Source organism: Lampetra fluviatilis, chromosome 31 (genome assembly GCF_964198595.1).
Source record: "Lampetra fluviatilis chromosome 31, kcLamFluv1.1, whole genome shotgun sequence".
Lineage (NCBI taxonomy): Eukaryota > Metazoa > Chordata > Hyperoartia > Petromyzontiformes > Petromyzontidae > Lampetra > Lampetra fluviatilis.
In genome coordinates, this window is record NC_136305.1 from 9798334 (window position 1) to 9942279 (window position 143946).

At 51.2% G+C, this 143946-nt stretch overlaps 1 protein-coding gene across 3 annotated transcripts; it reads left to right on the top strand.

Annotated features, from left to right (window-relative positions):
- The first annotated feature begins 61301 nt into the window (after nucleotides 1–61301).
- LOC144943532 (leucine-rich repeat-containing protein 3-like) lies at nucleotides 61302–118806 on the top strand. 3 transcript variants are annotated; one of them, XM_078871072.1, is made up of 3 exons: nucleotides 61302–61534; nucleotides 107779–108370; nucleotides 116716–118806. In XM_078871072.1, the coding sequence occupies exons 2-3, from the start codon at nucleotides 107810–107812 to the stop codon at nucleotides 117037–117039; spliced, it is 885 nt and encodes a 294-aa protein (XP_078727198.1). In that variant the 5' UTR covers nucleotides 61302–61534; nucleotides 107779–107809; the 3' UTR covers nucleotides 117040–118806. The 3 variants fall into 3 exon arrangements, with proteins under 3 accessions (XP_078727198.1, XP_078727199.1, XP_078727197.1); XM_078871073.1 differs by lacking the exon at nucleotides 61302–61534 and adding an exon at nucleotides 61550–61729; XM_078871071.1 differs by lacking the exon at nucleotides 61302–61534 and adding an exon at nucleotides 61551–61737.
- The last annotated feature ends 25140 nt before the right edge of the window (nucleotides 118807–143946 follow it).

The following is a 143946-nucleotide window of genomic DNA, read 5'->3' on the forward strand; positions in this document are numbered from 1 at the left end:
AAATCCAGTTTACCATGAAAGGCAATTTTACCATGGGAGTCCAGTTTACCATGGAAGTCCAGTTTACCATGGAAGTCCAGTTTACCATGAAAGGCCATTTTACCATGGAAATCCAGTTTACCATGAAAGGCCATTTTACCATGGAAGTCCAGTTTACCATGGAAATCCAGTTTACCATGAAATCCAGTTTACCATGAAAGACCATTTTACCATGGAAGTCCAGTTTACCATGGGAGTCCAGAATGATTGGTGTCCATTGTGTATCCGCACAAGCCTCGTTGAGGCTAAAAATTGATCGTAATGGGGATCTAAGCGTTGAAATGTTGGGCCAATTCCACTGATTCGTTTTGGTCCTTGTGAGGGAGGAAGCTGTGATGCTCGTATGAGAGGGTGACACTTCTTGCGATCTCTTGGCCATCCTCGCAGTCCCAGCCTACAACGCGTGGCGTTGATTGGCAGCCCGCCTCTTGTCCAAGTCCTGGCCAGACTCGACCTCTGCTTAGCTCAGGGGTCGGAAGCCATGCGGCTCTTTAAGGACTGCATTGCGGCTCTTGAAATATTGAGGGGTTTCTTTATTGAATTCGAAAAAAATCGCTCTTGTTATTTTTAGTTGCCCACCGCTGACCATGGGAGTCCAGTTTACAATGGGAGTCCAGTTTACCATGGAAATCCAGTTTAGCATGGAGAACCAGTTTACCATGGAAATACAGTTTAGCATTGAAGGCCATTTTACCATGGGAGTCTAGTTTGTCATGGAAATCCAGTTTACCATGAAATCCAGTTTACCACGGAAGTCCAGTTTACCATGGAAATCCAGTTTACCATGGGAGTCCAGTTTACCATGGAAATCTAGTTTACCATGGAAGTCCAGTTTACCATGGAAGTCCAGTTTACCATGGAAATCCAGTTTACCATGGAAATCCAGTTTACCATGGAAGTCCAGATTACCATGGAAATCCAGTTTACCATGGGAGTCCAGTTTACCATGGAAATCCAGTTTACCATGAAAGGCCATTTTACCATGGAAATCCAGTTTACCATTAAAGGCCATTTTACCATGGAAGTCCAGTTTACCATGGAAATACAGTTTACCATGGAAGTCCAGTTTACCATGGAAATACAGTTTACCATGGAAATCCAGTTTACCATGGAAATCCAGTTTACCATGAAATCCAGTTTACCATGAAAGGCCATTTTATCATGGAAGTCCAGTTTACCATGGGAGTCCAGTTTACCATGGAAGTCCAGTTTACCATGAAAGGCCATTTTACCATGGAAGTCCAGTTTACCATGGGAGTCCAGTTTACCATGGAAGTCCAGTTTACCATGGAAATCCAGTTTACCATGAAAGGCCATTTTATCATGGAAGTCCAGTTCACCATGGGAATCCAGTTTACCATGAAAGGCCATTTTATCATGGAAGTCCAGTTTACCATGGAAATCCAGTTTACCATGAAAGGCCATTTTATCATGGAAGTCCAGTTTACCATGGAAGTCCAGTTTACCATGAAAGGCCATTTTACCATGGAAGTCCAGTTTACCATGGAAATCCAGTTTACCATGGAAGTCCAGTTTACCATGGAAATCCAGTTTACCATGAAATCCAGTTTACCATGAAAGGCCATTTTACCATGGAAGTCCAGTTTACCATGGAAGTCCAGTTTACCATGAAAGGCCATTTTACCATGGAAATCCAGTTTACCATGAAAGGCAATTTTACCATGGGAGTCCAGTTTACCATGGAAGTCCAGTTTACCATGAAAGGCCATTTTACCATGGAAATCCAGTTTACCATGAAAGGCCATTTTACCATGGAAGTCCAGTTTACCATGGAAGTCCAGTTTACCATGGAAGTCCAGTTTACCATGGGAGTCCAGTTTACCATTGAAGTCCAGTTTACCATGGAAGTCCAGTTTACCATGGAAGTCCAGTTTACCATGGAAGTCCAGTTTACCATGGGCAGGAGTCGGCAATCTGCGGCTCCGGAGCAGCATGCGGCTCTTTAAGGACTGCTTCGTGACGTAATGTATTAATGACGACCGTCTCGCATTCATCACATTGCATTGCGGCTCTTGAAATATTGAGTGTTTTACTGAATGCGAAAACAAAGTGTCTTCTTGTTGTTTTGGATGCCTAGCCTTGGCTGAGCTGCTTGGACCTCATGAGACCGGGCGCATTCAGGGCGATTTGGTCGTACGCTGAGGCACGTTTGTAACAGCAGAATAAAAGAACAATCAGAAAAAGAAGCATGCAATTTTGTTTTGGGATCCCAACAGCCAATATTTCTAAAATATATCTCTAAACTTGTTTGCCCAGGAAAGCCACACTGAATCTCAATACTCACATTCAGGAGGGTCCTACTAAGTTTTTGTTATCTAGATTGAGTCATTTGCTGGTATATTTTCAGCATTGGGATATTTCGCCAATATCATTTACATACTACACTATGAGACCTCCTTTACCAGTAGCAAAATATAGTAATAGGTATTTACCCTTTTATCTGGTACAACAACTGACACCTTTATACAAGGGATCATGTTTGCAATAACGACAACACAAGCAGTCAAAATGCAAACAAAAAGAAACAACTCTGATAATGATAATGTAGGACAGTGCATATCATCATTATCAGAGTTGTTTATTTTGTTTGCATTTCGACTGCTTGTGTTGTGTGTTATTGCAAACATGATTCCTTGTATAAAGGTGTCAGTTTTTGTACCAGATAAAAGGGTAAAAACCTATTACTATCATTTACATAGTTGTTGTTTTTTTTGCTATGGGAGAAATCCAGAGAACCCGGAGGAAAGGCACGCGAGACAGGGGGTGATCATAGATACTCCTCCGCAGAAAGGCACCCGAATAGGGAATGAAACCCAGGTCCTACTTGCTACGAGGCTCGAGTGTCCAGTGCCTCCGCTGTGGCACCCTGCCGGCCACTAACAGCAATGAGTTTAAATTGGAGGAGTTTATAAATAAACCAAGTTCTCAGTGGCACCATTAAAATAATAATGGGCTTTGTAATAGGTTGTTAAAATCCAATAGAGTGGGTATTGAATGGAGACGATAAAACACGGGCACGTGAGCGCTTGCGACTGGAGGCCGAGTTCTGATGGACGGTGGGCGCAGTGGAGTTCCGTCTTTGGAAGATTCACGCCGGTTGCGTTGGAGCGGTGAAGAGCGCGCATGAAAGAGCGCGTGTTGGAGCGCGTGATGGAGCGCACGAGGGTGTGAGGGTAGGCGCGCTGGAGAGCGCGTGAAGGAGCGCTCGGGAGAGGACGCATGAGAGGGAACGCACACCCAACGCAGACGCAGCGTTCGCGTCCAACTGTGCCTTTGACACCTGTGGAGCGGCGATTGCAACTCACGAGTTTGTTTTCTCTGGAGACACCGGGGGAGATCGCTTATCCACATTCGGTCGCAAGGGTCGATGATGGCATTGGTCGCGATTTCTCACTTCTAAGAGAGTGGGCCACGTGAAGGCTGCCATCTTTCATTCCAGCAACTGTGAATTTATCTGCCTCTACCATCCTCATTGGCGTGCGGACAAAGGTTTTATCTGTGCGAATTGATGAACTTTTCCTAAAATGCAAATGTTGACATTTTGAGCGTGACCTCGCTTCGATCCATGGCAGCGTTTGTTATCCGCGAATCATCATTCTACCTCTTCGCACTTTTTCTCGGATAGGAGTTATGTACTGAATGAATCCTGCATGCAGCTTTTATGGATAAGAGTTCATCTTATAGGGGTATCATATGAAGATAAATCCACTCTGTCTACAGTGTTCCATGGGATAGCAGTCGTAAGCAATGAATTCAACCTTGTTATCCACGTTTTTTTGCGAGTCGTGTGGAATATTCATCTAACGATGAAAATTTCACATCATTGTTCATCTTTTTTCATGGGGTAATTCTGCGGCTAACAGTTTTTTTACGATAATAGAATCCACTTACAGCGCCAGCCCCCTCCCCGCCCGCGCCCCCTCAATCAAAATGGAAAAAGGGTAACGTCGCTGTAGACCGCTTCCTAAAATGTAAACATTCATATGCCTTAAAGGAAGTTTTTTTGTACTGGTTGGTGGAATTGGCGGACGGTGGAGGGGTGGTCTGGGGGGGGGGGGATGCCAGTTGTGTGTGTGCCATGGAGAAGGAGGAAGAACCATGATCCCTCAGCACCCATCCCAGATCAAACCTATACTTGCAGCTGTTGTGGCAGGACCTGCTTGTCCCGCATAGGCCTCTTCAGCCACCAGCGTGCCTGCAGAAGACGTGGATGTCCTTCCTAGATCTTCGTTCGCGAAGCCAAGACATGATGGTGATGGTGTGCCTGGGGCTTGTCGGGGCACTTCCACGACCATTGTGATATTAAAACCAACGTGGGCTGCGTATATTGGCCGCGTTAAACCGCTCTATTAAACGCGGTAACATCATAGCGTTATCGCATTGATTATTACATCTCAGGGACGGAGCACTGAGTCGATTGGGGCTCGCGATGAACTCGCTTTGCAAATGTGTGTCGGGGGTTGAAGGTCTCGCTGCCGGCTTGCTTCCCATGCGTCAAATTTGTTCCTTTGGTGCTCGGGATCAATTTCCCATCAAATGTGATTGTAATCGCTCTAAATTGTGAGCAGCTCGCCCACAACATTCAAATGCCGCGTCCAGTCGCGCATAATCAGTCTCTTCTCTAAACTGATGGGGGGTTATAAGTTCAAAATCTCTAAATAAACGTCTTTTTTGAAAATTTCAATGCTCCCACCATGCAATGGCTTGGCGCACACTGCACTTGCAATCCAGAGGTAGTCGGTTCGATCTCCTGCCACGACAGTTCGATCTCCGGGCGCGGCGCTGCGGTGCCGAGATCTTATCTCCCTTGCCCAGTATGCAGGAGGTCGCCTGTTATAGATTTGCAGTTTGCATGGTCTCCCCGTGGTTGCGTGGGTTTTTCTCCGGTTTGTCTATCAGCATTTAGAATCAACACGCGTTCAGAATATTTGGCTCCTCTAAATGTCCACGTGATAAGCCACTTCGTTCAGCTTTCATTTGTGGCCAGGTCGCTTGTGAAAAACAGCAGTATAGCTCAGTGATCGACTTTTTATCGTTTCCTTCCCGATGTTTTGTTAAGTTAAATTTCAGACATTCCTACACTTTCAAAAGACATTCCATTGAATATCTAGACCTCAAAAGATAATTTGAACTGTTTAAAAATGTCAAGCCTAGCTGATCTAGAACCAGAAAAAAATGTCATAGATTTGTCAGCAATTGCGTTCGCCATCTTGAATTCTGAACTTCAGATTAGAACTTCAGCTTGGCAACCACATTTTCTCGTGATCAACGGAGTCTAAATACCCTGAATAAAAGACATGTCGCCTGCTTGCAACATGACTTGCCTCTTGTGTCACATTCTTTGAGAATGCAGCCTAGATTAATGGTAGGAGGAGTAGGCTAAAACATCCTCTGTATGTGGCTTTGGAGCTCCGTCTAGTGGAGGCCCTTCTGCCAGCCATGGCATGAACAAACAATTGCAGGGCTGCACCTGCACCCTTCTTACTTATTCATATAAATAAACGATCTCATCGTGCGTTTTGTGCCAATAATGACGAGAGGGCACTGGTGCGCTGTGGCCGTGTGCACACCACGCATTGACTCAGGTTACGTTGGACGTGAGTGTGCACTGGCCAACGTCGCTGTATACACAGGGCGGAGTCTGCACCATGCTCTCCTGTGCCATTGTTGTTGTTTTTTGTTGTGGCCCGTGCCACGGAGATGTCAGTGGGTGCAAATCAAGCGGTGCGGTTCAAATCAAATCAAATCTAAGCGGCGGCTGTGTAATCCGGCTGTCGTGCACGCCTTTGCAGCCAACACTTTGAGGGGGTAAGGACTTGTGGATGACGCAGATTGAAGTGGCCAGGAGGTGGTGGTAGACGGCATAGCGAGTGGGCTCAGCAATGTTTGAGTGATATCCACTCAGTATGTGTGTGTGTGTGCGCGCTTTATTCACGTACCCACTTCATCAAGAAGTCGCTGCTGCTCGTGTGAATTGTGTCTTTAACGGGCCGGCTACCGTGGCGCATGTCTGTAAGCCAGTTCAATGCGAGGCTCTAGTGGATCCGTGACACGGGGGGGGGGGGGGCAGTGATCCGCCTGCAGGATGCGGGGGCCCTCTGCGAGTACGGCGAGTCAGGTTTGCCGATCCGTGAGAAAGCGGGGGGAGGATGGTGGTGGGGGGGGCTAGAAACTCCGCGCATCGACAGAACGCGTGTCAGGGCTGTTTGTCCTCGCGAACGTTCACCCCTCCACACCGCTTGTTTTGGAAGCGGCGCGTTCACGCCACAGGAAACTGACGCTCGGGCGGGCGGGCGACCCGCGTCGCAGTCGGACATCCGACGATTGTGAGTGACGGCGCCCCGCGCTTGGGAGCCCCGGGGCCCTGCCGGGAACCCCGGTGACGAGGCGGCGTCCGCTGCGCGTCGCCCACCACGCCCCATCCCCCGCACCCTGCCCGGCGTGTCGCGATGTACAGCCCGTTATGTCGACCCACCGCTGGATGGGGGGTTCTCTCTAGAGCTGCGGGGATTGTCAGGGTTGTTTGACTGTACCTACGTCCCCACAGTGGCCAGTGCCCGCTGGCAATGGTGCGGTGCATGGACGTGAAAGCATGGAAGGACGCTACAGTAATTTGATTTTTCTGGACTGCCCCTCTGCTTCCCGCAATGCAGGCCCGCAAGCCCTATGGGGTTTATGCACGGCGGTCAACCATCCAATCACTATCCAGGCTCAGACCTGCTTAACTTTTTAAATGTCCATTGAGATTGGGTGCATTCTGGGTGCTTTGGTCACAGCCAGTGACCACCAGTGCCCCCCCCCCCCGCCCCCCCCCCCCCCCCAACTTGACTCTCCACTGCATGGGGCCGGCAAAGTGAGGCATCTCGCTCCGCGCGGCTCCGGTTTGTCGGGGTAGATCGCGGTGGGCACCGACTGGTGGGAAAGTCGAGTGGGGAGCAGTGCCGGATTAAGCTAGTACGGGGCCTGTGGCATATGTTATAAAGGGGCCCTAAATGAAAAAAACACTTACATATTAAAATACGTAAATGTTTGACTTGCACAGTAATTGTATTTTTTCATTTGCTATACAGCCAGATAATACGACAAATCGCTAACCTTAAACACCCAGTTGTTCATAAAAGTTGAAGGCAGTATAGTACTATAGTAATAGAGCAAGTGCAAATTCACTGAACCGGAATTGATAGCTTGAAATTGTTTAGCGCGGAGCCCTTGAAAGTGCGGGGCCCGTAGCATTCGTAGCTACGTTTGTTAATAAGAGAATCTGGCACTGGGGGGGGGGGGGGGTGGTGGTGTGGAGCGTGCCACTGGAGACGAACGGCACGGGAGCAACGCTCGGTGGCCTTGCTTGCTAAGGGCTTTGGCCCTGGCGCGAGGGGATGGAATTGCTCCCCCACCCCCCCCCCCCTCGTCTAAATATCGTTGCAGCCTCGTCACCCCCGGGGGACCACGTGGCTCGAAAACCTCCCGCACGTTCGATAGCGACGAGACTGACCGCACTCGCGCTCTCCGGCTCCAGGCGATGGGCCAGGTCATCGAAGTGCGCTGTGATCGTCTCGCTGGAGAGGGAGGGGAGTCGCGAGCCTCCACGTGCCGTCGAGGAGAAGCGGCACGGGCCGCACACTCATCCCGCGTCGCCGCTCGAATGAGAACATACATTTTCATTAAAAAATATATTTTTTGGTTTAGATCGCGTAAGTATGAATGTGTCGTAACCCTCCACCACCCGACGCAGCCATTTAGTAAGGGATTTGTCACGTAAACAAAACGCCAATTAGTTACTACTTCAGCCCACCGGTGTGTTGGAGAGTAAATCCACAACATTGACAATTTGAGTAGTACGACGTTTCACTGGTAATAACATCAATCAGCATCATCGGGCGATTCGCCAGAACAGTGAAGCCATCCACCTGCTTCCCGTCTTAAATAGAGCAGGACGAAGTCATCACTGAACCCAATCAGGTGCAGAGATCAGAGGCGGAGGAGGGAGGGGGGGTATTGTAATAATATACTTACGCGATCTAACCAAAACAACCTTTATTAATAATAATATTGGTCGCGAAAGCTACGTGTTAAACTAACATTCATTTTGTCCAATGCTGTTGGCTGTCTCGGCTGTGATGCATTGTTTTTTTGCTGTTGTTTTTTTTTTAAATGACTTTAAATTTGCAGATGGATGGCAGCATATCACCGCCCGGTTCGCAGTTACAGGGAGATTTTTCAGTATTTGTGATTAGCGCCACATGAGCCGATTGACCTGTGTGTCAACGTTGTGTGAACGTTGTGTGAACGTTGTGTGTACATTGTCTGAACGTGAGTGACCTGTGTGTGAACGTTGCTAGAACGTGAATGACCTGTGTGTGTGAGTGAGAACGTTGCCTCTGCTGGCCGTCTGATGCGACCTGGACATGACCTGAGGTTGCCTGTAGGTGCTGACACTGGGTGCATTAATCTGGCTGCTGGAGCAGCTTGCTCCAAATCTGCCCTGCGTGAGATCCTCCTGCATACGCACCTCTGCTGCTTTGTCTCACTCGACCCAGGCATCATACCCCTCTGGTCGCAATCGTTTTGCAATGATAATAACGCCATTCATTTACCCACGAAATCTGCACTCAAGACAACATTGTATCGTAATAGACTCGTTTTACTCGTTTTCAGCAGGGTCCTGCGTTGAAAGGTGTGGGCAATGTCATTAATTGCTGTTTGGCATGTGGGACAAAACTACGGTGCCAGTAGAAAGCCGAACCCATACGACTGAGTCCTATCAAAAGCTCCGCATAAATAAATTCAATCCGCTCACGGACCCAAATAGTTCCAGTCTGTATGTTTACTGAACTCGGTGCTGTTCTCCCATCGCCTAACCACGTCGCAGCCCCACGCCTAACCACCTAGTCTCTCGCACCGAGCACCACCGCAGGCTTAACTCTCCCTGGCTTCCGAGATTCGATGAGACCCGCGGAGCGCATATTAGAGGGGTGATACATCTCTCGTAGGCGCTGCAACATTCGCTCCCCGTTGGAGCGCGCCGTCGGCTAATCCCACGTGGTTTTTTCTCTCCCTTTCGGATGAGCGTGGACCGCAGTGGTCACGCTTCGTGCGATGGGCATCCCGGCCGAGAGCTATCGGCAGATTCTGGCTCGGTCAGACATCTGCATCGGACGTCACACATACTGCGGATGAAAATAACAGGCGGAGCAGGGCGAAAATTCCCCGGAATTTCCATTAACGGTGTCCAAAACACTCGATCGTGTTCGTAATTATAATCGTATTAATAATTCACACGATCCCACAATGCACGCGAGCGTTCTGTAATGTGTGTTCTTGCGCAGTGAATCAAACGAAGGCGGCGCTCTGTAATTGTCACCGGTCACAAACAAAAACAAACCAGAACGATGGAAAACACAACGGGGCTCACATGGTATACGAAAGCGGCGCGCGTGGGGGCTTTATCGCCCCGTGAAACGGGAGCGATTACATCTGTCTCAAGACACATCCACGAACGCTGCTGCGTTCCCGTCGGCACCGCGCCTACACGGCGAGCCTGGGCTCTAAATAGATGCCGGGATAGCCGCCCATCAACAACTCGCTGACCCGTAGCGTCGTCGCCGTCTCGGCGAACGTGGCTCGATCCGCAGCGCGCCACACCAAACCCGTCTCTGTCCCCATTGTCCCGTGCGACCATTCGCATTTAAATGACACGCAAAGCAACGCGTGGGTGTCATCCCATCCGAGGCATTGCACTGGCGTACGCGCACAAGTGCGGCTGACGCAACGCCTTTTCCTGACGGCGGACGTAACGACCACGAGGACCCACATGATGGACCGACCGGCCGCTACAACGGTAGGCCCGCGGTGCCGTGGGCGGACCCGCGGTGGTTACTTGGGGACGCGAGACGCATTTCCGCTGTGTTTTTTACTTTCTCACGAGAGCAAAAAAACCCCCACGGCCACGTCGCCCTTCCGACCGAATCGCCCGAGAGGAAAGCTAAGCGGGGTTGAGCCCGGCGGGCACTTGCGATGCCTCGCAAAAAGCCACTCGGGCTCTCGAGAACCGAGCCAGCCGCACTGGCACACAAACACTGTTGGGGGGGGGGAGGCTAGCGGTGTGAGCGAGGGCCGGCACTGCACACGGGAGGGGTGTGGGTGGCCAGCACCGCGCCCGATCGCCTCTGTCTCCCCCAGTGGCGATGCTTTCACACACCGCACCGGGTATTCGTTCGAGGCTGAGTCGACCTAGGGGAATCGAACTTCGGTCTCCGTTTGGTAGCGCAGCGCGCGAACTGCTACTCCACCGCCCCATCACAAGAAAAGACAAAGATCCCCCGTGTAGCCTGTAATAGACGGTTATGGCAAGTGCTAATATAATTTTATAATTTTATTTCTATTATTATTTATATTATTTTTACTTTCATTATTACTTTTTTTACCTACGTGACTTTACCGAAAAAAACCTAAGAGTATGAATCCTTGCAGTCACGAAAGCTTCAAATCTAGAATGGCAAGTGCTGTTAGCGAGCACCTATGAAGGCCGGCATGGACCGCACGAGGGGGTGGCTGGCCAGCACCACCAAAGCCACTCGGGCTTTTACGAGGCGTTGTAGGTTTGGAGCTGGAATGTTGCCCATGAGATGAGAGTGCACGCATTTTTTCTCGTCAAGTCCTCTGTGCATGAGAATCGTCAAGTAAATTGCAACGTTCTTCCCCTGCGTATGAAAGCAGTAACGTGTTCAGGATCAAGATGCCAATGTCGAGGTCTTCTGGCCACGACGAGAGGGGTTCAGAGAGTTCATGTAGTGATAATAGTTTTTTTACCCTTTTATCTGGCAACAAAACTGACACCTTTTTTTACAAGGAGTCATGTTTGCATTGACCACAATACCTGCGGTCGGAATGCAAAAAAAACACAACTTTGATCATGTATGCACTGTCCTTGAAATTGATTGGTCCACACCCGAGACAGCTTTTCTTAGAGCCTAGTCTCACATGGTGTTGGACCAGATGACGCCAAAAGGCGCACATATTTTGCTACTGGCAAAGGAGGTTCCAATGGAGTTCATGTAGTTTTGTTTTTTCTCCTCCGTTCCGTTGAGGTTTTACTCTGTAGTCGATATTTTGGGTTGCCTGGCCAAAATTGCACGACTCTGGCTTGTCTTTGTTTTCCCATTTATGAAGGAGACGTGGTGCAGCATCGGGCTGTCGATGTTCCGATGCAGTCGATGGTGATACATCGGCGTCCTTGAGAAGGAGGAGGAATGTAAAACATCAGGAGTTGGCGATCTTCGGGTTGGAGACGGTCGCCTTCTCACCTGTTGGCCGTGTTCGTGTCATCTCGGCGAAACGGACGTCGTTAATTTCATTCACAAAATGAAGGGGCGTTGCCTCCCCCTCCTCACATATTTAACCTGAAATGGAAACTCCGGTCCTCACCCTTCAACAGGCGTCCCCAATTTCCTCGCAAGCAAACACGGCAGGACCCCCTTCCGAAAGAGCCTTTCGCCTCCTCGAGGATTTCCTAACACGTACGACACTTATTATTATTATTGTTTAGATTATTATGATGATGACAATCACTCAAAGAAGATTGGAACGTGATCTGATCAACTCGGCGACCGCGCGACGCTGCTGAGCCCACGCCGCAGCTGCCACGCGGTACGCGGGCACGTTGGCGGCGGTGCCACTCGCCGCTCGCCACTCGCAGCGGCGCCACTGACCATTAGCAGCGGTGCCACTTACCACTCGCCACTAGCAGCGGCGCCACTGACCATTAGCAGCGGCGCCACTGACCACTCACCACTAGCAGCGGTGCCCATCGCCACAGAAGAACGCGCGCATCATTTGTCTTGTTTATATAATTAACGTAAACAACCCCCCGCGGTGAACGTGATTAATTCTCAAGCTGAATAATGGCAACGTTGCATGGCGCGTGCTTGCCATCTCGAGGCGGCGCGCAATAACGAGCGGCGAACCGATTTGTCTCGATTGTCGCCCGCGAGCCCGGCGAGGGGTGCCGCGTCCGTGCAGCCTCTAGCCAGCGCTGCGCTCTGCCTCCCGCACTCCCCCCCCCCCGCTTGCTCCGTCTGCGTCGTGCGCGCTGGCGAGGCTCGCCGCATTGCCTGCCACAGAGCCCCCTTCCTCCTCTCGCCGTTCCGCGCCCTCTCTGCGCTACCGGCTCTCTGCTGCTGTCTTTGGACTTTAGCGAGGCGGAGCGAAATGGACGTTTGTGTGACACGCGCGCACCGTCGTTTAGAACGGTGCGGTGCGAAAGAAGTTCAACATACATGCATACGAGAAATACGGCTTTAAAAGCGGGAGTGGTATCAGGTAAGGAATTTTACGCCACTGGCAACAGGGCTTCATTTCAGTTGGTATGTCGTGATGTGTATCATCATCATCATCGTCGTCGGCAGGATCAATCTACTACTGGATGGACGAAGGCTTTCTGCGAGCAGTCGCAGCCCGCTTCGGCGTCCTGTGATGTAACAAACAAAAATCCGCCAAGGGCCTTTCGTCACTCCATCTCCGCGGCGGACGTTCCTCCTCTCTGGGCCCACGCGTCCTCCTCCCGTGGCGGTGCGGTCACCCTCGTCCTCACCGGAGCCCGACTCGACGAGGGCCCTTGCCGACCCAGGGCCATGAAAGCGCCAACCGTGCGGCAAGGCGTCGCTACGGGGGGCTGAAGCGCGCTGAACCACGCTCCTGCGCCGGGTGTCTCACCTCGCCGGAGTTCTGAGTCCGGGGTCGTGCAGCACACATTGCTCAGCAGCACGGCTGGTCACGTAAGTAATGACACGCGTGTCGTAACCCCCCTGCCTCCTCCGCCTCCTCCGCCCGACACGGTCAATTGATGAACACAATTGTCACGATTCTGGCAGGGGCCCGACAATGCCGGTTGCGACCACGAGCGACACGGCCGCGTCTGAAATTGTCCAACGCTGAGAGTTCTCTGAAGCAGCGGCAGATTGGCATCTGAGAGTCGCGTGACAACTTCACGAGTCGGCTGTGTCGGGTGGAGGAGGGTTTACGGGCACACGTTTTTCTCACGCGATCTGACCCCTGACCCCTCCCCTCAAAATAAAAAAAATAATCAACTGCGAATCGTAATGTTGGTCGCGACATCTAGATTTGAAGCTTTCGTGACTGCAGGAATCCATACTCTTTCGGTAAAGTCACGTAGGTAGAAATAAAAATAAAATAAATCACGACGTTTCGAACGCAACACAAGAGCCCGTCTTCAGGTGAAAATCACAACAGTTGTGATGTTTGCTGCGAGCAGCACGATGTCCGCTCCCTTGGTCGCGAAAGCCTCCTCGGGTGTCAAATTTGCTCATCAGAATGTCCGACGGTTTCGCACTGGGCGCTTCTTCGGGAACTGAATCATTCAGCTACCGGGGAAATTCCCCATAGGTGGAGTTTGACTTCTATGTTTGGGGGGAGGGGGGGAGGGTTTGCTTTGTCTCTGATTAGGAATCACGGGTGCATATAAAAAACAATTGTTAATATATGGGTTTTTATCCTTTTTGTAAACTACTGAAAGTAAATTAACAAAGGGGCACCAGTTTGAAGAAGCTCTCAACAAGTGGAACGAAGGACGAAACGTCGGACGTCGCGCCGACAAAACAACACATCGCGGAACCCGCAGCGGCGGGGGGCGGCAGTGCCAATAGCCCCGGCCACGTGACCGTCTGATCCCTGGTGGCCCCGCGTCACCCAGATACCATCCACGGTGTCTTGCAACCACACCTGGTCTCAAGCAAAGCGGCCTTCCCTGCGCACAGCTGTGACAGATGGCGTTCGGAGATTGGCTTTTTTTTAAATGCAAGGCGTCCCATGAAAATATTAACGTGATTATGCGCGTACAGGATGTGTTCACGCTTGCGCGTAATGCCATTAGCAAGGCAGTTATTAAGAACGCACGATTTGATTGTCGTTAACCGAGTCTCGTGCATGTTTTACTTAATTTTTATATTAAAATAAAAAAGAAAATAGATGTCGCTGGCGAGAGGATGTGATTGTCACGCCGTGTTGGCGGGGGAAATGGCTCATGGATGAGTGATGCATTCATTCACTCACTAGTGCCGAGTCGAGGGACAAGTGGGAGGCAACGTGCATCCCGCAGAGATCCTCCGATGGGCTCCGACGTGCAATTAAATTCGGCAGCCACGAACGATTCGGAGTGTTCGTATTCACCGGACAATTTGATGTTTCCATTCAAATGATCGTGGACTGAGATTAATTATTCATGGCACAGCTCGGCAATGTTTATGCCGGAGTGTATGATTCGTAAACGTTTGGCTCGATGGCCGTGGGGCTGGTTGTGCTGACGGGGAGCTTGCTGATTGAGCACGTGATGCTGCTAATCAGGCAGGCGGGTGATGTGACATTAACAAGGAATTCATCATTCCTGCCGTTTTTTATTACGCGAGCATTCGGCGCAGGGTTTTCAATGCGCTCATTCTTCAACGCGTTGGCTGAATTGTCGGGATTAATACCCAACATCGCATACGCAGCAGCGAACACACATCGCGATGTTTATTTATGAGTTTGGATAGCACACCTGGTCTGATGAAATACAATCTGACATTGGTAATTCGAAAACAACAACATGAAAGTTGTATTGGCACTGAAGTACCAGCACAACGATGACTATGATGTTTGATGATAATTGCGTGGTCATCATCATCAGTCACGATACACTCACTGCTGGATGAATGCTTTCCCAAGCCGTCACCTTCTCGCAATCCTGCAATGTAACAGGATGAGAATCTGTATTTAGATTGGAGGAATCCGATGAGCTATGAAGCTCTTTTTAACAGATGTACAGTATGAGCAGGGTCAGCAAGTAACAAATAAAGACAAAGATCCCCCCTATAGCCTTAACAGAATGTTGGGGCAAGTGCTGTTAGCGAGCACCTATTAAGGCCGGCACGGCACACGCGGGGGTGGGTGGACAACCCCACGCCCGGCCGCCTTTGTCTCCCCAGTGGCGATGTTTACTCTACACCGCACCAGGTACTCATTTGAGGTTGAGTCGGCCTAGGGGAGGCCCACGACCGGTTCAGATAATCGTCACCTGGTGTTGGTGGCCGTGAGCGGGAATCGAACTCCACCTAGTACGCGCACACGAACTGATTTCCATGCTCCATCTCCTTTCGGAGGGACGTCGTCCCGAGCGAGTTCAGTGGTTGGGTCTCCCGTACCTGGGCTTACTGCTCGGCGTTGCGCAACAACAACAACAACACGAAACTCAAACCCGTTTGTAAATAAAGGGGCCGATTTTAATTAGGCACAATTAATTATTTAGAGAAGGGTGTTCTGGGCATTGTGGGTGTCTGAGTGGGGATCCTTGCCGGGCGGAGGCGCTGTGGTGCGGGAGAGGCGCTGGGCTCCGACTCGCGCGTGCCGCGAAGTCTTCTCGGCAGAGATCCCGGCTGCTGCTGCTGCTGCTGTTGCATGGAGGTCGCCGTGACCACGCGGTCGGGTGGAGGCTTCAAGGCCGCGCCGTGACGGCAGCGCCAGTGAGATGGAGACGTGTTGTTGTTGTTGTTATTGTTGTTGTCAAAACGAAGCGTCCCTGGGGTTCCCCCGGCGTTCGTTGAGATGCATAGAGTTCAATGAGAGATACTATGTTGGTGGGGGGTAACAGTGCCAATTCCTGACGGGTCCCACGTGTTGAATTCATTACGGAGGGTCTATGTGTTGAAACAAAAATCTGCACTTTTTGGGGGCCATTTCGACACTGCCGAAAGCACACATTTGTTGTGCAAAACCGATGAATAATACAAGGCCTGCTTTCTGACTGTGGTGTGAGTTTTTTTTTCGGAATTGAATTATTGAAACATTTCCGCTGCCCAGAGTCATCGCTTCCCCTCCATGGTGACAGCCAGACTCGCCAACAATCACGGCGAGGAACGCCCCACGGCGTATTTGTTACCGTATTCTCCAGATTACAAGATGCACCCCCCCCTCCTACCCCCCCACCCCCCCACTTTTTTGGCGCCGGGCACAAGTTTGCGGTGCGTCTTACTCTCCGGAGCTTCCTTTAATCTAGAGAATACGATAAACCCCATCCTTGGGACCCCCCCCCCCCCACACGCAATCATATCAAACAGCCACGATGGATTATGGGATGATAATAGGGCACGGTTCATGAAATGCAATGAGATTCGAGGCATTTTCTGTCTCGAGCCAATTGCATTTGTCGAGGCCGGAGGGGGGGCGGTGGGGGACGGGAACGGCAGGGGTATTTAAGCCTTTCAAAATGAGCAGATTGCGCGAATGGTTTGAGCGGCGTTCTTACCAACGAGGCGCGGGAGAGCCCTGCAGCCTCCAAGCTCGTTACGGCCCACGACTTCAATTCGCACGCTCCACGACCACATGAAGAACGCCAACTTAGGAGGGGCGCGCGGAGCCGATGCCGCATCTCTCGTCACCGCAAGCATCTTGGCCACCCTAATCGGGTCGCGGAGGGGGAATATTTCTGTTTGACCTGGCAGAACTGAACTTCCCATGGTAAGCGCGCGCAGTCGCTTCTGTCGCTGCAAAGGGGCCTCTCGCAGTCACGTGAGCGTGACGCCGCCAAAGCTTTCGAAAAGTCCAATTCGGGCCACGGTAAGCGAAGGGTTCCTCAGCCCCCCCCCTATCCCCCTGGTTCACAGTGAGCATGGCGACTCTGCTTGTGATGCGCCCGCCGTGTGCGCGGGGCCCCGTTGATGGGGCCGAAACAACGTTGAGGGTGATGGCGCCCTGTGAGGAGTGAGCGTTGGGCTCAGGAGGGAGGGGGGGGCCTTTGGACCCCGTGTCTCCCCACCTTGAACAGCGCCAATCGACCTGTGGCTGCTGCTGGGCTTCCTTCATCGCCGCTGCCACTAAAAATCTGCCCCCCCCCCTGCCTACTGCGAGCGCCATCTGGCCCCGCGTCGCTCCGCGCATTCTTCCAAGGCCCTCTACAGTCTCTGGGCAGGGAAAGCTCTGGTCGTGTGTTGCGTCTCCAAGCTCGCGCGCGAAGACGCAACGCGCATTCGAAATGCATGGCGATCTGTGAACTCCAGTCAGGTCTTTTCGTTTCAGCCAGATCGGTCTGCGACGCGGAGATTATGTCCGCACCCAGCACTCCAAATCCACCATACCTCTCACTGCGACGAATGAATCCCTTGCCTTCAGTGAATCAAGTCGGCGTGTGCCTCTCGCACGTGAATGATGCTCTGGGTGTTCATCTCAACTTGCAGTCCAGAATCTCCGGTGGAAATTCAATTTTCTTATGGCAGGGCACATTCGATTCACGTATATCTTTAAAATCTATCCTGGTATGTATTACTATTATTTTACCAGGTAAGGCCCACTGAGCTGTATAGTTTTTAGACGCTATCTGGCCACAAATGATAGCTCAACGAGGTGGTTCATGCTGAAATTTACAGCAGCCAAATACTCGAAAGTGTATGGATGTTGAACTTCTTTCGCACCGTACGTAGCCAAACGCGCTAATCGGAGGTGCGGGCGGGGGGGACAAGAAAAATGATGAGAGGCTAAGTTGATGCCTGACGGGAAATGGAGCTAGCGAGCCAATTGCTCTCTCCAGAGCGTCACCCGGCCTCGCCGAGTGAACGGAGATCGCGCAAAAGGCGATTCGTGGGGGGCAGGGAGCGCCCCCCTTCGCCCGACGTGCTCGGTGACGTCCGACTGTCTGCGCCGTTTGCAAAAAATCGACGGTGCAAGTGGAACGTCGGGCCCGGAGCAAATTCGCGCAAACCGAGCCGTGTTCACGGCACCGCAGCATCGAGTGGCCGATTAACACCACGCATAGAAACCTGAGCAACCAGCGCTGACCGGCGTGGTGAAGTATGGTCAAACGCACCAAGTTCAAGACAGCGTGGGGAGGCCTTCTTTCCAGGAGTGGATTGTCAGAGCTGATGTTAACTTCCTCACATGGTATACGGAAGGTCGTGGGTTCCATCTAGGTCCCGATCCTGAAGTCTGTGTATTTGGAGTTTGCATGTTCTCCCCGTGATCGCGTGGGTTTTTCTCCATGTATTCTGGTTTTCGCCTCCACTTTAAGAAAAACATGGGCATAGAGTATGTGGCTGCTATTGTAAATGTCCACATACGCCATTTGGTTGAGTAATAATTTGTGGCCAGGTCGCTTCTGAAAAAGATCTATACAGCTTATAGGGCCTTACATGGTAAAATACAAAAAGCCTTTTTTTTTTCATTTAATGAGAAGTTCATGGCTGTTGGAAGCAGGCACGAAGTCGAAACTCACCGTGTGCACGCGATCGGCGTTTAAAGATCCAAACAGCCGTTTCCCATAAAAGCCAAAGATATATAAGCACGCTAATTTATTGTGAAGACTTTCCGAATAATCTTAATTTAGGAGCTTTCGTGACTTAACCGAAAAGAACCAAAGAATAATTCCTGCAGTCACGAAAGCTCCTAAATTAAGATTGAACCACTTCTACGGGGAAGTTTTATGCTTATCCTTTTTCTTTCTGGCTATTTGTTCTCTCTGCCTGTGTCCTCTCTTTAGAATTTTCACACTTAAAATTCTAACTTAGCAAATTTTGAAACACGTAATCAACCAGGCTATGCGTTAATTGTGTGTTAACCGACTCTCTGTGTTGTATTACATCACATTTCGATATTTTGCTAGGTTATTTAATTTTCGTGTGCCTGTCTCCTAATTTTCAATTTTGCGTGCCCCTTCCACATTGTCATCTTACTTGCAACAGCAGTACGTTGCCGTACACTCATTGATATGCTAATTCTCTCTGCCCCCTCCCTCTCTCCGTCCCCGCCCCCCCCTCTCTATATTTAAGGGACCGTCACAGAAACGACCCCTCTCTTTGTGCCGATTTGTGTCCTCTCTCTGTGTGCCGTTGTGATGTCTGTCTGCTTGTATGTCTGTCTATAGTTTTCTAGTTAGATTTTTGTTGCTATTTCTTTTATACCTGATGATGATTGCTTGTGTTGCAATCGAAACGTCGTAATATGTTATTTTAATTTATTATTTTATTTTTAGACGTGGCTTAACCGAAAAGAACCAAAGAATACTTTCCGAATAGCTTTCAAAAATAATACATGCATTATAGTAACATGTCTTTTTTGAACTGGTTGTAAAAACTATTTCTGAAAGCGTTTTGCTGTCGTGTTGTCGGCACGCGTGTTTGGCATTGCACACGCCTTGCCAGCTCGTGAGTACGGGACCCTACGCGTTCCATATCCGTAACAGTCATGGTTCCAATTACAGAGAGAGAGAGCACTTGTAGGAAAAACACAAGTACTTTAGACCTGTTAAATCAATGTTCAGTAAAAGTCAAAGCCTTCACATACACGACTGTAATTTTCAATTGCTTGAAATACCACGATTGATTTTGCATTGGTAGAGCAGCACACATCCCAAACGGAATATCTCCCTTTCAAAAACATAGGTTAAAATGTCTCCGTGTTCCGGAGGGTTTTAATTTTATCTGACTTTATTCGGGGCTGCTTGTCCGCGAGAAAATAGCGCCCGGTGAAGTGTCTCACTCGGCAATGGCTCCTCGCAATGCCGTTTTGGAACAGCCGCGGTCCGTTTGAACATTAAATTTCACGGGCGCTGATTGGGCGAATGCAATGCCGCTTTATCCAAAAGCGCGGTGCCTTTTCGCGAGCGAGTAATTTGTGTCGTGCCGTAGATCGTTCATCAGCATCAGCGATGTGACGCTGGCACATTACAGAATGGATTGTCCTAACGTAATACAAACGCCGGAGTGATCGTTCTAACAGATACCCGTGTGAATGACACCATGGGTGGTGTGGCGTGGTTGGCTACCAGCCCTGATGCAAGGAATTGGAATGCCCCCTCGCCCCCCACCTTGTCCAATTTCATAACGCCTGGGCCCCTTCTCTCTATGTGGCTTCCCGGAACTGTTGCACCACCTGCGAGCTCGATAGCGTGAGGGGGGGGGTAGTAGAAAGATGGCTCTTCCCGTTGGGCGGTAGATGAGGATCGGCCGCCCCAGCACGCGGCTGCATGTGGGCTGCGGGGAAGCGATTGCTGCTGAGGATTGCCTCATTAGGTCGCCAGCGTGTCGCCGGGGACGCGCGCGGCACCGTCGTTTCAGCTCCTGTCCGCCGTGGTGCGATGGTGGTGAGATGTTAATTGTCTCGCCTGGTACATGGGAGGTGCGTGGGTTCGATCCCAAACCTGACGCATGTATATTCGGAGTTTGCGTGTCTCTCTCCCCGCAGTCGCGCGGATGTTTCTCCCGGTCCTCCGGGGTTTCCCATCCACATTTAGAATCAACAGCACGCGTTTAGAGTATTTGGCCGCGTATAAATATGTCCACGTGATAAGCCACTTTGTTGAGCTATAATTTGTGGCCAGAAGGCTTTTGAAAAAGATCTAAACATGTAGCTTCGTGGGCCTTACCTGGTAAAAAAAAAAGTTTTGCATTTCAGTTTATCGTTTAAATAACTTATAGGTTTGCACGAAGTAATTTGCACCCAAGTGGACCACATTACCAAGATGCCAACTTGAATCGTGAGTTGCGTCCAACTGTGTAGCTTTAAGTGGAAACCAGTTGATGATGTTCCTACCAACGGTGAACTTTATATTCTTGGGTCTTTCGGAACTCATTTAAGGCCGAGTCGACCTAGGGAAGGCTCAAGGCTGGTTCAGGTATCGCACCACTGATGTTGGCTATGAGCATGACTCAACCTCAGGTCACCGGATTCATAGTGCAGTTCGCTAACCACAACACCCACCACTCTCCCCCCCCCCACACACACTCAGTGGATACATTACCAAATGCACTCTGGTGGTTTATATTAAATTATATTAACAATTATCTTCATATCACCCAGTTTGGCTGAAGTGCCGCAGTTTGTAAGGAGAGGTGGTATTTTATAAACTCCCTTCCATCTAAATGTAAATGTCTGCCTAAGTGAGCGGTCCACTTTGCGGTGCGTAGCAGCGCCACGCGATTTCGCCGCAGTTGGCCTGGGAACGATGGCTACGTCGCTATTCAAGGGTAGCAACTGCAGCAGCGACGGCGCAGACGGCACCGACGATGCCTGGGCGAGATCTCGCTGCTCATTCAGCATCCCATTAACCTTGCAGAATGTTATTTCAGATCTAAAGGGACACGCTATGCCGGGGGTAATCGCATAACTGCCGTGCGATGCAGCAATCATGATCTCGATTTCATGGTCGTCGTCATTTACGTTGAATGTCTAAGGACGCTGATACGAGTTTTACGTTGCTCTCTTCATTCAATCAAGCAACTCATCCACACTATACGACTGCATTACATTGCTGAAGCGAACTTGGTTGGCCATTCGCTAGTTCTAGCGGTGGGAGAACCGACGGCTTGACCAGCCTGTACTGCCACGTTCCCAGTGCCATTGAAACACAATTCAGGCGCGTGCCGCGCACGGGTCGATTATTGCATCGATGTCAATATTCACGTTCATTTTAGAGCAACAGGTGATGCGAATGTTGGCACTGTGCTGTGAATGTCCGCAGCTATTCATATGCCCATGCGTGCAGAACATTGGAATTGAACTTCCGTGGGACAAGCCTTGCCAATAACTAGACTAAACTATATTTATATTTAACCAGGTAAAGACCCCCCGAGGTTCATGGCTTTTTTTCAGCAGCGACCTGGCTAACACAAATGTCGGTTCGTCGACGTGAAGTATCGCGTGGAAATCCAAAGCAGCCAAATATCCCATAACGACGAGCGTTCCATGGAATCGAGCCACTCAGCTCTCAGCAATCGACATTCACTCTACACGGGCGCACAGATCAAGATCCCCCAATTGATATACTTGAACAGACTGTTGGGGCAAGTGCTGTAAGCGAGCGCCTATGAAGGCGAGGGCCCAGGACCAATCAGGATCATTGTCACCGGAGTGAATCCACGTCAAGTTAAAAACCACGCCAAGTTGTGCGTGCATGCGTGTTTTGTTGTTGTTGTTGTGTGCGCCGTCCATTCCACGTGTGAGCACGGCGTTCGAGTTAGGAGCAGCGTTTACGACCTCAGCGCCCCGAGCCTGGAGCCCATCCGGCCACCTCGCGCCATATGTCCACGTGAAAGAGCGAGACGGTCGCTCGCCTTCACCGGAGCGACCTTGCAGCCCCACGCAGATTGGCGCCGAACGACGGCACGACGTCCGAGCGCGCCATGAGGATGGGCGGAGGGAGATTTGTCGCTCGCCGACGGCCGCGGTCTATGCGACCGCGAGGTGCGCAGCGTCACGCGTGGGGCCACGTGGCCGCTCGCGATGACGCTCCGCTCGCGTTTCTCACGGGGCGAGCGAAGGGTCACACGGGTCGCGAAACGGGGCGCGAGCTTCCCCGCGTCTCGTTGGAATCTCGCGAAGCTTGGCGATTCCGTGACCCCCCCGCCCGCACTCCACCCGCCCCCACACACCACCTTCCCCCACACACCACCGTGGGTTGGGTCCATTGGTCTGGGCCGACGATCTTCGCTGCCCACCTTGAGTCGTTCGGGTCAAAAGCTGCGGTGTATCGCTCGCGCTCGCGGTGGCGGGGGGTGGCGGAGGCGACGTAAGGTGGCAGCAACAACAACAACAGCAACAACAGCAACAGCAAAAAGGTTGCTGACCGACAGACGGGCGAAATTGAAATCGTGAATTAATCCGGAGCGGCGCGCCTCGCCGCGTGACCCGCTCGGGAGTTTGTCGGCGAGCAATCGGGTGGGGGTCGCAGCGACGCCGCTCAAGAGAACGCGGCGATTATGAATTTATGTGACGCAAATTGTCGAGTGCGTGAGGGAAGGCCGGGGGTTAGGCTGTGCGTGTGTCTGTGCGTGTGTGCGATCCGCTTCCTCGTGGCCTGACATTGCCTCTCCATTCGCACGCCCGATGCAAGTGACCTTCTCGTCGGCTGGGACATCCGGTAATTGATTAAAATGTGTTTTCATAGGGGCACTTGGGAGACAATACTTGCCGCGTGTGCAGTGTGCCGCACAGCTGACGATAAAGAACATTTTGTAAACATGAGCTGAAGGATTGCTAAAAAAAAAACACATATGCCAGGAACCAAAGACGATTCATCATCAGGACGGCTTTGTGTGGTTAAGTTCGCTGTCCTTCCCCCCACACCTCCGATGAGCACGGTTGACTACGTACGGCGCGAAAGAAGTTCAACATCGTACATCATCAGCCGTGGTCAAAGCTGACTGCTGGACCGCGGGCTACCCTGGCAACTGCCATCCCTCACCATCCAGCAATGTACACAAAAAGAAATCACACCCCACCTCGACACGAGCAGATTGCCAGCACTCTATGTCCTCATGTGGACGGATTTGATTCCTTCCGCGACTGCATCATTGTCCTTGCCCATCAGCCATCGTGCCTGCTTGCCGTGACATCGTGATACCGTGACCCCACTTCCCTTCACAGTTTAAACGATGTCATTAACTCGCGCGGATGTTCTTCTAAGCGTTGCATGCTCTCCGTCTCGATGTAACTCCACGTGGTGTGGATCTTCTCCACGTTGGTTATATCACGTGATGATAATGATACAAATAATAATCATCATCATCACAAGTGACACATGTTTCAGCGTGGATAAATATAATTCGTGCCACCGAAAATATTGGGAGAGTTTGACACTGCCATTGATTCTTACGATGTGAAAATAATTATTTGCCCTTTCTTGAGTTCCCGTTTCATGGCAAGCAGTGGGAATTTTACTCGCGCAAAAAAGAACCGCATCAAAGCATCCATAGGTTGCCTCTGTGATGCCGTCGTTAACGTCTTTTTGTGGGTCAGCTCAAGCAAAGTGAAACATTAACAAGGTGCTGTAAGTTGAACCTGTTGATGTATTTAATACAAACAAAGCTTCATGTCTATTTGGCATTCCTTCCACATGAACGCCAAAAAACGAATCCATGGCATTTGCCTAACACCCTCATGCAGCACTACTCCTGTGAAATAGTCTGGGTAATTAATGAGCCGTGATTTATCCTCTGCTGAAGACTTACCTGCGTTCGCCATCCGTCAGGGGGCTTGCGACGCCCCAGTTCATCTTACTCCTGCACATGAGCTAACCACATCGAGCCACCTCTGTGGCGTTCCTTCCTTCGTCCGCCACTCCCTCTCCACTCTCCTTATCCATCTTCCACAGTTCTCTTGAGGGATGTGCCATGCCCAAGCCGACTGACTTTGCGTACGCAGTCAATGTCCCATTTACAATCCGTGGCCTTGTCTCCAATCCACGCGTACCATACCTCCTTAATGTGTCACGGTATAGATCCCAGCACGCATAGCCCCATGCGCACTCTCAGCTTTAGTTTTCCGCTGACTCCTTCACCGGTGTCCACGTGTCTTGTTGTTGATCCGGCATCGTCAATGACTGGCAGCGTGCAATGATGGGTTACATTGCTTACGGCGATTTTTTTTTCTCCCCCTCATCCCCTTATTCGGAAACGGCACCATCCTACCCTCGCTCACCTCATCGTTTAGATCATTTTGACCCCCCCCCCCCGCCTTGATCCACCTCGCGTGACTGCCCCCTCTCGAGGTACACACACGCCTTGTTCCCCAAGCGCACCTCTCTCACGGTTCGGCGAACTCGCCCAAACAAGACTTCTTCCCCAGCTCACGGCGTACCTCGAGTCTGCCCTCCGCAAAAACGAAACCCCCGTCACAAATCCTTATTTGCGAATATCCCACACTAATGGCAACGCTATATTCACCCCGACGTAATTACGTTTAGAATTGCTAGCGGGATCATGTGTCGCGAAGAAAGCTGTGGTAGGTATTGGACAAATTGCAGAACTCTCAGCTTGCCTTACCCGCACAGTTAATCGCACGTGGAATGTGACCCCTAAACAGCTGAGCCACCACTCAACCGTATGCAGTTATTAGCAAAGACAAAAGACAAAGATCACCCGTATAGCCTAAACAGACTATTGGGGCAAGTGCTGTTAGCGAGGAGCTCCTATGAAGGCCGGCACGGCGCACGAAGGGGTGGGTGGCCAGCACCACGCCCGGCAGCCTTTGTCTCCCCAGTGGCGATGCTTACACGCCGCTCCAAGTACTCATTTGAGGCTGAGTCGACCTAGAGGAGGCCCATAATCAAGTTCAGATAATCGTCACAGGTGTTGGTCGTGAGCGGGAATCAAACTCGGGTCGCCGGGTTCGTCGCGCAGTGCGCTGACCGCTACACCGCCGCTCTCCGAAAGTTATCAACAAAGATACACGCACAGGCGTATGGACGTGTTGGCGCTACACCGGTGCGCGGTATGAAAAAGCTAAAAATGTCACAATAGTTCTTTAAGTTATTTATTTTCCCGCGATTTGCTTTCCCCGGTCAGAAATCTTACGGGGTGGGTGGTTGGTGGGTGGTGGGTGGGTGGTGGGTGGTGGATGGGTGGTGGGTGGGTGGTGGTGGATGGGTGGTAGGTGGTTGGTGGTGGCTGGGTGGTTGGTGGTGGGTGGGTGGTGGTTGGTGGTGGGTGGTGGTGGGTGGGTGGTGGTGGGTGGATGGTGGGTGGTGTGTGGGTGGATGGTGGGTGGGTTCCTAATATCGGAAGGAAGAGCGCTCCAGACGACCGCGTAAACGCATCCTAAAGCACGCGATGCGGTGACCGTCTTTGTCCGACGGATGTCCAAAATGTTGCGTGATGGATGCTTTATGCTCCTTGACAAGATCGGCAAGGAGTTGTGGTTCAGCTGTGGCTACTACTACAACTACCACGTGACACCTTTGGTACCTCTGGCCCACGCCCCCTTCACTTCTGTTGAGCGTGGGGCACCTTGGGCCCTACCTCCTGACCACGGCCGGTCGTGCACGCCATCACACGTGATATTGCCCTCGCTAGCCACGCGCCTGTTTGGCATGTTCCAGTGTTCTGCCGAGGGCGGTATTTATTCTTATTCTTATTAACTGCCATTAATTTATCGCACTGTGTATTCAGGCTTGTTCCGGAGCTTTAAGCTTCATTTGGAGAGTTGGCTGGAAAAGGCAAATTTAATGAATACGAAATTTAGTTCTCAGAAATCCACGAGCTAATTTCAATACCTCGCCCGACGCAATGTTCCCATAGCACTGTCGTGCCTATGTGTAGTCATTCCCTTTGCAATGGGGTTCACTGCGCCGCATCCAGTGGGTGAGATGATGCCCCGCGGTACACCATCAGTCGTCGATTCCTTTGTGTGTGAGCAATGAGGTTGATGTCTCCTCCTCCTTCTCCTCCTCCTCCTTCTTTATCTTCTTCTTCGTATGCCTGATGTCGATGCAAAGCAACATTCGTAATTTTAAATTGAGGTGGTTGAGCCAAGATGAGTGTGTCGCTATGATGCCTCCTTCGTATTTGTGAATAGGACGTTGAGTCGTTATATGTCCCATCGTCTCTTCTGGGTGGCCACATTTACATACCTGATCTGCATCAAGTATCCGCATCTGCCATGGTGATTGGTCTATGGAGGATTGGCCCACAGGGGGCCCTAAGCAATACGTATTTGTGGCGACCCCCACATTTAAATTGACAAGATCCGAGTGACATAATAGAAGAGATAGAGATGTAGCGAGATGACAGAAATGTGGGTAAAAGAGAGATGGTGACATGTGGCTGTGGCAGAGGATCCTTGGCGGATGGGATATTGGAGATAGAGACATGACGACCTGGTGGGGAGTGCTCGAGGGCAGTGATGGCTGTTGGGATGTCCCTATTGGAGATGTCCGCACAGCGACAGGACGAAACAACATCTGCACTGGCCACGATCTCACCAAAGTGCTGGTTTGCGTGAAAAGTTAAAATGTGCAAGCCTCTCTCTCTACTCCGAGCCCAGCCACCAGAGCCGTCACGACCCCCCGACTCACCCAGCAAAGTCTCGCCGAGTCATAAGGCTTCGTTTTCAGGAGGTTCTTGCATTTGGGCTGTTTTGTTAGGTTAAGGCGCAGCCCTGCAAGTGCTCGCTCACGCCACTGCTCGGGGAAGCGCCCCGACTGGAGGGAGCTCATTAAGAGCACCCACCTCTAGAGGATGTATTGTGGCCTCCTCGTCCATACTGGCCAGCCGTCTTGGAATAGGTAAGAGTCCCCACACTCTATCCCACCGTACGTGACCTGCCTCGATTAACAATGAAAGTGCAGCTCGGTGGACAGAGCTGTATTGGGGTTGGGGGGGGGTGATTCAAGAAAGGGTTAATCTCTTTAACATAATGGATCAGAGAAATCTCAGCTGTGAATTGGTCAGCTGTGACCTTTGCATAATTGCTTTTTCTGAGTCGTGGTGCTCATCTTTTAAATAATAAATGGAGCTGATTCTTTTTCTTCTCTCGCTTCAGTGCGCAAAATTGTATTTAAGTGACAGAACATTTTAGCAAGGCAAATATATTTTTTAAATTCTGTGATACGTGAGAAGCAGGTTTTGTGTCATTAAAATGTCATTAAATTGGAAATTCTCGTCCGTGAAACGCAGCAGTGAAATTCAGAGAATCGGAGCAGGGTAAAGCAAAGCGGAGTCGTGCATGTGAAGATGTTTGTCAAATGCGCAGACCAGCGCCGAGGTCTTGTTGAGAGTGGTGGCGGCACACAGCGTTAGGGCCGGCCACCTCCACCCACCAAGCATCGAAATCACCAACAACAACAACAACAGCTCCTCGACGTCTCCATTCGCAGGGGTCGGCAACCAAAACAGCAAGAAGAGGCATTTTGTTTTTGCGAATTCGGTAACAAAATAAAATTTCCCTCAAAAACTCCAAGCGCCGCAATGCACCCGTGAAAAAACAAACCCTCACACGAAGTCGTCCTGATAAAAGATCCTGCGTTCGCCTCCCGAGCCGCGGGTTTTTGCCGACCGCTGCGACCCAATGCGTAAAGCGGTGGCGGTTACGCAAAACAGCGCGGGCCGCGAGCGCGCGTGTCCGAGAGGGGGCAATGGCGAGTCGAGTTTACAGCGAAACGGAATCCCATTCCGTTGGAGCAACAACCTCTCATTCTAAACCACGGCTGGTCATTCGCACTCTCGGTCGAATTCTTTGCCACGTGAGGAATTTGCAAACCCGAGCGTCGGTTGATTCATTCGATTTGGTTGGAATTCACTTATCCCCAATTCGTCCGGTGGCTGTGTCGCACGGGTTTGGTGGTGTGGTGTGGAGTGGACGCACTTTGATGCTCTCTTCTCTGGCACACACACACACACCCGATCTATCTATATACACAGAGAACCCCACTGGGAAGCGTTGACATACAGCCATGGCCATATGGTCGAGGATTTGCATCGATTAATATTTGGAATATTAAATTACATTTAAAAAAACGAGATTAATCCAGCGAATGCTGTTAAGTCCTGGGGACATTACTCGCTCGGTTTGTCTCTGATGAAATTAAAACGTAACATTTATTGTTAAATGGCAACAATGAATGTAGACAATTCATACGATCGTCAATCTTCCTGCGCTCTTAATATTGTGTTGAATCACTAGAAATAATAACATCGTGATGTCAAATGTGAAATGAATAAACCTCACTTTGCTCGCTCCGCCAACTTTGCTTTTGGGGAATCCGCTTTTAAAATTGTAAATTTCCCAGAGTGTGCCGGGTCCGCTGGTGGCATTGGCATTATTCGAGACGAGACATGTATTGTTTCCCTTCCCTGCTGTAGCGGAAACTCGCTGTCACACTGGGAATTAATTTGGGGACGAGGAACGTAAATACGAGGCCATTTTAAAATAAGGCAATTTTAAAATAAGGCCATTTTAAAATAAGGCCATTTTAAAATAAGGCAATTTTAATCCGAGCTTACAAGTGACAGGCACGCAAATTAATGTGTTTTTTTAAAGGTGCGCGTGACATCCATCGTATATTTTGAGGTACGTCGTAAATTCCATCTTTGATACAACCGACAGTCGCGTACTGCACGAGAAACTGAGTGACCCGAGTTTGAATCTCGCCCATGGCTAAAGTCAGTTGCGAGTGATATCCGAAGCAGTCTTACCCCCCCCCCTTTCACCAACCTGAATTGACCAGCGTGGTGAAGTATGGTCAACCAACCTCCATGGGATTAACATAAGGCTTCACGTTATATTAACTAGTATTGCATTTATATTGCGCATTCTCCAGCGTGAACCCCCCCCCCCCAAAAAAAGATTGCTTGTTCCGAGCTGGAATCATTCCACGCAAATTGCAATCGTGCAGCAAATTTTCATTTCGGATTCTCATTCCGAAACGTTTATTCTTTAAATATTCCAAGCACAAAGTGGCAGTGTGCGCTTGTGTGAGCCGCGAAGCCGCAATTGAGTTTCAGAACATTTCTGGGGATAAATGTCTCTAGTTTTTTTCTCTCAAAAACACCCCAAATTAAAGCCTTTCACTCTTGCAGCTAAGTAAACGTTACAGCAATTTTCCCAATTTCCTTTATACAAAACCGCAATTTTTTTGTTCAAACTCTTGCATTGTTTTTTGTTCTCTCCCTTGCTCGGCTCTTATCTGTAGGGAACCACGCCTGCTGGCCCTGTCAAACCAGCCGCGCGTAAATGCCCGGGCTTTGCGTACCGACGGATAAATACCCTAATGCGTTTGCAAAAAAAAGTATCAATATATTTTTCCGCTGGTGCACATGCTCATACGCCTGTTTTATCAGCTCGCTGTTTCATTTCAATGCACTCTTCATGAGGTCGCGGTGGGCGCGCGCTTAGCAGCTCACGTCACTGTCAATGAACCCCCCTCCCCGCATCGCTCCTCCCCCTCGCCCCTCCCCCCTCGCTCCACCCCCCCTCGCTCCGCCCCACTAGTTCCTCCCCCCCTCGCCCCTCCCCCCCTCGCCCCCCCCCCCCGCCCTCGCCCCCCCCCCTCGCTCCTCCCCCACTCGCCCCCCCCCTCGCTCCTCCCCCACTCGCTCCCCCCCCTCGCTCCTCCCCCTCGCCCCCCCCCTCGCTCCCCCCCCTCGCTCCCCCCCCCCTCGCTCCTCCCCCACTCGCTCCCCCCCCTCGCTCCTCCCCCTCGCCCCCCCCTCGCTCCCCCCCCTCGCTCCCCCCCCCCTCGCTCCTCCCCCCCTCGCGCTCCTCCCCCCCTCGCGCTCCCCCCCTCGCGCTCCCCCCCTCGCGCTCCCCCCCTCTCGCTCCCCCCCCCTCGCCCCTCCCCCCTCGCTCCACCCCCCCCTCGCTCCGCCCCCCCTAGCTCCTCCCCCCCCTCGCCCCTCCCCCCCTCGCCCCTCCCCCCCTCGCCCCCCCCTCGCTCCTCTCCGCCCTCGCCCCCCCCCTCGCTCCTCCCCCACTCGCTCCCCCCCCCTCGCTCCCCCCCCTCGCTCCCCCCCCTCGCTCCCCCCCTCGCTCCCCCCCTCGCTCCCCCCCTCGCTCCCCCCCCTCGCCCCCCCCCTCGCTCCTCCCCGCCCTCGCTCCCCCCCCCTCGCTCCTCCCCCACTCGCTCCTCCCCCCTCGCCCCCCCCTCACTCCTCCCCGCCAGGGCTCAACCCGACGGGCTACGGGAAGGCAACGGCAACACTTCTGGAGTGTGAAGGCAAAGTTGTTCCTATCCGATCGAGAGACATGCTCTGGAGATGCGGAGGAGAATGTCGGAGACGGAATGAGAAACGGCAGCCAGGTTGTTCACGAGGTCTTCGAAGGATTTAAGTTGTATTTATATTATTATTATTATTCTGCTGCTTTTGCAGGAGTGTTCGGCCAAATTTTCGCAGTCCGGGGACGATGTCGCTGCTAAGTTTAATTCCAAGTGAGAGATTTGCAGGGAATTTTCCCATTATTGGGATGTTTTGGCCATTATCAGTTACATTGTGTGTGTGTGTTTTAGCTATGGGCTGAAACCGGAGAACCTCGAGGAAACCCATACAGAACAGGGGGGAGAACATACAAACTCCACACAGAAAGCCACCCGATATGGAAATCCAACATAGACCCCCCCTTGCTGTAATGCATGCGTATTCCCACTGTGGCACCCTGGCCCCACATTCGCACATTCAATATCTGCAGCATCCGTGCGATGCTCCGACGCGATTGTTCACGGTGTTCGTTCACCGTTGCCGAGGGAGTGCGGAGACCGGAGGCCCAATCGTTGGGGTGGTGGCGGCGAGCCCCACCGCTGGTATCTCGTCTCGGAGGCCGGGCCCGGTCCTCTCGCCGCGTTCCACGTCGTAGCGCTTATCGACTTTGCAGCAGCTACGGGGATCTATGAGATTGCAAAAACGATGTCGAGGCGATGTGGCAATAATGGCATTCCTTGCGATGACCTCTTGACCTTGATCTCTGGCACGATGGGAGACGTGAAGCCGACGCTGGGTGCTTCAGATTGAAGGGACGCAGAGCTCGAGGACATTCACTTCCCCTCTGGATAATTCATCAAAACGCGACGTGACGGTGTGATTCCAGATGAACCAGGAGTTTTTTTTTCTCACGCGTAACCAGTCAGTATTATATTCAGGCTCATAATTTAAAAAAAGTATTTCGTGCACAGAGTACGCACAAGTCACACAGATGCCGCGTTGCCGTTCATTGCTCAGAAAGGTTTTGGTGGACTAGGGATCGTGCGCGTGCAGCTACCGTCTTGCGATGAACGACTTGGCAGCCGACACGTGAGCCGCCCTTGGCTGGCGCATCCCTTGGCTGTGACGCGACTTTGGGGTTCACGATAAAACCCAAACACGGCCACGGGGAGAGGCGCCGCAGGCTCGGAGCGAGCCCCGAGCCTCGGGGGACGCGGGCAGCGAAAGAGGCACCGCTGCCTCGCACAGCCAGGCGCCCCTTGCCCGACCCTGTGAGCCGCATCGCAATTCCACTGACCGCACAGCTCATGCGTTATTATTTTTTCATTATCATTATCATCACCATTATGCTCGAAAACTCATTTCTTTAGAACTGCTCTTTGTGTTGAGTTTGTTGTACCCCCCCCTCACACCTCCGATTTGCATGGTTTGCTATGTACGGTGCGAAATAAATTCAACATACGATACATACAACGTTTCAAGAGTATCCACTTTTTCAAGAGAGTCACGCCAAAGTTTGTGTTATCTCGATTGAGCAATTTGCTTGCATATTTTTGTAGCATTGGGATTTTTGGCCAATATCAGTTATATCTTGATTTGAAGCTTTCGTTGACTGCAGGAATCCATACTCTTTGGTTCTTTCGGTGAAGTCACGTGGGTAGAAAATAAAATAAATCACGACGTTTCAGGCACAACACAAGCGTCCATCATCAGGTGCTTTCCCAGGTGCTTTCCCACCTGATAATGGACGCTTGTGTTGCGCCCGAAACGTGATTTATTTTATTTGATACCGAAAGAACCAAAGAGTATAATATCAGTTATGTTGTACATGTTTTTGTTGTTGTTTTACTATGTCAAGAATAAAACCAGAGAAACCGGAGGAAACCCACTAAAAAATCCAGGGAGAGAATATACAAACTCTTCCATATAAAGCCACCTCGAGTCCGGAATGGAACCCAGGCCCTTCTCGCTGCGAGGCGCGAGCTTCGCGTGCTACCACTGCGGCATCCTCCTGCTGGTTCGCTCTCTTCCTCGGCACACACGTGGCCCCCCACGGAATTATCTTCAGCTCGCTTCCGAGCCGTGACCTTCAAGTGTGGGATGCGGCAGACGAAATCCCCAGAGTGCGGCCACCCATGTGATGCCATTCAGGGCCGCGGTGCCAATTGGTCGCCGCGGCTGCTGCAGAGACACAGAAACGGCAACACGTTTCGGTGACCCATGGGGTGGGTTTCTTGTGAAGAATCCGCGCCGCGTCATGGAACGACCGTGGGTGGCGCGTGCAGGTCCCATCATCCATTCAGCGGGACCACCTCCGATTCATTCCAATGGACCGAGGCCACAGCGGAGAATCGTAGAGCGATTGCATCTTTACAGAGTGTTTGCTGATACTATGTAGAATCGCGCACAGTGTTAGGGCATGAGATGCCATATCTCTTAGAACCTTTGTGATTAAAGTGATCTTTACTATTCTGTGTTTCACTCGACCCATCGTGTCGGCTCTCGTGAAAGCACGGTTGTAGCGGCGCGACCGCCGAAGCAGCATCAGAGGCATGTCACACGTCAGGGTGCGCTTGGCTGCGCGAACCTCGTCGGCTTCGTGTGGCTCTATGAGGCTGTGTGTGGCTCCTTGTGGATCATCGTGGCTCCGTGTGGCTCCATGAGGCTGTGTGTGGCTCCTTGTGGATCTTCGTGGCTCCGTGTGGCTCCATGTAGCTCGGGCGCGGTCACCGACCAAAACGCGCATCGATGCCTCTCGCTCGTAAAAAAACACTAAATTCGTCTGATATTTCTATGCACAATTTTCTCAACTCAGTGAGAATAGCTCTCCAAGAATTGCCTGTGACCGATGACGCGTGGGTGGCGAGACAAGACCCCAACCCCCCTCAAATCACTCGACGCAGGTTTGGTCGAGTGATTGGACATTCTCTCTCCTATTGGATATCTTTAAATACATCACTTTCACTCTCAAAACGACAAGTCGATGGCCCGGGGGGAAGGAATTTCAGGCAGATACAGAAGTCCCCGGAGGCCACGTCTCTCTTTGACCATAACGTACCACCTCAGGCTGCTCTACCGGTCGAAGATGAGCACATTGTAAAGCACGCAGTTAAACTGCACGACTGGATATCGCCATCGTTGTCAATAAGCATCGTTTCACATTTGCGTTCATGTTGCACGCTTAAATTATTATTGCACCTCAGTTTACCCAGCAAAGCCTCACTTTCAAGTGCCAACATTTTTTCAGGAGGGTCTTGCCATGTTTTTTTAATCAGAAGTGGGTTGATGTTGCTGATGTGTGTGATCCCAATTTGTAGGCATTGTACTTTCTCCGCACCGGGATACAGCACAGTCCTGTATTTTGATCAATACCAGTTAATGTTGTTGATTTTTTTTGAGCTTACTGGGAAAAAACCCCCGAAGAACGGGGAGGAAAACCGTGCAGAACGGGGGGAGAACTACAAACTCTACGCGAAAATTTTCCCCCGGGGGGTCAGGAATCGGAACCCCCAAGCGCTTATCGCTACGACGCGCAAGAGTAATAACCACAACGTAATGCGCCGCCCTGATCGTCACGGATAATCACGCGGCTCTTTGCGCCCCGAACCGGCGCTGGGAAAGTGAGAGGAGCGGCAAAGTGGCGCCTGCCCAGGGGTTTATTTTAGGCTCGCGGCTGACAACGAAAGGAATCTCGTTAATACCGTCGTGACATCTTGTTGACACCCGTGACCCCCAGGGGGCGGGGGTCGGGGGTGGGGGGAACTCCCCTCCACTTGTGCTCAACGAAACACTCGCTCGGCCCGTGCCCCCAATAGGTTGCTGCGTAATCCCTGGAGTCGATGGAAAATGCCGACTGCTGCTAACTGCTGCTGCTGTCACAATGTCGTTATGTTCATCAATTTGATGCGATCTCTCCCACGCTCACCCGGACACCCTCGTTTCATACTTTCTGTTCTTTTAAGCTAGCACAAAAATGCTCAAGTATTTTTGAGTTTGTGTGTGTGTGGAGGAAATCGACTTGCTGCCCTCACGGCGTATAGGCCGCGCGTCTGCCGAGGAGCGAGCGGCATGAGGCGCCGTCTCTTGTGCCGACGCGGTCCGCGGCCTGGTGTGGCAGAGGGACGCCCGGTTACGGGGTCAAAGGGACGCCCGGTTACGGGGTCAGGCTACGGGGTCAGAGGGACGTCTTGTTACGGGGCCAGAGGGGCGCCCTGGTTGTGCTGTCCGCGGCCTTAGTGCCCAGGCCGCCCGTGTTTAATGAACTTTGATTTCCCCGAATAATTGGTTCCCGCAAATAGCACGAATATTTGATCGCACCAGTGAACATTTGTTCCGGTTGTGGTCGATGCAACTTTTACCACGTGGGCTTCCGCAGCCTTGACAAAGATTCACATGATTGATGTTTGGGCGAGACCGATTCAACTCACCGGTGAGTGAGCCGAAGTTTACTTCGCTATTAAAAAAAGCCCACGAAGGAACAATTCCAATGTGTGTGTGAGGACAACCAATGCAGACTTAATACTGGTTTCGCGGAGGAATATCTTCTCCAACACCGAGGCAACGAGAGATCGTGCCGACACTCGCAGTGTTTGCAGCGTGACTTTCAAAATAAATAAAAACGCATTCCGTAGCATTTTTGTCAAAATGGCGGTATCAAAGTATGACAAAATAATAATAGGTTTTACCATTTCCATCTTGATTTGAAGCTTTCGTGACTGCAGGAATCCATACTCTTTGGTTCTTTCGGTAAAGTCACGTAGGTAGAAAAGTAATAGATCACGACGTTTCGATCGCAACACAAACAATCGTCATCAGGTGGGACAACCACAGCAAGAAAAAACTGCTGAAGTAGGCGATAGATCTGCCGTGGCACGAGGTTATATAGTGTAGTGTATAGTGTAGTGTATAGTGTAGTGTATAGTGTAGTGTATAGTGGAGTGTATAGTGTAGTGTATAGTGTAGTGTATAGTGTAGTGTATAGTGTAGTGTATAGTGTAGTGTATAGTAGGCCTCGGCAGTAGGGGGGAGAGAAAGAAGGGGGGGGGCAGAAAGTGGACCCCGCAGCAGCACCTGGGTTACTGGAGTAGAGATCGGAGAGAGATGCAGAGAGAGAGCGAGAAAGACGCACAGAGAGTCGGAGATAACAGCTGACATAGGCAGGTAGGATGGGAACATCACAGTCAGTTAAGACTTTACCTGGTTAATAACGTCCTTCCAATAATTGCTCAGTTTGTACCCATCCTCTCGGTTGAAGTTGTGTCTGTGTTTATATATCTGGACGGCTTCATGAACAAATCTCTGAAGGTAGCTGGAGGGTTTGCAGCAGAGGTGTGGACTCGAGTCATGTGACTTGGACTCGAGTCAGACTCGAGTCATGAATTTGATGACTTGCGACTCGACTTGGACTTGCATAACAATGACTTTGTCCCACCTATGAGATGTGGACTCGAGTCATGTGACTTGGACTCGAGTCAGACTCGAGTCATGAATTTGATGACTTGCGACTCGACTTGGACTTGCATAACAATGACTTTGTCCCACCTCTGGTTTGCAGAGTACCTTCGTTTTGGAAAAGTCAATTTCGTGTGAGCTCACTGCGTTAAAACAATGATCAGCAACGGCAGAGGTATTGGTCCTACCGTGTTTCAGTTCTGCCTTGTGTTCGCGAACGTGGTCCGAGACATGTCGTTTCGTTTCCCCAATGTAACTGCTGCCGCAGCCACAACTCAGTTTGTAGACACCAGGGTATTGCATATCAGGAATCACATCCCTTACAGATGGGATCAAATCACGGATTTTGTGTACTGTGTTGGAACGAACCTGGATCTTGTGTTCGTTTAAGATTTTGGAAATCTTTTTGGTAACCCCTGCTATGTATGGCAAAGTGATGGTGTTGGTTAAATCCTCAGATGGCTGTCTCCCCATGGCTGGGGAGACAGCTTAGCGGATTGTACGGTCAGAATATCCGTTCATCCTGAGGGCTTGGTGTACGTGCTCCAGCTCACTGGCTAGGTGGTGCTGGTCGGAGATGCAACGGGCTCTATGGTGTAGTATTTTGATGAGGAAATTCTTCTGGGCTGGATGGTGGTGGGAGTCAGGCTTTAGATAGGCATCCGTGTGGGTGGCTTTCCTGTAGACAGAGTGTCCCAACGAGCCATCACGTCTCTTCTTGATCAAAACATCCAGGAATGGTAGCTTGCCATTAAACAGGTGTTAAGATGTTCAAACACCAAATAGACACCTTTAACAAGGAATCATGTTTGCATTAACCACACGTACTTGTGGTGAACATGCAAACAAAACATGCTCTGATAATATATGCATGTTGTAACTGTAGCTGCTTTTGTAGCTGCTCACCCGAGCCATAAATGCCCTCATAGTGGCATTGGCTTTGTACTGTTCGCTTTTTGGCATTCTCAGATCTGACACTGGTAAGACTAGGCCCTAAAGAAGGCTGTATCTGGTGTAGACCAATTAGTTCCAAAGACAATGCATATATTATCAAAAACAAGGTCGTGACGTGGGATGCAGGGCACCGATGCGTTACAGAGAACCATGGTGAGCACGAGTCCTTGGGCTGAAAGCTTCGAGACTAAATTCTCCGACCTTTGTGACGTTCGTTGCATTGCTCGATTCCCAACCGTCAGGCGTCGTCCGCACCTCCAAACAAAAGAGTCGATCAAATCACCGAGGCTTTTTCTCGCTTTCATTCACTTCTCCGCTACATTTGCCAAAAGCTCAATGTATGCCTTGCACCGTTGCCAGCCACCGGTGACCGCACGACAACACAACTCAACGTTAGTACTGTAACGTGTCGCCTGTAATTTTCCGCCACTGACGACCGCAGCGTGGGGTGGACACGTGATTAAAAAAAGGCCTGCAGATGCCTTCGCACGGGGGCTCTCCAGGGCTGTGGTGGAAAATCAGTGGAGGCGATCGCAATTGGTAAAGGCAATTGCAATCGGTGGAATCGATCGCAATTGGTGGAATCGATCGCAATCGGTGGAGGTGATCGCGATCTGTGAATTCAATCGAGGCAGACCGGGAAGCGCGGTGTCCCCTCATTGCAGAGGCGGGTGTGGTCTGTGCCCAGCAGCCACCCTGGTTAATACTGAGGGGTGTGTTCACCTTCGTATAAAATGCATGCTGACGTCTGCTTCACAGCCGGCCCCGAAGATTCCACGATTTTATTTCAGCAAAGGGAGTCCGTGTGTGCGGGTGTCAATTTATTAATGGGAAAAAAGATATCCGGACTGGTGGACAATGACCGTCTTTGAAACAGCGCCTTCTCCATAGCGCTAAGATATTAACATGGCATAAATAACAAATACACTGAAATGTTCATGATTATCCTTGACCCTTTGAGATGCTGACCAAGGCTCCAGGCTGTTGAGCGAGTGGGACTGAGTGAGTGAGTGTGCTGGTGAAGAGAGACACGTGGGGTGAGTGTGCTGGTGAGGGGAGTCACGTGGGGTGAGTGTGGCTGGTGAGGAGAGTCACGTGGGGTGAGTGTGAGTGTGAGGGGTGTCACGTGGGGTGAGTGTGAGTGGTGAGGGGTGTCACGTGGGGTGAGTGTGAGTGGTGAGGGGTGTCACGTGGGGTGAGTGTGGCTGGTGAGGAGAGTCACGTGGGGTGAGTGTGAGTGGTGAGGGGTGTCACGTGGGGTGAGTGGTGAGGGGTGTCACGTGGGGTGAGTGTGAGTGGTGAGGGGTGTCACGTGGGGTGAGTGTGGCTGGTGAGGAGAATCACGTGGGGTGAGTGTGATTGGTGAGGGGTGTCACGTGGGGTGAGATTGTACAACTGGATTCTAAGCCGAGGTTTACAGCTTTCCGTTGTGTTCATTGTCTCCTTGTAGGACCGTGTGTTCGGCGCCATGTCCGACGTTTCGCTTCGCTTCCTTGGGAGCTCCTTCAGCGTCTGCTTTGAGCGGCTCACTCTTCCCCGCGATCACACGTGACCGCTGGCTGGCTGGCTGCTGCTGCTGCCGCTACCGCTTCTGGTTTTCAACGCGGATTTGGCTCCACCGTGAGACGCATCCGCCGCCCACTTCGGTGAAGACAACAATCCGCCTGGCGTCAGATCGTCTACTCGCGATGTTCTCCCCGTTCGCTGCGCCTGAGTGCGGTCTATATTTGTCGTGCAGGCGGTGCCTCGACAAGGGGGCCGCACGGCGCGTTCATGCTACCGTGGCTTAAAACGTAGCGGCGGCTGCAGCGATGAAGTGGGCGCGTTGTGATTGCGCATTAGTGGTTGGTACCGTGCAGACTTGCCAGTGAGCCTGGCACAAGAACCATACGTTTTGTATGCATTAAGCCAAACGTCAAACGGTGCCCCCCCCCCCCCAAACCCCCCGCCGCATGCTGCTGCTGCTGCGGCGCGACTCCGTGTGTGGGTGTCTGTGTGCCATGGCAGCCGTGCAGATGAAGTAATTTACGTCTGCCGTGGAGATTCTCGATTCCGTGACCCCGTGTCACCCCACTCCGGTCGATATTTCTTGAGACGCCCGTGACGCTGCGATGTCAATGCAGCAGCAGCAGCAGCCGCCGGGGCACCGCGATATCATCGACGTTTTATTTGATTTCGTCTCGCGGCGTCGTTTGATTGCACAGGCACTCCCCCCCCGCCCGCCTCCAGTCTGAGGTCAGCGCCGTCGTGGTCTCGAGAGGGAAACTGTGATTATCGCCGCTCGCGGGCTGCCGCTGAGAATTGAACAGCCGACGTTGACGGACAGACTTCACTGGCAGCCAATTACATTCAAATTCGCAATAAAAATTAGACTGCAGGTGGTAAATGGATTCTAACTGTTCTCGATCCGACCTTTGCTTTGAACAATGGTATTCGCGTCATTTGCAACGTTGTCGAGACGCGAGTTTCGTCCAGCGCAGGCCTACTCGCGTGTTTTACGCGTCTGCTCGCTCCTCCGAAGGGCCCCGAGGCACAGGGGCAAAACGCTCTCAAGGGGCCGTTCCCACCGCCGCTGGACGAAATACGACGAGAGGACGCCGGGCGATACGGGGCACAGAGACACAGCGGATTTTGAGAGAGGACGACCGCTGGCGAGTCGGAACGATGAGATCGGGTCGTACGCAGGAGCGACGTGAGTCGTGATATCGCAGGGCTGTGAGGGATGGGCAACGCGGCGGAGGAAGGCTTCAGCCAGCGGTGGGTAGATCCTGGCAGTTGTTCATGATATGTGGTGATTACACCATTATGGTGTTTACCAATTTACTGAAATCAACTTTCGTTATTATCACAATTGGCTTTGGGGTAATGCAATTATACGCGTAAGATAGATACGCACACGAGACTCGAGATGACCCTTCTGTTGTGATAGGAGGGGTGGGTGAAGGACAGTCTGCTCCGAGCCCATTCGCCGGCTCCACTGGCGCAGCCGTGAGAATTCCTACATCATGGATCGCCGGCGCAGCGAATTTGGCAGCATGCAATTTTTTGTCGCGTTGATCGTACCGATACGTTTTGATTTCTGCCACTGGAGTACTGGTGCCAGGTCTGCGAGGCCTCTGTAAATTGTTTAACGTCTCCCCGTGACGGCCCGAGCTCTCTCCGATGGCTCTGATTGATATTCCCATCTGATGTGGCCGCTGCAGCCTGCCCGTCGTGGTTCACATTTCCCCACGCCACGTAACATTCATCCGGGGATTAATTTAATCTGGGTCTGTCCGGGTCGGCGACCTAAAAATATTAACACGGCACATCAAGTAAAACTCTCGCTACGGCTGCGGCACCTCGTTATGTGCCGACTCCAGTCTACCAGCGGCTCGGCGAATATTGTGTGAGAAGTTAAACTATGGGTTTTAAGTAAATTATACGCTGCTCGCGGCCACAATTGTTAGCGCGGTTGAAGTACGGGTGTCTAAAACTTCCCTATGAACCGTGGGCGACTGCCCAGCAAAGTCCCCGCCTTGGTCTCTGCCTCGTGTCCCCAGGAGAGGTTGAGAGGCGATGCGCTCGCGGGTCCCGCCGGATGAGCCTGCGGTCCAAAGTGCTGCCGGCACATGCCGAAATGCCCTTTGATTCTGAGCCAGTTGAGTCCGTGGCTCCTCCTTGCCCATTGCAGCCACTCACTCCCTGGCCGGCGATGACACTACCTCGCCCGTCACTGTCAGCAGCCAAGACGGGTCGCAAGGTGCAATGAAAGAAAGTCACTCGCGGGTGCCCTTCATCTCTCCGCCATGCCAACCGGGATGCCCACCCTCTTTGTCGAGCGAGGGCAAGGTTTGGACGGTGCCTCAACGCCTCCTCCGCTCTGCCACTACCACCCACCCCCTCCCCTCCTCGCCCGCCGCCCTCGCCTCCTCCCCGTGGTGCCATGCGGTGGCTGTTGTTTTTTTTTCCGTGCGTGGGCTCACACAATAGCCTGTCCGCTGATAAGATATATATAAAAATAAATCTATTTTCAGAAAGCAATTAATAACCACTTCCCTTGCTTCAATCTAGGTGCGGCCTTGTGCTCGCGATAATTCCTCCAAACATTGTTGCGTCCACATAAAGCACATCGACCGGCACAAAGCAATAGTTTACTGCGAGTGATTACAAGCCACTTATTATTTTAACCACCACTATTTCCCACACTCCAATTGGTGCGAATTATCTGGCTTGAGTGATTTCAGCAGATGTCAACTGGTAGAAGCCTCGCTGATAAACACCCAAAATTTTTATAAAAATATTGTAAAAAAAAATCTGCATAATTGGGAAATGCTCTCCCGACTCAAGAGGGACAGAGCAAAGACCGACCCCACATTTTGAGACATCTGCCAGCTCCTGCGGGAGCTCTATCTTGCACATTATAGCCACTCCCGTGACATTAACACCGACAGAGCGATTTAAATTGAACGGCCTCCACCTCCACGCGCTCCACACGCACTGTCAGAAATGCTATTGAGCCCACTGGGTCAGACAGCAGGTTTTCTTTATTTGCAGCCGTAACGTCGAGGATTAACGAGGATGCCCGCGTTGGGTTTCACGCACCTACTGGGGGGGGGGGGGGGACACAAAGCGCGTGGGACACGGCACTCAAACGGCAGAGGCCCGCTCGTTAAAAACCCAGACGATAATTGAGAGCCCATAAGATTATTGATAACCCAGAAGATTATTGAGAGTCCAGAAGATTATTCATTGCCCAGAAGATTATTCATAGCCCAGAAGATTATTGACAACCCATAAGATTATTGACAACCCATATCATTATTGACAACCCATAAGATTATGGATAACCCAGAAGATTATTGAGAGCCCAGAAGATAATTGATAACCCATAAGATTATTGATAACACATAAGATTATTGATAACCCATATTTTTATTTAACATTCCGTTCGCGATCAGTAAACTACCCACCGTGACAGAGCCGGGCGGATAATTGTCATTGTAATCTCCTGCCCCTTTTTCGTTTTGTAACGTGGGCCCCTCGAAGTGGATTTATTTTCTGCACCCGACTCGGGCCGCTGTGAATAATCACACGAATAACGTCGCCACGATGGGCGCTGCTCATGCGTCGGCCGATTAGAGAGGTGGAAAAGAGCAACGGCGCGCGCGGGAGTCGCAAAGGACCGCTTTGGGGTTCTCGCGAAGGCAGTCGGCGTCTCGGAAAACGTGCACTTGTATATGTTGTTGATTGTGAATGCTGAATAACGCAAGTGCGGGAGATTGCCCGCGCTTAGCCCCCTGGGTAACTGCACCTCCCTCGTTGTTGTTGCCCGCGGAAACGAACCGGGCGGGTCTTTTGAAGGGACGACCGCGGTTTTGCCGTCCCAGGACGCACCTCCGATTGGCACAGTTGGCGAGGTGCACGGCGTTTTGTAGCAATGCCACAGAGCACCTGCGTACGGGCCGATCTCGTCGCTCCGTCTCCTTCCTCGGTGGGTCGTCCTCCTCTCGGCTGTGTTTCATCCCTCGGCTGGGAGTCAGCGCGGTGAAGCGTCATAAACTTCACTTCCTGCCCATAACCGTGCTCCAACAACACTAAAATCAACGTTTCATATTTAATGACAACAAACGCTCCACTAGTGAACGGCACAGAGACACAGTTTCCCCGTGGTTCCTTCCGATGCTGGGAAGCCACTGGAGCAATGCAATTTTAAATCATCTAGATTGACAACTCATTTCTTTGGAACTGCTTTGAGTTTGTTGTCCTTCCCCCGCACTTCCGATTAGCACGATTGGCTACGTACGGTGCGAAAGAAGTACAGCATGCACACACACACACATACGCAATCTCCTCCTCACGCGAGGCTGGGCGGCTGCACTTGACTGTGCATCTCCTGCACGTTCAACCCGGGAAATGTCACGCGGTGAGGCGTTGAGATTTTGATAGCATAATAATAATTGAGGCCGGAAAGCAACGGATGGAGCCGAACACTGCTCAGCGTTGCGAGACGCGCTGCTACGTGAGTGTTTGTGGAAGTCGTGCTCGCAGAGCAGAGTTTGTTAATTTGGAACGAGGAGTCATTTAAATGTCTGCATAGCATAAGATGAATTGTTTTGGTCATTCCTCACATTATAAATAAATCACGCTGTGATCCAAGCGTCAGGGGTTAGGACCTAAAATTACCTCCCAATTACTGGGTAATTACCCAGTAAATCCTGAGCTCGATGCATAATAAATTCCCTGCGTACACTCACCTAATGGGTTGCGTGTGCATTTTTTATCCGGAGGCGTCTTACGCGAGACGCTGATATGAAGTAAGCCCTGATAAATGGTCATCTCAGCTTGAAATTTCAAACCATTCATAACTTAAATTCCTTTTTTTAAAGAGGGAAATTAAATCTAACGGGCAGTCTGGAAGTTTTCATTCAGGAGTCACGCTCGCCGCATTTAAAGCACAGCTGGGCTCCACAGGCAATTAAACGTCTCCGAAAGCATGGCTTTTAAATGGCTCGGTAACCACAGTGACCATTAAAAGGGTTGGCTACACCGACAACAAAATTAAGAGACACGGAATCAATAGGAGCGTTAACCAGCCATAGCAAGCATTCGCCAGCTGCGCCTATGCGCAGCGTCACTGCAGCATCAGAGGAATGTGCTTTGTCCATTGCTTTGGGGAGATATCCGTTGGTTCACAAGTAACAAAAAAACTCACATTTGTCAATTGCACTGCCCTGGAAGGGGGCCGGGTGTATATGTATATGATAAGTGAAATTTTGGGGAATGGCCCTTCTTCATAGCAGAGATCTAGAGGCCAGAGAGATTGAGTGAATAATATTTAGAGACTGCACTTGGCACCATATACAGAGGGAAAAAAAGTATTTGATCCCCTGCTGATTTTGTACGTTTGCCCACTGACAAAGAAATGATCAGTCTATAATTTAATGGTAGGTTTATTTGAACAGTGAGAGACAGAATAACAACAACAAAATCCAGAAAAACGCATGTCAAAAATTTTATAAATTGATTTGCATTTTAATGAGGGAAATAAGTATTTGACCCCTCTGTGAGAGAAGATCTGCAAAGAGGAGTGGGACAAAATCCCTCCTGAGATGTGTGCAAACCTGGTGGCCAACTACAAGAAACGTCTGATCTCTGTGATTGCCAACAAGGGTTTTGCCACCAAGTACTAAGTCATGTTTTACAGAGCGGTCAAATACTTATTTCCCTCATTAAAATGCAAATCAATTCATAACATTTTTGAAATGCGTTTTTTTAAATTTTGTTGTTGTTATTCGGTCTCTCACTGTTCAAATCAACCTACCATTACAATTATAGATTGATCATTTCTTTGTCAGTGGGCAAACGTACAAAATCAGCAGGGGATCAAATACTTTTTTCCCTCACTGTACACCGTGTGTAACGTTAAGAATGTGTCCAGATGACCAGTCTTGCATTGTTATCTGAGAACATTTACCCAGGCGTATATATGGAGTAAAAGACACACTTTTCAAAAGTTAAAATAAAATATACATATAAACTCATTGTCGCTGGTAGTCACAACCAGCATCAAATGGCAGTTGCCATAATTGTGAAAATGTCCTTTAGTCTTGGGCCTCGAAGCCATTCTCACAATTCTGGAAACGGCCTGATGATGCTGGTTGTGACTGTAAGCGACACGTCCGTGCCCAATTGTTAAATATTGTGGACTGCTCTCCAACAGCAACAACACCACCAGTCCAGCAGCGATACATTGGCACGTTTGTTCACGTGACTTCATTAATATTCTGTGTGGGTTGGACGGGGGTGTACAACAAAATGCTACTTACGCGAACTGACCCACGAATGAATTATGAATCATAGTATTGGTCGCGAAAGCCTTACGTGTTGAAGGTCAAAGGTTGATTTAACGCTCTGGAATGCTCCACGTTGGCTCCAGATTCTTGGTTTTGGGGGAAACCCTCCGGTAGGCCTCCTTGTTAAGAGCCTCGTCGTTGACGCAAACCTTGGAAAATAAACGATTTAAACTAAACTAGTTTTTATTTTCATTTCATTATTTTATCAGATTTGACACACTCAGCTACGTAGCTCTTTTTCAGAAGCGGCCTGGCCATAAATGATAGCCAAACGAAGTGGCATATCATGACGTGGAAAATTATAGCAGCCAAATCTCTCTAAACACATGTTGATTCGAAATGTGGAGAGAAGACCGGAGGACACGGAGAAAAACCCACACGACCACGGGTAGAACACACATACTCCAAATATAAAGGCGTCAGTCGGGAGCGAACCCACGACCTCCTGTATACCAGGCGAGGTAGTTAACATCTCGCCACCGTGGCACCCTGGCAACGAAGGAGCTGTGCGTTCAGGCTGGGTGGCTGGTGCGTGGCGCCGGCGGAACCCTCTCCCGTGGGGCTTTCAAATCCCTCACAGCGGGCGAGGCCCAGAGAGGGCACGAAAGAAGTGGACCACATACTCGTTGGGTCTTTCGGTAAAATAAAAAATAAAAAAAATCAACACGTTTCGATCGCAACACAAGCAATCCTATTGAGGTGAAAAAATACAGCAGGAGAACTGCTGAGGCAGGAGAAATCTAGCGTTAGAGCTGCTGCCGCAAGAGGTTATTTAGGTTTGAGATGGGTGCAACCCAAGGGTAAGTGGGCGGGGCTAGAGATGGAATCTGCATGTTAATGTAAGATCGCAGAGCCTGATAGACCTCCCGACTACGGTGCTGAAGAGGCGGCCATTGTTATTTTTCTATCTGCGTGACTTTACCGAAAGACCCAAGGAGGATGAATTCCTGCGGCCACGAAAGATTTAAGTCAAGTGGACCACTCCGTGATGCGGTCCACGCGGACGGCATTTTCGCACGCAAAAGGCTCGTGTCAAACTTCTGTCTCGAGATGGCCTGGTGCGGAGATTTCTCGCTGGATTACAAAGAGGGAGGGTGGGGGGCAACAGGGGACAAAGGGTTTTGGCACCCGCATACCCAGGCGCAATTATACGCCAGGCTGCATTTAAGCTTACCCGAGTACATGCAACCAGCCCGCCTAAGTTGCAGAGTCACCCATTTATTTTATAGACTTGTATAAAAAGAGTTTTACCACCGCCTATTAAGATGTAAATAATGCCATAAAGGAAGGATTGCCGCTTGGGTTGAAATTCAAGGTCAGCCCAAGGACAAAGGCCGCCGTTCCCAACAAAGTTACACGGGACTTTTGGACATTTTAAAATGTCTTTTGGCTTAGGGGCGCACTCGAGTTTCCCCTAAGCTGGCCCTTCTCAAGCTGCAAAATGCCTTTCACCTCCAGACTCAGACACGCAGCCGAGAGAGGTGAATGCACGCGCGGGGGCATGGAGACTGTCGCTGGGGTGGAGTTGAACGCGAGCATTCTCCTCGCTGTTCCACGTGCAGCTCTTCGACGAATATGTCGCACGAGCGTCAAACATCTCCACTGTCCACTGAACGCGCCCCGCGGGACACGGAGCCGCCCCCTCTCCCAGCGGTTTCGAGATGTTAACTGCCTCGCCTGGTATGCAGGAGGTCGTGGGTTCGATCGCGCTGACGCCTGTATATTTGAAGTTTAGCAGGTCACATATGGAGGTGGGTACTGTCACCTCTTCCAATACGTCTGTCAAACGAGGAAGAGAAGACCAAATGCCTTCTAATACTTGCTCATGGTGAGGCCCTTCCACCAGAAAAAAAGTGGCATTGGTCGAGCAATCGCAGGGCTGCACCCTTGGCATGTTCTCTGTCGCCACAGTGCCGATTTACTTCGGCAGTGGCGAGATGTTAACGACCTGGCCGAGTGTGTCGGGTTCGTGGGTTCGATCTCGACCCTGACGCCTGTATATTTGGAATTTGCGTGTCTCTCCACCCGTGGATTTTTCTCCGAGTCCTCGGGTTTTCCCCTCCACAACTAGAATCAACATCGCGCGTTTAGAGTATTTGGCTGCCTTAATTTCCACGCGATAAGCCACGAAATTGAGCCATCATTTGTGATAGTCAGCTCGCTTCTGCCAAGAGCTACATAGCTCAGTGGGCCTTACCTGGTAAAAAAAATAAAACTTGTCACGAGCTATCATTTGTGGCCAGGTCGCTAATGACAAAGAGCCATGCACCGGTCAGTGGGCCTTACCTAGCAAGATAAAAAATAAAAATAGTTCATCGTTTAGTTATTTTGGACGCATCACGGGGCGCCGCTCGTCCACTGCGCCGAGGCGACACCTGGCCGCGCGCCGCGTCGGAGGGGGGTGGTTGGCGGCGCGGACTCTTCGTCGGTGCACGCGGGGACGCTGTGCGGTGCTCACGGCGGCATGAAGGAGAAACCCTCCCCCCACCTCCCACCCCCTCCCCCACCTCCCACTTCTTCCCCCACCTCCCACAAGCTCCCCCCACCTCCCACCCCTCACTCCACCTCCCACCCCTCCCCCCACCTCCCACCCCTCCCCCCACCTCCCACCCCCTCCCCCACCTCCCACCCCTCCCTCACCTCCCACCCCCTCCCCCCATCTCCCACTTCTTCCCCCACCTCCCACAACCTCCCCCCACCTCCCACCCCTCACTCCACCTCCCACCCCTCCCCCCACCTCCCACCCCTCCCCCCACCTCCCACCCCCTCCCCCACCTCCCACCCCTCCCCCACCTCCCACCCCTCCCCCATCTCCCACTTCTTCCCCCACCTCCCACAACCTTCCCCCAGCTCCCACTCCTCCCCCTACCTCCCACAACCTCCCCCACCTCCCACAACCTCCCCCCACCTCCCACAACCTCCCCCCACCTCCCACAACCTCCCCCCACCTCCCACAACCTCCCCCCACCTCCCACAACCTCTCCCTACCTCCCACAACCTCCCCCACCTCCCACAACCTCCCCCCACCTCCCACAACCTCCCCCCACCTCCCACAACCTCCCCCCACCTCCCACAACCTCCCCCACCTCCCACAACCTCCCCCCACCTCCCACAACCTCCCCCCACCTCCCACCCCCTCCCCCCACCTCCCACAACCTCCCCCTACCTCCCACAACCTCCCCCCACCTCCCACCCCCTCCCCCCACCTCCCACAACCTCCCCCCACCTCCCACAACCTCCCCCTCCCCCCACCACCTCCCCCCACCTCCCACAACCTCCCCCCACCTCCCACAACCTCCCCCACCTCCCACCCCCTCCCCCCACCTCCCACAACCTCCCCCCACCTCCCACAACCTCCCTACGGTTAATCGGCAGCACCGTTGCCATTCCCCCCAATCTGGGAATCCCTCGCACAGTCAACAAGGCACGGAACAGGCGTGGGCTTGCTTCTTGTAATCTTAGCGCTGCGCGTACGTCACAGAGATTTCAATGTTATTTGACGTCAATTATTTTATCGATGTTGTTGCAGTTGAACCCTTTATTTCGCCAGGAGATCATAAATGTAGCAATCGAGACGCATGGAAGAGCGTTGCCTCTTTTGCAAGGGAGACCCGGGTCGTATCAAGAAGGACATTCGAAAAATCACGAATTATATTTTCATGAAATGTTCGTGTCAGTTTTTTGTTATACCTACGTTTTTTTTTATTACACGTTTAAAAATAAGTATTTCTTTTGCAGTGTCTTTAGTGAATATTTAATGCGCTCCGGTTTTATTGCTTGACATTTGAAGGCGTACGTTTTCGTCGTCGTTGTTGTTGTTGTGGTGGTGGAGAGACAAACGAATCTGATATTTGCGTCGTGGCGTGGCCCGCGAGAGAGAGAGAGCGAGCGAGCGGCGAGGGGCAGTGGCGTGCCGACCCTGCCGAGACCGGCGCGCGCTGGGATACACCAGAAGCGGCACAACGCCACCGCACACACAGCAGCAGCAGAAGCAGCAACGGCACCACCACCCCGCTCGACTTGTGGCTTGTTCTGTGAACATCCATACCGATGCCTACCACCCGACTGCTGTTTGCGATGGCTTTTGCGGAGTGTGCATGCGGCCACGATGTGGCTCAGCGGTGTGATATTTTGTGAGGACAATTTCCAGCAAAAAAGTCAAGGTCGGCTTGTCAGTGAATGTAGCCTGTCTTCCTCGCCACGCTACTTGCTTGCCTACTGACACGCGAATATCAGAGCTCCGTGAGATGTGAGGAAAAGCCGCGTCTGCCTTTACCGCTGGACATACGCTGCCTGGCAATTGGAACAACGGTTCGCGTTTATTAAATCTTCCCGCGCCTCCGTCTATCCAGCAGCATGAATGGCTGCACCACGGATAGTTGATCGGCAGGTCATGTCTGGTGGGTTACAGTGTGGGTACTCCCATCTATTTGAAAAGTAGGCTAAATTACCCTCTAGAGCAGCGTTCTTCGTTGCAAAGCACGCGGGCTACAGGCAGGCCCTGGTGGCCTTTAGTGCGGCCCCTGACGTGCAGCCCAATTGTTTAAAATGTGTGGCGGCCCTCACACACTGATGATGACTTATCGGCGAAAGTGCTCCCCCCCATCTTAAAATTCGTGAAGTGAAGAGCACTGCTCTAGAGGGAAGCCCTTCCACGAGCAGCGGCGGGAGCAAGCAATTGCCGGGCTGCACCTTTACCTTCACCCTCAATAATGCGACACGTCTCGAAGCCTTCGGACGTGCGAGCGTTCGAACTCACTCGCCCGGTGCGCTGGCCACTGACGTTTGAGCCGACGGGTTTGAACTCGGCCCAAGGTGGTTGGTTGTCCGTAGCTTGCGGCCCTGAGCTCTCTGGCCCATTGCGAAGCGCGGAGTTGGAGGGGGAAATTTCATTTCCGCCACTAAGAGCCTCTTAGGGGACGTAAATTAAGTGCACGGATCCTGCAATCGCATGATGCATCGTTCGTTTTTTTTTGAGTGACGTCGGTGGGTTTTATTGATAAATAAAACAAATCATTCCGCGCGTTGGGAAAATGATCTGTGTTGAGCAGAGGCATAACTTGTGCAAGGGACATGCCGGGGTGTAAATCAGCGAGGTGTAGCTCACGGTGGAGTCGTTCGGGGAACCCGATGCAGCCATGGTACCGAACCCACGGGCGGCCAAACGCCGGATCTGAACCCCAGAATCTCTCAGCGGTGCCGGTTGAACGCTCTGACCTCTGGGCCACTCGGCCACTTTTCAGTCTTTTTTTTTTGTACAGGATCCTGCAATTGGGATGTTTGGCTAAAAACAATGACGTATTTTTTGTTTAATTTCTCTTCTCACATGTGTGCCACATTATGTGGATTCCTCCATCTAGGGCACCCCCGCGCCCCCAACCTTACCTGGAACCCAGATTAGCGAAGAGCCGGCACCCCTCCCCCATCAGCCACAGTGGCGTGACCCAGCAGCAGCAACAGCAGCAGCAGTAGCTCAGTATTAATGTCTAATTAGGCGGGGGACAAATGTGGCGCTGTGCGGTTGAGAGTGGGCGTGGTGGCAAAGTGTTCGAGCCCTTGAAATTGGTGGTGGCGACCCAAGCCCTGCGTGAACTTCCCTGCGACGCCGGTCCCCGACCTAACACAACAACTCCATCCTAAAGTCAGAACAATGTGTCAGCCATAATCAAGGCACTGCTGGATGAAGGCCGTCCCCAAGTCGCCGCCATCTCTCACTGTTCTGCGATGCATGTAACAACAACAACATCGGGCATTCGCTACCAGTGGCGGCTCCTGCAAAATCTCTCAGGGGGGGCAAATGTCTGAATGATTGATAAGGATAAGGTCCACCCATGCAATGGATAAATTAACAGCTTAAGCATGTTAAGGCAACTTCACTTCTTTAATATTAATGAAAAATAAAGTGACTCTTACAATACATCTTGTTTGTTTCTATACTCACTATTAAAACAAACCACTCAAGTTTCTTTTATTAAAGATTCCACTAGGTGGCAACAAATTATATTGTTGGATGAAACGTGTTTACGTATGATGACGTAAGCACGTATGATGACGTAAGCACGTATGATGACGTAAGCACGTTAGGGCGAGCCCTCCCGGAAGCCATAGAGAATGCATTTCAGCGCCCCCGTTCGAAAAAATACATCTTTGAATGTAAGTCTATAGGGCCACTCGGGGCGATTCTCAGCCGGAGGGAAATCGCCCAAAAAGAGGCGGTACTCCACAGAACGTAGCATGACGCTGATTGGACTATATCCAGAGGCACAGTGACGGCTAGCGTGACTCTGTGGTTGAATGACATTGGTGGTGCGTCGCCCAATCGCCATAATGAAGAAACCGCCCCTGTTCGCTACGAAGTGGCTGTGACGTCAACACGGCGCTTGTGCCAGGCTAGGTGCACGGGGTTTGTAACAATGCTACTGAGCACCTGCACACGAGCTGATCTCGTCGCTCCGTCTTCGACATCGGTGTGCGTCCTCCTCTCGACTGTGTGTCATCCCTCGGCTGTGTGTCCTACTCTCGGCTGTGTGTCATCCCTCGGCTGGGGGTCAGCGAGGTGGAGCGTGATCAACTTCACTCCGCGGCCAGAACGGTGCTCCTAAAAAACAAAAAGCAATGTTTGAAATGTAATCATGAACAAATACCCCGCTAATAAACGGCACAAATACACTAGGAAGCCACTGGAGCTATACGTTAGAACTCATTTGTTTAGAACAGTTTTTCGTGTTTAGTTTGTTGTCCTTCCCCCGCACCTCCGATTAGCACGGTTGGTTACGTACGGTGCGAAAAAAGTTCAACATACGTCCAACACCGTTGGGGAAAGTGCTGTTAGCGAGCACCTATGAAGGCCGGAGCGGCACACGAGGGGGTGGGTGGCCAGCACCACGCCCGTCCGCCTTTCTCTTCCGAGCGACGATGTTTACACACCGCACCAGGTCCTCATTTGAGGCTGAGTCGACCTAGGGGAGGCCCATAACCAAGTTCAGTTAATCGTCACTGCCGTTGGCCGTGAGCGAGAATCGAACTCGGGTCGCCGGGTTCGCGGCGCGTTGACCGCTACACCACCGCTCCCCGCACGAAGGGCACGAGCAACAGTTTGGCCTGCGACCGACTCTATTTTTTTGTCCTTTTCAAGGAGGGATGGGGGGGGGGGGACCTTAATTTTGGCGGTTGCCACTTCGTGCCCCCGCTGTCACGTCCTGGATTTGCCGCGACGGGCTCAGCGGTCAGTGGCCCTGACGCGCGCCCGGCAGATCGAGCGAGAGGAGCGCGAAGCGCCGCACAGCCACGCGCCGCTGTCCGCCTCGAGGCGTGGGCGAGAGGCCGGCAACCATCGCCCGCGTCTCGGCGGGGGGGGGGGGGGGGGTAGCCCGGGGGGGGGGAAGGTGTAGCCACTGGGGAGCGGTAGGGTAGTGGTTAGCGCTACGCTGCGCTACGAACCCAGGCTACGACCCGAGTTCGCGATTCCCGCTCACGGCTAACCAACACCGGTGACGATTATTTGAACTGGTGCTGGGCCTCCCCTAGGTCGACTCAGCCGCAAATGAGTACCATTTGCTGCGGTGTGTAAACATCGTCGCTAGGGAGGCCGGCCGGGCGTGCCGTGCCGACCACGCACCCCTCGTGCGCCGTGCCGGCCTTCATCGGTGCTTCTCGCGAACAGCCCTTGCTCCTACGGTCGATTCAGGCTATACGGGGGATCTTTGTCTTTGTAGCCACTGGAGGCAGAGATGGACCTCACCTCTGAGCCGGTGGTCACACATTCCGGGCTCACTCCCTCGCTCGCACGCACGCACCGCGGTTATTTGCTGCTGCTGCTGCCGCCGCAACCGCTCTTAAGTTTCAGAATGGCAAACAAATGACCCGACTGCTTTCGAGGTGAATTCGCCACGATGGGCAGTGGCGTAGCGTGGGTTGGAAATGCCCCCCCCCATTTTAACCTCTCCCCCCCGGTTTAGTGACACGGCCGACTCACCCCACAGCTACGCCACTGCCGATGTGTCATGAATAGCAACAAGCAGGGCCTCATTTCCCAGTATTAATTGTCGGCATAAGGCACTACCACTAGATTACATGGTGAAAACTACGCACAATGCTCCTATATTATTGTACTCGGTATTCGTATAATCCTATGAAAAGATGTAGGACAAAACGAGGTGCTTTTGATGGGGCTGCCAAAATAATTTTCGGAACAAAACGTTTTCCGCGCTGTTCCAGCATGTTACGAAGCACTCGTCACGAGCCAAGGTTTTTTGTTTTGTTTTGCTGAAGGCGAGGTTGGATGTCCACGGTGGCTGCCGACGTCTCTGTCACTCGACGCGAACGCGCCTACTGCGAGAAATGCCATATTGCAATTGAAGTCGATCCTATTTTTTTTTGCCAACGACGGCTCGTGCCACGTGCTAGGCGATAAACAATGGCAGGGTCGCAACAACAAAGATGAACGCCATTAGAACGGGGGGCGGGGGGGGTGGGCGTGGGCGTAAAATCTCTGCAGAAAATAAAACATAATAAAATAAATACCAAGTCGGGGGCACATTCTGGGTATCATGCGAAATCCGCTGGGGGAGATTGGCATAGTAATCTCCTCGCGTCCAAACAGAGCTGGCGAGCCATCGACAAAGGGCGAGGTCTCCCATTCATAGTTGATTTTAAAGACGTGGGTGGCGAGTGGGAAGGGAGGGGGTGGGGTTGTTGTTGTTGGTGGTGGTGGTGGGAGCAGGGGGGCGCTTACGGTTATCGCGCCGCGCGACGAACCCGGCGAGCCGAGTTTGATCCCCGCTCGCGGCCAACACCAGTGGCGATTATCTGAAACGGTCCTGGGGCTCCGCTAGGTCTACTCGGCCTCAAATGAGTATCTGGTGCTGTGTGTAAACATCGACAAATGCTGCCGGGCGTGGTGTTTGCCACCCACGCCGTCGTGGGCCGTGCCGACCTTCATAGGTGCTACTCGCGAACGGTACTTTCCCCAACAATCCGTTAAAGCTATACGGGGGATCTTTGTCTTTGGAGGGGTGTACCGGTTATTAGCTGCGTTGCAAGATTACCCCACCCCCGCCCCTTCTTTTCAGTATCACTTTGCTGACTTTTAAGATGTACACGAGGCCATCACATATTTTGTCAGAACAACTAAAAGCAGCGAAAAAAAAAATCTAAGTGGGTGCTTCTCGGTCACAAAATTGGTGCTCATCTCTGCTGCCGCCGCCGCTGCTGTAAAACAAACGGCGGACGGCGATTTTTGCCCGTGGCCGTTGTAAGTGATGATCGTTGTTAAGGCTCGTGTCAGCTGCAGGGCTTTGTGCACATTACGAGAGCCCTTCTCGGAGGACAGGTTCCCAGATTTATAGCCGAGGCCGTCCATCCCCCCCCACCCACCCCCAACCCAAATAAAAAAAAATCCCGAGCGTGGGGATAATGTACGTCGGGGTGTACGAAGCGTGGATTAATACAGAGCTGCAGCATTGTGGGATGTTACAATATCCAGTTGTGATGCACACAGCGCTGTGTGAACCTGCGACCACGTCCCTTAACAGCGGGCGCATTTGATCCATCGAGAGAGGCAGTCGGTCATGGGCAGAGGAGAAGGGGAATGCATCGAGGCCTGGCCTTGAACAGGGGCAGGGAGTCGATAGCACGGACGGCTTGGGGAGAGAGTTCCAGACAAGGGCGGGGGGAGCAGAGGAGAAAGATCGACGCCTCGGCTGACTGGCTGCTCCGACAGAAGACGCCTTCTGGGAGACGGTCTGCATCATCGTGGAGACGATGCAAGGAGCGGAGAGATCTGGGAGAGAGCTCGGAGCGAGAGTGATCCACGGTCTGACAAAGGAAGGCGAGCGCTTCCATAAGAATGGCCTTGTCAGAAACCTGACTGTGTTGGGTTAATCGAGACCATGTGTGGAGCAATATGAGATTAGCCCTCCGAGGAGCCTCTTAAGGAAAGGGATGTCGAGGTAGGATGAAATCGTCAAGTGATGAGAGAGCACCCAGAACACAGTACATTAGCAACATTGAGTACCGTCGATGGCTTTCCCATTAGATTAAATACGAGTGCGACAATCTGTAACCGCTGCCCACGTAACGTGTCGTCACAAACGGACCTATAAATAACTTCCCAGTTCCTCATAGTTTTGCTGCAGTGGAGCTCGGCCCGCGCGCGAAACTTTGACGGCGTTTTAAAGAGTTGCTGCCGCGTGCCGATTAGCACGCGGACACACCACCCGGGACGAGATCAGCTATTTACCCAGCAATTACCACCGCACAAAGACAAAGATCCCCCCGTGTAGCCTTAACAGACTGTTGGGGAAAGTGCTGTTATCGAGCAGCACCTATGAAGGCCGGCACGGCACACGAGGGGGTGCGTGGCCAGCACCACGCCCGGATGCCTTTGTCTCCCCAGTGGTGATGTTTACACACCGCACTAGGTACTCATTTGAGGCTGAGTCGACATAAGGGAGGCCTAGGAAAAGTTAAAATACTCATCACTGATGTTGGCCGTGAGCGGGAATCGAACTCGGGTGGGTGGGTTCGTAGCGCAGCGCGCTAACAACGACACTTGCGCTCCTTACACACACACACAAACACACATACGCGCGTATACACACACACACGGACACACACAAACACACATTCACGCGCTCAAACACACATACACGCGCTCACACACGCGCACACGCACGCACACATACACGCGCGCACACACACACACGGACACACACGCACACACACAAACACACACACGCACACACACAAACACACATATACGCACACACACACGGACACACACGCACAAACACACCTACACGCGCTCACACACACGCACACACACAGACACACATACACGCGCAAACACAACAACCGCCATTCGCCACTAAGTGGCGGTGACGTCACCACGACGCTTGTGCCAGGCCATGTGCACCCTGAGGCCACGTGAAGTGTCGAACGCCCGCTGGCAGGAGGTCACGGGGCAGACCCAGGTGCCACGGGTCGACTGACTGACATGACCGAGATGACTGGCTGATGCACCACCTGTGCCCCCTACTGTGCCGACTTGCTGTGCTTTAGCCACCCGGCGCTCCGCTCGTTGTTGTGAGCGTCGCTCCTCCGCCCTCCGTTGTTGTTGGAGGGCGACTGCCTCCAACTGCCCAGTAGCGTCCTTCACGAGCCTCCTCCACTGAGGCCGATCTTGACACCGCTGGTACCAGTCATCGGCAAGTCCACTCAGCTCCACGTCCTCCTGTACCACATCACTCCATCTCTTCTCTAGCCCGTGCCGCGCCCGTTTAGGCCCCTGGATCCGGCCGAACAAAAGCTGTTTAGGCATGCGGTGGCTGGGCATGCGGGCTACATGACCCAGCCAACGCAGCCTTGCCTGCCGGAGGAGCTCACTGATGGGACTTTGCCCAGATCTTTCAAGGACTTGTGAGCTCCTCACACAATCCAGCCTGGTTAAACCCAGTATGGATCGTAGGCAGGCCAGCCTAAATGTTTCCAACCGGCGAAGATGCTCCACTAGGGGGGTCCACGTTTCGCAAGCGTAGAGAAGGGAGGGAATGACCGTGGCCGAGAAGACCTGAAGCTTCGTGCGGAGCGACAGACCAGGTAGCTTCCACACAGCGTTACGCAACCGATGAAAAGATATTGCCGCTCGACTGATTCGGAGTGAGACCTCTGCTGATAAACTGGAGCCGGTCATGAGCACACTGCCCAGGTATGGGAAACTCTCCACTCTCTCCACTACTGCCCCATCACCGATTGGGAGTTGTGGGGGTGGAGTGCCCGATGGTACAAAATACCCAGGCAGGTGCTTAGTTTTGGTGGGGCTGATGGTAAGGCCCCACCTCTTAGTGGCACACTCCAGTCTCAGCAGCAGCGTCTCCAACTCCTCTTCTGAATGAGCAGCTATTACCAAATCATCGGCATACATAACGTGGTTGACCAATAGGGAGCCATCCCTTGATCGCACCCGGGCGTCGATCAGCCTCCCATTATATCTGTACCAAATGGTAATTCCCCCGGTACAGCTATTGAAGGCTTCACGAACTACGCAGTCGAAATAGATGTTAAATAATGTGGGAGCCAGAGGACATCCCTGTCGCACCCCAAGGTGTACAGGGAAAGGCTCCGACTCCCGGCCACGTAGTTTTACCCGGGCCCGCTCACCATCATGAAGGTCCTTAATGATCGTGAGCAGAGGGTCAGGGACTCCGAAAGCACGAAGAACAACCCAGAGCCCAGTCCTACTGATGGTATCATAGGCCTTGACCAGGTCAATAAAGCAGAGATGTAGGTCTTTTTGGAATTCCCTACACCTCTGCTGTAGCAAACGGACAGAAAATATGGCATCTGTGCAGGACCGCCCTTTCCTGAAACAAACAAACACACACACACACGCACACACACAAACACATACACGCACACACACACACACGCGCCGTCCATTACACTCAATTAACGTCACCGTTTATTTAAGGGGCTGGCCGAGAATTCATTTGCAGCATTAAGCCGTCCCAGCCAGCACTTAGCCCGCTGTGAAGTGTGTGTGTGTAGATTATTGTTCTGAGAATCATGTTTGTGACCGTAATTATATACATTTTGTCATGTTTAAACGTGACGGTTTATTGATATGAACACACACGCACATGGGCGCGCGTACTAACACGCTCCTAAACATATATTGTATCCCACTTGCCGTACATATGGTTTACAAATTATCAACAAAAATGTAAACGAATTTCACGGGCTTTTCAGTTAACTGTGCCAGCGGTGATTTTTTACCTTTAGCCAAGGACGTAATTATAATATATATTGGGGGGACACATCCCCCCCCCAATATTCAAATATGCTCAAAATGTCCCCCCCAATAAATTGCTATAAAATAGCTTTATGTTTATATGATAGTGGTTATGGCTGTACTTAATTAATCCCGAATCTCTGCCATTACATACAATGAAACAAGAAAAGGTAGAAAAGAAAAAACAGAGCAATGTAATACAATACACTATTAGACATTATTGTAAAAAATAAATAACAAGTACATCCTCTGTGTTAGCGAATTTTTTCTCTCCATATTTTAGGCAGGAAATGGCAGGAAATGAGTTTTCAAATTTCGATTTTTTTTTCTGGGGGGGGACCCCCAGACCCCCTGGAAGATTTGGTCCCCCCCCCCAATGTTGACTCCATGGCTACGGCCTTGCCTGGCAAGGTGTTGTTGCAGAGTGCCTCTTGACTGATGGATTCTGTGATAACCCTGAGATGCGCAGCGACCAGGAGATAGCAACACCGCGATAGATGCATAATGGATGTGCATCACGCACGCGCGTCATGCACGCGCATTATTACGTTGATTAGGGGCCGTCCATAAATGACGTCACGCATCTGGGGGTCGGGGGGGGGGGTCAGACATTTGTGACGATGTGTGACGAGGGGGGGGGGGTTGAGAAATGTGACGTCACATGAAAATGCGCAACTTTAAATAAATATAGACAACGCGTTCTACTTAATGAAATTTACTTTTTAAAATAAATGTTTTCTCCTACAACATCAGAGTGCAGCGCCACATTAAATATGCACTACAATGACAATAGTTTAAAGCGATTTGAAGCATGTTTTATTTTGGGGGAGGGGGTGGGGGCAGAGCTTTCTGACGTCATATTTGAGGGGGGGTCTGACTTTATGTGACGCCGTGTGACGATGGGGGGGGGGGTCAAAAATCGTCCAAAATCGCGTGACGTCATTTATGGACGGCCCTTTAGCTGTGCATAACCCAAACAATAATATAGACCCAGTTTAACACGTGGTAGGCTTTCGCGACCAATATCATCCATAATAGAGTTTTTTTTTGGATTAGATCACGTAAATATATAAATGTGTCGTTAAACCCGCCACCACCGACACAGCCAACTAGTAAGGGTTGTTACGTGACGAATTGGCCACGTTCTGTTCACGTGACAGCCTTTACTAGTTGGCTGTGTCGGGTGGTGGCGTGATTGACGACACATTTATATATTTACGCGATCTAACCCAAACAAACCTCTATTAATATAGATCGATTGTAATTTATATGAATGCATTAACCCCCCTCCCCCTCCGTCCCCTCTTCTCTTCGCACGTGATTGGCTCACAAGTGACGATGTCACATTTATCCGTATATTTAAGACCGAAACATGAGGATGTCTCCATAACTCTGGCTGTCGCCTGATGATGCTGGTTGGAAATACCGGCGAAACGTACAGGGACTCCTCTACTTACGAACGAGTTGGGTTCCAGAGGTCTGTTCGTAAGTCGATTGGTTCGTAAGTACAACTTTACTCCTGTAGACTCCAAACATGTTAAGACGGCGTGTACACTAAACACGGGGAATGGCTTTAAAAGTTGTATAATCTCCTGTAGATGTAGATGCCACTGGTTCTTCATGTTCTGCAGATGTAGATGCCACCACCGCCATCTATTGCGCGGCAGTTGAACTTGCGACTCTCGGTCCGAACTGGAAACTGGACATATCTCTGAAAATCTTGATTTGAAGCTTTCGTGACTGCATGAATCCATACTCTTTGGTTATTTCGATAAAGTCACGTAGGTAGAAAAAAAAATATGATATATTAAATAATATAATATTTCATTTTATTTTTATTTAATTTTTCTACCTACATGACTTTACCGAAAGAACCAAAGAGTATATATATCTGAAAGTTCGTAAATCGAATGTTCGCAAGTAGAAGATTCCCTGTACTCGAATGATAAATGTTGTGGGTTTACTATCCAACAGACAACCGGTGTGCTGAACTAGTAAAGAATTGGCTCGCTTTGTTTTACGTGACGAACCAAACCAATTGGCCGTGTCGAGCGGTGGCGGGTTTAACAACACTTATATTCACTAGATCTAGAAACTCTATTGTGACAGCAATATCGATATATTGATTGATCGACGGGGTTTTCTCCGGCGCTGCGGTTTCTTCCCAGCATGCCATTCACAAGTGGAAATGGCGCAACGTCACGAAATGCAGGGGCTCTCCTCGAAACGGGGGTGTTGATGAGACCCAGTTGCGGCCTTCTGGAATAAAAGGAAATCCCGCACCTCCGATTAGTCATCACGGTTGGTTACGTACGGCGCGAAAGAAGTTCAACATACAGACATACGTACACATATGCTAGAATTATTTATTTAGCTGGTTGCAACTGACGAATCACAATGAAGCTATGTGAAGGGAAATGCTTTTGGAAAAACAGGGATGTAAATGAACGTTGCCTTCCCATTCCGTACCTAAAACACAATTGCAGCTCTCCGATGTTCGTGGATCATACCGCGCGTTGTTTCGGCACGGTGTCCGACGTTTCATTCCACGTGCCGGGAAGAACTTCCTCCGAACACGTGGAGCGAAACGTCGGACATTAGGCTGCAGTAACAACCACGGGAACATCCGCCGCACGACTACAAACTTTTATTCTTTCGATTCAAAACTCCAACTTTTGTTGGTCAATCGACGCAAATATCAGTTCATCAACTTAGTCTCATCGGGAATAGATGTTTAAACAACAAAAAAGAACAACCCTTACTCGTTTCATCATGGGACCTCCTTTGCCAGTACCAAAATATACTAATAGGGTTTTTCCTACCATATGAGACTAGGCTCCAAAGAAAGCTGTCTCTGGTGTGGACCAATCAGTTTCAAAGACAATGCATAAATTATCAGAGTATTGTTTTTGTTTGCATTTGACTGCAAGTATTGTGGTTAATGTAAGCATGATTCCTTGCAAAAGGTGTCAGTTTTGTTGCCAGAAAAAAGGGGAAAAAACCCTATTAGTATAACCCTTACTCGATTCACTTTCGTACGACATCACACACAAGGGGAGTTTCGCAGCGCACAGGGACACTGACGGTGGGAGGCGGTCCAACAATAATGGTGGAGTGGCAGTAAATGAATGGAACGCGCCCGAGTGGACACCCGCGGAGAGCGATTTTAATCAGTCCGGACTGAGATGGTGACGCGTGAATGTATTACATGGCAGGATCGTAATCACAGTGCGGAGTTTGACTTCTATATTTGGGGGGGGGGGGTGGGTGGTGGGGGCAGCGATTCGCTTTGACCCTCACATTATGAATAGCGTGTGTATGTAATGAATTAATTAATGTTAATTGTAAACGACTGAAAATAAATTAAGAAAGGTGTCCAGTTTGGGGGTGGGAGGCATTGCCTCCCCCCCGTGCCCTCCCCCCACGCAGAACTCCGCCCATAATCGTCATAGATTATTGGGGGCGACCTTGGGAGGAAGCTGCCATCCAGCAGTGGATTGGTCAAGGCTGCTGCTGCTGCTGCAGATGGCACCCCCCCCCCACGGCCACCGCCTCCCACTCGCAGTGATCCACGGGGGGCGTGGCTAGAGGCACGAATAGGGCGGAGCCGGGCGGCCGAGTCGCCACTGCCATTGGTCGATGGGGGAACCCGCTCCTTAACGACGCGACCAATTGCACCGGCACAGGAACACCCGACGGCACGGACCCCTTCGCTGGGGTCTGCGCGTATCCAGTGCGCTGGGGGAGGGATAGAGGGGGAGGGGGGTTTCGGGGGCGGGGCTCGGGGATAAGAAGCGCGTGCCCCCCCCCTCCCCTAGACACGCACCTGAGCGCCGCTGCTGCCGCTCTCCGCTCGCCATGCGCCCCGCGCCCTCGTTCCGCACGGGGGTCTCACAGTGCCAGGAGAAGTCTCCGGGACCCAGGAGTTCCTCCTGCTCCTCATCATCAGCAGCAGCAGCAGCCCCGGGGGGGAGAGTGACCGAGCTTCACCTCTCACGGTAAATGACAGACCGACCGGCTGAGCTGCGGAGTGAAGTGAGGGTGAGGAGAGAGGGGGGGTGGAAGTGGTGACTGTGGATGGAACGCGGAGGAGGAAGGATCACACCGTCGTCGCTGGCGGTGCGCGCGGGCGACGAGCGAGGAGCGATCCGCGGCCGCGTGCGCCGCGCATCCCGGATGAGACGGTGGCGCAGGTGTGCAGGTGTGTGCGTGTGTGTGCAGGTGTGTGCGTGTGTGTGCAGGTGTGTGCGTGTGTGTGCAGGTGTGTGCAGGTGTGTGCAGGGGTGTACAGGTGGGGGAGCGGTAGCGTAGCTGTTAGCGCGCTGCGCTGCGAGCCCGGCGAACCGAGAGAGATTCCCTCTCACGGCCAACGCCAGCAACGATTGTCATTATCCGACACCGCACCTCCGATTAGCACGGGTGGCTACGTACGGTGCGAAAAAGTTCAACATACATAGATACGGCCCTGGGCCTCCACTAGGTCGACTCGGCCTTTAATGAGTAGCTGGTGCGGTATGTAAATATGTCCACTAGGGAGACAAAGAGGGCCGGGCGTGGTGCTGCACCACCCACCCCCTCGTGTAGGTTCTACTCGCTAACAGCACTTGGGCTATACGGGGGGTCTTTGTGTGTACAGGTGATAGCTGTGTGTGTGTGGTGTGCGCGCACGGGCGCCAGTACAGGTGCGGTGTCGTTGAGCAAGTGCTGTTCGTGAGCTCCTATGAAGGCCGCCACGGCACACTAGGGGGTGGGTGGGCAGCACCACGCCCGACCGCCTTTGTCTCCCTAGTGTGCATCACCGCACCGGGTACTCATTTGAGGCTGAGTCGACCTAGGGGAGGCCCAGGACCGGTGCAGATAATCGTCACTGCTGTTGGTGGCCGTGAGCGGGAATCGAACTCGGGTCGTAGCCGTGATCCTAGCGCAGCGCGCTAACCGGCACGCTACCGCTCCCCACGGCGGGGTTGCCATAAGGGTCGCATACGCGAGCGAGGCGGTGCGTCCCCAATGGGCAGACCACCCCCCCCCCACCACCCCCCGAGCGAAAAAGTTCAACATACATAGATACGGCCCTGGGCCTCCACTAGGTCGACTCGGCCTTTAATGAGTAGCTGGTGCGGTGTGTAAATATGTCCACTAGGGAGACAAAGAGGGCCGGGCGTGGTGCTGCACCACCCACCCCCTCGTGTAGGTTCTACTCGCTAACAGCACTTGCCCCAACAGTGTGTTAAGGCTATACGGGGGGTCTTTGTGTGTACAGGTGATAGCTGTGTGTGTGTGGTGTGCGCGCACGGGCGCCAGTACAGGTGCGGTGTCGTTGAGCGCCTACAGGTAAATGCGCGTGTGTGTGTGTGCGTGTGTGTGCGTGTGTATGTGTGCGTGTGTGTGTGTGACAAGGCGATATCTGTTCGTGTGTGCAGCTGTCTTTGTCTGCAGATGTGTGCGTGTATCGGTGTGTGTGCGCATGTGAACGTGGGGGAGCGGTAGTGTAGTGGTCATCGCGCTGCGCTACGAACCCCGGCGACCCGAGTTAAACTCCCGGCCGCGTCTGACGAGTGATATCAGTGGCGAGTGACCTTTCGGAACTTGCTACACTCCACATCCCACATCCCCCTTTGCACTGTTTCTCCGCTAACGACGCTTGTCCCCTAACGGTCTATGGACGCTATTCGAGGACTCGTTGTGTTATTTGTAGTCGTGCAGCGATGATAATTATCGAGTGTCCCGCGAGCTAAGACGTTGACGTGAGCGAATGTGTGTGTACAGGTGAGTGTCGTTGTGGGTGCGTTGTGTGACGATCTGGTGCGGGAGTGCAGCGGCGAGCGCGCTGTGTGAGCGAGATCGAATCGCGCTCACGGCCAACACCAGTGACGATAATCTGAATCGGTCCTGGGCCCCCCCCTCCCCGCTACCCTAGGTCGACTCAGCCTCAAATGAGAACCTGGTGCGGTGTGTAAACATCGCCACTAGGGAGACAAAAGCGGCCGGCGTGGTGCTGGTTACTCAAACCAATCTTGTGACGTTCCGGCCTGAATGTGTGCTCGCTGACAGCACTTGTCCCCAAGAGTCTGTGTGGGCTACACGGGGGAGCTTTGTCTACGTTGTGTCTCTGTGTGTGTATATATACAGGCGAGTGTCGGCTAGGGGAGCGATAGCTTCGTGGTTAGCGGCACTGCGCTATGAACCTGGCGACCCGACTTCGATTCCCAAACACGGCCAGCCTTAGGGACGAGTCGTATCGAAGTCGGTCCTGGGAGCCTCCCCTAAGGTGGACTCGGTCCCCACGACGAGTTCCTGGTGCGGCGTTGTCAACATCGCCACTGGGGGAGACAAAGGCGGCCCGGCGTGGGTCTTGGCCACACCACCCCCTCGCGTGCCGTTCCGGCCTTAAATAGATTCTCGCTGACAGCTCTTGAGCCAACATTCTCTATGTCTGCCTATTGGGGGGGGGGGGCATGTGTCTTCTTCGTGTGTGCAGGCGGGTGAAGTTTGCAGGCGTCTGCTACTGCCGCTTTGAACGTGCGGCCTCGCCTGTTGCGCAACCCCTAATTGCGGTGTTGATCCGCGTCCGCCGCTACACGCAGCTGTGTACACACACACACGCGCGCGCGCTAAGTATTGTAAATAATAATGGTCATCCGAACGTTCATCCCTTTGTCAATCCACTGCTGGATGAATGCCCCCCCCCGTCCCCCAGCCCATGCTGTTGGAGGTTGTTGGAGGCTGTGTGGACAAAGCGTTACCGTCGCCGCTCGTTGTGTGGGTTGCTTAACCTGCCCGGATGGTTGTTGGGTCGAGGTCCAGTTGAGCCGTGGCCCGGAATCCAACTCGGGCTTTGCTTTGCTTTGCTTTCGTGTCGCGAGTGCACTAATTACTCCGCCTCGGTGGTAAATTATCGAGCGCGCTCGTGAAGACACCGCCGTTGTCGGATTGCTGCCGAGAAACGCGAACGGGGAAAGAGGCACTTGGAGCCAACGGACAGATTTCCCGATACATATCGATACTTTCTCCTTTGTTGGGAACGCATCCAACGTGAATTACCCAACACGCACAGCGCGGTTCGTGTGTACAGCGCGAGCGCTTATGGTGCGTGAATGGGCGCAAGCCAAATTTAGTGGCCACTAAACAACCCCCTACGACCCCCCCCCCCCCCTCGAGCCGTCGCACGAGGCGATACGATCCGAGGCGATCCAGTCCCAGTGGCTGCTGTGCGCGCCTTCCGCGGCCGCGTGCGTTTCCGTTTCGTGCGTCTCCTCTTGCGTGTTCGCCTCTGGCCACAATCACCTGCCTCGCTTTACCTCGCCACATCTGGGCAGACAAAGCGGGCGTCTGAGCCTCGTGGGTTCTTGGGCCGCCGCGATACTTCGTCGTGGGTAACGGACGGCAGGGCAGCACAGCAGCACGTTGTTGTACTGTACTATGCTCCCAAGCCTATGCTCCCTTACTTCACCGACCAGCACGGCGAAGCGTTGGCAGGCAGCTGCTGAGGGCGGCCCTCGACTAGCAGTGGGGTTGACAAAGACGGAGATGCCCCGTGTAGCCTTAACAGACTGTTGGGGCAAGTGCTGTTCGTGAGCTCCTATGAAGGCCGCCACGGCACACTAGGGGGTGGGTGGGCAGCACCACGCCCGACCGCCTTTGTCTCCCTAGTGTGCATCACCGCACCGGGTACTCATTTGAGGCTGAGTCGACCTAGGGGAGGCCCAGGACCGGTGCAGATAATCGTCACTGCTGTTGGTGGCCGTGAGCGGGAATCGAACTCGGGTCGTAGCCGTGATCCTAGCGCAGCGCGCTAACCGGCACGCTACCGCTCCCCACGGCGGGGTTGCCATAAGGGTCGCATACGCGAGCGAGGCGGTGCGTCCCCAATGGGCAGACCACCCCCCCCCCACCACCCCCCGAGCTGAACGCGTGCCACCGTCCCCGGGTGGTGCTGGTGCGACGGATGCTGCCGGCTGTGTCCCTCGTGGCGGAGGAGCAAGCCGCTGCGCCACTCGTCGGGACGAACCGTGGTATTGGTGGACGGAAAAGTGGGGCGGTGTCGCTGAGCCCCAGGAGAGCTCACCTACTGTATGATCTCATAATAGGCAGCAGCAACATCCTCCTCCTCCGCCTGTGGTCATTGAACCTGGCGCACACGCAACGCACACGCAAGTGCTCCTGTACCCGGCTGGTGCCGTGCCAACGCATTTCCTCGCATCATTTGTCCATGGGCTAGAGCAGAAAGCGTTATTTACGTGGCCAATAAGAGTGGATTAGTTGATAACCAAATTATTTCGAAAAGCGATCACATTATTCACTATTATCAGCCACATAAAGAAATTGGAAACCTGGAGGTCACCAATTGGCATACATAAATTGGTAACCACCAAAGTCCGCTGGTACTGACAAGTGAAATAGCTGGTGGAGGCTCATGGACTAAATACATTTCGGGTCCTCAAAGGTCCTCTGCATTTGAAGGAGAGGCGTTCGAGGGTGCAGGCGCGGGGGAGTGATGTGGGCCACGCAGATGAAACATTCACGGGGCTGTGCGTGGAGCCGGGAGAGAGCAGTGGTTGCAAATGACGATGGTTCCCACTTCTTAACGGTGCTCATGACCCACCGCGCCAGACACGCTTTCCCCACGTTTTTTGAGTTTTTTTTCCGTTCAGTTGCAAATTGTCGTTACGTTTTGCGCGTGCCCGATTTTTTTCTCCTGATTTTTCCCTCCACATTTACAATCGACGTGCGTTTTATAGTATTTGGCTATTATAATTTTCCACGTGATGATAAGCCACTTCGTTGAGCTATCATTTGTGGCAAGGTCGCTTCTGAAAACGAGCTACGTAGCTCAGTGTTCCTTACCTGGTCAAATAAAAAATAGTTTTTTTTATTTTGTTCCGCGACGTCCCACGTGACGTACAGCGCACTCTGCGTGGCACGTGGGACCGCGCGTACACGCGCAGCATTTATTTCTTAACCTCAACACTCTGTGCTTCATGTGGAACACGCAAGTACATGGACATTCGTGTTCAATCACTGACTGCGCGCTTGCTCGTCCATCCAAATGCCTGCCGGCTCGTGTTTTCGCTCGCTCGCCTACCCACTCAAGCATCCGCTCGCCACTTGCTCGCTCTCTCAAATATTAATTCGCCCACGCCACTTTTCATTCACTCGCTCACCTACCAAAATACCCACTTGCCCACCTAAATACTCACTCGCCCACTCACATTTGCACTCGCTTACCTACCCCAACCATCCCATTCACTCACCTACCAAAATTCTCACCCACCCAACAAAATACGTACTCACCCACAACTGCGCTCCCTTCAATAATTTAAGCAAATTCCACCTCCTTATTACGCACAATGTTACATGTGTCCTGCTATAAAAGTATTCATGTTACCACTGCGGCACCAGCCTTGCCGTCCATAAAAGTCGGCCAAAACACAAACCTGCGCAAGATATAGACCCAGCAGGGTCCTCCCTGGTATGTTTGGCCGCCATAATTTACGATTACTGCATTTGGATTTGAGTCGGAGGAAATCTCCGAGTACCATCAGAAAACCCGCGCTTACGAGGCGGTGACAATCAACACTGCCATCTCCTGGCAACCTCAGAGTTGCAGGCTTACAACACGTGGGGCAAAGTCATGGTTGGTCACGCATTCACATACGAACCATCATGATGGTATCCCAGCTCTGTTACCATTGTACATATTTTCTCCACTACATCGGGCAGCCCCTATAACACAGCCGAGGCACCTGCCTTGCAAGCCAACAGCTGTTTAGAGGTCGCATAGTATGTTAGCAGCAAGAGTCAGAACATACCTGGCTACAACTTCATACCCCCCCCCCCTCTTCCTCCCACTTCAGCCGTGTAATTACTGCGTTCTCCGATTATTCTGCCTCCTCCTCCTCGTACGGACTGTGACGGGCGTCCGCAGAGAGCAAGGATATTTGCCGTGTGCTGCCAACAGTCCCGTGAATGTTTCATCTGCGCGGGCCCCGTTACTCTCCCGTGCTTGCACCCTCGCTCGCGCCTCTCCTTTACAGTGTAAAGTTAAAAACGCGGGGAGAGAGAGAGAGGGGGAAGGAGCTCACCGAAGGGGGGCTCGGATGCCCCCCAAATATCTCTCCTCTCTCTCTCCCGTAAGTGGCGTTTGTTCAATCGGCATCACAAGGCGCGCGTGCTCGGGGTTTGTGTCACGGTGGGCATGGAGGCACGGGTTGGTTGATCCATGCGCATCGATGAAACTCCGAAACCTGCCTGGTTGTTAGACGGCCATGTATCGGTAGTGCAGCAAGTGGGCACGTGGGTCTGTGTGGTGGACCTCGACGTGTAGGTAACCCCCCTCCACCCCCATGTACGCATTGTGTATAGTCTGCTTATGCTTTGCTTTGAAAAAAAAATTCGCTCAAAAGGAATTTGCCAATCTTCACGATGAATGCAAGTCTCCTCCTGAAAAGGTCACGGGACACAGTAAGGCTCTCATGGATGCATAAATTATAGCCTTCTGATAATTATTCTTATTTTTACTATAGCTTTGGACATTTATGATGTTCATAGTTTGCCTTTGAGCAGAGGTCTTTCTGAAAATTCGCAATTCATTTGTGTGTGAACGTGTCTAATGCCGTCGTGGGTGATCCATTATTAACAATGTGCTCCATCCCATGCTTGATCTCTTGTTCATCTGTTGCCCTAGATCCACGCGTGAATATTGCAGAGGGATTCAGCTCGTTCACACCAATGCACCGCACACGAGCAAGGAAGGGGCCACATGTTAGAGAAAGGGCAAGCAGTGTGTGGGGCAGAGAAGATGAGTTAACCAAACATAGTCCCCACACCTTGCCCTTAGCCAACCAGCCACGAGTGCTATCCCGAACTCGAACCCTAATCAACCAGCCACTCAGCCACGAGTATTGGCCCTACCTCGAACCCTAACCAACTAGGCAACCAGACCCTATTCTAGATTTGAAGCTTTCGTGACTGCAAGAATTCATACTCTTAGTTTTTTTCAGTGAAGTCACGTTACCTACGTGACTTTACCGAAAAAACCTAAGAGTATGAACCAGACCCTACCTTGCCTAATCACTAATCCTAACCACAAGCCAACAGCTACTATAGTGCTAGCCCTAACCCTTACCAACGAGTCTTCGACCCTAACCCCTAATCCAACTCTCTGGTACTTTGCAGCGCCATCATCCTAGGTTTGCCGGGATGCACGCATGCAGCGCAGACACTCGCCACCGACCCTAACCAGCGCAGGCCACAAATGATAACGGTGGTGGCCGGCGGCACTTCTGGCGCTTCTGGATTAACCGCAGTCGACAAGGGCCGTCCGTCCTAGCGTCGTCTCCAGCTGTTGCCAGTGTCCAGGAGACGACATGCTCGATCTGGGCTCGTCGAGACACGCGAAACGTTGCTTCCGCTGAAAGAGAGGCATTGGGGGCAAAGCACTGGCCGCTGGGCTTGTTGAGTCTGCGGTGCTGTAGGGGTGTGCAGTGTCCCAGTTCACTACCCTGGATGTGGGAAGGGACCCCCCCCCCCGCCTTGTATCCGTGTATCGGCAGCGTTATCTGCGGAGCCCAAGTGGTCGGCGCTTATTAACACAGTGTTACCGGACTCCTGCTGCTGCTGCTGCCCGCCAAGCAACACCGAGATAACAAGGAATTTATCAGCCGTGCGAGATTATCCGTCACTGGTGAATTTTTTTTTAGAGGCGTACACACACGTCTGCCTTGCCTTGTGTGGTTCATAGTGCCCGTGAAAGTCGCTCGTGGGCTTTGCCCCGCTCTTTATCGGATCGAGCGTCACGCTCCATGGGAGGCGAGTCACTCGGTTCACAGACGCTGGGCAGCGAGCACGTGTGAGTGTTTTAGCGCGGGACGTGGAGCGAAGTAAAACTTTAGGTTGACCTCTTGCCCTACGACGGAATTGAGTCGGCCAATGGGAACGACATTTTTTGGTAAGTCAAATTCCAAAAAGAAAATTGTGGTTTTTAGTTGTTTCGAATTCTTGTATGTTCTTGCACACAGTGACACTCTGCTCAGGAGCTAAATTCCGATGTCGAGGTCTGCTCGTCACAACGAGAGGGCTTCGGGAGAGAGAGTTCGTGTAGTTAGAACTATCGTGGTTTACTCTGCGGTCCATTGTCTGGGTTGCAAGGCCAGAATGGCACTGCTGGGCTTGTCTTTAAATTCCCATTCATGGAGGAGATGCGCAAATCGGTCTGTCGATGTTCCGATGCGGTCGATGGTTACACCACCAGTGTGTTAGAGAAAATATCAAAGCCAGGAGGTGCAATGTTTGGGGTCTCGGATGAGGAGTTTTTTTTCTGGACGTCTGCATTGTCCCACTCTGTTCGCCATAGATTGTAAGCGTATATTTAACTGTGTGTGCGGGAAATGTTTGGCTTTCTAGCTCATCTACACCAGAATTAGACTTGGTGTCAGTCGGTTTTAATTGTGTGTCTGCGATGCGCAGTATTGTAGCCGCATAATGCCCACCTGGCTACTCACCCATCACACTCGGCTCCTCCAATAACCCCTACCCCCTGATCAACGCCTCCCTCTGCCTGAGTCCCCTTCCCCCCATTCCAGATGCTATCCAAATATGGGGCCTTGTTTAGATGAATCGTGAACGATCGTCATATTGTATCGTGGCTAGCCATCGAACAAAGACGGTCACCGTGTTCCGTGCTTTCAGGGTGCGCTTCTGCGGCCGTCTGGAACGCTCTTCCTTCTGATATTAGAAAGCCACTGGGAGCTATGCACTTTCAAATTCACTCGATTGAAGAATAATTTCTGAAGAACTGCTTATTGTGTTTGGTTTGTCCTTTCCCACACCTCCGATTTAGCACCGGTCGGCTACGTACAGCGAGAAGAAGTACTACACACATCCAGCACAATTACACACCTTGACTATCGTGCAGTATTCTATTTTAGGCTTGGGGCGTGATGCATCGATCAGTCAATCAAAATCCTTTTTTATTTCTCTTGATCCGTCCAAGCCAGGGTTTCCTTGCGGCAAGCTCAATACGCCATCGGTTTCCACGCGGAGCGAGCCGGCTGCATGCTCACTGTGAGTTTCCCGGCTGCGTGCTCGCTATAAGCTCGCTCTGTGCGTGCTCGATGTGAGCTTGCTCGCTGAGTGCTCGTTGCGTGCTGGCCTGGCTATGTGCTCGCTGGCTATGTGCTCGCTGGCTATGTGCTCGTTGGCTATGTGCTCGCTGGCTATGTGCTCGCTGGCTATGTGCTCGCTGGCTATGTGCTCGCTGGCTATGTGCTCGCTGGCTATGTGCTCGCTGGCTATGTGCTCGGCGCCTCGTTGCGTAGGAAACGCGCCGCCATCGCCCGGGGCGGCCGCTTCTAGGTGCGTCGCTGTGTTGACGATGAAATCGAGGATCGCGTCTCTTGGTGTGTGCGTGCGGCATCTCGGCTCGGGTTTCGGGCACGGGACCGCTCCGTGTCTGCTCAACCTTCACGCCGCGATTGTCACCGCACCGCGGCTGTAGCACGGCCGTCCGATGGCACGCGATGATCTCGGCCCTCTAATTCTATGACGCGGGGCGTGCGGTCACTTCGTTCGTTATAATTGTCGTCGTCGTCGATAAATCAATCGAACGGTCATCGTCAATCAATTGACAGGCTCGGCGAGTGACAGAACAGCCCGTTTGAGCGCGCTGCGCTTGTCCGAGCCTCGAGCTGGCGCCTGGAATGTAGCCTGCCTGCCCGCTGCAAGGGTGTTCACGTCAAGACTTGAGACCCATTTGTGTCCATGTGCATATAACACGTTCATTTAAATATTTGTCCCCCCCCCTTACCTTCTTGTGAAGCATCAAGAGATGTGGCTGCATTTATATGCAATGTAAATTGTATTGTAAGAATGACCTGGTTAAATACACTAATCAGAAAATAATGTACCCTTCGGTTTGTGCGGGAGTGCGTTAATTAAACACTTTATATATACACAGACACTGTGAATCAGAGCCATTGTTAAACCTTTCATTCGATAAGTTCTACTTTTTTCCAAGGCAGACTTGACCCAGTGACAAGGTCTGGCCGCGTCGCACATGAGGCTGGACGCATGGCCAGCATTATTGAATTATATTCGTCTTTGTGGCTTAAATCCTCACGCTGCGTGTAACCGCTGCCATCGCAAAGAGGTGTGCCGGGTATATTCCCTGTCGCTGGCCTGGACAGACCTGGCTGAGATTAATCCCTGTTGATGGAACAGAATAAATAAGCGGACGATAAACTCTCCTTCACAAAGCCATCTCCACGTGAAAACTAAAACAAAGATGTATTTCAAGACAAGCAAACTCCGGTTTCGACACACAACGTCTCATCAGCATGGACAAGCTCGCTTGAAACACAGCTGGTTAACTGCCGATCTTACAAACATGGGACCTCGTGGTGTAGGGTCATCTCGAAAGAGAGAGAGAGATGGGGCGGGGGTGGGGAGTGAGATACATGCATTTTTGTCATCGTTGTGAATGTTACTGCGCCCGTGACACAGATTATGGCCGAGTCCGGGGTGCCGTGGTGGAGTGGGGAGAGGGGTAGTCTGTGGAGTCCGTGAGTTTTTTTGTGGTCACCCAATTAAACGAACGCTGTGGCACCCATTTTCCCGACCGCGTCCTCTCTCGCCTCGTCACGTCCGCCCTCCCGCCACCAGTTACCACGACGGCCCAGCGTGCCCACCTCGTGCTCCACAAGGCCCAGAAGTTAGCAGCTGTGACTTGCAGAGCGGTTGCTTCGCTGGTGACGATGGTGGCGATGCACGTGCGCTGCCGCTAGCGGTTAGCGCGCGCCGCTGCGCCTCGAAACCCGGCGACCCGAGTTCGATTCCCGCTCACGGCCAATGTCGGTGACGAATATCTGAACCGGTCCTGGGCCTCCCCCGTCGATGGTGTAAACATCGCCGCTGGGGAGACAAAGGCGGTCGGGCGTGGTGCTGGCCACCCACCCCCTCGTGTGCCGTGCTGGCCTTCATAGGTGCTCGCGAACAGCACTCGCCCCAGCAGCCTCTTAAGGCTATACGGGGGATCTTTGTCTTTGATGCACGTGTACACGCACCACCGTTTGCCTACCGCACTTCGATGTTCCTGCAGCGCATACCCCAGTGCAGTGGGTGCACCCAGATGAGCATTCTTGGAGGGGAGCAATCGATATTGTGGGATAATTACTAATTCAAAGATCGGATTTTATATTTAAAAATCCCAAACAAATTTTTTTTTAAAAATGGTCTGTGACCAAATGACGTCGGGCATAACAATTAGAGTTGCATGTGGTGTGGTGTGTGTGTTTTAATATTTGATAAGAGTATTATTTAAACATGCCATCTCGCTTCCTCTCCGTGTATTAAACTATTGTAGCAAGAATACCTAAATGCAATTTAGGTGAGAGTGGCTGTGGGTGTAGTTGCATTTTTTTTAATGTCTATCGCTTCATCGCTACATTGACAGAGCTTTGATTTTTAACTTTTGTTCCAAAGCATTCTTTCCATTATGTAATTTAATACCCCCCCCCCTAAACACGCACACGCACACTGTCGTGAGTGTCCTGCGCATAAAATATTATCTGCCCGTGTTTCTGCAGGATGGGATAAATATTGGAGTAAAATCAATCGAGGCGTCTTGGTTGATGCAATAACCGAATGCATTTTCGTCTAATTTGCGTGTGTTGCAGGGAGAGTGGTGTGTGTTGTGTGTGGTGTGGTGTGTGTGGTGATATCTGTTGCACGGGGGGATGTTCTCCTGTGCGTCGTATTTTTTATACGCATGGAAAATTCCACAATGCAGAACCCAAGGACGTAGGCCGTAGCCAGATAACGGGGGGTGGGGGGCATGGTGGGGTGGTGGGGGGCATTGTGGGGTGGTTGGGGGGCATGGTGGGGTGGGGGGGGGCTTGGTGGGGTGGTGGGGGCATGGTGGGGGGCATGGTGGGGGGCATGGTGGGGTGGTGGGGGGCATGGTGGGGTGGGCATGGTGGGGCATGGTGGGGTGGGGGGACATGGTGGGGTGGGGGGGGGGCTTGGTGGGGTGGGGGGGGGGCATGGTAGGGTGGGGGGGGCTTGGTGGGGGGGGCTTGGTGGGGTGGGTGGGGGTGGGCTTGGTGGGGTGGGGGGACATGGTGGAGGGGCATGGTGGGGTGGGGGCGCGTTGGCGACGAGGGTACCACGCGGTGGAGGAAATTTGACGCGCCTGCAAAGCTCATCACGCTGGAAAACAAAAACGAACCCCGCCTCCGCGCCGCAGACTGTTGTTGTGTTTGCGATGGGCTCGCGTGAGTCATGGCGAACAAATATGACCGAGTTTGCAATGGACTTTTCACTGTTATCCCCTCCCCCACCCCCCTTTGAAGCTTCCAGAAAACGGGCTTTGCGAGCGATATTTCAAAATCGGCGTCTTTATTTAGACTGGAGGAATCCGGTGAGCTATGAAGCTTTTTCACGCATGTCCAGATGTCCATTTGTATTCCTTTAGAGTCACTCAATAATAATAATACCCTGCATAGGGTCTCTCCAGCGCCTTTCCACGAGCCGGTAACTGCAGGGCATTGCCTCCGCAGCTTGAACACGAACTGTGCTAATATCGCGTGTGTACGTAAATGCAAATGCTTATCCTTAAACGCGTGCACGTACTTCTGTGGTGCAACGAGTTACAATTGTTTTGCTTGACCAACGTGTGACGACGTGTTTAGTTGCCGCAGAGTAACTGAATTTCTCCGTAATTTTCTGAATAATAAACGCATTGCATTGACTCGATGACAGCCCCATGCAGCGCAGTACGTTCTACTTTGTGTACCATGGCTGAACCTGAATCTGCAAATTGTGTTTTGTGGTGAGAGGGCGGCAGCACGGTGGAGCAGCGGCAACACCCGCGCCTTACAGCAATAAGCGCCTAGGTTCGATCCGGGTGCCTTTTCTTGCGTGGAGTTTTGTATGTCCCCCCCCCCTATTCTGTTTGGGTTTCTTCTCGGTGCTCCAGTTTGGCACACAAACTGACACTTAATATGTAACTGACAATCAGCAATACATCCCAATATTGAAACATCACCCGCAAATTTCTCACCTGGGATGACACCTGGAAGCAACATCGCCCCCGACTGCGAAAACTTGGCCGGATCCCACCAAAGAAAGAGTTGAGGCTCGGTGCGGCTTCCCTTGGTAAAGAAGCCCAATGATAAATTTAAAAAAACTTCATAATACAACTTCAAACCTCAGAACACCTCGTGAACGACCTGTCTGCTGTTTCTCATTACATCTCAGAAGTTCTCCTCCGCATCTCCAGAGAATCTGTCGCCTGGATATGAGAACGTTGCCTTCGCACTCCAACCTGTTGCTGTTCCCTCCCCGTGGCCATTTGGGGGTAGAGCATCCCACTGGGATTTTTGCACACAGCGTTGGTGTACGGTGCTTTTTCTGCTGTCTTTAATTGGTTTTTCTGTTTGCACTCAGTCACATATTCACTTTAAGATGTTTTTTTGTTCATGTTTTTGTTTTTTGTTTGTTGCGGTTGCACCCGATTCAAGAGCCGAATGGCTCACAGGACTATACCTAATACATGAACTTGAACTTGAGCCCCGCGGAGGAGCGGAGGCTGAAGGGGCTTCTCAGCGACAGCGGCGCCGAGCCCCCAAGCGCACGCCACTGCCTAACGATGGGTGCATGGACATTTCAACGGCGAGCCGATACACAAGGCAGGGCAAGTGCGGTTAGCGAGCACCTGATGAAGGCTGGCACGGCACACGAGTTGGTGGTGAGTGGCCAGCACCACGCCCGGCCGCCTTTGTCTCCCCAGTGGCGATGTTTACTATACACCACGCCAGGTACTATTTTGAGGCCTGAGTCGACCCATGGGAGGCCCAGCACCGGTTCAGATAATTGTCACTGGTGTTGGCCGTGAATCAAACTCGGGTCGCCGGGTTCGGAGCGCAGCACGCTAACCGCTACGCTACCGCTCCCCACGAACTGATAAACAACAGCAACAACTGCCATTTGCCACTAAGTGACAGTGACGTTGCCATGGCGCTTGTTCCAGGCTCGGTGCACTTTAAGGCAATGTGAAGTGTCGAACGCCCGTTGGAAGTAGGTCATGGGACAGACACAGGTGCCATGGGTTGAATGCCTGGGATGACTGGCGGATGTACCACCTGTGCCCCCAACTGTGCTAACTTGCTGTGTTTTAGCCACCCGGCGCTCTGCTCGTTGTTGGGATCATCGCTCCTCTGTCCTCCGTTGTTGCTGGAGGGCGACTGCCTCCAGCTGCCCAGCAGCGTCCTTCATGAGCCTCCACAGAGGCCAATCTTTGCACCGCTGGTACCAGTCATCGGCAAGTCCACTCAGCTTCACGTCCTCCTGTACCACATTACTCCATATCTTCTCTAGCCCGTGCTGCGCCCGTTTAGCCCCCTCGATCGGGCCGAACAAAAGCTGTTTAGGCATGCGGTTGCTGGACATGCGGGCTACATGACCCAGCCAACATAGCCTTGCCTGCCGGAGGAACTCACCGATGGAACTTTGCCCAGATGTTTCAAGGATTTGTGAGCTCCTCACACAATCCAGCCTGGTTAAACCCAGGATGGATCGTAGGCAGGCCAGCCTAAATGTTTATAACCGGTGAAGATGCTCCATTAGGGGGGTCCACGTTTCGCAAGCGTAGAGAAGGGAATGAATGACTGTGGCCGAGAAGATCTGAAGCTTCATGCGGAGCGACAGATCAAGCAGCTTCCACACAGCGTTACGCGTTATGCAACCGATGAAAAGATATTGCTGCTCGACTGATTCGGAGTGAGAACTCGGCTGCCAAACCGGAGCTGATAAACGGGCATATAAATAGGTGCACCAGCGGGGAAAATATTTAATCATATTGATATCCTTGCAAATGACTCAATCGGGATTATACAGTCGGTTCTCCTATAACACGGTAAAACACAGCGTTATGGAAAAATCGCGTTGTTGTAGATACTATATAATATAGGGGAATGACCCGGGCAGGTTGAACAAAGACCGAGGTGCATGGGTAGCATCTAGAAGCATCCCGCAGCATCCCAATGCCTTGTGTGATGCTATGCCGAGGCAGCCATACAATCGTTTATTCCTCCTCGCGCGATGTAGTTCTGTTCACGCAAATCGCGTTATATCCAATTCGCATCCGCGTTTTATATATATAATATAAAGAGTTCCCTTAACACATTCATCGTGTTATGAAAACACGCAGCGTTTATATAACAGACTGTACACACACACACGGCAATGTCCCGCCCTTCTCCAAATAGAACTTGGCAGGGACCCATCCTGAAAAGGAGTCGTTGAGATCCGACGGGGCCTTGCTGGGTGAACGAGCGTAGCGATGACAATGATTGCTCACGGCGGAATAAGAAGCGTTCTGCCGCGGTTCACCCCACCGTCCGCATTGGAACATAACGGCAATTGTTGGGTCACGAGCGGTGATATTTTATAATACTGAATAGTTGTCTCTGTTAAACTACTCTTCGTTGCATTGCTGCAATGTATCGGTGATTCGTCGCTGAATGCAGTTCACATTCATCCTCGCAAATGACTGACAGTGCAGTAGTGCATTCGTAATAGAAATTAACATTTCATTTAAATTGGTTTCTCCAAGACTTGAGCCGTGAGGATCTCAGCAAAAGTCGTTAAGCCTGGTGGTTAAGTCGTGCGATTGGAGACTACCTGTGCACGCCTGGTGTTGTGAGCATGGGTCAGTTGAGGTGGCAGTGATACGGTGGTACAGCGATGCATTCTGGGATCTATCTATATGCAAGCTCTGAAAGTATTTTCCTCGTATGGCTGCTGGGTTCTCTAGCTCATTTTTCAGAAGCGACCTGGCCATAAATGATATCTCAACAAAGTTTATTGAGGCTTTCTAGATTTGAAGCTTTCGTGACTGCAAGGATTCATATTCTTAGGTTTTTCCGGTAAAGTCACGTAGGTAAAAAATGCAAATTAATAAAAGTAAAATAAAAATAAAATAAAAATCACGACGTTTCGGAGGCAAAGACGGAAGCTTGTGTTGCCTCCGAAACGTCGTGATTTTTATTGTATTTTTATTTAACTTTTATTAATTTTAATTTTAATTTTTTTACCTACGTGACTTTACCGAAAAAAATCTAAGAATATTTATTGAGGCTATATGGCGAATCGTTGTCTCTGCGTATGCAGTCGAGTAACAGTTCACCGATGGTTGGAGCATCAGCTGATCCCACGGAGAGCCACACAGTTGGACACAACTCACAATGCCAGTTGGCGTCTTGGTAATGTAGTCAACTTGGCTGACAATGCTTTTGTGCAAACCCATGAGCAATTGAAACTAAAACTATTTTTTTTATTTTACTGTGTAAACCCCACTGAGCTATATAGCTCTTTTTTCAGAAGCGACCTGGCCACAAATGATAGCTCAATGAAGTGGCTTATCATGTGGAAATTTATAGCAGCCAAATACTCTAAATGCATGTTTCTAAATGCAGAGGGAAAAACCGGAGGACCCGGAGATAAATCCACGTAACCACAGGGAGAACATGAAAACTCCAAATATATACATGTAGGTGTCAGGGTCGGGATCGAGCCCAAGATCGCCTGCATACCAGGTGAGGTAGTTAACATCTCTCCACTGCTGAGGTAAATTGGCACTGTGGCTATAGAGAACATGACACTTTTGCTGGTGGAAGGGCCTCCACTAGAGCGAGTGTTTATAGAGGGCATTCTGTCGACTCTTCCACGTTTGACAGGCGTGTCACAAATGGGACCACTAGGGACCTCCGGATGTCCATAGCACCACGACAGCTCCCCTCCTGTGGGCTGGACAGCAAAGTTAATTTAATAATCCCCCCCACCCACAACCATCCACCCCACCCACCGATACCGAAACTATCGTTTTTACATTTGAGTCACGCGTTAGCCTATTTTTTCGTAAGTACCATTTTGTCGTGAGGTGTTGTCCGTGCGGCGATGATGTGCGCTCTCCAGGGCTCCACGCTCGTGAGTTGTAGCTCTGATCAAACCGATTTTTGTTTTTTTTACCGGAGCAAAATCTCCATGAGCACAGGATCGGAGGATCGGAGTCACGGTGGCGGTTTAAACAAACAAAAAAAACCCGGCGCTTTGGCGCGCTCACTCGCTCGCTCCGCCAACAACACAGTCCGACTTTAAGCGAGAACAGGAAGGGCTCAGGCCCTTCGTAATAAACAATCCGTCGGTTTTGTTTATATTAAAACTTTGTGCCGATATATGCGGGGGTGTGGGGGGGTGTGGCTTTAAGCGAGCGGTGTTATTTTAATTTTAGTTTTTACACTGCAGAGGACAGTCCAATGAGGCACCAAGTGGCCACGAAAACACAAATCAACATTTTTAAACGTCGTAACAGACCAGAATCAGAATCTTTTTTTTCCATTCATACTGGAGGAATTCGATGAGCTATAAAGCAATGTTTTTCTCCACAGATGCCCAGTAGGAGCACGGGGTCAGACGAGAGTGTTTTTTGCACCGAACGAGATGATTCCAGATCGGGGGAAGGGACGAGGGGAGGGTGCAGTGCGATGGAAGAAGCAGAAAGAGGGGCGAGGTGCCGTGCTCAACGTGGCTGGAGGAATCGATGAGTGGCGTTCACAGCAACGGTCACAATGCTAGCAGCGATTATAGTGGGATACGCAGGTGCCAAATGCCCCATCTGCCAAAAACAACAGCAATAATAATGCCAATTTCTGTACGGTTGCAAGAGCGATGTTTTAAGAATGGCAGACCAGTTAGCCTCCTGTTACACGTATATAAATTGTTAACCAAGAATCGTAAAGAACAAACAAGTGGACAATTGCGTGGGTATGCAGAATTTAAAGAAGAAAAAAACACTTCTACGTGGACTGGCACGCATTCCGTCCATCGGAGCAAAGGGAAATGCATCCGGTGCAGTCGTGCTCGACTCTGTGCGGGTTTACGAGAGCGCACATCGATTCGGTGGAAATTGAAGCCGTCGTTCATGCTCGTGGAAAACGGAAGACTTGGAATGAAAAAAAGGATGCGGAAATTATATCAAAATCGGCTATATAAAGAAAAAAACTTATTTTTGTTACCAGTTTATCGGGCAGGGAGATGCACCCTCGCCACGGCTATTTGCGTTGGCTTAGGAAGTTGGCGTTGGAGGCATGGAAAAAAGCCACGAGTGGAGAAAGTGTGAAGGCGTCGCAGATTTGCCCAACGCGAGAGATGGAGCGAGATGATGGCTCGGTGGAGTTGCGTGACCGTGAGGGATTGCGTCGGCAGTAGGAGACCTCCCTCATCCAGCAGTGGATCGATCGTGACTGGTCACGTTGACGTCAACTGTTCATTGCTGAAGCTCTCCGTTGTCTCGGCTTATTTATTTTGGAATCTTGGCTCGGCTATGGTTGAGTCTTGTTCCTCTCCTCCCTCTACTTCTTCTTATTGCTGCTGATATTGTAGCGCAACAACGTTTAGGTTGAGTGTGACTCTGGCCCGCCATAACTGGACATCTGTGAAAAAAGAGCTTAATAGCTTATCGGATTTGTCCAGGATATATAAAGATTCTGACTCTGCATATTCTACGTAAACAATTGGAGCTATTGGTAAAGAACTGCAGGTTTATTTAGCACTTGATGATAGAATGTTGTCCTAGTTTTGGGACGTGGAGATCACACTGACCTCATGTGTTTTGTGTTTTTATCAGCACTACTAATACCAGGGTCTCTTGCAGGAAAGTAAACCCAAGCAGTTTTGTTCGTCCGGCAGATTCCTACGGCTAGCACGCCCAGCTGAGTCAACTGATGACAAAGATTAAGCCGATAAACTACTAAGTGCAGCCTTATGAGCATTGTTGTTAAAGCAGTTGAAACTGATCCAAAGTGCTGCTTTGAAGTTTGAATATCACATTGATACCGACGGGAATCAATTACCATAGATGCAGTGCCAAATTCGAGCACTTTCTCCAGATAGAGAGGGCAATTCTGCAGCCATATAAACAAAAAAAACGCGTGATTGGTCCAGAAAACAAACGCTTACCTAGACAAAAAGGCGCTTTCAGTTGTAAAACAGACCGGCGATCTTGGTTCGCTGTGTGTGCAAAGAACCCGGCGACCCGAGTTCAATTCTCGCTCATGGCCAACACCGGTGACAATTATCTGAACCGGTCCTGAGCTTCTTCTAGGTCTGCTCGGCCTCGAATGAGTATCTGGTGCGGTGTGTGTAAGCATCGCCACTGGGGAGACAAAGGCGGCCGGGCGTGGTGCTGGCCACCCACCCTCTCGCGTGCTACACCGCCCATCATAGGTGCTTGCTAACAGTCTGCTAAGGCTACGTGGGGGGGTGGGGGGGGTCTTTGTCGCGGTTTTGTGCGCCCATTTCGCCAAGAAGCTGTTTTTCCTGGTGATGCCCACCGGCTCAGTCAGATCCGAGAGAGGGGGGGCCGAGTCTGTGCCGTTTTTAGTTCAGGCAGCAGAAGGACAGCAACCGGTGCCTGTCCGAGCGTTCGCCTGGCAGACTGATGGCGCCGGTGTCGCTCGCACCACGCCAAGTGTCTGCCGAGAGCTGTAAATAGACCGTCACGACGTACAAAACCAAAAATTAAAAAGGCACAAATGCGTATTTGATTATGCGCATTTGAATACTCTAATGGGTATTTTCCCCAGGGCTCGTTTTGTGTCACTGGGAGGCCGGAGTCAGGCGGCACGTGACGACTCCTCTTAGACACCCACACGGAGGGAGGTTGGCAACATTTGGTGCGATCCACCACAACCCCTCGCCGCCTCCACAGTGCTGGACTACAGGCCACCGCCGATATGCCCGGGGGTAATTGTTTAATTGTGAGATGCGGAGATCTTTGTTTGAAACCCTAACGGACGCTCGCGTGAATGTGAGATGGCATTGGCGGTGTCGTTTTGTGAACACGTCCTCATTAGTGGCGTGTTGTGTGTTGTGGCGGAGTCACGCGGCTCGGTTGTTTTGAAAGTCTGTGTCACAAATCGTGCAGCTCTTCTTCCCTGTCGGGAAGTCCACACACTTACATTTACAAATTATCTTAAGATGCACGGTTGTGTATCTTCGTCGTGCATCTTTGAGAATTCGGTTTGGCCAATGTTTGCAATACGGTGGTCGTGTTTTTGACAGAAAACATCATTGTCCCTGTCCAACAAGCTTTTCCATGATTTCAATTTTTTTCGAGGCATTTGCACACTGACGACTGCGTCAGACCATGGAGGAACCTTCTCGTCGAAACGTCACGGGCACCGCGGATACGCCGCGTTTCACCGAGAGCGCAGTCAACAAGCTACCGCCGCCACACATAGCTGAACACTTCCCCACAAATTCGTCATGCTTCGTCGTGCTCTCTCCCGACGAGCGTTGGGGTGGCGAGCCGGCGCGGTTCGACGGGGACGGGGTGGGTACCCTGGAGGTGCCGCCTCTGCCGTGCATGCGTGCGTGTGATGAGATATATTTTTGGTTTTGTGGTAATTAAAAGATCTGAAAGATCTGGAAAAAAGTCCCATCGGTGAGCTCCTCCGGCAGGCAAGGCTGCGTTGGCTGGGTCATGTAGTCCGCTTGCCCAGCCACTGCATGCCCATGCAGCTTTTGTTCGACCGGATCGAGGGGGCTTAACGGGTGCGGTACCGGCTAGAGAAGAGATGGAGTGATGCGGTATAAGATGACGTGAAGCTGAGTGGACTTGCCGATGACTGGTACCAGCGGTGTCAAGATTGGCCTTTGTGGAGGAGGCTCGTGAAGGACGCTGCTGGGCAGTTGGAGGAAGTCGCCCTCAAACAACAACGGAGGGCGGAGGAGCGACGCTCATAACAAGGAGCAGAGTGCCGGGTGACTAAGATGCAGCGAATTGGCACAGTAGGCGGCACAGGTGGTGCATCGGCCAGTCATCTCAGTCAGTCAACCCATATCACCTGGGTCTGTCCCGTGACGTGCCAGCGGGTATTCGACACTGCACGTGGCCTCAACGTGCACACAGCCTGGCACAACCGCCATGGTAACGTCACCTCCACTTAGTGGCGAATGGCGATTGTTGTTGTTGTGGTTATAGAGCCACGTGCCCTCCGTGCATCCTACCCACGTAGGGCACGGCCGTTTTGCAGCCAAAAAAAGGTGCCATCCGCAGGCCAAGCAAGGAAACAGCGTTTCATCGTCGCTCAGATGTTGTCCAGAATACATTTTTGGACTTCGCCTCATGTATGCCTCCGTTATGTCTCGGTATTCCAGATTAAGGTAACGGAGGTGAGACTTTAATGGTTGGGGCACGTGTTGAGGAAAGCACACCAAGTCGATGCACTGGGAAGGGCTGTGGAGACGCTACCTGTGCAGGGCAGCAAGGAGTGGAGGAGGGAGAGCGAGGGTGAGATGGGAGGATGCGATGGATGGAGATGCGATGACGAGGGGCGTGCCTGGGGGAGAGGGGCACAGAGAATGGACGAACGCAGAGAAAGGACAGATCTGAGCGGCCGCCCCCTCCTCGCATTGATGGGAATTTTGGCAAAAACAAATGAACGTCTTTGTGTTCAAGTTCCTCTTCGCCCTGAGGTGCTGCAGCGTAAATGCGTTCATCACCACCTCTCTACAGATCCTCGCATGCCCAGTGGCAGTAAGTAGCGTGGGTGCGGACAAAAAATCCATCCTGTGTCTCGCAAACCCCCAAACGCATTGCAGAAGCGCGAACGATCCGTAGCGGGCGCTGGAGTGAGGGGGGGGGGGAGTGTGAGCCTCCGTGTTGCCACGTTTGATTCCCGCGTGCTATTTTCCCGTCGTCGTGCCCAGGTCCGATCTTTGACGAATCCCAAAACAAAACGCGTTCTTGAGACACTCGACCGCGCGGCCCCAGTGTGTGCGCGGTTAATTGGCTCGCGCCGAATGATTTTGATAATTTACGTAGCACCGGTGTTTCCGTTGATTGAGCTGCCTCTCGACTGATTGGTTTCCGGAGCCATAATAATAGAGGGGGCCCGTCAATGCCTCGTTACTCTTGAGTGTTTTGTGGCCTGCGACGTCGTGAAAAGTTGTTTGACCGTGGGAAATAACAAAGGTTACGTAAAACTAATTTGGGTTTTGTAGGTGGGTTTTACGCGCGCAAACTGATGCACGCATTCTATAACCAGTTTACATTATCGTGCGTTTAAAAAATAATTATATTTTGCCGTGGATTTCCTTTTCCATGCGTGAGCGTGGCTTCGGCACTCCTCCCGTAACCTGTCGGAGGGACCCTTCACACGCGCTCGCTGTGTCGAGCCACACCGATGTTAGAGCCGGGTTCGTGAATAAAGATCAAGGTGGAAAAAGAGCACCGTCACACAACGGTATCACACACGTGACCAGGCACGCTGGCCGCGCACGTCTCTGCCCGCACGTGTGTGTGTGCACGTGTGTGTGCGTGTGTGCTAGATGAGTGGAACGGTGGTGCATTGGTTAGTGTGCTGGGCTACGAACTCGGTTGGTCAACACCAGTGACGATCATCTGAACCGGTCCTGGGCCTCCCCTAGATCGACTCTGACCAGTATGAGTACATGGCGCAGTTTGTGAACATCAGCACTGGGGAGACAAAGGCAGCTGGGCATGGTGCTGGCCATACCATTCCTTCTCATGCACTCGAAAGGCTTCATAGGTGCTCACTAACAGCACTTGACCCAACAGCGTATATAGGCTACATAGCAACCTGTGTATTCATGTCTGCATGCATGCATACATACGTGTGTGTGTGTGTGTGTTGTATCTGTGGAACAGTTTCCATGCTGTACGACAATCCGAGCTGACATGGGTTTAATTCCCATCCATGGATAACATCAGTGGAAAATGATATCTGAACCTGCCCTGGGCTCCCCAAGATCGACATGAGCAAATGTGATGTTGGAACACCAACGAGACGACAAAGGTCGCCTGGATTGCTTGCTCGCCACACTTGTCCATCCAGCATTTTGCTGTCCTTAATAGGTGCTTGCTAACAGCACTTGCCAAAACGGTCTTTAATGGCCCGACTGAGAATGTTTTTGCCCACGCGTGTGCGTTTATTTATAGTCGCGTTACCCAGCCAGCGTGAACGTCGACAGAAAATAAGAATGAAAGGCAAAGGTGCTGCCACGCGCTATTGCTGGCAGAGGGGTCTCCACTCGAGGGAGCTCTCGAGGGGGGCCCTCCAGAAGTGAATGTTGGCCCATTCTCCAATGCTGGCCGTGCGACTCGGAGGAGGTGGGAGTTCCCACTCTTTACCCCCACCACATACGACTTGCTCACGGACTAACTGTGATGAACCCATTTACAACCGCAGGGTGGACGGAGATGAGAGGGGAGGGGAATTTGCCACGCCAGGAGAATGAATCGGCGACGTCTGTACGAACCGTTGCTCCAAGACAACTAAAATATCAATGTAACAACAACAATCCCATTCGCTTTCCCGTAAAAAAATAATTATTAATTTAAAATTTGATTGAAAATTCATCTCCCGTTATTTGTGCTTTGCCACGTGACTGTTGGATGCCTGGATTGTAGCTGCCGAAATGCTCTCTGGCTGAACCTTGCATGCACAACACCGACAACGACGCTGCACACAATTCACATCGTACAAATGTGTGCACCCCGTGCACAGTAGGCGCAACGTGCAGACGCGTCGTTGTAGAATCCCAATTATCGACACTAAAACGGGGGAAGTGCGTCTCGTGTGAAAGCAGATTTTGAATGGTAATTGGAAGGCACCTCTCTTGGTGGGTAATTGAAGTTATTGGAGTGGTTAATTGGAGGCCTTTTTCGCTTATCCGTGATTCACAAGCGAACCCGGTTTTCCTCTCCGCTGGCACGCTGCGTACAACTGCCATGAGCCAGCGTTTTTCGAACAAGACACGATGGTAAAATGTGTTTAATTGGTGGCGGTGGCGACGGTGGTGATGTTGAGTTTTGTATTTGGAGGTGGAACGGACAAAGAAGAGACGGTAAAGATGCAGATCCCGAAACGTCGTCTTGTTTGTGCCAAGGCAGCCAGAGGGGCCGGCCTTCCACGTTGACTTGGCCCACCCGCCCGTTACGTGGAGGTGCCATTTCCCACTGTCCTCTGTCTCGTGGCAATATGCTCAAGTCGTGGCCACATCTTTCTGGCACCGATCTCTAATGATGTCGTCGTCGATCCATTCTCAGTGAGGTCTTCCTTTCTTTTGCGCTCCTTCCATTTGTTTTACGAACAACAACACTTTTCATCTTCCTGTTGTCCATCCTAAATGACGTGAAGATGTACCGCTTAGAAAATACAAATCCAGCCATTCTTAATCCACCACTAATCCCCCCCCCCCGCCCCGCGTACCACAATGGCAACTGAGGGTTTATTTTTTTTTTACCGTACTTCACCATGCTGGTCACTGCGGGGGTTAGTGAAGAGGGCAGTGCAGGAACGTTTCGAATCAACACAGGGGAAGCCACTGGAGCTATGCACTTTAGAATCACCTAGATTGAACGCTAATTTCCTTAGAACTGCTTTTTATGTTTAGTTTGTTGTCCTTTAGCACGGTTGTCTACGTACGGTGCGAAAGAAGTTCAACACACATACGCGCATAAGCTCGAGCGCCACTGATGTGCGTGGCTGCGGCCGGGAATCGAACTCTGCCCCGCTGGACTCGCAGTCACGTGCACTTTGGCACCCGCCCCTGTATCGGTGATGAAATCTAAGCGGCTTGACGATGACCAGCTCCCGAAACCGGGCGATCGGGGAATGTCTGTGGCGACCGTGCAGCGGTCCCGTTTTAATTTCGCGTGTATTCGCCGCGACGGAGAAACGATCGATTTGCGGGTATCCGGACCTGCGCTGCTCTCCGTGTTAGCCACGGATTCGCACAATGGGGCAAAGCCTACGAGCGTTCACCTCGCTTCGCTCACTCTCTCTTTGAACAAAGATTCACGCGGGGCTGTGACCAAAAATTGCTTCACTGCAAGATATAATCGTTCCCGTAATTTAATAAGGAGCTCGGTATCGGCTGGAATAACGCGTTGCATTGAAGTAAAATGACAAATGGGATTGGCTCGGAGAATCATTCCGTTGCTTCTGTGGCCGGCATTGAGAGTGATAATCCAGGGAGCGAGGGACTTGGAGGGGGTGGGAGGTGGGGGTCTACCCCCCGCCCCCCAGCCCCCCGTGTAGCCGAGCCTGTGGCTGCACGGAAACCCTCGGACACCTCTCAGGGTCCAGGCGAATACAAGCAGAGCTCTGTTTAACACGTAGGCTTTCGCTGGTAATTGCATCCAGCATCATCGGGCAAATGTTGTGGTTTGATGCTTCAACACACCGGTGGGCTCAAGCAGTGAACTATTTGTCATTTGTCAACGTGACACTTTTTTACTGATTGGTCGTGTCGGGTGGTGGAGGGTTACGACACATTTATAAATAACGCGATCTAAACCCAAAAACGTTGATTATAAGCAGAGCTCCGTTTGGTGTCTCCGCATTCAGGTAGTCCATCATCTCTTGCCCTTCCAAACGGGCGTTATCCAACGGCATTTTGTTTTACGCTTGCAAGAAAACTCTGCACTGGTTTCGACCTTCTTGGGCTCATCAGCAGAGTCCGAGGCTTGTTAAACAAACGGTGGTGGATTACCAGGTGATGTTTGTAAGGATTCCGTAATATTCACCCGGGTTGCTCGGCGGCTTGGGGAGACGGTTCTCTTGGGGATGGGAGCGCGTTTTTGCAAGCCTCCTCGCAGAGGTCTTCATTGAGACCTTCATTGAGACCTTGGGGCAGTCCATCTGTTGTATAAATAAATAACAGCTAATTTACGTAATTTGCAGCCGTCATGACGTAGATTCTGATGCCACGGCAAGCGATTTGTTGCCACGGTGAATATTGGCCAGACATCGGCGCGCCGATCTGCGTCTCGTGGATCTGTAACGTGAGAATTAAAGGGGACGTTTACGTAATCACTCGATGACGTTCCGTGCGGAGTTGACGCGCTGATGTGTGGCAGCCTCGCGCGATCCTGATGAACGCACGCGACTGCTCAAGAAAGGAATGCGTTTTGTGAGTCGAGATGGAACAAAGTAAACATTCCGACTTTGAAATTAATTTCGTTCACCTTACGCAAACGTCATTTTGCTTCGTGAGATCTGCGCGTCTGGCTGCGACAGACGTCGTTTGTGCATCAGGCACCGTTTTGTGTCACTGTGTTACCGTGCGGTGTAGCAGCATTACCGTGCGGTGTAGCGGCATTACCGTGCGGTGTAGCAGCGTTACCGTGTCGCTGTGTTACCATGCGGTGTAGCGGCATTACCGTGCGGTGTAGCAGCGTTACCGTGTCGCTGTGTTACCATGCGGTGTAGCGGCATTACCGTGTCGCTGTGTTACCATGCGGTGTAGCGGCATTACCGTGCGGTGTAGCAGCGTTACCGTGTCGCTGTGTTACCATGCGGTGTCGTGGCGTTAGCGTGTAGCGGTGTCGCGATGTTACTGCGTGCTGAGTGCGGTAATGGCTCTGCCACGTCGTTGCACTCCTGCGGTTTTATTCCTTTTGCGATGGCGATCCTCGTGAAGCCAGGATTTGCAGGTATTCCGAGGAGACGGCTCACCGTGGCGCCCCAATTGTTCGTGGCACCATGCTGGCGAGATGTTAACTACCTCGCCTGGCATACAGGAGGTCGTGGGTTTGATCCTGACCCTTACGCCTGCTGTATATGTGGAGTCTCTCCCCCGTGGTCACGCGGATTTTTCTCCCGGGTCCTCCGGTTTTCCCCTCCATTTATAATCAACATTACGCGTTCAGAGCATCCGACTGCGGCTATAACATGTCCACAAGAGCAGCCCACTTCGTTGAGCCATCATTTGTGATCGCCTGAACAAGAGCGACATACCTCAGTCGGGGCCTTAACCGGTAAAATAAAAAAAATGTTTATAGATTCAACACCATCAGCCTCCTGAGGAGTGGCTTTTGTGTTACATGCCTCCCCAACTCCTTTCCCCCTTACAGCTGCCCCTGAGGATTTCGCGGTGTAACCTGACTTTCCCATTTCAGTCCCGGCCACGCTTTGCTTGATCGTTCACGTTTCAATTCGGCTAAAGCAAATTTAAAAGGCATCAAATTGGCTCTCGTGTGTTGGTTCGGAAGCACGACTCAGTTGCTAGAGGATCTCGAGCTGGGGGGGGGGGGCGGGGTGGGGATAAAAACGGGACAGATGTTGATTACACGCACAATCACCTGTGACCTTGACTCAGAGAAACGGTACAGACCGCACTCCAGTTTTGCTTCCACCGTTTGCAGGCTTTTACCACCTCCACCTTATTGCGCTGCTCCTCCTCCTCATCATCATCATCACCGCCGCTCACGTCAATCGTAGCTTAAGATTGTTCACTTGTGCAGTGATCATCAGTCTAAAAATAATCGGCCCGAGCAGGTCTACGCCGCAGAAACGTCATTTACTGAACGTTGCTTTCACGTCGGGGGTGATGTCCCCCTTTTCGTCGTTGTTTGTTTCCACTGTTGTGTTTGGTGACCCAGGTCACAATGAGTCGTGATGCGCTTCTCTCGAGGTCCCCACCCGGGTTACTCGGCATCAACTTGAGATGTGAAGGTCAGCCAACGTGCCATCACGCCACCAGTACCACCGTTCAAACTGAGCCAGCACAGACGTAGAACGATTGTTGATTTAATCGCAAGTGCAAGGTTCCAGATGAGCACATTACACGCTTGGTTTTCGATGGTGGAGTGGTCCGATTGCCATGAGCCCCGGGACCAGGAATGAGATGGAGGGGGGAACGTGCCACCTCCTCCTGTCCATCCCATTCGCCCGTCTTCGGAGCCCGGCACCTGGACCCCTCCTGCCTGAAGGCTTCTGTGCAGTTGCACCGCCTGCACACTCGATGAGCGAGCGAGTGAGCGATTGAGAGCGATGGAGCGAGGCCGTAGTGCAGCACTAGTTTTGTGCTGCGCTTGGTTCCACGACGTCCTTGCAGCTCGCAAGGACGTCGTGATGCTGGTCTGGGCGTGCGTTGAGGTGCGAGGCATCGAGCCGCACTGCTCCTCAAGATGCCGACGCCGAGTTGTGAGTGGTGGCGCGTCAACCTCCGCGACTCGAGGTTTGATTCCCGGCCACGGCTAACATCGATGGCGAGTGAGTTTATTATATATTTGTATAATTTTTTACTCGTCTCTGGAACTCCCGTTAAATGAGTACCGGCTACGGTGTGCAAACATCGCCACTGCGGACATGAAGGTGGTGAGGTGTGGAGCTAGCTAATGTGCTGTTCTGGTTTGAATCATCATCATCCGCCATGATCAATCCACCGTTGCATGAAGAATTCCCAAAGCTGTTGTCATCTCTCACTGGTTCTGCGATGCACTTAGCGTTCACACGATTCTGATTTCATCGCTCCATCTCCCTGCCTCTGCTGGCCGGTTTTATTCGGTGGGGGGGGGGGTCTGCGTCTCGTGTCAGAGGAACACGTAAGGGAGCAGACCGCCTGGCGTCCGTCCGCGCGTGCCAAGCTGGAGCGTGCCCACATTGGCCCACGCGCGTGACTCGTGTCCACACGCGGGAGGCAAAGGCCGTGCGGCTGGATCGGATCCAGAGCCTGCGGTGCTGGCTACAGAAATCCGCGGCGGGGGTGGTGTTGCGTACTTTTAAAATTGAAGCCTCATCACGCGGGAGGCTGTAATTTGGGGCAATCAGACATGTCAGCGGCACTGCAGCAGGCGGGGGTGGCGGAGGGGGTGGGGGACGTGGTATCTGGTGCTGCTTTCCCGGAGCCTCCTCCGCAATGTCAAGCGTCTGCAGGATTTTCTTCACGACGTGGCCGGGCTGTGCGGATTTGACCGTGGAGTTTCTGGGAATTGGGAAGTGAAAGGCAAGCGGGCAGCCGGTAGCCACGGGTGGCTGGTAGATGCTGCCGCCGCTTGTGTCAACGTGACCGCTCCTCTGATTCTTGAGGGCGCCACAGTGGCGAGATGTTAACTGCCTCGCCTGATATACAGGAGTTGTGTGCGTTTGATCCCAACCCTTTGATGCCAGTATATTTGGATTTTTGCATGTTCTCCCTGTGGTCGCGTGGATTTTTCTCTGGGTCCTCCGGTATTTCCCCCCACACATCTAGAAATGTACATTTAAGAGTATTTGGCTGCTATAAATGTCCACATGATAAGCCACTCCGTTGAGCTATCATTTGTGGCCAGGTCGCTTCTGAAAAAGAGCTTCATAGCTCAGTGGGCTTTACCTGGTAACATTTAAAATAGTATGGTTTTAAATCGTTTATAGTTTTTTTTCGCACTGGCACATCCAAGTTAAGCCAACGCGGGTACCCTTGTGGTCTGTATGGGTGGTTTTCCACTGGCTATTCGCCATGCCTAGTCGGAATCAAAGAGAGAGCTACGTTGCCCTCGCACAACGTCTGACTCTGGCTCGGGACCAGGCAGGGCCAGAGTTGGGTTGTTGGGGTTATTCATTTTCGTCAAACGTTGCCCCAGTTTACACTTGAAGGTGTGCCGCTGATCTGACATCACCGGTTGATTTACGCGTGGCCACTCACGGTGCACAAACAGCCCGAGCGCTGCCTGAACCATGGCAGGGGGCTGGCTTCGGCATGAGCCCAGCGTGGCTCGGTTGTGCAGTGGAAAAGGGGCATGAGAATGCTCCGTTGAAGCTAGGAGTGTACCCTTGCCGAGCACCGGGCCCGGGGTATGAGGGCACGGGGTGGCCAGGTCGGTGCCCCTTGGCAGTGTTTATAAATTTTTGCCGCTTGCCCAGATTGCCATCAGTAAACCAGAGCTTGTGTAAACGCCACCCGAGGGCCTGAGATTGCTTGAGTGCGATTCCACGTGGGGGGGAGGGGGGATGAATCGGGCTGTGGTCTTTGAGAGCAAGGTCGCACGTTCCAAGGAATTCTCGGACAAATCTAGAGGAATAAATAAGGTTTTTTTTTTTACAGGCGTCTTTTTGTTCTGCCTCTTTGCAGGATTGACCAAATCCGTGTACTTGTCACTGGATGTTCTCCGGATCTTTCGTAGCCACAGAGATTCAGAGAGAGGGCACACGGGATGCAGTGTGCTGGGTACCAAAATATATTCTGGGTCCTTGACCCAGACAGACGCAACTGAAAAACTGAAACACACAGACGCAGCTGAAATTAGCACCTGGATTTACATATAATTTTTACAAATCGGATGAATGTGGGTTGGAACGTAGTGTGTGTTTAATATTTATGAATAAAAATGGAAAAGATTTTTTTAGCTGAAATTTCTTAGATTTTTTTTTTCATATCTTTATTACCTGCACCCAACTACCCTCTTAAATGAAGGAAGCTTTTAATGAAAGCGAGCATGGAGATTATAGAGTGAGTTTAATCCAGATTTTCACAGCGCTAATTAAAATATAAACACTATTAAACACGTTTTTTTTCCAGCCAAGGCCCACTAACTATATGGCTTTTTTCAGAAGCGACCTGGCAACTAATGATAGCTCAATGAAGTGGCTTATTTTTTTTATTTAAAACTTTCGTGACTGCAGGGATTCATATGATTGGTTCTTTCGGTAAAGTCACGTAGAAGGGAAATCATAAAATAAAGCAAAAATTGGTATTATTTTATTATTTCAAATATTTGTATTATTTATTATTTTCCTTCTACGTGACTTTACCGAAATAACCAAGGATATGAAGTGGCTTATCTTGTGGAAATTTAAAGCAGCCCAATATTACCAATGTGGAGGGAAAACCAGAGGACCCGGAGAGAAATCCACGCGACCGCAGGGAGAACATGCACACTCCAAATATGCAGGCACCAGTGTTGGGATCGAACCCGGGACCTCCTGTATTCCAGCAAAGGGAGTTCACATCTCGTCACCATGGCAAGGCATCAGTGCTTAAACCCACGTGGGGTGCAATCAGCAGCCCCACTTTGTAGTCTCGGTCTCAGCTGGCAGGCTCTGAATTTGTCGTCGGAGCAGTTGCCCAGACGCTCAGAACATGGACAAGATGTTCACGCTTCCTCTGGCTTGAGTGCCTCGCGACGGCTCTGTGCTGGGAGCGTGGCACGCGCTCGAGCCATATACGCTCCGGATGCAGCATCACGCATTCGGAACTTCTTAAACCACAGCACGGCAGTGTGATTTGTAATAGCACGCACACACGGTACTGCGTGCTCGATAAGAAGCGTCAAGGTACGGAGCTCTATATGGAGTGGGGGGGATGGGGGGGGGGCGAAATCCCAACGACAAATGAATGAGACGGACGCTCTGCCAATCTGGTCGTATGATTCAGCAGGTCACACCATCACCCTGGGGCTTAAAAACAGGGGCTCTGGTGCCTTCACCTCTACATCGTGCTGTTTGCGCGGGAGAATGGATCTGTTGATTCAACTAAACTGGCTGTCCTCCCTTGGGTGTGGACGTTGTGGTTTTAGCGAAGGGGGCAGACGTCTGAATGACGGAGCGGTTCCATCGTGATGCGAGTGAGCGAGCGAGAGTGGGCGGGGGTGGTGTCTTGTGCACGGTCGGTTGAGTTAGGAGGTGGTGGAGGGGGGTGCAGACGCAGCTGCTCGGCCACCCCACCCGGTTGGTCGAGTTCCACACTGACCCGGATGTCACCACGACGCCTCGACGCGCTGCCCGCGCTCCGTCACCCTGGTGGTGCGTCTGGGGGGGGAGCCCTTAGACACTGGCAGGCGTCGCGGCCGTCATTAAACCGGTCTCGTTGTGAAAATAGCCTCTGAATTTTAAGGGCCGCTCGGTGGCAGTGAATGCAAGCTCTGGGTCGACTGGTAAAGGTATCAGAGTAAGCGCCGCTGTCAAATAAAACAAATTGAATGCCGCCCCCCCCCGCTATGGCGCCGCGCCCTGCGGTGTTTCCTAGAATGCTGCGCGGCGAGCTGGGTGGAGGGGGGGGAGATCGATTTGCGTTTTGTGTCGATTACCAGCGCGACCGGCACTCGCAGGGAAACTTCCTCCCCCCTCCTTAGCCTGACGCTCCCCAAGAGGAAACCGCGTCTCTCTTGAGCGGCGGCGGTGGCGGTAGATTTCAGTTTTCAGTTTCATTTATTTGGTATAGCCCTGTGAGCCATTCGGCTCTTGACTCGGGTGCAACCGCAACAAACAAAAAACAAAAACAAGAAACATCTTAAAGTGACTACGCGCAACATAAAAATCCAGGAAAAAAAAGCAAAGTCTTCCAGAAAAAAGCACCGTACATCAACGCTGTGTGCAAAAATCCCAGTGGGATGCAAGTCAAACACTAACAACCACAAGACAATTTAGATTAAAGTTATCAGTCTAACTCTGTACTACAACAAACAAATATGGCTAAACTAAAACTTTTCGAAATCACCAAAATAAAGCTATAACAGCAATGTAACAGTGATCATAGGAACTGTGATTGAAATTTTACAATAAACGATATACATAACTATACTCTTAGGTTTTTTTCGTTAAAGTCACGTAGGGAAAAATAAAAATAAATAATACAAATAATAGAAATAATAAAAGAAATTAAATATTATTTCTATTATTTTTATTATGTATTTTTATTTTTACCTATGTGACTTTACCGAAAAAACCTAAGAGTGTGAATCCTTGCAGTCACGAAAGCTTCAAATCTAGGATATACATAACATGTACTACCAAACTTTGCAGCCATATCTGGCTGCATGAGTCACTCCATAACAGCAGGAGTATCAGTAGGAGTATCAACATTTTTCAATGCACCTTTAAGATCAGCCCACTATAATCAAAACACAAGATCGTAGCGGCGTCACCCGAATGTCCTCGTTCACGAAGCCAGGAGGTGAGGCGCATGGTGGGTGGGAGGGGGGACAAAGGGGCCGTCCATAAATGACGTCACACACCTAGGGGGGTGGGGGGGTCAGACATTTGTGACGAGGGGGGGGGGGGTTTGAGAAATGTGACGTCACTTAAAAATGCGCAATTTTAAATAAATACAGACAACACGTTATACTTAATGAAATAGACTTCTTAATAAATGTTTTCTCCTACAACATCGGAGTGCAGCGCCATATTAAATACGCACTACAATGACAATAGTTTTAAGCGATTTGAAGCATGATTTTTTTTTGGGGGGGGCAGAGCTTTGTGACGTCATATTTGAGGGGGGGGGGTTCTGACTTTTTGTGACGCCGTGTGACGAGGAGGTGGGGGTGGTCTTTAATCGTCCAAAATCGCGTGACGTCATTTATGGACGGCCCCAAAGCCACCGTGCGCGATGGGAGGAGCGCCGTTCGCAGCGGTGGCGCCGTGAGGTCGCGGGCACCGGCACGGGTAGCAGCGCGGGTAGCAGCACGGGTACCAGCACGGGTACCAGCACGGGTACCAGCACGGGCACCAGCACGGGTAGCAGTACGGGCACCAGCACGGGTACCAGCACGGGTACCAGCACGGGTAGCAGTACGGGTAGCAGCACGGGTAGCAGTACGGGCACCAGCACGGGTAGCAGCACGGGTAGCAGCACGGGTACCAGCACGGGTAGCAGTACGGGCACCAGCACGGGTAGCAGCACGGGTACCAGCACGGGTAGCAGCACGGGTAGCAGCACGGGTACCAGCACGGGTAGCAGCACGGGTACCAGCACGGGCACCAGCACGGGCACCAGCACGGGCACCAGCACGGGTAGCAGCACGGGTACCAGCACGGGTAGCAGCACGGGTACCAGCACGGGTAGCAGTACGGGTAGCAGCACGGGTACCAGCACGGGCACCAGCACGGGCAGCAGCACGGGTAGCAGCACGGGTACCAGCACGGGCACCAGCACGGGCACCAGCACGGGTAGCAGCACGGGTAGCAGCACGGGTAGCAGCACGGGTAGCAGTACGGGTACCAGCACGGGCACCAGCACGGGTACCAGCACGGGTAGCAGCACGGGTAGCAGCACGGGTAGCAGCACGGGTAGCAGCACGGGTAGCAGTACGGGTACCAGCACGGGCACCAGCACGGGCAGCAGCACGGGTAGCAGCACGGGTAGCAGTACGGGTACCAGCACGGGTAGCAGCACGGGTAGCAGCACGGGTAGCAGCACGGGCACCAGCACGGGCAGCAGCACGGGTAGCAGCACGGGTACCAGCACGGGCACCAGCACGGGCACCAGCACGGGTAGCAGCACGGGTAGCAGCACGGGTAGCAGCACGGGCACCAGCACGGGCACCAGCCCGCCCGCGATGGCGCCCTGTGGCTTCACGCCGGCCCGTAACCCTGCACGAGCCCTCCGCCCGGCAGTGCGGCTGTTGCGTGCGGGCGGCTGCAACCGGGGGCCACGCACCTGAGCACGCCGGTTCTTACGAATAGGGAGGGTGAACTGGACAGTGGGGGGTGGGGGGCGCCTTCATTATCCGTTGCGACAGCGCCCGTGACAACCGCGCTCCCCACGCCACTGCACGCGGCTCTCCTCCCATTCCGCTTCCAAGCAGTGTGACCAATTAACTGTCACGTTCAATCTCGCACTCGATGGCCGCTAATGGCGATGGGTTAGCAGCAGTTGTCCGTGACAGGGCCAGGAATGGGATTTGTGCGTGTGTGGGTTTTATTTTTTTGGCTCATTCTGCTTCGACGGCGAGGAGACGGGGGGAGGTGGGGGGGCGTCTTCTCTCCGGTTGTTGCTGAGCATCGCGTCGCTCTGTAAATATTTTTTTTGTTTGTCCGGAGGACGTTGCCAGGTGCCGCGTACCTTCGGGGGGGGGGGGGGGCACGGTGGCCGCTGGTGTCGTCCAGTGCCTTCATGCATCCTCAGCACGGCCTTTAAGAACCTGTTACGCCCCCGTGTTCTTCCACTGGCCTCTTATCTTATCTCTAAAGGATTGAATTTAGCGCCTGAAACCAAGGCGCTTTACACATATATTACACAATGGTACATATCAATGTAATGGTGGAGATGAGGTGAACGAAAACGATGAGAGGAAGAAAAGGTCAAATCTGTGATGCGTGAATTCTGTGCAAGCAAAATTGATGACGGTAAATGATGATGAATGGATTTCATGAATGAGGAATGAGTGATCGCCATATAATGAGAATATCAAGAGGGCAAAGTGATGGTGGTGGTTATGAGGGGGAGGCTAAAGGGTCGCGGGGTGAGCTGGGGAAGATGAGCGGGTTTTGAGCAACGAGCGGAAACTTGTGAACGAAGATGACGTTCGGGTACGCGTCGATTGAACGTAACATTTTAATTGTCTTCGTTCCGCAAGGGACGCGCGTGTACAGTCAGTGTGTGTGTGGACAGAAAAAAATGCCTCCCACCGGGTGTGCTGTGTGCTGTGGTGATGAACGGTGGCCACACACATTGTCTATTTCAAGACTGCGATGTGAAACTCGGCCAGTCCCAGGTGCGCGCCATTCGTGGTGGCGCGGCACGGCACGGCAATGTGACCGTGCTTGCACACTGTGTGCATGCGCGCCCGCGTGCTCGCCTAAGCGCGTTGAGCTCGGCACCACTCGTGCCACCGCTGGAGGGAAGGGATTCTCCGCAGCCGTGATGTACGTGCGTTGAACTTTTTTTGCACCGTACGTAGCCAACCGTGCTAATTGGAGGTGCGGGGACAAACTATGGGTGTCTGTGTGAGTCTATGGGTCTCTGTGTGAGTCTATGAATCTCTGTGAGTCTGCGTATGTATGTTGAACTTCTTTCGCACTGTACATAACCAACCGTGCTAATCGGAGGTGCGGGGATGGGGAGGGGAAGGACAACAAACTAAACACAAAAACCGGTCATACCTGGCATCCGCTTCCAGAAACACCGAAACACCGTTTCTCTGGAAGGTCTGCGGGTGAATGGGGGTCGCGAGTTGGTGGTGGGGGTTGGTGGTGGGGGTTGGTTGTGGGGGTTGGTGGTGGGGGTTGGTGGTGGGGGTTGGTGGTGGGGGTTGGTGGTGGGGGTTGGTGGTGGGGGTTGGTGGTGGGGGTTGGTGGTGGGGGTTGGTGGTGGGGGTTGGTGGTGGGGGTTGGTGGTGGGGGTTGGTGGTGGGGGTTGGTAGTGGGGGTTGGTGGGGTACACGGTCGGTGGCTCAGCTGCCCGGCGAGCTGTGGACCCAAGCCACATTTCACAATGCTAGGGCTCATTTGGCCAAAAATATAATAACTGGAAGGGGCAATAAAACGTTCCTCTGGCTGCGCATTCGACCCAAAGGGGGGTGGCTTCGGCCGAGTTCGTTTGGAATCTGTGGCCGGCGCTGTTAGAGTTTTTGGTTTAAATTCCGCGGCTGTGGACGAATGTCGGAGGCGACGTTCCTACCCCCACGTGCTCCCCCCCCACCCCTCCGTGTCACGCGGCACATCCGCTCAATTTAAATTTTGCGGTCAGTCTCACCTCGGAAAAGCAGAGGCGTCTTAAACAACAACAACAACAAAATGTAATTGGTTAACTTGGAGAGGGTGGTGACTTTGCCGCTGGGGTTGATCTTGGGTGCCCGTGGAGATAAGTGGCATTCTAAACCCAGAGCCCAAAATTGCCTTTTATGATTGCACTGCATTGCAGTGTTTCTCTCCTCATTGACCTGATAATAGCATTCACCCAATCCTCATCTCACGGGGGAAACTTTATAACAAAACTAAAATATTCTAAGACATTTCATGTAGGCTCTTATATAGTGCCGAGCGACTGAGGAAGGATTGGCCAAAAAAAAAAACACGGTGGGGACACTGGGGGAAGGCAACAGATGTAGAGGAAGATGGTGGTATATAGATGGCGGCGAGAGACGAAATCAAATCCAATGCTGGGCAAGAGGAACTAACGAAAGAAAGGGATGGACGAAGACGGGGGGATGAGGCCTTGGCCCAGCAGTGGCACGTTACACGAAAGCCGGTACATTGTCAGAAATGGTGTGGAAGAAAAGAGGAAAATGTCTTTAAACCTAAAGTTAAATTTCTTGTGATAATTGGCACTAGGGTAGAGAGAGAGCGTCTGTGGGAAATCTTTGATATCCACGCGGCGGCTTTTGTGCTCCTCAGTGTGAGCACCCATGAAGCCTGGTGGTGGAGATAGAGCGGTCATGAGCCGGACCCATACTTAAATAATAATAATAATACATTTTACCGCCCTTTCTAAATCCGCTGCTTTGTGCAGGCCTCCTTACACGTGTATCAGTCGTGGGGGGGGGGGGGGTTGTTTAACCATACTGCACCGTGCTGGTCCGGTGCTTGTCCGTCAAGAGAGTGTCTGGGACCGGTTAAGATGCCGCTCGCCGCTGATGTTTGCCATGGCCCCGGAATGGAACTCAGGTTTTCAGGTTTTTTGCGCAGTGCGGGAATGACCGTGCCGGAACCTCCACGCCCAAACATCTCTAGCCACGTCACGTAAACCGACTTCGATGATCGTTGATGTTCGGGTGAGGCCACACGGCCAAGATCCGGGCGAATCCGTGTCGATCAGAACCCTTCTCCACCCGACGCAGCCAAAACGAATTCAATTGTCACACGGTGCACAAGCGTTTCACAACGCGCCGATAGTTATTGCTCATCGGCTCACCGGTGAGTTGAGGAACACTTCCCACGACTTTTGGCCCATTAAATGCTCGTGCAACGAGCGGCAAAATAATGTTTGGCTGTGTTGGGTGCATGAGGGCCTCTATGACACAATGTTGGCCAGATTAATACGTGACCTAACAAAATAAATAGTATTATTCATATTGTCACGTGCACCAGGGTGCCAACGCAACCAGCTCGGGCAAATCACTCTTGTAACAAGCAGTGGAAACCTTTCGACGATACGTTTATAAATTTGCGTGATTGATGTGCAGGCCCGAGTGGCAGGTAGCGAGTGATTCCGCGCGTGCGAGTAATTGCTCGCTTACTAAACGGCGGCGGCGGTGCCATGCGGCAGAGCCAGCCCAGAGCTGCTCGCTCCGAGTGCTCGCGCGACGTCTCGCGACGGTGTTCAACCGGTGCCCAGCGGAGCGGCGACCTTTGCGATAGAATGCAAATGCGTTGGTATTTACTGAATATCGTCACAATCAGTGGCCGCATCTCGGGACACCCAGACAGAAGCGGTGGGCGTGTTTGTTTTATCGGGAGAGGCAAGTCGGTCACAGGCAGAGGAGAAGAGGGAGAGAAGGTCCAGAGGCCTCAACTTGAACAGGGACGTCGTGGTGGGGAAATGTTAACTACCTCGCAAGGTATACAGGAGGTCGTGGGTTCGGTCCCGCTTGTTGTAGATTTGGAGTGTCTCTCTCTCTCTCTCACCGTAGTTACGTGGATTTGTATCCACTGTCCTCTGGTTTTTACCTCCACATTTACAAACACGCGTTTAGAGTCTTTGGCTGCCATATATTTCCACGTGATAAGCCACTTCGTTGAGCTCTCATTTGTGTCCAGGTTGCTTCTGAAAAAGAGCTATATAGCTTAGTGGGCTTTACCTGGTCAAATAAAACATAGTTTTAGTTCAACAGCATGGCCGGCTGGGGGGGGGAGGAGTTTCAGACCTTGGGGGCAGCAAAGAAGAATGAGAGTCCTCCCACTTGAGTGAAGATTGACTGGTGGGTAGTGGAGTGAGATGACAGGAGAGCGATCAGAGATTGCGTTGAAGGGAGTTCCATGCGATAAGAGGGGAGAGAGAGAGAGAGACATAAACGTTTTACACAAACAAGTTGTGAGACAGAATCGTGGCAATTTATGAAATTATCGGGAATGGAAAGGGGTGGGGGGGGCGTAATAATTATACTCATGTCCATGTTTATAATCAGAATTAGTATTTATACAGTGCTGGAAGAATCCAATGAGCTTAAAGTTGTTTTCAGAGATGTCCAGCAGTTCAGAGGATGTCCAGTAAGTTATCGTGCACGTGGAGCCTTGCCCCGGCGTGGGTACCGTGCCGGGACTCTTACTGCATTTGTTCTGAACTTTAGGGATGTTCTATGTTAGATTTCTTACATTTGAATAATATTGACGCGATCTAACCCAAAAACAACCGATATTGTGGAAGATATTGCTCGTGAATCCCTACCACGTGTTTAACTGATTGCATGATTCGTACTTCGTAGTCCGCGGCGCAGCAATGTGCCCTCGGAGCTCCGCGATTCGGCATCTCCGCCCCACCCCCCCCCCGTGCGCGCTAATCTTGATGCACGGGGGAGAGAGAGGCCTGCGTGAGGATGCCCTTCGTCTGAGCTCCCCACGGTCGAGATTAGCCTCCCTCCGCAACCAATAAACCGCCGCGAAATTCGCATCAACGGGGGAAACAAAACCATCCGCACGCGACCGTTCGAGTTCGTGAAGCGCGCCGCGCGAAGCGTGTCGATGCGGAGGCGACGAGTCGTCCTCCCGCACGCGTCGTTTTCTTCGCTCGCAGTGACAAAAATAATAATTAGTCTGTTAATTCGCAGAATGGAAAACCGCCCCCCCCCCCCCCCATAATTTGAGTGCGTGCCAGAGCGGGGCCGGCGGCGGGAGGGAACGTCTCTCTCCCTCTCTCTCTCTCGTGCTTGCGATGATGACGGGGATAGCGCGGCGCGGTTAATCGTGTCACTTTGGGGTGGGTGGGAAGGGGGGGGATTCTCGACGACGCAGGCGCTCGCGTAATTGGTTTAGCACGGGGGGGGGGCAGGGGCGGAGGGGGTGGTTTACGAGGCACACATGTTTATTGAACACATCGGGCGATTAATGTTTAAACAAACGCACCGTGCCTCGAGGGCACGCGAGGCACCTGGCAGATGTAATGAGAAGATAGGAAAACCCTGTTTTTGATGGGGGGGGGGGGAGAAGACAAAAAGTACGGGCCGCTCGTACGCGAGGTTATAATGGGATGCTTTTTTTCCCCATTAAAAAATAACGAGCTTGAAATGCAAATTGCAGATTAAAAGAACTCCCACACCCCACCCCCCTTGAGCTGATTTCCAGCAGAGAGCCTCTCGTGTGTGCGCCGACGTGAATGCCCCGGAAAGTCGAGGCACCGTTAAGGATTTTCCGCCACGATGCCTTGGCCACATTTGGCACGATTTCCGCGCTCGAAATGAAGACGCGTCCTCGTCTGCTCCGCACCGCGCAGCTCGTGCGCGCCTGGATCGTCTTTCTTAAATTGTGTTTCGCATTCTCCGGGATCACGTTGTTGTTGTTGTTGTTAGTTCTGGGTGTAAAAATAGGAGCATGGAAGCTGATCTCGAGAGTTACGTGAGCATGAGAGCGGTGATTGGGTGTGTCGTGAATAAGATGCGGTGATGCCACTGGAAACACAATGCTCCCACGTCATTATCCCCTCCTTCTCGGAATGCAGGACATGTTTTGGTCGTCTTCATCGTCAATTTTAATCCCGCCCCAAATGACCCGCCCACTACTGGACATCAAGCAAAAAGATCCTCAAAGCCCCTTGGATTCCTCCAGCGTAAATAAAGATTCTGATTCTAATCCAGATCGCGCTGCACGCATCAAACCTTGTGACACACAATCCCTTCAGAACTCTCGCAGAGCAGCAGTGCCATCACCATCTGTTAGATAACGGCCCCCGTGGAAGCGGATATCCCAGAACTACTTCCGGTCACCTCAGGTGACCTCTTATCCACGCGAGTGGGGCAGTATTTTCTCACCCATCCTGCTGTAAAAGATACATGTTTAAAATTATATTTCGAATTGTCAAATCAATAACATTAAAAAAAAACTTTTTTAAAAACACGCTTTAATGAAATGTACCGTACTAGTAATGGAAGAACTCCACGACTCCAGGAAGTGGCCCCGAAGCTTGCATTAACGTAAGGGGCCGTGGTCAATTACAGCCAACGTCAGTTTACAGTGGACAATTATACCCAAGCCGAAACATAACATATAAAAAATAATGTTTTAAAATATAGTTTTTTTTAATTATAGAATATAGTATTGTCATCAGTATTACATAAGTATACCAAGTTTGCAATCGATACCACATTGGGAATTGGGTTAAAATTTAGTTACAGAATTTAAGGATACAACAACGACAAAAACGACAACAACAGACAGAGTGAGTTAAATGAAAGCGTGTAAAAATGTTGACAACTAAAGTGCAAAAACACGTGTAATTAGTTTGGTTTTGTGTACTCATCGGTGGCTATCAGGAATCTATCCTTAAAAAAAATCCTCCGCTTGTCATCACTGGCGGCTGTCCAGATTCCAAAACCCGCTGCCACTCAGCCCCGTCAGCCCATCGCTCTGACCTCTGAACCGTCCAGCGTTCCAGCAACCTGTCGGGAAGCCGCATTTAATTTAACATCTCCATCTGGTGAAGATCAGAATGACACCGAGGCTGCTGAGTGACACGTGAGCGAGGTTTGCAGCATTCGATAAACGTGGGGGGGGGGGGGGGCATCGTCATCACCCTCTCAAAAAGCATAACGTAAAAAAACCCAATCTGTAAGGCGGCACGAACTCTCTGTGACCTGTTTCTTTCTCCCTGGCAGCACCGAAGGCGGCGGGCACTGCCACTTGTCGTCTCCCTCATGTGCTGTCTAAATCCTCGATCCGCCTTGAATTACCGGCACTCATTACCCTCCCAACTCCCCCCCCCGGCTACTCGCCAGGAACAAACCCAGCACGCCCTGCCATGATGATGATGTTTTAATCACCTGTTGTCGTTGCCACAGCAACAGCTGGTATTTATAGCTAGTGGTATTTAATGCGCTTCTTAAATATCTACGGTAGGGGGGGGGAGGGCTTAAGGGGGGAGGGGGAAGCCCTCCGAGCCGTACCCGCTTGTTTACAGAGAGGATACCCTCTCCCCTCCAGCGGGGATCATGAACACTGCAAAGCAAGAGCATTGGCAAATGTAGCCTTGATGCTGACACCGTGCGTGGTTCCATAGATAGCAGGAGACCCTGATGATGCAGGAAGTGATGCGAAGTCAACTATTTGGACACACGTGTGTAGTAGGATGGACAACAACAGGACAATTTAAAAGTGTGTTGTTGTTGTTGTTGTTGCACGGAGAAAATGGAAGGATCCGGAAAGAGAGAATGGCTTAACGATGTCACGAGATACAGAAAGATGTGGCACTACCTGAGCATATTGGCACAAGACAGAGGAAAGTGGAAACAATGACGACATGTGTTATCTGCCGATGGATCGTGATGATGACGACGATGATGACGATGATGACGATGACACATGATCCTATCAGTAAAATTTAATTCAGGCCAGTTTTTTCCCCCTTGCACCGGTAAAGACGAAACGAGCCCCTTGTTCAGTTCCAGCTTGCACATAAATGAGAGAAACTTCTAGTTCCCCGGCGCATTTTCGGGTTGTATTGTTTGACAAGGATATAGCTGATGCTTCGCTCAACGCGCTGTGAGCGTCTTCAGGAACACACCTCAATTCTGATTTTAGTTCCCGACAAAGCTCCCAGCACCTGGAGCATTTCCAGGTGCGCGCAGCACAACTGCGACAACCTGCGCACTGGCTCGATCAATCCCCGACGTGCGCGTGCCATACCGGCGGTGTTTGTATGGAAGTGCTGCGTGAAGTGAATGGCATCGAACACATTCTCTTCCGTAAACTTCTCGGATCAAACGTCGCCACGGGGTTCTCGATTTCTCACCGACAAGAAACTTGGGGGCGGCGCGGACGTCCGCTGTGCAATTTTTAGCCGGAACATTCTATTTTTGCCGCGAGCGCCAGCGATTTTGGTGATTTGCCCGATTTTTTTAGAAGTTACGGCCTGCCCCGTCGTTCAGTCTTCACCTCTTGCTTACAACACCCCAGAGTCGCTGATGGCATCCGTGGGCCCAAAATTTATTGCGCTATTTGCCGCAGGAGCCCTTTTGCTTGTGGCTTGATTGTGGCGCTCCTGGAGAGGTATTTATTGTCTCTTGGCTGTGGCTGCACGTTTTCCCGCGATGTGGATTGAGCTGTCCGAATAAAGTGGGAGCACTGTTGCAGTACTTCCACGGGAGTGTGCCCTTTGGATATTATGTCGGGCAGGTCAACGCTGACGTAAACTAAAACTATGAACTATTGTTTATTTTACCGGGTAAAGCCCACTGAGCTAGGAAGCTGTTTTTTCACAAGTGACCTGGCCACAAATGCTAGCTCAATGAAGTGGCTTATGTGGAAATGTATCGCAGCCAAATACTCTAAATATATTTTTCTAAATGTGGAGGGAAAAACCGGAGGACCGGGAGAAAAATCCACGCGTCCACGGGGAGAGAGACATGCAAACTCAAAATATACAAGTGTCAGGGTTGGGATTGAACCTACACCCTCCTGTATACCAGGAAAGGTAGTTAACATCTCGCCACCGTGGCACCCATGTAGCATGCTCTATAAACCAAGCACGTGACCCTTGCTCGCCCGAATGTGCTGAGCAGTAGGTCACTCGTCATTCTCGTGGACTGTATTTTTTAATTTCCAGAAGCATAGTTACGATTTATTAACCCAGCTGCGCGTTGATATGGCCTGACACAAACGTGAAAAGCCCCCCCCCCCAGCCTCTCGTCTGTAAGTGTGGCAGCCGTGTGACTGATCCGTGGCTTCGGCCAAACTATAAATCATTTATTTTAATTGCCTCCGTAAAACTTCCACTCTCCATCATACACCCATCCCTGACAACCCGTTCCTCTCAGACCCTCCGTTTAGTCTGCCGACTTCTCTGCTGCGAAGATTCCCAATTAGCGGGTCCTCAGCTCAACGATATGAACGCCTTGGCATTGCACACGTATATTACACTGGTCAAAAAAAAAAACATTTTTTTCTGGCCTGGACTTTTGCAGCTGTTTTAGACTAATTTCAGGGTGCTGATTCCAAATCTCAGATTTGCTCTATCACATCTAATTTTAATGCTATCGGCATACCTCATTTTCATTGATTTTACCCGAAATTAACTCTGTCACTTATGATTGCAAGTTGTTGTGAGTCAGTGACTGCTTTAGTGTTAAAATATGGTGCTGTACTTTTAGGATAGTGTGTTTTATAATATCATTTTATGTAGATATCCACATTTATTTAATATTTTTCTTCTGCAGTTTTTATTGAAAATGCAATAGTTGATGTCTCAAAAACCTGATGTGATAGACAAAAACTGATGTCAGATTTGGAATCAGCACCCCAAAATTACCTTAGAACCGATGGAATACCTTATGCCAGAAAAAGTGTGTTGACCAGTGTTATTAAAGCGTGCCACAACCTCCCTAATTCTTGCACTGAATCAAAGCAGCAAATTAATTTAAATGTATTCTAATTCATGTATTATTCCTTGGTTTTTCGTGCCCAGACCTGTAATTAAAATTTTTTTTTTCTTCCAAAATTGAGTGGTGACCCTGGCGTTGGCTCTGTATGTACTGTATGTGGAAATTCTTTCCCCGCGTACGTAGCCAACGGTGCTAATCGGAGGCACGTGTTCGGCTGCGACCTGCCGTCCCGTTTGCTCGGCACGAAGTCGAACATTTTGCTCCATGCGCTGGGAGCTTTTGTCTGGAACCGAATTTCTGGAGAAGCTCCCTGCACGCGAAGCGAACCGTCGGGACGTCACGCCGAACAGCACACGGCGGCATGACGAGCGCTGACTGACCGCGCGTGGTATTGGTGGCAAGCGCGACCGCACACGCGACCAAGCGCCGAGTGTGCGTGCGTGCGTGCGTATGTACGTGTGTTGAACTTCTTACCAATCGTACGTGGCCAACCGTGCGAATCTGGAGGGTGCGGCCGAGGGATCACGTGACCGAGGCCTGTCGCAGGAGTTGGCCGCGGCCGGCGGTTTTCACGTGCGGCAGCGTTACTCGATTCCGTAGTCAAATCTTAGAGGTTTCGACCTGCAGAGAAATACGTTGATCTGTGCTCAAAACGTAAAACGTCACTCCCCCTGATACTCGGAAGCAGGCGTCATTGGGCATTGCTCATCCTCCAGATCCTCAACAACAAATCGGCTGATTGCCTCCTTTGACCGCCTTGCACTGGCAGTCCTCATCAGACCGCTTTTAGCAGCACCTGTTTAGATTAACACGCAGTAGGCTTTTGCGACCAATGTTATCTATAATAGAAGTTTTTTGGGTTAGAGCGTGTAAGTGTAAATGTGTCGTGAAACCCGCCACCACCCGACACGGCCAATTCGTAGGGTTTGTCACGTAAACAGAATGTGCCAATTCGTTACTAGTCGAGCACACCGGTGTGTTGGGAGAGTAAACACCCCACAACATTTACAATTGTTTACTCTCCAACATACCCAGGTGTGCTGAACAACTAACGAATTGGCATGTTTTGTTTACGTGGCAAACCTTACCATTCGGCTGTGTCGGGCGGTGGCGGGTTTAACGACACATTTCTATGCATGCAATCTAACCCGAAAAATGTCTAAAATGAGCTCCTGTTCACTTCTCATGATTATCTTCGGCGTGATATCTGGCCACGGTGAGACATCGCCTCGCGTTGTCGTCCCTCACTCTTGGGACGAGCTCGTTTCGTGGTTTCGGGGCTTTCGTCCCTTGCTCCCTTCCTTTTGGCCTTTAAAAAAAAGACAAATCCTGACCTGGTTTAAGATCTCTCCCCGTCTCTTGCGCGCGTGGTGAGCGATAGCCCGCGCGAGTCGACGTGATGTTTCTGTGTCGCCTGCTGCCAGTGTTTGTTAGCTGAGCGGTGCGTGACTTCCATGTTGTTTTCTTCCACAAATGCGTTTCCCATCCAGTTGTCTACAATGCTATAATTTATTCGCTGCTGTAACTTTCCACCAAGGTCCTGCACGGGTCACCCGTGCAAAACTGCTCAGGATGAATGTTTCCTACCCTCGTCAGCAAATAATATCGGTCGATATGTGTAAGTGGTCAGATCTTGTAGCGTGTATATATGTACCACACAATGTGGATTTATCTAAATGTGAGGTGTGGAGGGTAAAGAATTAAGGCAAAGCGTTAGAATGCATCTTAAAGATTATAGAATTAAGTTATTCCCTCCCCCCCACTTCCCCTGCAAATCTGCTGCCCCGACCGTTGCCCCCTACGGTGGTAGGAGGGCAGTGAGCCCCACATGCCTCCCAGGAGGTGTCCCCTATTCGAGGGCGTACTGCTCCAAACTGTCTCGAGATGCCACACAGAGACAGTGGGCTTGTTCATTTTGGAAAGGGAGAGGCAGTCGGTCATAGCAAGGGGGAACCAAGGAAAGCCTTGAGTTTGGCCTTAAACATGGGGCAAGGAGCCGACAGCACGGCCGGCGGGACCAAAGAGTTCCAGCAGAGGAAAATGAGCAACGTAGAACCGAGCAAAAATTGTCCACGCACTATCTAATTCGCCTCAATTCCCCTCGTGCTGCATCGGTTATTTGACTTCAGCGTGCTGTCTCAGTAAGTGTCAGAGCAGCCGGCGACTTTGAATTTTAACGGCGGCCCTTTCGGTCCTCTTTCTCTCTTGCAGGACAACCACTCCGTGAAACGATGTCCGTAAAATGCAAGAGAAAACCGGGCTCCGATCGTCGAGAAACGCAGAGCCGCTGAAGCGCCCCGACGTTACGACAGCAACAGGCCGCGAAGAGATGGTGAGAGTGGGCTCCATTCTCGTCCAGAACTTGCTCGTGTCGCCGTCGCTGGTGCTGCCCAACGTCATGCTGCTCGTGGCCTTCTGCGCGCAGAGCGGCGCCTCCTGCCCGCACGAGTGCGACTGCGGCAAGCAGGACGACCACACCCTGGTGCAGTGCAGCAACCGCAGCCTCAAGGAGATCCCCATGGACCTGCCCAACGACACGACCATCCTCAAGCTCGACTCCAACCAGATCACCGTCGTCCCCGACGGCGCCTTCCGCAGCCTGCAGCGCCTGCAGCAGCTCGACCTGTCGCACAACCGCATCGAGGCGCTCGCCAACGGCGCGTTCCGTGGCGCCAACCAGCACCTCCAGCTGCTGGACCTGTCGGAGAACCGGCTGCAGGAGTTGCCGCGCGACGCCTTTCGGGGGCTGACGGCCAAGACGAAGCTGCACCGCAACCCGCTGCACTGCGACTGCGACCTGCAGGTCTGAGGCCCGGGCGTCCGTGCATGCGTGCGCTCATGCGTCTGCTCCCCCGGCACTGGTTTTCTCCTCTTGCCCACCCTCAGCTCAAACTTGGGGCACGGGGGGAAGCTGCGGTGGTGGTGGGCGGAGGGGGGGCTAGCTTGCTTCATAATGCCCGCGGGCCGCATGAGTTCTGCCACTTTACAAAAGCCCGCTCCGACGTAATTGGCACCCATACCGAGCGTGGGGATTGTTTGCGGTTAGGCTTCATAGGCCTCCCGAATGGGTATTCGCCACCGCAAGCGTTCGGGCAGCGCTAATCGAGCACTAGAGAGGAATTCTCTAGACCCGGCAACTACACACTGCGTTTCTAATGTTAGTGAGAGCCAGTTATCTCGGTCACTGCAAGGGCCTCTTGATGCTTGATGGACTGGCACGTTATTAATCTTTTTGGCGTTATACTTGGATACTAATTGTGGGATGTGTGAGAGGTAATGCGCGGTTGCCTGTCAAAGGCATTCAAAACTTCTCTTCAACCATCGAAAATATTTCCCATCCCTGGCTTAGTCATCTGTAACCGATGACTAATTCACGACTCAGTCATCGGTTACACGAGAGTGTGTGCAGGCTGAAAACAAGAGCATTAATAAAAAAAAAGAGAGAATACTCACAAAAGTTTGCAATCGTGACCGCAGGTTTCAGGCTAGTTATCTAGTTATCATACCCGCATGTCATGTGATGTCGTCAAACGGCATGCATAATGCACAGGAGCTTGGAAGGCCCAATCCTATGATCACATTCGTACCTTTCGCTGCATATTTATCTCTCACTGGGTGGGTTGTATTTTAGTATTCCTGCGTATTTTGCTTTCACGAGGACGCTGCATATGTGTCATGCCTCGGTGTGGCATGGCAGTGAAGCACATATCCTGACTGCAAAGTCTGCCATAACCCAGGATTTCAAAGATGCTGTTTTGGTTGTGTGATGTTTTTTTGGAGCCGTCGTTCCCAGCAAGACGTATTCATTCATCGGTCCGCACGTCGTTGGGAAAATCCTGACCGTGAATCTCGGTGCATAGGACGACAATTGCAACATCAACAACAGAGTCACTCGGGGCAGAGTTTGGCTACAGAAGACTCAGGTGTGGGTACCTCCCGCTCGGTGAAAAATGTAGGCTGCCGATTAATAATGGAGACGACGGTGAAGCCGAAGCGATTAATAAACCGGGGTACGGTGGGCACACCCTAAAATATACATGAACCAATTAAAACAGAGTGTTTGAGATGGAGGGGGAAGTCAAGTTCAATAGGATTTCAAGAGGCAAACAAACGGCGGTATTCCCTTTGATGTCGCGGGGGGGGGGGGGGGGTCTGAATGATGTGGAAGTGCTCCATGGAACACTCGTCTTCGTGATGCTGTGAACACGGGTCACCTATTATGGCCCTTCTTGGTCACGTGGTGATGGCTTTCCCGTTTTGTTTTGTTTCTCCCCCCCCTCGTTATGTTTCGGTCACGCTGTGGGCTTGTCGGAGGCCTGTCGCGTGATGGTGAACGCGCTTCCATTTCGATGACACTCGCGAGACGAGGGTTCCGTCAACCGATGTTCGAGAGTGGTCTCCAGGAGAGAGATGTCACAGAAACTGCTTCTGAGGGTCCCTACAGTGGCCTCATCCAACCCACGTTGAAAACCTTCTCTCGTGTCCTGCTCATCACGTGACAGAACTGAAAAACTAATCAGAATTAAATAACAAAAAAAAAGATTTTAATAATGGAGTTTTCGGTGCAGTCTTTGGTGACCATGCTGAGAACATCAACTCGCTCCAGTCATGCGCCCAGGTTAAGCGTAGGTGGTTTCCAGGATTTGAACTCGAGAATCACAGCCTTGCCGGCATTATCCCACGGAGCCCAATCCGACCATCTCACAACAGGTTTTCTTTTTAATCGAGTAGGTTTTTAACATTTTTGCCGATCATCGTTTTATTGACGCTGGTGACACGGCTCGCACGTAAAGATGCAAGAAACTTGCACGGCAGCGCTTCGGGATGCGTGCGGCGCGCTCGTGTGTGTAGCTCCCTGATGAAGCAACCCTCTTTAATGGTCCGGGATTAATTGAATTGCTGGAGGGCCCTGGATGACTTAGCGGTGCCCAGAGCCGGTGCTTGGCAACCTCCACACGGGGAGGACCACGCTTGGAGTCAGTGCGCCAGCAGGTCGGGCCCAGCGGCGTTCGCACAGCGCGCAGATTGATTCCCCGGCTTCTGGAATTTTGGTCACGGCTAATTACCTCCCCCCCCCCTCCGCAACTTCGCAACTTTGCAAAACCTCCCCCTCGCACGTGAAACTGAACGCAACTCCTGCCAATATCACCCGGGCTATGGAAAACAAACTGCGACGGTCGTGAATAATTATCATAACAACAATAATGTGTATAATCAAAATTGAGATGAGCCATGTTCTATCCACTGCTAGATCAAGGTCTTCACAAGTCGTCGCCATCTGTTACGTTCGCAAGATGCAAGTCCACTTTCCGCCAGGGACGCAAGCTTATCTTGTTGCTCCGTCTCCACGGGGGATGTCTTTTGGGAATGTTCTCTGGCTGTCGTTAGTCCACTCTAGCCTTAGTCTCATCTTTAGTCTCGGCCAGTGGCGTCATCCTTGCTTGGGACGTGTCCTGCTCAAGCCCGTTTACTCACAAGCGACACCCAGGCCGCAGGAGCCAGGCGTACGGATATATTCACCCTCCTCCATAATCAGCCATCTCTCACTTTGAGGATATTGAACAGATTACGGCTCTTAAAAACATGTGGAATTCAATCCTCGCCTCACTGAGGATCGGTAATGTCCCAGGTTCTCTAAATAGGGTGTCCCCTGTTCAATGAGATTTGGTTCTTCCGATGTTGTCTGTAGCAATGGCCAACTATAGGCGGCGGCCTGTCGTTACCCAGCTCAGCTTAACACGCGAAACCTGCCCTTGCCGTCATCCTGTCCGACCAGAGATACAGCTCGCTGAGCAACCAATGCTCGGCGAGCTGCACCTCTCCTCTCTCAGGAATGCTTCGCGATAAACAAGAGAGTTCATTTCACTCTCTCTCGAGTGGCCATCTGCAGCCCAAGCTGACTTCTTTTTCTAGGTCACCCCTGCCCCCGCCCCCCACCTCCCTCCCCGGATGGTTTCTTCTCCAGGTGCCTCCGCGTCTCTCGATGTCCGATAGGAGAGGCCCTCCTCTTCCCGCTCGCGTTTCTCCCCCCCCCCCGACCACCACCTCCAGCGGCGTCTCGCGCGGCACCTCCCATGCCCAATCACCCCCATGCCGAGCTGTGGTTGACAAGTTTTTCCGCCCGCCTTTTGCGTTTTCTAACACGTATCTTCTCTAGCCACTAAGACAAAACGCCTAAACGGTTCATTTTAAGCGTTACCAGTTTTTTGTTGTTGTAACACCGCCACTTTGCTCAGCGTGACATTTATGTTTTTTTATTATTAGGAAGTGAGGAGCCTGAGACGTGATGTGAGGCTGGGCAGATTTGGCAGTGTCTTGTCAAAATGATGATAATTCAATTGTAGACTTGGTGCGTTCCATCCAGCCATCGCTCAGTCGTCGGAAAATCGCAAGGATGCCTGAGCTCATACCCCCCCCTTTCCAATAAAATTTATTAATGCGGTAATCTTTATTATTGACTCTTGAAAATAGAATAAAAATTGAATGGCAGGCTGTTGTATTCATCGTAGCCCGCGTGACTCTTTGTTTAATACCGTGCCGGGATCTGGAGCACAGTGGGCACAATGTCAGACAGCGGGAGAAAGAATCTCGTCTCCGCGTCGTCTCCCCGTACTTCCTTTGGCTGCGGGCGCACGGGCGTTCGGCTCGAATGTGTGTCACGATCGTGCCAAGTGACGCGAGAATGTGGGTCAAATAAACGCGATTACTTTTAGCTGCTCATCGCCTCTGAAACGGTGCCGGCTGTGCGCCCCCCCCCACCACCGCCCCCATAAAGCCCACAGCGCTTCCCTCCCCCTCCAGCCGCTCCGCCTTCCTGTCCTCGTTTGCACCGAGCCCGAGGCTCCGGACAACCCCTCGACGCGCCCGTGACATGCTTCCACTCGCACGCATCTCGCGGGGCGCCCTACGCCAGCAGTTGCGCTTCGCCGCATCGCCCGAACGGCGTGTGGCTGCGAATGCGCGTGCGTGCGTGCGTGAGCGCGTGCGTGCGTGCGTGCGTGAGCGCGTGCGTGCATGCGTGCGTGCGTGAGCGCGTGCGTGCGTGCGTGCGCGCGTGCGTGCGTGCGTGAGCGCGTGCGTGCGTGCGTGCGTGAGCGCGTGCTTGCGTGCGTGCGTGAGCGCGTGCGTGCGTGCGTGCGCGCGTGCGTGCGTGCGTGCGTGAGCGCGTGCGTGCGTGCGTGAGCGCGTGCGTGCGTGCGTGCGGTAGTGTAGCGAGTTAGCGCGCTGTGCTACAAACCCGGCCGCCCGAGTTTGAGTCCCGCTCACGGCCACCATTACAAGTGACGACTATCTGAACTGGTTTTTCTGGGCCTCCCCTGGGTTAACTCCGCTTTATATGAATGACTTGGGTGAGGTGTTTAAAACGTCGCCACTCGAGAGACAAGGGGAGCGGGGCGTCCTGTTTGCCACCCAAACCCCTCGTGTGCCGATGCCCTCGTCCGTAGGTGCTCGCTCCAACGGTTTGTTTTGCCGCAGTGTTTCCGTGGACCGCTCGGCCGATGCAAACATTTCCGCGGACCCCCCAACTAGCACCCCCCCCCCCACCCCGCGTGAACAAACGCATTCGCTTCTCTCTGAATGGCAGGAATACAAAATGATTCGTATCACCGGAATATGAAAACATATATTTTTTAAACGCAGTTATAAAGGTTTTTTTTTTAAACGGTTGGGGGGTACGGGCATTTAGATATTAGGGTTAGGGTAGTTTAATCAGGGTAGATTACTAACATCCAGGATCTCAATCCGCTTGTCCCAGTGAGGGTCGCGGCAGCAGCGTGTTGAGTGGGGCGGTCCAGACCTCCCTTTCCCTGGCGACAGACTTTAGCTCTTCCTGGGGAATTCCCAGGAATTTCCCAGGCCAGCCGAGTGGCCCCGGCGTTTTCGCCAAGTGGGACGTGTCCGGTAGAGTTCCGGGGGGGAGTCTACCAGGGGGGGGGGGGCATCCTTGCCAGGTGATCGAACCACCTCAACTGGCTCCTCTCGATCCGGAGGAGCAGCAGCGGGTCGCGACTCCGAGGCTCTCCCTGATGACCGAGCTCCTCGCCCGATCACGGAGAGTGGTGAGCCCGGCAAACCTTGCGGAGAAAACTCACGCTGGCCCCTTGTACCCGCGATTTTTTTGCTGACTTCTTGGCAGGTCCCCCTCGCAAAAGAGTTTCTTTTTTAACCTCAAGGGTTTATGTACCTGGTTGAATAAAGGTGAACAAAAAATAAAAATGACCCGTTTAAATTTAAGAAAAATGCTCATTAATGTCTGCGAAGATTGGCATTATTTCCAGATCAACCTGGGTTTGCATCACAGCCCTGCAGGCCACTTAGAGGACCTTCAGGGGCCCACCGGTGGTACCGGGACCCTACTCTGAGAACCACTGGCTTAAGCCATACGGGGTGGGGGGGGGGGGTCTTTGTATGTTTGAATAGCCACAATGTGTGCACGAAACACACGTGATCCACTGCACAACGTGAATACGCTGCCTCGCCTGTTGGATATAGCACGCATTAGCCTCATAATAATTCAATAATAGCAATAATAATGATGGGAAATGGAATAAATAGCAATAATAATGATGGGAAATGGAATAAACGTTTGTAATGTGCACGGTGCCACTTGTAATAAAGCGCGCAGGGATGTACCTCGCTCTCACGAAGCGATTCGACCATTGGCTGCAAATGAAGAGTTGTTTATTATTCGGCTCAAGTGCACTGTCATTTGCTACCGTTTCTTCTCTTCAATAGACCAAATCTAACATTGCTGTGCACTACGCATTTAATTTGCAATCTGTTTCCCCCCCCCCCCCCCCATTCTCTCACGCGTGCAATGCAATACATGCCTCTTGAGCTTGAGAATAAGCTAATCAAAGCATCGCTACAAACCTGCTCCTAATGTTCCAGGTGTATGCGAGCAAAACCAAAACCTCGGGCAAAGAAGGTCATATAAACAAGCAAAAATAATGGCTGGAGAAACACAACTGCAACACAACAGCAGCGGCGTTTGTATGCCTAGGGCATTGGCTGAAGAAAGTTGAGTATGAAAATAATGAAACGTAGAGACGGATCAGAGTAGGTGGTTTGGGTGTTGATGTTTGGAAAACTGAACTTGGTAATGAAACATAACGTACCAGCGTAGCCTAAAGTAGAACATTCTCAGAGATTGTACGGCGCCTGCTGTGGCACACGAATCAAAAATATATGAACACTGGTACAAACACTGAGGTACAAAGAGCAGCATGGAGAAATGCATGCCGAGAGTTACACTGAAAGACTGCAAGACTCGGGTCACGTGGAACAAAGAATGGGTGCAAATTAGAGGAATAATATTGGAACTGAAACAATTTTTTTTATTTTACCAGGTAAGGCCCACTGAGCTATAGAGCTATTGCCTCGTTATTCATGAACTTGCTATCCACGATTTTTGACTATGCTCGAATCGCATCTGGAACTCTGCACGACAGCATCGAGAGAGAAGTGATGAGAGAAAACGATGAGATAAAGTGACGATGCACAGCATCCTCATAATTTAATGTAAGTTAATTTATAGACTATTACTACGATGATAAGCCAAGAATGTGTGTCCCGTGCGTGACGTCACTCCACGAGGCCCACCCCCGCGTGACGTCACTCCACATGAGGCCCACCACCACCTCGTTAATTTTCATGAGTGGGTGCATTTTTACACTAACGCAAAGGAAGGTCGAGCTGAATTAAATTATTTATTACGCAAAGTCGCTTCAAATATGACGTTTCTTTACAGAAAGTGACGGTAAAAAATTAATCTTGGCAGCACAATGCTACATCCGTGCATGAAGTCACTGCAAAAGAGACCCCCCCCGCCCCCTTTATTAATATTCTTGCGCGCGTGCAAATTTTTACACGAACGCACAAGAAGGTCGCGCACTCCACATGCCGCACCCCTCCCTTCAATAGTAATCATGAGCGGGTGACGTCACTCCACATGCAGCACCCCTCCACAATAACTATTAACGGTTGACGTCACTCCACATAGGGCTAACCCCCCCCACCTCATTAATAATCATGAGCTGAACGATTTTTCTATTGAATATTTCATATTTACTGCAATACACACCCGTCCTTGGACGGGCAAACAAGCTAGTTATTTAATACTTTCATATTATTTGTATTTACTTTGTTTATTCTGACCAGTTATTATTTTGTCGTATTATATTTTCCATGTATTTCACAGGTTATGTACGTGTTCATTTAAGGCTATTCATAGGTCTATATCTGCGAAATTTACTGTTCACGAGCATATCCGGAATGTATCCCTCGCAAATAACGAAGGGACATTGTATAGCTCTTTTTCAGAAATGATAGCTCAACAAAGTGGCTTATCACGTGGACATGTATAGTGGCAGACAAATACTCTAAACGCGTGCTTCCAAAATGTGGAGGGGAAAACCGGAGGACCCGGAGACAAATCCAATATTGGCTTCACAGGAAAGTAGGTGGACTGCCACCTGACCGTGGTTTTCCCGGGATCGTCCTCTTGTTGAGGCAGCAGCTATCCTGGGTATTGTGAGATGTTCTTCTGCTTACCGTGATGTGTCCCGGGTGTTTGCACCTCCAGAGGTGAGCGACCCTAAGTCCAGCCCAAGTTCATAAACGGCCTTCACTCGGCAGGGGAGATGCCCAGAGGTCCCTCGCCCTCTCCATCTTCAGCAGCGTAATCGATGCAGCCTGTGAAATTGAATTTTTACTTGCACGTTTTATTGTGCTTCCATGGCAAATGGAAACCAACCCATCCAGCCACTGGGGCGTTTTTTCTTTGTTTGATTTAACATTGAGGTGAATGTAGCAGCCACTCGGAATTTCCACCACTGGCTTAGGATTGCAAACAGGCGATGAGCACCGCCTCAATGCCCTTGAGCAGGAAATCACTTCAGAATCAACATATTCATTTATACTGGAGGAATAAAAAAAACTACAGTTATTTTTCACAAATGTCCGGTATACTTTGTGTGTGACGAGATACCGAGCCAACCATTTCACGATGTTTCCAAGGCAAATGAAAATTGGCCTAACCCGACAGCAGCAGCTCTGCCAGATAGGGAGTATGGCGCAGCAGAAGGCTTGAACGTTGGCTCATCACCGGTGTGCGTGGTTGTGTGTGCGCCTCGTGCCCTTGTGCAGGAGCTCTTCGTGGAGATCAGGAGGTGGCTGGACACGAGCGCGGACATGGGCAGCCAGGTGGTGTGCGAGTCCGCCGCCCAGGACCAGTACCGCGGCGTGCCCGTCCTGGAGCTGATTGACACGGTAAACCTGTGCAACCACCGGACCATGGACGTGGCCATGCTGGTCACGATGTTCGGCTGGTTCACCATGGTCATCTCGTACGTGGTGTACTACGTGAGGCAGAACCAGGAGGACACGCGGCGTCACCTCGAGTACCTCAAGTCCCTCCAGAGCAAGCAGAAGACGCCCGACGAATCCGACAACATCAGCACCGTGCTCTAGAGGGCAGCCTGCTTGCAAAGCCGCTGCCCCCCTGCCCCCCCCCCCCATCACAGCCCCCTACGGCCAATGCCCACGTTTGACTCTCGACGTTGTCTCAACCGCGCAGAGGAATCAAAAAGCCTCGGCATCGACTGGCCAGTCAAGTCCGCGGCAGGTTGAGGAAGGGACGCCTTTTAGGTGCCCGCCGATTTGTGATTCGAGTCAATCGGTCGGTCGGCGGGAAAACGAAGGTCGCGGCGAGGGATGGAGTCTCCGGCGGTCGCTCGCGGAGCCTGACCTCTGTCGCGGAGCCTGACCCTTCACGCCAGTTGGCCGAGCCAACGGCGGTAGTTGTGCTCGAAGGTTGAGTGATAGCCGGGTTTTTTTTTTTGACCATCTTTTCTCGAGATGAAAATACTAACGGCAGCGACCGCGACTGATGGATCCGCGCAGGGGCGCAGTCGCCAAAACTCTCTTAATGTTCATGCTGCTGCTGCTGCTGCATTGTGTGTGTGTGTACATAGATGCAGGGCTACTCCTGCGAGGCATTACACCGGCCTGGGGAAGACGCGGGGTATCGCGTCGCAACGGCACCTCCCGACAGCACCGTCATGGCAGCATACTCATATTAAGTCAACTCCGTCCGCACGTTAGTGCGATTTCATTTAATCATTTGCGTGCGCGGGTTTTCTTTTTGTTAAGGCCAACGTTTTTGAAGCGAGGAGGGACAGAGGCTGGTGGCCTTATCATGGCGCACAGATATTAGCGCTCCCTGCACGGCACTTATCCGATACTGGGCGGTCGTTCCGGTTCTCATCGCCGTCGCGCCGTGAGTCTGGGCCTTTCGGAAAGCGACGGCGACGCGACTTGTGATCGCCATCATTTCTCATGATCACGACGCGATGCGGGAGGCAGGGACCTCGACGCGTCTCTGCTCATGACGGGATCGCTCGTTCGGCCCGTCGCGTCTCCGTCCGAGCTGCCTGCAGTCGTGCCCCCCCCCTCCGCTGATGGGGAGTGCCGCCAGTCCGTTTTGCATTACCCCCCCCCCCCCAACATTTAACTTTGTCTAGTCGCATCTCGCCACACGAGCAAATGTGGCGCGGAGACGACGTCACGATAGCGGAGGTGGAGCGTGGGCCAGGGGGGGGCGGGGCTCTGCTCCTCCTGCGTCACGTGAGGACACCGCGTGACACGGGTGGCCACCCCCGTCCCCCCACCCTCCCTTCTTTTACGGTGGGGCCGTGCGGCTCGTTCGGTACGGTTTCATTCCAGAAGAAAACTTTTCCGGGAAACACAATCAGTGAAAGCACAAAAGGCAATCCCCGCCCCCGCTCCCCCCCCCCACCTTGAGGCGAGACTAGCGCTGTTTATTCTAAGTGCCTAACGAGGAAAGCCCCGCCAGAACTCGTGATCGATTTCATCCATCGGCGGGAGCAAGCGAGCAGCTTCGCTGACGTTTAAAAGTTGTTGGTCACCTCGCGCTGATGTTTGTTGAGCATGGCCTTCCGGCCTGAGGGTTCACTTGTAAATGTTGATCCTCCTCACCTTTGTTTGAGTTTTGTTCTTCATATATCTTCGTTAAGAGACAAAAAAAACACGCGAGGGAGAAAATATCGATGCAGTATCCGAATATTTGCGAGACGTTTTTTGTATGTTCATAGCTTGTGCTCGGCTTGATTTTGTTGTGCGTTTATATATACGGTGTATATTAAATTTTGCTGTACTTTCCTTTTCCAATAACAGACTTCAAGTTATTAAACATACACAATAAATAGCCTTACCAATGCTGTATTTCCTCCGCGTGAATGTGTGATTGCTTTTCAGCCGAGGGGACGCGTTTTCACGTATTCGCCAGATGCGCACGGGTTTTTCAAATGCTATACAGTATATTCCCTCGTTATCGCGAGGGATACATTCCAGAGATACTCGTGAAAAGCAAATGTCATGGATAATGGTTGTTGGCCGACGGAAAATATGTTTTGATGAATTACCTGCAATAAATTATAATAACACAAAAAAATGTAATATGTTATAAACATAAAGTAAATGAAGATTCATATTGAAGTATTAAATAATAATTTAGAAATGCGGTCGCGTAGAGATCCAGATGCGATTTGTGGATAACCAAAATCGCGGATAGCACAAGTTCGTGAATAACGAGGGAATCATTTCTTTACATGAGCATTTTTCAGCCTGATGTCTCGCTAATCGCAAAAGGGAAGACCGATTTCCCAAACACACAATGCAAGACGTGTTCATTCTTGAAGTTCCTGTTGAAACGTTGCCATCAAATACCACACGTCAAGGGTGATGCGCCTGCTGGAGTAGTTCTATCGAAACGCGTGCGCGAGTCACCAATGGAGTCTTGACTATTGCCGAGAGGCCGAAGGTTTCCCCTCGGGGATTTCGCTGCTCCTCTGTGTTGCTCTAGGTGCTCGCAGGAATGGCAGTCGAGAGCTTCCTGGAAACGGCCTCCGTAGGGGAGGTCATGGTGACCTGTGAACCCATCGCCCTGACCTGGCCCCAACCCCCAATTCTGTAGCGTGACGTTGTATTAAGGGGGGGGGCGAAGAATATAAATACGGTACTCATGGGGGACTGGATGGGTGGGGGGCGGGGTGGCGCAACACATTGTTAAATAAACTTTAAACCAATGTTAAACGTTAACCAGCGTTAAATTGCCAATATTGTCATTTTTAAAATCAGAGCTTTTCTGGAACAAACCAAAAAAAAATTATCGTGAAGCTATCCAGAGTGAAAAACGAATTGATTTTCTGCTGTACTTCGCCACCCCATGTTCGTGAGCCGGAGCAGAATTCGCTGCCTTGTCGCGGTGATGGCTATTAAAGCGACACTGTTGTGTGTACATGGCTCATCCCAGTCGGTGGCTGCCCGTGATTGCATGCTTCATAAGCAATGCTCTGGCATCGTTCACTTTTGTGGGCAATTGAAGGTTGTTCACGCAGCTTGGGTGTCGTCATCATGAGGAAAATCTGCCAATGGCTTCATTGTACCAATTTTTTTGCGCAAACCCTTTAGTTATATTATTTTGGAATACAGCACCCTCAAGACCACCCCCCCCCCCCCCGATGCCGTGGGGCTGCCAATTACCTCACCTCAACCCCAATGTCAGATTATTAACCTATTTTAATTTAACAGGTAACGCGCACTGAGTAGCAAGCTCAACGAAGTGGCTTACCAAGTGGAAATTTACAGCAAGCCAATACTCGAAACGCACGTCTATAAATGTAGAGGGGGAAAACCGGAGGAAACGGGAAAAAAATCCACGCGACCACAGGGAGAACACACGAACTCCAAATATACAGCAGGGGTCAGGGTTGGGATTGAAACCCACGACCTCCTGTATACTAGGTGAGGTAGTTAACATCTCGCCGTCACGTTACGGTGGACATAAACCGCTACAACTCGGAGTAAGGCCCTCCTCGTCCATCAGCTCTGTTCGCTTGCAGCAAACTGGAGCGACTGGAGATGCTGCAAATCCAGGCGACGCACAGAGGTGGCCTTAAAAGAATTGAGTGAGTGAACAGATGGACGCTGCATTACCGGTGCCACACCCTCCGCTTTTTAACAGGAAATGCGTCATAGGTGAGCTGGAATAATTTTAGTTTTTTTTATCTCGTAAATTGCTAATGGTGCGTTCACCCAATCGCGTGAGGTTAATGTTCCCAAACGGCACAACGTTGTTTGCACGTCCCGCCAAGCTTGATGTGACATCAGGTGTTATTGTTTTTATGAGTGGAAAAAAGTTCTGAAATCAATGTTCCCTCTGAAAAAGGCAAACCAGCACCTCCAGATGGTTACCCCAATGCCGTACGGTGCGAGGGGTTGGCTGCTCGGACATCAGCTGCTCTACTCTCTCATTTTCACTGAAATGTGCGTCCATTGATCATTGAGCCATAGGCCCAAAAATGTCTTATTGGTCAACCAACAAGGATTGCAAATTCTATCGAAATATTTTTATATCTCTAGGCCATAAAAAGGGTACGACAGCGAGTTCACTGTGGCACCTGTTTTACGAGGCGGAGGGAATTTTTTTTATGAAGCTGATAATATTCTTACATTTTATAGGGTATATTGTTTTGTAAGGAAGAAGAAGACGACAACCCCCCCCCCCTCCTTTTGCATCGTGGGTTGCGTGGGACATTGCCCTGCAAGTCGGCCATTTTACAGGCGCGGCAAAGCGGTGGGCGGACGCCGGCTGTCTTCCGTCGGTCGCAGCTGCAACAACGTGCCGTGTGGCATTGGGCAGGAAACTGGTGCAGAGTTTACCGGGTGAAGCGGTGAGGGAGGAGGGTGGGAGGGTGGTTGGGAGGATGGATGATGGCCGATGGAACAGCATCTGTTAATGTCCAATTTCCACAACTTCCTCTGCAAGCGTCATTATTTAGCTCAAGGCTGATTGAGACGCCTTACGTGGCCGATGGTGGTATTTTTGGAACGGAAAAAAACACACCGAGAGAAGCTATTTCCATGGCGACACAGCTACCGAGGCAATGCCTCCGTTGCCAGCCGCAGAGCCGCAGAAATAATTGCGGGGGAAGGAAACGGGAGGTGGCTCTGAGCTATTATAGCTAACTGTCCCTTATCTCGTGTGCCCTTTGACGATATTACGCTCAACCATCCGCGGCTCGCCCTTGAGTGGCCGTGTGCTCGAGAGGGCCCCTGGCGCTTGCGGAGCCGACGAGGCCGGGTTGTGGCCGGTTTGGGGTTGGTGCGGCGACACGACGTCGCGAATGGGCAGCCGCGCCTGACGACAGCGGGTTAACTCCAACCTGGCCAGTCAACGGGCCCCAACGTTGAGCTCAATGAACTCAACTTGCAGCCACCGCACGGTGGCTTGGTTGTCAACTCCGTACTACGACATGACAACGACCGAATATCCATCCTTGGATACGCCGTTTCAGGTGGAATTTAAGTTTAAGAAAAATATGTAAGTTTCCACATATCTCTGCAATGCACGGCATTTTTAAACAATCACCCGTGTGCGATGGATACGGCAGGCAGGTTTAAATGAGGTCAGCGGTGCTGACACCTGGGAATTAATGGCCCCGCATGAAAAGACTCCGCTCCTGCCTCCTGCCTTGCGCGTCTGCGTGAGCTCCCGGGTTTCGCAGCAGGAACTCTCGAATCAAGGGGATCGCCTCGCTGCCAAATGAGCCAAGAAGGCTTCGTCCACGTGGCGTGGCGCTGCTAACTCAAAGCACCGCGATCTCTTAAGGGGCTGGGGGCTCGTTGCCGAAATTGGCATTAAATTGCTCCCTCCCCTGTCACTAAGCGACGGGTGAGAACGGCTCGCTTGGCCTCGCCGCGAGATGGACTTGTTTTGCCCCGAGCGGGACAAGCACGTTTCGCTCCCGTTGGCGGCACCGAAACGTCACCTCGACCGCAGCTCTTCTCCATCAGTCGATGAACGATTGCAATTATGCGCCGCTCCGGCTGTGGTGTTTTTTTTGTGTCTTTGCGTGCGGCGCCGAGGCACGGATGAATAGCTCTGCGCAGCTCCAACGCACAAAAAGCACTCCGTTTCGGGTGGTTTGGCCCCAGTGGGAGTTGGCCTCGCACCCCCCTGTAGCGTTCCGTGGCCTACTTTATTTTGTTTTTGCTCAGGGTGATGTCGAGTGCACGGATGGGTTGTCCGTCGGGCTTAGCGGTCCCTTGGATGTGTGACGCTCCTCTTGAAACGAGTTCATTTTGCCAAAAATGTGCGGGACTTGCAGCCGGCGCTGCCGATAAGTGAATAAGCGCCTCCATCCAATGGGTTCAGCTTGGGGAAGCAGCCGCGCTGCGTGTCCTGGATAGGACGCGGGGCGACACGGGGGGCTCGGCTGAGTGTGGGAGAGAGAGAGAGAGACGGTCAAACCCTGACACTGCTCTCCACTCTCACTCTCGAAGGATCACAACATCCCATATGTGAACACACACCGGCCAGATGGCTCAGCCGTAGAGGGGCGGCTCGCAATCGGAATCGTGTGAGTTCAATTCCCGTTTGGCGATCGAGTTAGTTCCAGGTCCCTCTGGGGTTTGTAAAATGCAGTACTATCATCTTGCCCTCACCATATGAATGTGGTATTTCCACCACTGGCTCAAGGCTCTAAACGGGGAATGAATACCACCTAAATGTATTTTTTTAGCAGGAAATTACATGGACTGTTACTGTGGTACATTTTTATCCATCCAATTACTTATCCTACAATCGGTTCAATGTATATCAATTAGCTTGTGAATGGAACACACCAATATCTGAATATTGGCTGATACAAATTTGAAATGCATTTTCATCTCCATTTTTGGAGCAAGAATTGCAGAGAGTGTCTTTCAAATTCCACGTTTGCAGGACGCAACTGAAAAAAATATCTTGAGTGTGAAAATCCCACGGAATGAGAGAAATAAAGTATTTGCTTTCATATTCTCGGTTCTTTCGGTAAAGTCACGTAGAAGAGAAAAAAATATATATATAAAACAATAAAATTCTCACGACGTTTCGACTGCAACACCAGCAATCATCATCACACCTGATGATGATTTTTATTATTTTATTATTTCCCATCTACGTGACTTTCCCGAAATAACCAAGAATATGAATCCCTGCAGTCACGAAAGCTTTAGATCAAAATTTATTTGCTTTCAGTTATAAAAATAATCAAGCACACACACATCTACATAATGAATCACCAGGCCGGGCCAGGGATAATTGTTGCGAAGATTATGATGGCCTGACGTCAACGGGGCTTCAAACGTGCGTCATCTGGCCACAACAACAAACAAATATTCGCCGTATCACCTTAGCAGACTGTTGGGGCAAGCGCTGTTAACGAGCACCTACGAAGGCCGGAGCGGCACATGGGGGGCAGGGGGGACCGGGGGTGGCCAGCAACCCCGCCCGGCCGCCTTTGCCTCCCTAGTGGCGATGTTTACGCACCGCACCAGATACTCATTTTATGCTGAGTCGACCTAGGGGAGGCCCAGGACCGATTTCGATAATCATCACTGGTTTTGGCCGTGAACGGGATTCGAACTCGGGTCGCCAGGTTTGTAGCACAGCTGGCTAACCGCCACACACCGCTCCCCACATCTGGCCGCACACACACAAATTATCCTGTGAATTCTGCTCCTCAGCATCGCATCGCAAGCGACAGTGCAGAGCCACGGCTTTGGCTGCATTGCTTAAACCCACATTGCGAATTAGGGGGCTTATTTTTGGCCGCTTTTTAATGAGACGGGGTAAAAAAACACGTTACATTTTTGCGATTTAACTAAATTACCCGCGCGGTTTATGACGACGTAACGTGCAATAATGAGCTGGCGGAACAATTGGGCGCGTTAATATCCACGCGTCGGTTACGATGTTTGGAGGTGCGGCGTGCGTGACCGGTGAAACGAGCCCCATTACAGATCGGTGCATTTTGCGATCGCGGTCGGCTCGCGTCTCGCGTTTGCTCTGTGACAGTCTTGTGACAGACGCAAGCGCGATATTTACATGCGAATCACGCCACGCGGTGTGTCCCCCCCCCCCCAACCGTCGCGACTCCAAGTAGCACGCGGTTGGCTACGCACGGGGCGAAAGAAGTTCCGTTGCTTCGTGGCCTACGGATGCCACGTGCACACACATGCACGCGCGTGCGTGCACGTGGCATCCGTGGGCCACGAAGCAAATGGAACCGAAGCGCCCGTGGCGTTGCGCCAAAAGCCGTTCTCGTTTGAGGATGACAAAGATGCTTGTGACGGTGATGAGATCATCCAGGAGATCAGCGCCGACGCCCCGTGAGGGGCCTGCGGCACAAGCGATCGATCTTCCCGGCGCATTCAATAATTATGATCGCAAAACAATCATTAGCGTCAACGTTAATTTAACGTGCAGCGTTTCACAGACAATGTTATGACTCAAATAATTGGCTTCGCAATTATACGTAACCTAATTGGGTACATTGTTTCTTAATTGCTACATTTGAGTGTGAGCATTGTTGCGCAATGTATTGGCGAGCGAGCTGAAACAAAGGTTTTAACTGGCGCGTTCAAAGCTCATGTACCGTGGCGCTTTCATACGTTTGCCTCTGTGGGTTGGTAGATCCTTCTTATAGACACAGATGGGTGTCAGATCGTCAGACAGCCCAACCCAAACATCCACTATGCCTCCTTTACATACCTGTTCCTCCGCATATAAAAGACAACTAAAGGATGTTTCGTCGACACATCCCACTGGCGACACGGCCGTTCTGGGAGCGCGTATCTTCCAGCGGCGTTGGTTTAACCCATGCAAATTATTCCTTCGGAAAGAAAGGAGCGAGTTGGGAAGCGCCGGAGAATGGCAGCGGTGGTCTAGGGGAGACGGGCGGTTCGGGAGGAACACGTGGAGCGCCTTGCATCCCTTGCAGTTCGTGCGTCCGTCACGTGCTGCACGTCTCGCCTGCATTGCTCGAGATAGACACCGCGTTGTGGTTTTTATTTGCGTGCGTTGGCGGCTGCTGCTGCAGAGCGTGTTTGTGCGCGAACTCTCTGCTTCTGCGTCGGCAAATTTGTTTTTTTCCCGCACGCATGCCCAAAACACCTCTCCTGCAAGTTCCCTCTTGAGTATTGCCACGTTGTCATCATCATCACGATCCAGATAGCTCCGTTGGTGTCAACTGCACATTCCGTCATATGTTTCCACTTTCCTCTGTCTTGCTCCGATACGTTCAAGTAGTGGCCACATCTTTCTGGCACCAATCTCGTATGATGTCGTCGTCCAGCCGTTCCTTGTCCAGGTCTTCCTCTCTTTCCGGTTCCTTCCATTTGTCCGAACAACAACACTTTTAATGTTCCTGTTGTTGTCCATCCTACACATGTGTACAAATAGTGCCACTTTCATCACTGCCTGCATCATCAGGTTGTCTTCTTCTATGTGCCACCTGTCTCTTACTTCTACGTTGCTCACTCTTTGGGTCCAGCTTCGATGCAGTCTCCTTTCATAATAGCAATACATGTCGAGTGGCAATATCTTATCTCTGTCGGTCAATATCTTATCTCTGTCAAAGTCTCGCAGGCATACTAAGCTGTACTCAACACGCATGTTCTTAACACGTTCAGTTTGGACTTGCAGCTGATTTGCTTTCTTCTCCAGATGTTACAGAACCCTGCCATTACCCCTTTTAGCCTTTGCATTGCCGCGTGCTGCCAGCAGCAGCAGCAACAACAAAAAACCCATGATGAACGTATCCGCAAAGCGGACCGCGTGTGCCGCACCTACGGCTCCACGCAGTCACCGGAGGAGGCCGTGCCGAGCGCTGCGGCGGAGAGGCCCGCGGGCGCGAGCGGGGAATTCCCGGGCGTCGGGATGCTCAGAAAAAAAAGACATCGCCCAGAGGACCTTCCCACGCGGCGATTGAATCTGTTCCACGGAGGGGAGAGTCTGATGGGTGCAACTGCCTTGAGTTTCGGTGCCGAGTATTTGGAAGCGGCGAACTGGCTGCCAAGCTCGAGAAGGAGAGTGCAGCTTCGAGAAATGCTCATCAGGTTCAACGGTTTTCATTGATTTCACGCGGCTCGCTGAGTGGCACTCGGCGAAGAAGCCAACGGTAAATACGTGAGGAAAGTCGCATGCCATGTTTGTATTGCCGTGCAAGCAACACTGCGTCTCGACTATACGAATGTTCTTGCGATTAAACAATATAATGGATATGTACGTATGTATGTTGAACTTATGTCGCAGCGTATGTAGCCAGCCATGCCAAGCGGAGATGCGGGGAAAGGCTAGCCATGTGATAAAGAAATAAAGACTAACATGTAATCTTGCTCCTGCAATTCCGCTCCTCCGTTGTTCTCTCCCAGCAATGCTGCTACCATGCCCGGTGGGACATTTTAGAATGTGTTGGACGTGCATTAGCAAACTTAACAAATGCTTACGGCCCCAAGCAGGCCAAGAGGCCACCGATTCATAAAAAAAAAAATCTATGAACCAAATAACAGCTGAAGTTCAAATCCTTATAAACTTAAGAAGATTCCTGAAAAAGCGAAATAGTCCATGTTTTGGGTTAGGTATTGCCTATGCCTTCTACTCGAATCTAACTCCATATTTGTATCTTGCCTACATCATGCTCTTGTCACTACATCGCATTTGTATCTCGTACCTCTCATCTCGCTGCAGTTCTGTCTTTTGTAAATACAAAATAATCTCGTCCCACTACATCCCAAAAGCAAATAATACTCTGTGTCCCCAATGGGCCAGCACCCCAGTGCAGGAAAGGCTTACAGCTGAGGCGGGGCCTGGGTGCTGCACCAGGTGATTCCGGAGTCCCACAGAGCCTCGGTTTCTATGGATCCAGAAGAGGCCCGGCTCCAGCCCATCTCGGATAAGGGAGGGGAGGGGCAGTATAGCTGGGCCAAAGTGGCATTTGGTGGTACAGGGCCCACCCCAACATTCTCCTTGTGCCAGGTCTGTGACAAGAAAAGTACCAAAGAGATCCTATAATTACAGCGCTGCACCTGTTGTGTGCATTTTTTTTGTTGGCAAGTAACGTTTCACGAATCAATACCAATTCATTGCATTGCTGTTTGTTGCGTGGAAAAAAAAGTTGAATGCATCATTTTTCTTTGAGCAGATTGTGCTGGGTGATTTCGCGGTGAGAAATAACGAGTTGGCCTGCGGCCACATCTGCAACACTAAAGGTTTCCCGCCTGCTGCTTTTGTTATGTTAAATCGACAGTGAAGTTTAGCTTCTATAATAGAGGTTTTTTGGTTTAGATCGCTTAAATATATAAATGCAAAGAGGAGTGGGACAAACTCCCTCCTGAGATGTGTGCAAACCTGGTGGCCAACTACAAGAAACGTCTGACCTCTGTGATTGCCAACAAGGGTTTTGCCACCAAGTACTAAGTCATGTTTTGCAGAGGGGTCAAATACTTATTTCCCTCATTAAAATGCAAATCAATTTATAACATTTTTGACATGCGTTTTTCTGGATTTTGTTGTTGTTATTCTGTCTCTCGCTGTTCAAATAAACCTACCATTAAAATTATAGACTGATAATTTCTTTGTCAGTGGGCAAACGTACAAAATCAGCAGGGGATCAAATACTTTCTTCCCTCACTGTATATATTTACGCGATCTAACCCAAAAAAACCTCTATTATGGATAATATTAATCGCGAAAGCCTACTTCGTGTTAAAGCGAAGTTTAGCTTCTGTAAGCCCCGACCTTCGTTATTACGTAACACCCCTTCCTGTTTAGGCCCCGTAGTCTCGGCTCTACGCCTTTCCTTTTTAGGACCTGCCCATTATTCTTTAGGCCCGCCTCTTTATGTTTAGGTCCCGCCTCTTCCTCTGGTTGAGGTTGTGGAAGGAGGTGTGGGTTTGGGGAGTGTGCATCCACAGCCGTGGGGGTAGCGGTAGATGTGGGAAAGAATGGGTTGGGCGGCATCACCACGATGACCAAAATCCGATGTTGGATAAAAAAAAATACCAACTAGGCATCCGACTGCTAAAATGCATGGTTTACAGCTTGCCTGCCCATTTAATTCCTCAGCATCGTCGGGATTACAAAGATGATTCTCGTTAGGAGCCTGAGTTACTTCGGGAGGTTCATTTCCTAACTTGTATTTTTTGTTGTTGCAAAGATGAACCCGTACAATATCAGCACAAGCCCCCTGAAGGTAATTTGTCAGGCTCAACCTGTTCAACATCAATTCTAGTGGAGCCACACTTTAGGGAGAAGTACGGAGCCGTGTGGATCCAATTTTACAGCCATAATGCGGAAAATGTATTGCATTGATTCAATCCTTTCAGACTTTTCATTGTTGCCATTTTGCTCGAGTAATTGGCCTGACGCTATTGCTGCTGCTGCTGCTGCTGCTGCGAAGAGGCATGAAGGCCGGAGACTGTCGTTACATCTCCATGACTAATCGAGGTGACGGCGAGATCGTTGACACTTTGAAGGTGACATTTCGACTCAAAGGCCAACTCGGCTCTTTGCAATATCAATCCTCCACTGTGAATGGTAACCACTGGCAGAGCTAGTGGGGGGGGGGGGGGGTTGGCACGTGCCCCCCCAATGATCAGATCGAAATCCCTAATTTCGATCGGATCATTGGGGTTTATTAGTAATAAATCTGCTATTTGCGACCTCCACTGCCACTGTGTAGCATATTATTACGTGTCAGGGACTCTATGAGATGATAGGACAATAGTCTGAGTCCATAATTGGCAATAAGTAACGGCAAAGCAGTTATAAGTGAATCACATAATCGTGTGCAGTTGCGTATACAGTACACGACTTCCCTGAAGGCATCAACACCTTCAGCGAGCGCAATGCCGATCACACACGGTTCGAATTCGACCCTCGATCGATGACCGCGCCATCGCCACACACGCGTCGAATAAAAAGCAAGGGACAAGTCCTAACTTACAAACAACTGCTATAATTTTTCATTGCTGGAGGGGTTGCCCCCCCCTACCTGAAAATCCTGGCTCCGCCATTGATGGTAACCACCGGGGCTATCTTTGGATTATATGAGATTATTTAAACATCAGACTGCAGTTTCGGGGTCGCACTAATCAAATATCGAAACTCCAATTATACTTACGAGCCACCCTCTGGGTGAGCCCCTGTCCCGGGCCACACTTTAACGAGACGTATTGTTCACGCGCTGTGCACTGTGGCAAGGCACACAGGCGCTCCCTCCCCCCCCCCCCCCCCCCGTGGGAGCGAGTGAGACGCGCGTGGTGGTCCGGGTCGGCTCCGGGGGCGGGGGGGAGGGAGACGCAGGGGTCACTGGGTCATCTTTGTGATGCGCGCTCGCGTTCAGAGAGGACTGCTCGCGCGCTCGCTGACTCGCTCGCTCATGATGGCCATGGCACCACGTGTCTCATCCCTGGGTTTCTAGGCCAGCAGGTCAATACGGCCTGTGCCGGGTCACGCTGTGAGAAGGTCAGTGGGCTGCCTCGGCGCTCCTCATTTTTGATGGGGTTTTTTTTCTCTCTCGCACGTGTTGCGTTATCCTGGGCTATTCGGAACGGTGAGATTCGTCCCACGTGATTTAGGGGCACCGTAGAGCAATGAGCATCTAGACGTGACGTGACGAGCACACGCACGTGCCACGGCCCTTTCGTCAATCCACTGCCAGATGAGGGCCTTCCCATCGCCATGTGGGTCGTGGGGTTTATTTTGACTAGACTTCAGGCTAGTCAGTGCGGGTTGGTGAAGGCTGGGATACAACAAAGTATTTTGCTGAACCTCCCTCTGCTGCCCACCGAGTATCTCCACAGCAGCCTGTAGCAACCGCTTTTTTGTGAGTGGAGGTCACCCATCCGAGCAGTATCGAGGGCTCGGTCCTGCCTAGCTTATGCGATCTCATGGAAGCGCGGCGCTATCCCGCCTGATTTGATCAATGGGTCATATGGCGAGTTCAAAGTAGAGTATTAATTTCTCAGCGAAGGGGGGGTCGGTCACGCGGTGGGTGAAACATTGACCCTTGGCAACGTGAGCAATCAGCCGCACGGGTTTTCTCACTGAAGCTGTGGTCCAGCGCCAGCCTAGTCACGACAGCACGCTGGGACACAGCCGCCCTTTGTCACGGAGCAAGTGAGAGGTTTCAACTCGAGCAGGGAAATCGTAGTCACAGGTTTGCTTGCCGTGCCCAGACTTATTGTCGTAAAACATTCATATTCGCATTCGTCCTGCGCATGTTGTTTTACCAGCACTGGCCTTCGAGCCGCTGAAGTGCAGGCAGCCTCTTGCCTGGGCTGACGATGTCAATTGCAGCACATTTCATGACATGCATATGAAATCCATCTGCTGCTACCGAATGGGAACCAGAGAATTACCATCATTCAACGTGCAAACTCATCAAAGAAGCTTGCGAAATGGCCACGAAATAGCCGTTGTTATTTTTGTTTAAAAAAATCTGAATACGTGAGTACACTCAAATATTATTGACCGTAACGGCGTAATTTATTTTGCATCTGGCTCGTTTATAATCATTCCCTTTCATGTCCGTTGGCAAAAACACAATTAGCGCTCGGCAAAATGTGATAATTACCAACTGGGAAGAGTGGAGAAAGGATAAGATGGAGAAAGTTTCCGATTTGGATGAGCATCGCACAAGCTGTTTCATTTATTATTTCCCTACCTACCGTCGCTTTTAAAAAAAACATCCCCACAGAGCAGGCTGAGAAACGTGTCAGGTTTTAAATTGTTCCCTTACAGATGTGCCAGTTTAATAAATGCTTTGTCCACTCGGGACACATCACCACCGGGTGACTGAACCCCGTACAACTTTCGGCATTCACCTTCCATCGATCCGGCGCGTCAGTCACAGTTGCGCTTGTCGGAGACATTTATTTTCCAGCTTACTTTTTAATAACCTCGCTGCGCACTCACGGCAGCTCAATTCCTTAGGGCAATTTCAATACGCAACGTGTGGGAGCGTCGGGGCGGGGGGAGGGCGGGGGCACAGGGGCTATTTTGTGAGTTTATTGGCTTGAGCTGCCCAGGTGTTTTTTTTTCCCCACCAACCGTGTCAACGTCGTCCCGGTTGCTGCTGATGCCAAGTCCAGCGCGAAGGTACGACAGCAGGGAACGCAAGAAGTCCGCGATCCGGGAACGTGCCAAATCAAAGCAAGCTCAATAATAGAGGGGGGGGGGGGTGGTTTCGGTTAGATCACGTAAATGGTGTCGTTCAAATCTTGACTTAAAGCTTTCGTTACTGCAGGAATTCATATTATTTCAGAATCAGAAAGGGTTTTATTCGCCATGAAAGTTCGCACAGACAAGGAATTTACTATGGCAGGAAGGTGCATACATTCAACATGTAGGAATCTTAAAACTTAAATAAGTGGCATACAGTATAACTATACAAAAGTTACAAAGTCTAACTAATACTAAGGGGCTAAAGTATGTCAAATTTTGAATAAGTATACAATATAAAATGTGAATTAGCTGTAATATACAATCTTAAAATACAAAAATACAAATATGTTGTAAATATGGCAAGGTGTAATTTTGTAGATAAAATGTTATAGTAAGTGTAAAAGTCATTTTAAGTGTAAAAGTCATTTTAAGCCCTTGGCCTTGTTGAAGAGGCCAACAGCGGATGGGAAGAAACTGTTTTTATGACGTGAGGTTTTGGTCCTGATGGACCGCAGCCTTCTGCCGGAGGGGAGTAGCTGGAACAGAGAGTGGCCAGGGTGGGAGGAGTCGGCCACAATCTTCCTCACTCGCCTCAGGGTCCTCGAGGTGTACAGGTCCTCAAGGGTTGGTAGATTGCAGCCAATCACCTTCTCAGCAGTGCGGATGATACGCTGCAGTCTGCTCTTGTCCTTGGCAGTGGCAGCAGCGTACCAGATGGTGATGGAGGAGGTGAGGATGGACTCAATGATGGCTGTACAGAAGCGCACCATCATTGTCTTTGGCAGGTTAAATTTCTTCAGCTGCCGTAGGAAGTACATCCTCTGTTGAGCTCTCTTGATAAGGGAGCTGATGTTCAGTTCCCACTTGAGGTCCTGGGAAAGAATAGTGTCCAAGAAGCGGAAGGACTCCACATTGTTGACTGGGGAGTCGCACAGGGTGATGGGGGTGAGTGGGGCTGTATTCTTCCTGAAGTCCACAACCATCTCCACGGTCTTAAGAGCATTAAGCTCCAGGTTGTTCTGGCTACACCAGGTCACCAGGTTGTCAGCTTCCCTCCTATAGTCAGACTCATCCCTATCAGAGATGAGCCCAATGAGGGTGGTGTCGTCTGCAAACTTCAAGAGTTTGACGGACGGGTGACTAGAGGTGCAGCTGTTGGTGTACAGGGTGAAGAGCAGAGGGCAAAGGACGCAGCCCTGAGGAGATCCGGTGCTGATGGACCTGGAGGCAGAAACTTGTGTTCCCAGCTTAACGCACTGCTTCCTGTCAGACAGGAAGTCTGTGATCCACCTGCAGGTGGAGTCTGGCACGTTCAGCAGGGAGAGCTTGTCTTGAAGCAGGGCAGGGATGGTGGTGTTAAAAGCCGAGCTGAAGTCCACAAACAGGATCCTGGCATAGGATGCTGTGGAGTCCAGATGCTGTAGGGTGAAGTGGAGGGCCATGTTAACTGCGTCATCCACAGACCTGTTGGCTCTGTAGGCAAACTGAAGGGGGTCCAGGAGAGGGTCTGTGATGGCTTTGAGGTGTGCCAGGACCAGGTGCTCAAAAGACTTCATTACCACGGAGGTAGGGGTGATGGGTCTGTAATCATTTAGTCCTGTTGGCTTTAGCTTTTTGGGCACAGGGATGATGATGGAGGACTTGAGACAGGCTGGTACATGGCATGTCTCCATGGAGGTGTTAAAGATGTTGGTGAACACCGGAGACAGCTGGTCCGCGCAGTGCCTGAGGGTGGCTGGAGAGACAGAGTCCGGCCCAGCTGCTTTGCGTGGGTTCTGCCTCTTGAAAAGTCTGTTAACTTCTTCCTCCTGAATGGAGATAGTCGTCTCTGTAGTGGGGGGTGGAATGGGGGCCTCTTGGGTGGGAAGGGGTAGTTCAGGACAGTCCAATTGTCTTTCAAATCTGCAGTAGAACTCGTTCAGGTCGTTGGCCAGGCGGGACTCGTTAGTGGTGTGGGGGGCTCTGGGCTTGTAGTTGGTGATCTGCCTGAGCCCTCTCCAGACAGAAGCAGAGTCGTTAGCAGAGAACTGGTGTTTGAGTCTCTCTGAGTACAGTCATTTAGCCTCTCTCACCGCCTTGCTAAACCTGTTCTTCGACTCCTTGAATCTGTCTCTATCCCCACTCCTAAACGCTTCCTCCTTCTCCAACCTCAACCTTATGAGCTTTGCTGAGAACCAGGGCTTGTTGTTGTTGAAGTTCACCCTGGTGCGTGTTGGAATACAGCAGTCCTCACAGAAGCTGATGTACGACGTCACAGCCTCTATGAGTTCATCCAGACTATTGGTAGCAGTCGTGAACATATCCCAGTCAATACAGTCCAAGCACGCCCGCAATTCCTCTATAGCCTCACTTGTCCACTGTTTAGATGTCCTCACAGCAGGTTTACAGAGCTTTAGTTTCTGCCTGTATGCAGGAATAAGGTGGACCATCACATGGTCAGAGTGTCCCAGAGCTGCTCTGGGGACGGCGTGGTAGGCTCCACTGACTGTAGTGTAACAGTGATCCAGAGTGTTCCCTTCTCTGGTAGGGCATTTCATGAATTGTCTGTATTTGGGGAGTTCGTGGCTGAGATTGCCTTTGTTGAAGTCGACAAGTACGATAACCAGCGAATCTGGATTTGCTCGCTCCACACTCAGAATCTGGTCGGCGAGCATGCGTTGGGCCTCTTTAACCTGAGGACCCGGCGGCAAATAAACTCCGACCATAATGAGCGACGCGAGGCGAGTAGAAAGATTTACAGTTTATAAAAAAATGATTCAAGGAGCGGAGAACAATGTTGCAGAATCACTGTGACATCTACACACCAGCCACTATTAATGTAAAAACAAATACCACCGCCTTTCGTCTTGCCGGAGAGTGCTATGTCCCGATCCGATCTTACGAGTTGGAAGCCTGCCAGTTGTAACGCAGTGTCCGGGATCAAATCACACAGCCATGTCTCCGTGAAGCACAAAATAGAAGATGAAATAAAGTCTCTGTTTTTCACCATCAGTAGCTGAAGTTCGTCCATTTTGTTGCACAGTGAACGTACGTTGGAGAGGAAAAAGTTCGGAAGCACTGTTCGGATCCTGCGTCTGCGTAGCAGTACTAGAGCCCCCGACCGTTTACCCCTTCGGCGGCGTTTCGCTGCTTGAGTAAAGCCTTGCGCTGCTTTGACTAGAAATGCCCACTAATTCTGCCGCTGGAAGCAGAAAAGTGGGAAATAAGTCCACAGGAGTTGTTTCCCTGATGTTTAGAAGTTCGTCTCTTGTTAGAGAACTCCGAAAATCTTAGCAGAACACTGAATTAACAGACTAAACAAGACAAAACAGGGCGCACCAACTGGCTGAGGCTAGCATCATCGGCGCCATCTTCTCATCAGCACGGGTGTGCTGAACAGCAGGCCTCTCTCACCAGCACGGGTGTGATGAACAGCAGGCCTCTCTCATCAGCACGGGTGTGATGAACAGCAGGCCTCTCTCACCAGCACGGGTGTGATGAACAGCAGGCCTCTCTCATCAGCACGGGTGTGCTGAACAGCAGGCCTCTCTCATCAGCACGGGTGTGATGAACAGCAGGCCTCTCTCATCAGCACGGGTGTGCTGAACAACAGGCCTCTCTCACCAGCACGGGTGTGATGAACAGCAGGCCTCTCTCATCAGCACGGGTGTGCTGAACAGCAGGCCTCTCTCACCAGCACGGGTGTGCTGAACAGCAGGCCTCTCTCATCAGCACGGGTGTGATGAACAGCAGGCCTCTCTCACCAGCACGGGTGTGCTGAACAACAGGCCTCTCACCAGCAAAGGTGTGATGAACAGCAGGCCAGCACAGGTGTGACTGAACAGCAGGGCTCTCTCACCAGCACAGGTAATCAAGCAAAACAAGACAAAACAGGGCGCACCGACCGGCCGAGGCTGCCACCATCGGCGCCATCCACCAATTGCTTTCGGTAAAGTCACGTAGATAGGTTTAAAGAAAATAGCAAAAAACTACGACATTTCGATCGCAACACAAGCGGTCGTCTTCAGGAAGAAAAAAAATACGACCACTTGTGTTGCGATCGAAACGTCGTAGTATTTTTTGTTATTTTCTTTGAACCTATCTACAGTACGTGACTTTGCCAAGAGACCCAAAGAATATGTGTCGTTCAACCCGCCACCACCCGACACAGCCAATTAGTATGGTTTGTTACGTCAACAAAACGTGCCAATTAGTGACGAGCTCACCACACCGCTTGTGTGTTGGAGATTAATCCCGCAACATTTACAATTCGAGTACGGCAACCAGCGTCATCAGGCAGCAGCTAGGGTTGTGGAGAAATCCTCCTCCTGTTTCGTTCTCCCTTCAATGATGATTTCCTGCATTACAACTCACCAGTGTGCTGAACTTGTAACTGATTGGCAAGTTTTGCTTAGTTCACAAACCTTATGAATTGTCTATGTCGGGTGGTGGCGGGTTTAACAACACATTTATATTTACGCGATCTCGCCCAAAAAACCCGCTATTATGGATAATCATCATTGATTAAACCATGTTCTCAAGTGTAGTAGCAATCAGGTAGACAAAAAAATGTACACAAAACCTAGGACCTTCAAAGCCTGCCACTTAATTTGGCATTTTCAGCTCCAAGGATTATAAACAATCGGTTTGAATGTCACATGACAAGGTGTGGTTGGTTCTCGTGTGGATTAGAGGCAAATGAAGGGGCCCCAGAAGTAGTTCTACAACATCAACTTCTTGCGGATGTTCTCTAAAATGTGATGACGCTCTGCAATCTGTGAGCGTTTCCACATGGACATGTTTTCATCTAATGAGATCAATGCGATAACACAATTTGGATTTAATTGAAAAAACATCAAATATCTACAGTAAAATTTGTATCTTGTCAAAATAATGAATATTTTCAAAATCATGCTAAACATAATTCAATATAATCACGAACACCATTGTTCCCTTCCTGGCTGTACTTTGCTTTGCCATAACCTATCGAGCTTCTGTGTCTGATTACATACTTAACATGACAATAGAGACCCACGTAGAAATCGGTAATGAGAAATACACGGCACTCGCCGATGCATTTGAATACATTCATCGCTTGCGTTTAATTACCCAAAAAATTGATAGTACAATGAAGCAGAATAGATTTGTTTCCCACCTTGCCTCCGGGTGTTTTCACTCGAGAACCATGCAATTTACCTTCCACAGAGCTCCCGCACAATAGGCAGCTTTACATCATGGAAATTTCAATGCGAAATCGATAGTATGCACATTCTATTCTTACAGACACCGGACTCTGGCCATCGTCCAGGCATACTCTCAGATCAGCCGCTGCTCTACCCTGCTGAGTTGTCAGTCATGTGATTGTTGTGAATTGGGTGGGAGGGGGGGGGCATTGAGGGACAGTTGCCCCCACCCCCTCCTCTTACAACATTACTATTATATAACTGTTATGTATCAAAGACCGTTTTCGAAGATGCTCATTCACGTCGAATTGAGAATAAATAGCGAGTTGTTCACGACGAATAATTTTGAACCAGCTCGTTATTTTGTCATGGAAACTCAATCGATAGGCAATCAATTTTGCTTTTCTCTAGAACGACGAACGACTTCGTTTCGCAGTGGAAACCATTTGCCCCCCCCCCCCCCTGTCCCATCGCCCCCTGCCATGGTGGTTGTAGCTGTGAGCGCCACTGAGTGTTCTCCTCCCCTCCCGAGAGAAACGATACCCAGGGCTTGGGCTCGGCTTTCCATTGCGTTGAGTGAGGTCGATGGTCCCCGCCTCGTGTGGATGAAGGACACTTTAATTGGCTTTCATGCAAAGTTGTATTGTTTTGTTTAAAAAAAAAATTTCCACTGGCTGTCAGTCGAACGTCTGGGTTGCTACTCACGGTCTCACGGCGCCGTGTGCGAGCTTCACCGCCACGTGGGGTTTACGGCCGTGGTGGCACTACGCCGCCTTCCGTGTGCCCTAATCCTGAGCGAGTTTCACGGTGCAAACTTGAAATCTCCAAGCGAGTTAACGGCTGGAACCAAAGAAAGTGGGATCTATCGAAGCAAATCATGAGTTTCATCTGGGTGGCGGAGTGCGCAGTGGTGACACGCGTGCCGCACAGCAGAAATGTCCTGGTGTGGAGTGTGTATGTTCTCCCCTTGTTCAGCATAGGTTTCATCCCATAATTTAAAAACAACTATAATGTAACTGGTATTGATAAAAACACCCCAATAATAATATTAAATACCCATTTGGGATTACACATCGCAACATCGCCCCCTACTGCAAGAACTTAGCAGGCACCTCCGGAAAGCGAGTGTTGAGACTCGGGCTTTCATTGGCAAAACAAGCGTAGTAGTAGCAACAATAACACGAGACAAAGATTGCAGCTGGAAATTAGAAAAAATTGCGGAGACCACAGCCCCCGCAGGAGGAGCGGAGTTGATCGCCAGCCCCTGGTCTCGAGCCGCGGCGGCTCAGAGCAGCGAGGCTCGAAAGCCGCGGGTCATCTCAAAATCCACAGCAGGAGCCGCTGCCGCTGCAGGGTTGATGAGGGGGGGGGGGGTGACAGTTCGGACAATCGCTCTCTGAGAGCTTGTCAAAGCAATTTCATCTCACAAAAGTATTTAATTGGAAAGCTTAATGAGCGGATGTCATTATAGTTTGTTGTTGTTGTTATTATTTTTTTGAGCGTAATGTAATATTAGAATAAAAAATAATAATACACGGACAAAGCCTTTTCAGCACGGATGAGCGTGCAGTGTGCAGCTGCCCTTTGGAGATGCGTTTCATATGGATGCGCGTATTTGTGTGTGAATTGTATATTTGTGCTACAGACAAAGCGCCGCAAACGATTGTGTTCTTTTTATCATCGCTTTTTTAATTATCTTCTTTCTACATCCCAGTTTGTCTGCCCTTCCGGATGTACGAGCCACACATCACCATCATGACAGGTTCATACATTCTCATTATAGCGTGTGTGTGGGGGCACACGCAAATAATGTTACTGCAAGCGCTCTTTGCGAACACCTAAGGCTGACGTGGCGAACGAGGGGGTGGGTGTCCTTTGCATCCCCAGCGGTGAAGTTCGCACCACACCAGGTACTTATTTAAGGCTGAGTTAACCGAGAGGAAGGCAGATGACCGGTTCAGAAATTAATCACTGACATTGGCCGTGAGTGGGAATCGAACTCGGGTGGCCGGGTTTGTCGCGCAGCGCGCTATCCACTACACAAAGACAAAGATCCCCCTATAGCCTTAACAGACTGTTGGGGAAAGTGCCGTTAGTGAGCACCTGTGAAGGGCGGCACGGCACAAGAGGGGGTGGGTGGCCAACACCACGCCCGACCACCTTTGTTTTCCCAGTGGCGATGTTTACGCACCGCACCAGGTGAGTAAACATCCACCACTACACACACACACAATTTATAGCATCTTCTTTTGCATTGGTCAATTGAGAAAATCCTATTCTGCTGACGTGGTTCACACCAAAGCAAACGACACTGAGGCTTCACGCTGAGAACCCTGTTGGAGCTGACTGCTCACCAAGCATGAAAACTCCCGCAAACAAAAAGCACGCAATCAAAGAGCCCACGAGACGGGGTTTTTTTCCGTCAGCAAATAATTGCCGCACATCCTTCACATACGACTGCTGGGAACGTGACATTTGTCTGCTGAACCTCACTCATTGACAGATACAAACACACGTATCCCGAGGGTAGGGAAAAAAAGGTCGCCCCCCCCCACTCTATCTCAACCATTTCCTCCAGCCAGTGTTATCTGCCCCAGAGGGCCGTGGTTTACAAACGCGCACACGTGTGCGTTCCGGAGTGAGCGAGCGAATGGTCGAGGAAGCAGATCGTGCCATTTTGAACCAATTACGTAACTCCCAGTGGCCGGCCACTCCGTCGTAAATGAATGCTGCACGCGTTAAGACTCCCCGTGCTCAGAGCAGGCCTCGGGGCTTGAACGAAGGGCCCTAGGAGATTCTGACTCAGCAGCACAGCAACATGCATCCAAAAGCCCCCCCCCCCCCAGGGAGATACGACCTTGAGTCAACACTCACACCTGCGATTTTTGTAATGAAAGGCTCACTTATCCACGTATTTGATACCACACGGTTTCATGTTGAACATCGTGAATTTGGTAGAGTAGGCAGGTGTTCAGAATCCATTCGGGATGGAACAATGCATCGATTCGTTGATTCATTCTGACTATCCAGCTTTACGATAACTGCATTTGATCGCACATCTTAAGAGTTGACGTGTGTCCATTCACATCTGCTGCAAAGTAATGGCCTGACATTACCTCTGGATCCACGTCAGGTGCTGTTATTAGCAGCAATGTAAACAAAACAACAAATATAATTTGTTACCGTGGTGCCAGGAAGGTAAATCGTTCAACCGTTAGTTTCTTCATAATAAAACCACATTTGTAACAAAATCACGTACCATCCCATACATATTTCACCGCCCTTGTGTTTGTAATAAAAAAAACGTGTTTATATTTAGATTTTGTTAGCAGTGGCATTCTGCCTGCACTGGAAGCCGTTTGATAAATTGGTCCAATTTAGTCTCACCACACACAGCACCAAAAATAGAAATCAATTACAAACATTCGCCTGAGTTCAGCTCATACTAAACGCATCGATTCATGCACCCTGCGACGATTCTCTGTCAACCATGAACATCAATACGACTCGCGATCAATTTCTTAATGAACTCACAGTACAGAGAGAAATGTTTCGCTTTTTTTTCCCTTTTGTCTTTATGAAGACTCATTCTGCCTGCGCCTCGTTTTGCTCGAAGCGCCTCTGGTGATCGTTGGGACAGAAGCTCCCTCCTTCACTCTGCTGTCCACGAAATCACCGATTCCGGTCTTCAGGCATTCAAATGCCGAGCTCACACACATGGGAACATCTCCTTAACGTCACCACACGCCTTGTATGACTACTGAGTCTTTGAGCTGCAGTGAACCCAATGATTATGCCGATGAGATGTAATAATGTCTCATATGGCTATTGTTCACAATTGCACCAAATAAAAAAATATAATTAAAAACAGTACAGCGGACGTTATCTCCTCTCGTCCCACCGTTTCGTGGTTCGGTCCGAGTGGCGGCCACCACTTCGTTTCACGTAGGAATGTTTAAACAATTGACCACATGCCCCTCAAGGTCATAAATACAGAACTGATAGATTGCGGAGCGCATTGCTTTGACACGGTGTGAATTCCATTGATGCACTGAGGGTCTCGATGTGGATGGCGGCATGAAACTAAAGCCCTTCGCTTTCTCGAACGGGCACTTACTGCTGACACCTCCACGGTTAACCAAGCCCTCCCTACCACACAGGACATCCTCGCTGAGTCTCAAGGCTCTCTTCTTTAGGGAGGTCTTGCTGCTGGGGCGCGATGGTGGCCCAGTGGGCCTTGCCTGGTAAAATAAAAAGAAATAGTTTCGTTTGTAGTTCATAGCATTGTGCTGTTTTTTTCCACTTCCATTCATGATATTGTCTTTAGGGGGATCCAGGAGAACCAGAGAAAACCCACCACCTATACGAGAGCAAGACTTTCAGAGCTTGTGCAGATAGATCCAAGAATATTCTTAGGTTTTTTCCTATTTTATTTATATTTTACTTTTATTTTTATTTTACTTTTATTAATTTAAATTTTTTACCCACGTGACTTGTACCGAAAAAAACCTAAGAATATGAATCCTTGCAGTCACGAAAGCTTCAAATCTAGATCCAAGAATATATTGCCGTAACGCCGCATCACTGCCACCTCACTGCCCCACGCTCCCAACACCTGGCTTGTGCAGGTAATCTCCAATCGCAGCACTTATCAAGGCTTAAACCTCCTGCTAAGCTTGCGAATCTTGACGCGATTGGGAACATTCAGGTTAGGTGGCCACAGCTGGCGAGAGCTAACCTTAAGTTCGCTCCACCGGACACACACATTTTTGCATGAGCACGAGGCTGGAATAGCCATTGGCGCAACTTGTTACAACCACAACGGACGGTCCACCAATGCATCCATGTGAACCAGCGAGAAGCAGAATTAATCAATATTCTCACGATGCTCTCTCATTCCGTGCCCTCGCCACCTGCTAATTGGCTGGCTCGCAGAATGGCTCAGTGTTGCCGGAGGCTTGCTCAGTGGCTGGATGGCTTGCTCGCTTGGTGCTTTGATGTATGGCTCGGTATCTCATCACGGCCAAAGTGATTTCCTGCCGAGGAGCATTGAGGTGTTGCTCATCGATTGTTTGCAGTGCTGAGCCAGTGGTGGAAATTCCTGGTGGCTGTTACATTCACATCAATGCAAAACAACAACAACAACAAAAATATCAAAAGCCACCAAGTGGATGGATGGGTTGGTTTCTATTTTCCAATGGAGGCACAATAAATGTGCAAGTTCAACTTACACTTGCACATTTATTGTGCCATTCACAGACTGCGTCGATTGCGCTGTTGAAGCTGAAGAAGGGCGCGAGGGACCTCTGGGCGTCTCCTACCGCGTGAAGGCCATTCATGAATTTGGGTTGAAACTTAGGGTACACATCATGGGACACATCAAACACCCGGGACACAGCATGAGACGCAGAAGAGCATCTCACGATACCAGAAGGGGGAGGACTACACGTGAATGCGTCGTCTTTAGTGGCGAATTATTATGCAACTGACAAAAAAAATCGGGACTTTGAAGGTCCCGGGAAGACTTACACATGTCCAAGGAGAGTAGCTGCCTCAACAAGAGGACGGATCCTGGGAAAACCAGGACAGGTGGCAACCAGATCTAGACTATGGCTGCTTCACTTAAATTCACCAAATGGGCCACTGGCTGCCACCGCTGCCACCGCTGCCACCGCTGCCACCGTTGCCACCCTGGGGCATCAGCTTCGCCTGCGCAATCGCTCACTCGGTGTCACCCCGGGGCTACACGGGGAGGCAGAGCGCCCCGCCGGGGCATCGGAGCGCACCAACCAACCCGCTTAGGCATCTGCTCGCACCTGTTTCACCAGCTGGCCCGCGAGCATGCTGCTCATCACCACAGTACTTAAGCCGACCGGGTGGCGCAGCGGGCGGAGAGCGCCTGGCTGGCGATCGGAAATGTAAGAGTTCGAGTCGCCGTCGTGGGTAGAACTCCGGCCCCTTCACCTCTCTGGCCGTGGACACAGCAGAGCACCTCTATTGTGGAGTAGTTAACAGCGATTATCCCCCCCCGCCCCCGTGGAAAGACTTGCACTGGCCATAAGAATGTGGAAATTCCAACATTGCCTCAAGGATTGTAAACGGAATATGGCCAGGATATATGGATATTTAGCAAAGGAACTACCTGGCTTCTTTGTGTCTTTGGAGACACTGGGCTGCACTTGACCGTGGTAGAACAGCACATGGGATGTGTGGCGAAATCATCTGTGAGTGGGGAATTGAGAAGTGGCCTCATAGTAGTTGTGGTGAAGTGTGATCCTTTACCACTCACCAATCATTATCCAATAACACGCTTCTGCAAGTGGTACAAATGGAAGCCATCTGGAGGCCCAAACATTTTTGAATGGCTTTCCAAACTCAATGTACAGTTAATAACCTAGTCCATTGCTTTTAAAGTGGCATATGAGAGAGGGAAGAATAATTGATTGGACAACCAATTTGATGAGAGTTTTGACTTGATTGATTTTCCTTTCATAGTTTTCTGCCAGGTCTGGCTTGCTAAAGAGATATTGCATTGCACTTATACATAACATTTATATATATATAATGCAAGAGACTGATTGATTTTAAAGCACCTTGTATGATTACCGCAACTGATCAGCATTCGGTATTTACATGATGTGGACTGGCAGTGGTGGGGCATCGGTTCTAACCTACCGGTTTCTGGCCATGGCTTACAACAGTGACAAGTGATACCTGAACCAGTCCTCGGGCCACCTTTTACCAACCCACATTGACCAGTGTGGTGAAGTATGGTTGAACAGCATCCACGACTGACAGCATGGGGAGGCCTTCATCCCGCAGTTGTATTGACAAGTGGCTGTCAATGACTATTCCAAGTCACGAATGAGGTTTGTGTAATGTGCATAGGCCTTTGTGCTCTGGTGGTTAACAGAGCAGAGGCTTCTGTGGGTTGAATTCCCAGTGGCACGCCGCGTTTACCGCTTGCGGTGCCTAGAGAGGGTAATTTGTGGATCGCGCAGGCGAGGATGTACATGGACCTTGAACCGCAACGGCGCCACGCCACCACCAATTACAAAGAGCCGCACAGATGCCAGTGCGAGTGAAGTCAGCGGATGAGATGCGTCACTGCCCGATTGCGCACAAAGAGACAAAACGGTGATT

Coding starts and splice junctions, on each gene's coding strand:
- LOC144943532 (XM_078871072.1), top strand. CDS start 107,810: ATGCAAGAGAAAACCGGGCTCCGATCGTCGAGAAACGCAGAGCCGCTG. Junction 108,371..116,715: donor ACTGCGACTGCGACCTGCAG/GTCTGAGGCCCG, acceptor GCCCTTGTGCAG/GAGCTCTTCGTGGAGATCAG.